General features: G+C 42.6%; 1 protein-coding gene across 1 annotated transcript; it reads left to right on the top strand.

The window, feature by feature from the left end:
- Window positions 1-49469: 49469 nt before the first annotated feature.
- Window positions 49470-143638, top strand: LOC144770256 (guanylyl cyclase inhibitory protein-like). The gene is made up of 4 exons (XM_078654619.1): window positions 49470-49597; window positions 105524-105673; window positions 112259-112364; window positions 142912-143638. Exons 1-4 carry the CDS (start codon window positions 49493-49495, stop codon window positions 143091-143093), a joined length of 543 nt encoding a protein of 180 aa, XP_078510745.1. The 5' UTR covers window positions 49470-49492; the 3' UTR covers window positions 143094-143638.
- Window positions 143639-144179: the final 541 nt, after the last annotated feature.

The raw sequence follows: 144179 nt of genomic DNA, 5'->3' as shown, positions 1-144179 counted from the left end.
CTCACTAGATCGGCACCCCCTAAAGGAGGTCGCCATAGTTTTGCCCCGGTCAGAGATGGCCAGAGGGTTCTGGCTCAAACGGGTTCACTAGGCAGGAATACCCACCGAGGGAACCCTTTCTCTACAATATATGTTAGACTTGGGCCTTAGGGCAGGTTCACCCCTAATCTTTTTGCCTTTATTTGTGACCCTGTGTAGTGATTTTTGGGTCTTGGCGCACTTTTTCCCTGTGTCCCAGAGTGAAAGTGCGTGCGTGTAGTATGGCTGGCCTGCTCTCCCATAGGAATGCATGGGGAATGTGTGTGCCCTGTTAGTTCCTGATGTGTGGGGAGTGCAGGCTCGAGTTTAGTATGTATGAACTCGTGAGAATGAATGCTGCGCAATGGTATGTGCGGCTTGTATGTGTCTAGAAGGGAAGTGCTACTTCTGGACATTGATGTATGTGTGCAGTGAGGATAGTGGAGCGTGATTGGCTGGAGCTGGCTGGCATGCCAGGCTCCAGGAAGTCTGGATGGGTCTGCCCGGTGGTGAGTGTGAGATCAGCATGAGTGATGTGTGGGAGGAGTAGATCTGTGTCCTGGATGGGCTGGGTTTTTCCCCACACAATGCTGGCTCCGCCCCCCTGTGGTTTGTCTAATGACCCAAGCCTCCCCAGTGAATGAAAGGGGTGGTTGGGCCATCAAGGGTACTCCCAAGCCAGCTGCAACTGGTTTCCCCCCACCCTGCACCTCCTAACAAAGGAATTCGCTGTATAAATATGGGGCTGTGTCCCCACAGAAATTGTTCTACTTTTGGATCCTTGCCAGAGGGGGCTGCTGCTGCTGCTGGGGCCAGGAGGACCGCCACTTGGATTGTCTCCCTGCCTGGAGACCCAGTGTGCTGGCGCTGGCCCTGCCTTGCCCCTCTGCCTGCCTCCAGACCTTTCTGGAGCTTTGCTGTGCCTGGGGGCACTCTTATTCTGATTTATAGCGCTAGGCGCGCTTTATTTTCCTTGTAGCGCTGGGCGCACTTCTCTTGGCGCTTGAGAGCGCTTTCCTTTGTCCCCGAGCGCTGGGGAGCGCTCGTTGTGCAGCCGGTGCCCACCCGGCATCTGCCCGTTCTGTTTTGCCGTTTTGCGGCATAGCGAGTGCCTACCTCGCTTTATATTTATTTAAGGCCGGTGCCTACCCGGCATTGCCCCGTTGTGTTTTATTATTTAAGAGCGGCTGCCCACGCCGCATTGTCCCGTGTTCACCGCCGCAGCCCGGGAGCCCTGAAATCCGTTGCCGGGCCGCTGCCAGTTGCGACCCGGAAGTCCCGCCTCCTGACCCCCAGGGCCGCGCTGCCATTGGCGGCCCCGGCGGAAGTCAGGCGGAGGGAAAGGAGACGAGGCCAGGCGGGAGACCGAGGACGTCTGCTCCCGTGTCTGCGAGGCTCCCGAGTGAGGTGAGGAGCCCCGCGCTGCTCCAGCAGCAAGACACCCGGTGAGTGCCTGAAAGGAGGGAGAGGGGCCGCGGGACACATTGCCGGTGTCCGCCCCTCCCCCATAGCGCGACCTAGCGCTTGTGACTGTTTGGAGCCCCGAGGCTCCTGGGGGCATTTCTGATTCCTGAGTCCCCCGTGGGGGACTCCAACGATCCGGGGCACATTTGTTCTTGAGCCCTAGAGGCTCCGCCCGCATTGGTTCCCGAGAGCCCCGAGTGGCTCAGGGCACTTTCTGTTCTTCGAGCCCAGCGAGGCTCCCGGCCACATTGTCTTTGAGCCCACGAGGCTCTCGCCCCTATTTAGTTAGAGCCCACAGGAGGCTCTGGGGGCATTTCATTGGTTTAGAGCGCAGGAGCTCTACATTGCCTACTTTGTTTTGCGAGCTCAGAGAAGCTCGAGGGGGCAGTTGATTTATTTAGAGCCAGAAAGGCTCACAGCGCCCACAGTTGTTCTAGAGCCCCAGAGAGGCTCTTGGGTGCCATTCATTGTTCTTGAGCCCACCTGGCTCCAACGTTGCCTACTCGCTATTCACAACTGTCCAGCACTTAGTGGACAGTTGCTACGTTTAGGCTTTTGTGTTCTGTGCTGCCTGCGCAGACCTCCCTGACACTGAGACTCAGGGCATTCCGCCCCTTTCGAGGCCAGTTGGCCTGAGGGACATTTTGAGTGTTGTGCTACATGCACCCTGCGCATTGTGATTTCTTTGCTATATGATTCTTGCGCAAAAGTTCTAACCTGCACCTCTGAATGCGTTTTAATGTTACATGTGCAATTCTTGTTTATTATTACCTTGGCTAAAAGTGACCTGCTTAGGTAATTCTTTATGTGTTTATCCCCTTTGCTAAAAGTGACCTGCTTAGAGGATTGTTGGTGTCATTACCTTTGCTAAAAGTGACCTGCTTAGGTAATGCCTTGTTCTTTTATTTCCCTTTGCTAAAAGTGACCTGCTTAGAGGAATGTTGATGTTTAATTGCCTTTGCTAAATGTTACTTGCCTAGGTGATTATTTTAGGTTTCCTTCCCCCTGCGTGATTTCCCTACAGAGACTAGGGTGGCGTAGGAGGTGATAGGTTTTCCTTCCATAGGTTTCCTAGCTCCCTGCGTGATTTCCCTACAGAGACTAGGGTGGCGTAGTAGGTGATAGGTTTTCCTTCCATAGGTCCTAGCTCCCTGCGTGATTTCCCTACAGAGACTAGGGTGGCGTAGGAGGTATTTTCTCTTTACCAGTAGTTACTGGTTGTATGCTACATTTACTATTTCTGTGTTACAGTCATTGTATGTTGATGTGCTAAAGTGTTATACCTACAAGTATTATTTCTAACAAGTGCATACCCCTGACAGTGGTCCAGGTGGCCCTGTCCTGTACATAATCCCTTGTAAATCTTGCCCGTGCCTGTTGGCACATTGTAAAGTGTGTGTGTTATCTAATGTGTTTTTATTATTATAATACAAAGGCTATTTTTGATATAACCTTGTGTGGAGTTTCCTTTGTGGTGGGCCTTTGGTTGTTGTCGCTGGGGTGCGCGCGCAAATGCTTTACACATCGCCTCTGAGATTAGCCTTGCTGCTCGCGCCACGTTACCTAGAGGGTGAGCGGGGGTTATCTTGGTGTGTGACTCCCTGGCCCTGACCTTAGAAATGATGATCCCTGACTGACCTCGACGCGAGTCTTGGCCGGCCAGGGTCCCGTTTCTAACATTGGTGGCTAGCGGTGCGGATTGGACTTGCGTTTGCGTTGTACCACAGTGGCGACAGGCCACACTTCAAAACTCTGCAATTTTAGATAACCACATTTTTGGGATTATTGTTTTTTAGGGAAGTTCAGTTTTGCTTCTCCTGAAAGGTGTCATTTGTATTTTGTCCAGTACCTTGTTCCCCGCCCTGCTCCCAGAGTTTGGTACCTGTGTCGCTAGTGGTCAGGTTGAGATAATCAGGGGTGGTAGAAACTGCCTTACCGGTCCGAGGGGAGGGTGTGTGTGAATGAGTGGTGTGTTACGCTGGACAGTGGAGTGCAAGTTCTGAGATAGGAATCTTGCTGAATTGTGTAATTGTGTACTCCTGTGTAGCTCAGACCCCCAGGTTCCCTGTGTGATCTCATCTCTAGAACGTCTGCCAAAATGGAGCCTGTTTTTGATCTCAGTGATCTAGTTTGGTACAGTATGCAGGAGTTGGAAAGGTTCTGTAGAGAGAGAGACATAGGGGTGGATGAGTCAGATACTGAGAACCAACTTAGGAACCACCTGGTCCAATGGTATAAGGATCAAAGGGATCTTGAGCGCAGCGAGGAAAGGGCCCAGGCCACATGCCATGAGGGTGGTGAGTCTGTGGAGAGCCTTCCCTGAGACTCCTGGTCCACCTAAGGTTGTAGACCCTAGGCTGGAGAACCAGTGGAAGTCTAGCCCTGTCTTGCGGACAGGAAGAGTGGAGCATGGCTATTATGTGCCAGGGGTTACTACCCCCCACTTTGTGAGTAGGCAGGATCCAGTGGTACCTGAACGGCCTAGGGCCTGGTCCTGGCCGAGGGCAGCTGGAGAGTGCCAGTGGGGTACCCCAGTTAGTCCCTACAGTAGTTTTAGAAGGAACCCTAGGGGTTCACCGTGGCGTAAAACAGGAGGGTGTCCCTGCAGTTGTGGGCCCGCGTCCTTGTTTTATCGCCCCAAGCAGGGAAGCCCATCACGGTGGTGATCGGTCTGCCCTGCGTTTTGGCTGGAAGGGGGTCGTGTTAGACTTGGGCCTTAGGGCAGGTTCACCCCTAATCTTTTTGCCTTTATTTGTGACCCTGTGTAGTGATTTTTGGGTCTTGGCGCACTTTTTCCCTGTGTCCCAGAGTGAAAGTGCGTGCGTGTAGTATGGCTGGCCTGCTCTCCCATAGGAATGCATGGGGAATGTGTGTGCCCTGTTAGTTCCTGATGTGTGGGGAGTGCAGGCTCGAGTTTAGTATGTATGAACTCGTGAGAATGAATGCTGCGCAATGGTATGTGCGGCTTGTATGTGTCTAGAAGGGAAGTGCTACTTCTGGACATTGATGTATGTGTGCAGTGAGGATAGTGGAGCGTGATTGGCTGGAGCTGGCTGGCATGCCAGGCTCCAGGAAGTCTGGATGGGTCTGCCCGGTGGTGAGTGTGAGATCAGCATGAGTGATGTGTGGGAGGAGTAGATCTGTGTCCTGGATGGGCTGGGTTTTTCCCCACACAATGCTGGCTCCGCCCCCCTGTGGTTTGTCTAATGACCCAAGCCTCCCCAGTGAATGAAAGGGGTGGTTGGGCCATCAAGGGTACTCCCAAGCCAGCTGCAACTGGTTTCCCCCCACCCTGCACCTCCTAACAAAGGAATTCGCTGTATAAATATGGGGCTGTGTCCCCACAGAAATTGTTCTACTTTTGGATCCTTGCCAGAGGGGGCTGCTGCTGCTGCTGGGGCCAGGAGGACCGCCACTTGGATTGTCTCCCTGCCTGGAGACCCAGTGTGCTGGCGCTGGCCCTGCCTTGCCCCTCTGCCTGCCTCCAGACCTTTCTGGAGCTTTGCTGTGCCTGGGGGCACTCTTATTCTGATTTATAGCGCTAGGCGCGCTTTATTTTCCTTGTAGCGCTGGGCGCACTTCTCTTGGCGCTTGAGAGCGCTTTCCTTTGTCCCCGAGCGCTGGGGAGCGCTCGTTGTGCAGCCGGTGCCCACCCGGCATCTGCCCGTTCTGTTTTGCCGTTTTGCGGCATAGCGAGTGCCTACCTCGCTTTATATTTATTTAAGGCCGGTGCCTACCCGGCATTGCCCCGTTGTGTTTTATTATTTAAGAGCGGCTGCCCACGCCGCATTGTCCCGTGTTCACCGCCGCAGCCCGGGAGCCCTGAAATCCGTTGCCGGGCCGCTGCCAGTTGCGACCCGGAAGTCCCGCCTCCTGACCCCCAGGGCCGCGCTGCCATTGGCGGCCCCGGCGGAAGTCAGGCGGAGGGAAAGGAGACGAGGCCAGGCGGGAGACCGAGGACGTCTGCTCCCGTGTCTGCGAGGCTCCCGAGTGAGGTGAGGAGCCCCGCGCTGCTCCAGCAGCAAGACACCCGGTGAGTGCCTGAAAGGAGGGAGAGGGGCCGCGGGACACATTGCCGGTGTCCGCCCCTCCCCCATAGCGCGACCTAGCGCTTGTGACTGTTTGGAGCCCCGAGGCTCCTGGGGGCATTTCTGATTCCTGAGTCCCCCGTGGGGGACTCCAACGATCCGGGGCACATTTGTTCTTGAGCCCTAGAGGCTCCGCCCGCATTGGTTCCCGAGAGCCCCGAGTGGCTCAGGGCACTTTCTGTTCTTCGAGCCCAGCGAGGCTCCCGGCCACATTGTCTTTGAGCCCACGAGGCTCTCGCCCCTATTTAGTTAGAGCCCACAGGAGGCTCTGGGGGCATTTCATTGGTTTAGAGCGCAGGAGCTCTACATTGCCTACTTTGTTTTGCGAGCTCAGAGAAGCTCGAGGGGGCAGTTGATTTATTTAGAGCCAGAAAGGCTCACAGCGCCCACAGTTGTTCTAGAGCCCCAGAGAGGCTCTTGGGTGCCATTCATTGTTCTTGAGCCCACCTGGCTCCAACGTTGCCTACTCGCTATTCACAACTGTCCAGCACTTAGTGGACAGTTGCTACGTTTAGGCTTTTGTGTTCTGTGCTGCCTGCGCAGACCTCCCTGACACTGAGACTCAGGGCATTCCGCCCCTTTCGAGGCCAGTTGGCCTGAGGGACATTTTGAGTGTTGTGCTACATGCACCCTGCGCATTGTGATTTCTTTGCTATATGATTCTTGCGCAAAAGTTCTAACCTGCACCTCTGAATGCGTTTTAATGTTACATGTGCAATTCTTGTTTATTATTACCTTGGCTAAAAGTGACCTGCTTAGGTAATTCTTTATGTGTTTATCCCCTTTGCTAAAAGTGACCTGCTTAGAGGATTGTTGGTGTCATTACCTTTGCTAAAAGTGACCTGCTTAGGTAATGCCTTGTTCTTTTATTTCCCTTTGCTAAAAGTGACCTGCTTAGAGGAATGTTGATGTTTAATTGCCTTTGCTAAATGTTACTTGCCTAGGTGATTATTTTAGGTTTCCTTCCCCCTGCGTGATTTCCCTACAGAGACTAGGGTGGCGTAGGAGGTGATAGGTTTTCCTTCCATAGGTTTCCTAGCTCCCTGCGTGATTTCCCTACAGAGACTAGGGTGGCGTAGTAGGTGATAGGTTTTCCTTCCATAGGTCCTAGCTCCCTGCGTGATTTCCCTACAGAGACTAGGGTGGCGTAGGAGGTATTTTCTCTTTACCAGTAGTTACTGGTTGTATGCTACATTTACTATTTCTGTGTTACAGTCATTGTATGTTGATGTGCTAAAGTGTTATACCTACAAGTATTATTTCTAACAAGTGCATACCCCTGACAGTGGTCCAGGTGGCCCTGTCCTGTACATAATCCCTTGTAAATCTTGCCCGTGCCTGTTGGCACATTGTAAAGTGTGTGTGTTATCTAATGTGTTTTTATTATTATAATACAAAGGCTATTTTTGATATAACCTTGTGTGGAGTTTCCTTTGTGGTGGGCCTTTGGTTGTTGTCGCTGGGGTGCGCGCGCAAACGCTTTACACATCGCCTCTGAGATTAGCCTTGCTGCTCGCGCCACGTTACCTAGAGGGTGAGCGGGGGTTATCTTGGTGTGTGACTCCCTGGCCCTGACCTTAGAAATGATGATCCCTGACTGACCTCGACGCGAGTCTTGGCCGGCCAGGGTCCCGTTTCTAACAATATACATGACCAAAGTTCCAAAACTTACGAGTACTCATAGCTTTGAAAGCCGGGAATCCCTTCATAACAAGGTGATTCATTGGATAAGATATGTAAGGGGCTATAGGTCGGTAATACGAGAGGATGCGGCGAAAGTAAGGATGCTTACACTGGGCTGCTCGCAGACTGACTGTATTGAGATACAGGTATTTAATGCTGAAATTGCTGAGAACCTGGTGGAACTTGAATTCCGTATTTCCCCCCCTGAGCACTCTGCAATACAGATTCGCAGTTCCCCATTATGGTCATCTGATAGGAAAGGAAGAGAGTCTGTAGACAGTACAGTCGATTGACTGGACGAAGGTCTGTCACCAGATCTTTGCACTGAAGTAGAAGGGGGTAAAACGACGAAGAGGCCTCCTGTCTTAGCAGCAGGGGGATAGGGAGAGGGGAGGGGGAGTCTAAATGCTGATTCTAATAGATGTGAAAATGATAGAGGTGCTTGGTCTGCGGGAAGTAGTTCAGGGGTAATCCGCTTCCTCTCGTGGAATATAGCAGGACTGTTGCTTCCAGAGTGGAATGATTTTATCGACAGCCAAGATATCTGTTTGTTTCAGGAGACATGGAGTATGGTCCCCCTCTATAAACCTGGGTTTGCTACTTATTTTATTCCAGCTACAAGCTCAGGGAAAGGCCGTCCATCAGGGGGTCTCCATATTTGGTTAAACATCTCTTTAAATTGGTCAACAACCATGCACACAACCCCCTCAAACGATATCCTACACCTGACGGTGAAAGGCCCTACAAATGGTGTCAACATAGAGATATTTAATGTATATGCTAGAGGGTCCCCCGGGCCCAATCATCTGCAACCATAGCAGCATTAGAGATTGAGCTGTCCGGCATTCCTCCCAATTCTGCCACCATTGTGGCCGTGGATTTTAATTGTACCTATGAACCCCTGTATGGGGAGGATTTATTGGGCACTGGGGAACAGGACATCAAATTAGCAATTACTCCCCTTAGTTTAGCCCCAATTAAAAAGTGGTCACAAAGGGCCATACAATGAATGCCCTAACATTGGAGTATAATTTAACCCCTTCAGTGCTGCGCGAATTTCGCTGCAGTGCTGAAGGGTTTAAAAGCGTATTGGCTCATGACGGAAATGTTCCGTCATCAGCACCGGAGCACCAACGCTGATGACGGAACCGTTCCGTCATGAGCATGGAAGGGGTTAAGAGCTGTAAATGGCAGGACATGCTCCGATCCGAGCGGAGCTAATACATATAATAGGCCCAGTTGCCCGTCACGGATCGACTACATCCTGCTAGATACACGGATCTGGGGTGATTTATTGGATATGGAAGTTAAACCGACCCAGGATAGTGACCATAATCCCCTATGCATGCAACTGAGTAATAACTGGGCTGTTACTAGGTCCCTCAACGTAGCAACAATGTCAACAAAAGAAGTAGTGCCCTCCAATTGCAACCGCCGCCTTAAATGGCACAAGGTTTTACATGAGGAGGATAAATTGTGTAATATAAGAGAGCTCATAGAGCAGAAGTCTATAGAGCTTGAACTGCTCAGTGATACCGTTGAGGGAGTACAGAACTCTCCCCTTCCTAATTTCTATCAAGAAACAATAGAAAAGCTGGGAACATTCTTTACCATCATGGAGCCTAGTATCCAGAAAAAAATCCCCAGACCATCTAATTTGTGGTACTCAACTGCATGTAGTGAAAAGAGATGCACCCTATCCGTGGCCTTACAAAGCAATAATCTCTCCTTAGTCAGAACAGCTAGGAAAGGGTACGCCAGGGCCATTGAGCAAGCCAAGCGATCTTGGGAAGAAGCTCATTGGCAGGAACTTAAATCTGCCTCCCAACTGAAAGACGCCACTGTGTTTTGGGGACTAATTGACCAAGGTAGTCGGAAGGGAGCTGACCCGATACCTAACCATATCACTGTACAGCAATGGCATGCACATTTTCTTGGCCTGTATTGACGCTGGTAGTACTCCATCTTTTCATAGTGAGAAGCTCGAATTGCCTTTGGAGGGTCCCACATTAAACAAGTCGTTCGATGGTTTTAGACCATCTGAACTTTTCACGATCAATGAGGTCTGATTTACTTGATTAACCTCTGATTTCCTATGTCTAAGTACCATGCACAAGGAATTTTACATGGACAACAGAATAAGACTTTCTCTTTGTAAATGAATTTTAACAAAACACAAAAATAGTAAAATTGTAAATAAAAAAAACTTATATGGGAATTAAAACAATTAATGTGTTCTGCAAATATCATGGTTATTAGATGAAGACAGATAGAATGAACATGGAGCTATGTCTTCCATATCCATGATTCGCTGTTCCTTTAAAACTTGCTTGGGCCACATGCCAGTGTAACTTTGAGAAAGGCTGGGATCAGCCGATTCGAATCAGAACGGACACGCTGCAATAAAGCATTGAAAATCATTACCTTGTCTGGAGTGCCCACTTCTCATTTGCCAGGGATTTTCAGAAGATATATATATATTTTTATATATATATATATATATATATATATATATATATATATATATATATACAGCAAAGGTGGTCCAAACTGCAGTGCGCTCTTGTTGCTGGTGCGACATGCAGGGGTAAAGACCACACACCCCTTAAAGATTAATCACCAATGGAGTAAAAATGTTGCACTCCCAGGAGTTCAGTAAATGCATTTCTTTATTCAAGACACCAAATTCATTTAAGCTTAGTAGCAGATCCGCAAAGTGTGTGAGTTGGTACCCAACTCCGGTGCAGTCACAGGACTCGAAGTCAGCAGCAGTGACCGCGTCGGTCAGACCAGTTCGATTCGGTGTAGCGAGGCGTTGCACGTCGCGGTGTCTACCAGTCACGGTGCAGGTTACGGCTTAGTGACGGCATCAGGACGGAGTCGGTGAGGGTAGATCTTGCGTTGTTCAAGGCGGACGTTGCTTGATGCGGTGCCTACAGGACATCGGGCCGGTCGTGAGAGTCGGTGACTGCTCCCTGCCTCTGTAGCCACTTGTTTCCAGCAGCAATTCACAAAGGCTGGTGAAGTCCACTGGTCCTGGGACTTCAGTCAGGGGCAAGCTCTCTTCCAAGTTCTTGGAGATCTTTTGCACAAGTTGAAAGAAAAGTCCACAAAGTTCTTTCTCCTCTCTTTGGCAGTCAGGAAACCACTGCAGGCCAATCCCCCAAGCAGCACTTCAGCTTGGGAATAGTCTCTCCTCAGTTTCTTCAGGTTCCTTCTCCTCAGCAGAGGTTTCATCTTGTAAGTCCAGAAGTGATATAACTTCATGGGATCAGGGTCCCAATACATATGCCCCCAAATCCTTTGTTCTCTGAGGGGAGAAGGGCCAGTGCCCAGTCCAAATCAGTTCTGAAGCACTATGTTTATCAGACTTCTCCTTTCCTTTCACAGTGCAGGGCAGGAACATCAGACGCCCCACAGGGGGTGGAGCCAGCATTATGGAAGGCAAGTACAGCCCTGGAGCACTTTGATGACAGTCTTCCTTCTCTTCTTTCAGTGTCCAGGGCAGAGACATCAGACGTGCCACAGGGGGTGGAGCCAGTACTGTGGGGGGCGGGCACAATCTTATTCAGGTCCCAGGTACAACTCCTCCCTCCCATCTAGATGCAGATCTCTCGATTCACCACTGGGCTGACTCGTTCTGTCCCCTGGAATCCCCCAGTCCTGTCACTCAAACTCCAGACAAAGGAATACACAACTTCGCAGAAGCAGGCTTGAAAGGTTGGGAAAGCAAATACCTACTTTCTAAAAGTGGTATTTGCAAACACAGAATATTAAAATAAACTTCACTAAAAGATGTATTTTACTATTCTGAGTCCAGGCATACTAAACTCGAATTTCTACCATGTTCTCTGGGTCTGTTAGGATTATAAACATGTAATAATCTAACAGCCCATTCTGGCCTATCGAGAACAGGTAGCCTCGCAATAGTGAACACAGAAATGGCTGTAATTCACTATCAGGGCTTGTCCTACCTTATACTTACAATGCACCCTGCCCTTGGGCCTACCATATGGGTGTCTGATATGAAGACAAGGGAAGGTTCAGGGCCTGGCAAGTGGATGCACTTGCCCAGTCAGCATGACAGTACCAGACTGCACGCAGGCTCTGCAATGGCAGACCTTAGACACATTTAACCAGGCCGCTTCTGTGGGTGGCACAACCAGTGCTGCAAGCCCACCAGCAGTATTTGGATTTACACGCCCTGGGCACTCTCAGTGCACTGTACTAGGGTCTGACAAGTAAACGAAATAGTCAATCATGGAATCATCAATTAATACATCAATTTACAATAGGGAGAGCATATGCACTTTAGCACAGATCAGCAGAGGTAAAGTGCACAGAGTCATAAAATAGCCAACAACAGGTCAGAAGAAATATAGGAGGAAGGCAAACAGTTCAGGGATGACCCTGCAAAAAGGGCCAAGTCCAACAATGTGTGTATAGATCTAGGAATCACTGAGTGGGTTTTTAGAAACTTGTATTGGTGTGTCAATGGATTCAAATATGGTACTCTGTATTTTACAGTGAGTGATGAAAAGTTATACTAGTGTATGATGAGGTGTATCTGATTGTCACGTGGATGATGTCATCAGTGATGTCATTTGAGATGTCATCAGTGATCTCACTGATCATGTCATTAATGATGTAATATGTGACATCATCAGCAGTGTATTGCGGGCGAGCGAGATATAGTGAGTACAACTAACTATATCGGAGGAATTTCAATGGTTATGTATGAGTGAAATGTCCAGCTAACTATAACACCCCTAAAACCTATGGTTTTTTCAGTGAATTTCTAAGGTTTTTTAAATGCTAATTCCTAACTATATCAGGCCTGAAACCAATGGTTTTTTCAGTGAATTTCAAAGGTTTTTTAAATGCTAATTCCTAACTATATCAGGCCTGAAACCTATGTTTTTTTCAGTGAATTTCGAAGGTTTTGTGAATGACAATTTTTAAATGTATTAATTGTTATATTTATTTTTTTATACTAATTTACTACATTTTTTAAATTATTTATTTTTAGATATTTTATTTTTTAAATTACATTATAATTACATTATACATTACATTACAAAATATACTTTATCAGAATGAATTACTTTAGTTTAAATACTTTACAAATAGGCAATAGACTTTTAAGTGCAGTAGTTACAGTTGTTCCAATGGGCAACACAATTTCAAACACAATGCAACATTGAGCTCAATGTGAATTTGTAATTAAATGCAATGTTATTTTATGGATTACTTTTCTAACCACAGGACTGGATCCTAGATTCAGTCCTTGGACATCTCCTGTAAACGATTAAGTAAAAGCGTTTTAGTTACAGTAGTGATTTTTAAGGAATATTATTGTATTTTAAAAGTTGACACTCAGAAATGTTTTCACATAGAATTCCAATGTTATCCTAAGGCAGGAAATTCCTTTAGCAGGTAAGTAGTGCCATCGTCAATTTTTCTTACTCAGTGGTAGATCCTGGATCAAGCACTGGTGCATCTCCTGTAAACAGTTGAAAGAATGCATTTAAGTCATACAGGCAATTGTTTAAGAATAATTTTAGTTTGTGAAAATAGTCAAAGAAACTTTTCTGTTGAAAACCAGACAATGGATTCCTATGGCAGGAAATACAAGTTACTGGTAAGTATGGTTAGAATTACTTTTCAGGGTCAGTGCTGGGCTAAAAGATGCAGCACTGGGTTCTCTCCTGATAACAGGTGAGTAAATCAAAATTCGTAGTTCTGCTGATTTTATAGGAATATTTTAAAGTTCCAAAACTCCACACTTAGAAGAATTTCCAAGTGAAACCAGTCAATGTTACCCTATGGAAGGAAATTCACTTAGCAAGTAAGTAGTGTTATCATTACCTTTTCTTACTCAGTGGTGGATCCTGGATCCAGCACTGCTGCATCTCCTGTAAACAGTTGAAAGAATGCGTTTAAGTCATTCAGGCAATTTTTAAACAATATTTTCAGTGTTTTTAAAATAGACACGTAGAAACTTTCTGGTGAAAACCAGACAATGGATTCCTCTGGAAGGAAATACAAGTTACTGGTAAGTATGGTTGGAATTACTTTTCAGGGTCAGTGCTGGGCTAAAAGATGCAGCACTGGGTTCTCTACTGGAGGTACCTGGTGGGCTAGTTGGCCCCTAGGGGACCTCTGGATTGAAGAGGAATTAATTCTCTAACTTAAAAGGTGCCACAGGGCGTGTTGGCACACATATCACTTCAGGCCCTGCCCCCTAATTTCACCACTGTGCAAATGCACCCCGTGGCATGTTTTAAGTTACGGGAAAATGTCCTGAGGGCCCCTGGCGGCCAACGAGCCCACCAGGTACCTCGAGTATGCGCCAGGGAGTTGCGTGGCAGAGAGGTGTTCAGAGGCCACGCCCCTTTTGATAACACTCTGAAACGCAGCTCCGTGGCGCTTAGTAGAGGTACCTGGTGGGCTAGTTGGCCCCCATGGGACCTCTGGATTGAAGAGGAATTAATTCCCCAACTTAAAACGCGCCACAGGGTGTGTTTGCACACATATCACCTCAGGCCCTGCTCCCTACCTTCACCACTGTGAAATCGCGCCCCATGGCACGTTTTAAGTTGGGGAATTAAGTGGAAGTGAAAGTGGGTATGGGCACATGTGTTTGACACCTTTTTATTACCAGGGTCACATATCCAGTGACGTCTGTGGTGGATGCGTGTGGAGTCAGTGTAAACCAGCCCTCGGGGAATAGTTGCTGCTGTCATCTACTACAACAGTAATCATTGGATCACACACAGACATTCAATAATAAAAGGATCAATAGTTTGTACTGCAGTAAGGTAGGGACAGTAGATGTGAAGTAATACAGAAAAAATATTCTATCGTAAGAAACACAACCTATGGTATACTGAGACACAATTAATAGATCTGAAATAATACACAAAAAGATTGTATCATAAAGGCTCCATCAGGTCTAGTGCACTTAGATAGCCACATCAAAATCATTCAGCATGTCAACAATCAGCGATGATGTGTGCTGTAGACGGGCAAGCCCTACTAGGAGGAATATCTGTTACCATCAACAGAACATCATCTGCAATAGCAACTCAATCTAAATTGTCAACACTGCTGTCTACAGTGTAGGCCAGAGAGAGCGGTCAACAAGCGCCCACAGCTACGTAAGGTAGCATTCAGCTACACAGTTTGTCATATGCGAAGCAACAAAAAGTGTGTCTGGAGCCTCTAATAATACGTATGCATGGTGTAGACAGAGCGCACTGGAGCAATGTATTTTCCTACAGAACTGCGTCATCTACAAGACCAACATGATCTGAATTGTGAACACTGCTATCTGCAGTATTAATTGTAGACAGTACTCACGCAGACATTCATGAATACTTTCTCTCACTTCCTCTTCACAAAAGACAACAACATAAATTGCAGAAAATCTGCAATAAATAAAACAAAACAATTGAAATACTATTTCTGCTGTCTACAGTGTAGACTGTCCAGTGTTCCTTTGCACTTGCAAATTAAAATTGATCATTGTAGTAAACCTATAAGTCATTTCAAAAAATTTCTTCAAGCAGTATAAGTATACTAAAAACATAATATGTATATTCCAATGGACGTTGTGGGAAACATCCTTTACAACGCAACTTTTACCACGCAGTGCCTTTACGACGCAACTATTACAACGCATGTCATTAGAACGCATTGTGCTGGGGGGGCGCTCTAGGATAGGGAATGGATTTAATTTACTATCCAACACCTTCCCTACTATCCACGGGGACTGGAGTTGGAATAGTAAATTAAACTATTCACTATCCAGCACCCCTTAACGCTATGCGTTGTAACAGCATGCGTTGTAAAAACTGCGATGTAAAGGCATGCGTGGTAAAAGCATGCGCTGTAATGTCATACATCCGGACGTTGTAGTTACTTGACTACTGGATTCTATAATTAAACAATCAGCACTCTATCTGAATTGTGAACATTGTAGCCCGGACTCACTATTCATCAACACCTGACAGCCAGGTACCATTCATTTCGAAAACATGGACTTGGTTGAAGCAGATCAGAGGGGGTACACAGAAATAATAACAAGCTTCAACTTCTCACATTCTCAATAATACACTCAAGACCCTGTTTCACTGTTCAGACCTGCTGTACCACGGTGTTCTCCACCGACTGGTGTCAACCAAGCACAATAATCATGTGCAACAGTTAGCTACGGAAGCATCGAGTCTGATGCATCTCAATGGAGGGAGTTCTATGAAAACAAAGCAACTAGTAAAATCAAACATCTTCCATTGTGGAATCAAGACACCGTTCCACTGTTGGGACCTACAGTTGCTTGCACCTGGTCGGAGTGAGTACCTTCATCTCCACTCTCAAATCCAGTTCTAACATCATCCATTGTGGGATCAAGACACAGTTCCACTGTTGGTACCTAGAGTTTGATAAACCTCATCAGAGGGGGTACACAGAAATCATCACAAACTTTAACTTCTGACATCCTCAATCATAGAATCAAGACCCTGTTTCACTGTTCGGACCTGCTATACCACGGTCTATTCCAGGGACAGCAGTCAAGCAAGCCCAATAATCATGTGCAGCAGTTAACTACAGAAGTACAAAGTGTGATGCACCTCAACAGAGACAGTTATGTGAAAACCCAGCAAAAGGATATTTCGGACATCGTCCATTCTAGGATCAAGACACCGTTCCACTGTTGGGACCTAGAGTTGGTTGCACCTGGTCAAACAGAGTACATTCATCTCCACTCTGAGATGCAGTTCTAACATCCTCCATTGTGGGATCAAAACACCGTTCCACTATTGGAACCTACAGTTTGTTGCGCCTGATCAGAAGGGGTACACAAAAATCACACTTTAACTTCTGAAATCCTTAATCACAGAATCAAGACCCTGTTTCACTGTTCGGACCTGCTGTACTGCAGAGTATTCCACTGACTGGTATCAACCAAGCACAATAATCATGTGCAACAGTTAACTAAGCAAACACAGTGTCTGATGCACCTCAATGGAGGAAATTCTATGAAAACCAAGCAACAAGTAATATTGGACATCTTCCATTCGGGAAACAACCTTTACAACGCAACTTTTACAATGCACTACCATTACAACGAAACTTTTACAACGCAAAAACTTTTACAACGCATACCATTACAACGCATGTTTTTACAACGCAAGTACCTTTACAACGCATACCATTACAACGTAAGTATTGGTAAGTATATAATTATATTTAAAATTATATATGTTTGGGGTTTTTTAAGGGGTATTTTTAGGGTTTAGGGTCAGTTTTTAGTTTTTGGGTAAAGGGGTATTTTTAGGGTACAGGGTCAGTTTTAAGTTTTTGGGTAAAGGGGTATTTTTAGGGTTCAGGGTCAGTTTTCAGTTTTTGGGTAAAGGGGTATTTTTAGGGTTCAGGGTCAGTTTTCAGTTTTTGGGTAAAGGGGTATTTTTAGGGTTCAGGGTCAGTTTTCAGTTTTTGGGTAAAGGGGTATTTTTAGGGTTCAGGGTCAGTTTTCAGTTTTTGGGTAAAGGGGTATTTTCAGGGTTCAGGGTCAGTTTTCAGTTTTTGGGGTACAGGGGTATTTTTAGGGTTCAGGGTCAGTTTTGGGTTTTTGGGGTACAGGGGTATTTTTAGGGTTCAGGGACAGTTTTGGGTTTTTGGGGTACAGGGGTATTTTTAGGGTTCAGGGTCATTTTGGTGTTTTTTGGGTACAGGGTAAAAAAAATTTTATTAATTTAATTAAATTAAATTAAATTACATTAATTTCAATTAATTTAAAACAAAAAAATAATATATACTTACCAATACTTACGTTGTAATGGTATGCGTTGTAAAGGTACTTGCGTTGTAAAAGCATGCGTTGTAATGGTATGCGTTGTAAAAGTTTTTGCGTTGTAAAAAATTCGTTGTAATGGCATGCGTTGTAGAAATATGCGTTGTAACGTCATACATCCTTCCATTCTAGGATCAAGACACCGTTCCACTATTAGGACCTAAAGCTGGTTGCTCCTGGTCGAAGGTGGTACACAGAAATAAGCATAGGCTTTAACTTCTGACATCCTCAATCATAGAATCTCGGACCTGCTGTACCGCGGTTTACTCCAGCGACTACAGTCAACCAAGCCCAATAATCCTGTACAACAGTTACCTACATAAGCACACACTCTGATGCACCTCAACAGAGTGAGTTCTTTGAAAAACAAGCTGCAAGTTATATCGGGCATCGTCCATTGTGGGATCAAGACAGCTTTCACTATTGGATCCTACAATCGGTTGCACCCGGTCAAAGGGAGTACCTTCATCTCCACTCTAAGATTCAGTTCTAACATCGTCCATTGTGGGATCAAGACGCCATTCCACTGTTGGGACCTAGAGTTGATTGCACCTGGTCAGAGGGGGTACACAGAAATTATCACAGACTTTAACTTCTGACATCCTCAATCATAGAATCAAGAACCCGATTCACTCTTCGGACCTGCTGTACCGCATTGCATTTTCAACTTCATGCATAGCAATGGCTGCTTCATTTGCCAGTATTGCTCGTCCAAGAAGATCGTGACTACATGGACCACTAGTTTCACTATCTTGAGAACTTACATTACTAATTTCAGCTGTAATAGTCTTTTCCTCTTCAAATTCATCATTCAACATTTTTAAATATATAGCAAAAATTGTACATGCAATGCTACTTTTACATATATTACAAGAATCTTCGTAATAGTCAAAGTCTCCAAATAATTCACTTTCAATACACCATGGCTTAAACAGTTGCAGAAGTGCTAAATAATAAAATTCTCTCTTATCTAAACTTTCACAACTAACTTTCTTGTGGTTTATGAGATTATACTAGGCATGTTTTACTAAACAAGCATGACATCCAACTACTGCATATTTTCCTTCTTTTACATTCTCTTTAACATTTCTTTTCAAGCTGTAATGCTGAGGTACTTCATACAGACATAGCTGTTGACTCCTTTTCGGTTAGTACGTGTCCAACATATTGCCTGTACTGTCTGCTTCATTTTCTGCTAATTCTTCAATTCCATCAAATGATTTCAAGACTCCATTTCGTTTGCAGGCAGGACCTAAACTTACCCAAATGATTCCTCGAGACTTTGAATTTAAACTTGAAGAGCACAATCAGTCTGAACGTTCATACAATCCAACTTTTCGGTGGGAAAGCATTTTCAAAGTAAAGCTGTACAATTCTTTACTAAGGCTTTTCTCTTGTGTTATTTCATCCCACAGTTCTTTCACCTCTATTTTTTCTGATTTAGTTATGTACAATGTAACATAACATGCAACAGCAATTGAGTTATCTGCAACATACTGAATGTCCTTGTTCGCATTCCACATTTTTAAAATGACTGGATTGTAATCATTGATATACTTTGATACTTCTCTTCTTTTTAACTTGTAATTATTCTTTTGAGATTTCCGAGTTATTGTGTGCCTTACAGAAGAAAAAAAAAAATTTGCTCTTCCTTTACAAATGACTGGACAGGAGAATCCAAACCGACATCTGGTGTAAAATTTTCCTTTAAACTTGTATTTTCTTCAGCAATACTTTCAACAATTGTGACTTTGGAAACATAAAACTTGCTATCTCAAGCTTCTATCTCCTTCTTCTCTTCATATCTCACATGTCACACACTATTCAATGAAAGACAATACTGTTTCATCAGAATCATTTCCAAATTTAGGTTCATCCTTGATCCATAGTCGCATATGTATATGAGGTGCACCTCTTGCTTGATACTCCTTTCTCCAAAAGAAATCGGTAACCTCTCCAAGAGGTGTATTCTTTTTATTGCAGATAAAATACATTATAGGTTGAAACCTATCATTACAATATCTGCACACATTTACAGGATCCAATGAACACAGTTCACCACGAGTCTTTATTTCAACATTTTTAGGTTTTGCCTGCAAGTGCACACGTAGTGCGCATGCGCTAAAAAACCTTTTGAGTTGTATGTGGGATCGATGACCCGCCTCTGTCTCTCATTGGCTAGCTCCATAAATGGAGGCTAGCCATTGGGAGACACAGGCTGTCAATCACACTTTCTCGGGGAAAACGCGATTCGGGGGCGTTTCTCGGGCTTTTTTTAAGTCCCGCCCATTTGTCCCGGGCCGCGCTGTGATTGGCTGCAGGCTCGGGACCTGACTTGTTATTGTTGCCAGCGCTCTTCCTAACCCCTCGGGTCCCCGAACGCCCACCCCGTCCCGCGGCCTAGCGGATTTGTAACTCCGCTCGGCAGCAGTAGTTCTGTGGTGTTTTTTTTCGCTCGCTCGCTCTCTCTCTCCTGCTGCCGCCTTGGGCCCTGCGGACGCAGGGAGAGGGAGGGAGGCAGCCAGGGAGAGTTGGGAAGCACGGGGGGGAGGAGGAGAGGGGGAGTGGTGACTCGACTGTCCATGAAAGGGAAGCCAGATTGAGCGAGCCGAGAGCGTGACGTTATCGCCTGTGAGAAGGGGTGCCCGGGACTCCATTAACGCCAGCCGAAGGAAAGAGTCACCTTTGAGGGGTGTGCGAGCCGGGCCGGGAGGCTTCCTGTGTGGAACGTTGAGGCAGTTGGTCCCTCTCTCCCCCCCTTGACGGACGGTTCCATATTGGGGTTCGCTTGTCGCTAACGGACTCGCCCCGCTGAAGGTGAGTCCAAGGCTGGGGCCGGCGTCAGAGGCCGGGCGCCCCTTGGGGTCCGCTCAGGCTTGGGGGGTTCCAGCTGCCAGTCCCGAGAGTGCGCTGTTGCTACAGCTGGGAAGTTTTCCTTTAATTCCAGGTCCCGTTTTTTCTCTGAGTAAAACCTGTCGGGCGGCTTTGTTTGGCACGGGAACAGGTGAACAACGGTTTTTATTTTGCGAAAGTGAAGGCTGCCGCTAAAGGGCGGTTTCTCCTCACGGCACCCTGCCAGTCAGCTTCGGGTGTCCTTAGTGGCAGGACGCGAGGAGCGGTGCTGTCAGGACACGTGTCCTAGAGCTGCATTTTATTTGGGCAAAAAGTTGCTCTTTTAGTATAGTAAATATTTGCACACAAGCCCATGATTATTTGGCCACCCTTCCTCACCCACTTTGGTTAGTTTAAAGATTATATTTGCGCAGAATGCTATTTGCACAACTTCTTTTGTCATTTAAAAGGACATTCAATACAGCTTAACAGAATTCCTAGCAAGTTTAACAATCTGTCCCAAATCCTGTTTGCATTTCAGTGATTATGACATCAGCTAGCACAGGGACACGCCCCTTACATAAATTAAGCCCACGCTACCCTGCTTCCAGCCTGCACTGCATTAATGCCATTTGCTCCATTGCAATCGGCTGATTTTGCTGAGCGCTGCATGTTGCGTCTGTTTGGGCCAGCCGCATCTACGTGCTTCGCATAACGGAACAGGCATCGATTACATCTGAACGTGCTGGGCTCTAGGCTCGGGAGTTGTAAATACTGTGTTTGAGGGGGCCTCTGTGTGTGCCTGTACAGTCCTGGAGCGGAGCATGCGCTGCAGCTAATGCCATTTCCTCTGCCCCACTGACCGGAAGGAATCATGGCCCTGGACGGCATAAGGATGCCAGATGGCTGCTATGCGGATGGGACGTGGGAGTTAAATGTCCTGGTGACAGATCTCAATCGGGATGTCACCCTCAGGGTCACGGGGGAGGTGCACATCGGAGGAGTGATGCTGAAGCTGGTGGAAAAACTTGGTAAGTTTCATTTGGTTAGGGCGTGGTCCTTGCCTAGTCTCTTAATGTTGTTTTCGTTTTTATTAAAAGCCTTCTGTGCAACGAGTTTGAGTTAAAGCCCCTTTCAGCGCACATGTGACCTGTGTTAACCTATTTATTAGCCTATCTTTATGGCATTGTGCCGTCGTATGTGTGAACATTTTCTCCATGCAGTAAATGGCGCGAAATATACCTTTTTAATGTCCCAAGTTTTGAATCGTGTTGCGTTATGACTTTTTTTTCCCTCGGCATACCTACAGTAAAAGATCATTCCCCCCCCCTTGAAATATTTAATCCGTTTTCGTTTGAGAAGTCATTTGTCTTTTAAGATGCATTTACCTTACATCTCACCATAGTTGTAATGATTTTTGATTGAAAAATGTTGAGTGTGTGTAATGCCCCATGGTACATATCCCAGAAGTAGAATTATGATGACTTTTTAGGGCTGGCGAGTGAACATCTAAGGTTGTTGGCAAACTATAGCCTGGTAATGTTGTGTGACAAGTAAAATGTGACTGTCCTACTCAAACCTTGCAGCATGCTGTCCTTGAACTGTACATTTATGTCTGAGAAACTACTTTCATGAATAAAAAACACTCTTGTATGGTCGTTAAGAGCCAAACAATAGTGGCAAAAAGGGTGGAAACGCGGGTTACACAGCTTTATCTCTGAAGCTGATTAGAAGAAGTTAGTTGACAGTGCAGCAGGGCTGACAATGTGCTTTAAATCGCTACAGATATTGTTTTTCAATGTTATTTCCAAATTTTAGTTTGCGATTGTGTAAATGTAGGAGTCTTGTTTGTGAAAACTGATAATTTTCTAAGCTGATAACTGATAATTTTCTAAGCTGTTTTGTGCTTATTCTTGGTTGCGGATAAAAGGAGAAGAATGGGTTGGACCTTACAGCTGCTAACAATGATTGAGAGCATTTACGTTTCGAATCTCAATAAAATCGTCTAATACAATTTCAGGAGATAGCAGTTCCCAGAATACAAAGTACTAAAAACAGTGTTGCAGTCTTGGTGAAATACAACTTTGTTAGTTGGTAGGTTAGTGGATTATCTTGACAAATACACTCCCAGTTTAGTTTGCGAAGGCTTCTCAGAGAAATCTAGATCAGTTTGCTGAAATCTAGTTTAGGCATTTTAAGAAAAAAACAGAAAAGCTAGAAGTGTGAAAGAGAAAAATATATATGCAATGGGATCATTTAAGAATTTAACATAAACAAGCATTTACAATGAACGGTTTCGCCTTTGGAAAAGTTTGAGCTATTGGCATTGTAAATGACAAAATTTGTATTTATGTGTTGGTTTTGAAAACAGATAAATAAATGGCATTGTCATTTACATTGCCAATAGCTCTAACTTTTCCAAAGGCGAAACCGTTGCATTGTAAATGCTTGTTTATATTGGAATTCACTTCTCTTAGAAAGTCAAGCAAATCTTCCCATGCATACTCTGCACAGCTAAGTGTGACAAACCATGTTCTTGTACCTACGTTCTGTAACATACACTTGAGTTCTTCATGACGACAATACCAATACTTATTTGTTCCACGTTGACATGGCATTAAATTGATTAAGTGTCCTTCTAAATTTTCATCTTTCTTGAACTTTTTCCACAAATTCTTTTGCAGAAAGAACTTATTGATGAACTTTAGTTTTAAGTATGTGATTCACTGCATACAACAGAGAAGACAGATCACTTTCAAACAAAAGGTGAAATATGTATAAAAGGCACTGTCGAAATCTAGGATCTTCAGAATATAATCTGAAATTTCAAGTGATCAAATTGAAAAAATGAACAAGTCAAGGACTGAAGATATTTATGAACATTACACAATATATCCTTTACATTCAAAAGAAGTAATAGGAAGCAGCATTGAGTTATTTGAAATAAAAAATGCACAGGGAACTCCAATGAGTGTATGGGAGAAAACCTTGGAAGGTCATTATTTTCCACAGCTGTTTCCTACAGGAGAAGGTGAGCAGTATAATGATCCACTTGTACCGATTGCAGCTTCAGAATATCGGTCAACAAGATTCATCTTCTAAATGTATTACCTGTTCACCCACATTTACAGTTTTGTAATAAATACTGTACTCTAAAAGATATAAGGTAGTCTATTCAACTTTATTAACACCCACAAATTCTTGCCATATTTTCTAACTTTTTGATACTACACCATTTCCTAGAATGACTACTGCCTACTTTTCCTCTTTCACTCCAGCAATAGTTTCAATATTTTTCTTAAACTGCAAAGTACACCACTCTTCCTTCAATCCTCTTTGCAAGTCTGTTGGTGGCAGTTTACCTGTTTTAGGCTCCATCTGAAGTATAGTTTGAAAAGAATGAACACATTGAATTAGAACAGACTCATACGTATTCAATTCTGTCAGTTCTTCTGGAATAGCTACTAATTCTAAGTTAATATGTACTGCTCTAAAAGGCATTTTGTTCTCTTCTAATTTGTTGTAACAATATTTACATATACGTTGATCACTACCTAACTCAAATTCACCTTCCATCAACAAGTAAATTGTAAATTATACCCATTTACCATTTTTTTCCTTTTCACTTTCAAATACAAACCAACATTCATACTTTCACTTTTATAATCAGTACGTCAACAACAAACACAAACATAGTTTCGTATTTCAGACCACACTACATTAAACTTTCCAATTGCTTCTTCAAACTGATCAGTGCTAATCACTTTCCCATCTCCTCCAACATCTGTAATTGTCAAACTTTCACTTTCTATGAACTGATCCTCTGAACCAAAATATCGCATTTCAATATCATCACACTTTTTTTTTAACAAATAATAAAGAAACATATAAAAGACTTGTACTCAGTTCACTTAAAAATAATGCAGGACTTTTTACATAGTACACTTTCCTCACAAACTTCCGCATTTCTGAATAACATACTGCTAACATCCTCAACTGATGAAAAACACTTTTACAAACTTTTCTTCAAAGACAAGCCAGAGAATGCCCATACATCTCAGTATAATTTCTTACATGACATGGATCTAGTCCTTGTAACAACTTAACGTTCTATTTAATTCTTTCTCTTCAAAATCACAATGAATAACTTCTGTTTTAAATTGAAAGCACTATCCACTATACTTTCAATACACTGTTTCTCTTTCAATTCAAAAACTTTCGTTTTATATTTGAAGCATTCTTTCATTGAATTTTGAATCACTCTAGATCCAAAATGTCTCTGACAATTTTCATGAAACTGCTTTTGTCTCCGAGATACTATTTCTTTATCATCTTTCCTTTTCCTGGTATTTGAAATTGAACTCTCCTTCACCTTACTTGAAAAATTCTTATCTTTTCCCTTGTGTGATCCTTTTTTCATCTTGTACTTATTGTAGAACAAAGTGTTTCTGCACTACTCCTATTTTTTTCTAAGTCAAACTTTTGCCTTTTGCAGGAAATATATATTTTTCTTCTCTTTTCTTCTTTTGTTTACATCTTCTTGGCATTTCCAAATTTTAATCCAAACGAAATAATTTTCTGGAAAAAAAAATAGATGCAATTATTTTTCACATACATTTACAAAACCTCTACTAATGACTTCCACACCCAGTGCTGCAACTTGATTGGACACGGCAGAGCAGCACTAAGATGACAAGTATTGGCATAGAACAAACAGCAAGTATTTATTGAATTATTTACAAACACCTTTACAATTTATATGTAAGTACACTACCTCGTACTTTTCAACTCTAAGCCCTCACCCCACCACCCCACACCAATCTCTCTGCAACCCACCGCAGACAACTTTATAGATAGTATTTTAAAATGTTTTAATCTATGTACTTAAGATGATATTATCAATCAAATAGCACACACAAAAATTACCATTATTAGCCTACAATTTTATCTACAACCTTCCAAACATTACACTGCCCCCCCACCTTTAAGTGAGGGGGGTGTCTGTGTGGGTGTGAGCACCAGCACTTTATTTTAGGTGGCCTCAAAACAGGTCTTTATGTGGGTCTACTTTCAGGCCTTGCAAGCCTCATCCGTTTTTTTTATTGCACTGCAGTGAGACTGAGAGCATGCACATTACTCACCACTTAAAAGTGCAGACATCATGTCAGGTGACTCGCATTGTAGGAGAAGGGAAACTCTTTAAAAAGACACATTTTCTCTCAGAATTTCCTTTCTCTTTTTGCAACACAGGAGCAACATCATCGTGGGGTAATTAGCAAACAGACCACCAGGCGCGCATCGCCCATTGCCCCGGACTCTCTCAAACAGCTTCCCGAGCGCACACACACAGCCGCACCCGAGTACTTCACAGGTCTTCAAAAGATCATTTTTTGGTAAAGAAGACTCTGTTCTTTTTTACCCCTTTTTACAGCCCCTACGTCCCCACTTTGCCTAATGCTGAAAGAATTAGGCTCCCCTGAAATTTCGCTCTGGTTGAGCCTCTGGAAACTACCACAAGCAGGCAACTCCAGCACGAACCTGCTCTGACCTTACACATTCTCTTGTTTTATTGCTACGAAAACACACGCTTTGCCTGCCTCACTTAGGGGCCCATTAGAAAGGTGGGCATATCGCTCCAGCCAGGCCGGCGGTAGCCACTGCTGGCCTGGTGGGGGCGATCCACCCGCCATCCAGGCCGGAATGACCCCCCAGCCATATTAGTATGGCTGGGGGGTCCGCGGCGGATGGAAAGACCGTCCGCCGCTTTTCCGCTCGGTCGCCTTGCGACCGGGGCAGAAAAGGGTTCATATGGTGGCGGTGTCCATCAGACACCGCCAGCCATATTACAATGGGCTTTAACAGATGCCTATCCGTGGCAGCATTGCCGCCGCGGAAAGGCACGCGGAGTCTGCTTTGGGGGCCCGTGCGGGCCCCCATGGCGTCCGGGGGGTTTGAGGGGTACACATGGGGGTACCTGTGGTACCCCCCAGAATTTCCATGCACAGCATGGCAGGCACCGCGCGATGTCTGCCATGCTGTGCATGGAAGAGCACAGCATGCATTCCTGCCATTGTGGTGGGCAGTGCTGAGTGCACCGCCCGCTACAATGGTAGGAATGCTGGATGCGCCCGCCACTGTGGCGGGCGCATCATAATGCTGGCCACGGGACCCCCGCCCTTATGGCTGGCGGTCCCTTTCACCAGTAGGATGATGGGCGGACAAAGTCCACCCGTCATTCTAATGGGCCCCTTAGTTCTCACACCCCCTCTTTAATATGAACATAAAAGCTTTCCAATTACTTTTATATTCCTATACTGTGCTTCACATGGAAATATAGAAATCAAGGTTCTCACCACCCCAAATTATCTCTCTGGTATACTTTCTCAAATGTAACAAGTACAGGTATTCAGTATCTGTCAGTCACAGCCACTTTTAAACAGTGTACCAATATACAACTCGACAAAACGTTACGTTTCTAAATTAACATCTTACACTTAAAAGCTCCTTTACATTTCTTTTGCTATATATACCTTTCTTTAAAACACCACAAGAGAAGGATGGTGAAGTATGCTCCACAAAGAGCAACTCAAAGCATTCTTATTCTTTATAAATTATCTGCCTGTCAATGCTGTTCGCAAGCCTTTTCGACCCCTTAAAAGGCTGGATGGATGAGTATAATACGTCGTATTTAGGATCGGGCGGACATTCTTATTTTCGTGCAGAAAATAAGAATGTATAGTTGAATAAAAGGCGAGTGGATGCATGGCCAGATGCATCAATGCATTGATACATAGATGGATGTATCAATGTATGAATGGAAGTATAAATGAATACTGGGACCAGTACTTACGATAGACGGGTGGACTGATAGATGCTTAGGATTGGTTATGGGTCAGATGTATCTATGGATCGATAGGCATATGGCTGCATGAATGACACAGTGCTTACAATAGGCAAATGGGCTCATAGATGCTTAAGAAAAGTGCAGGGACAGATGTATATATGTATATAAGTAGGAATGTATGCATCAATGCAAAGATGGTTGGATGGCGCAGTGCTTAGGATAGATGGATGCTGGACTTTAATTGGGCCGGGTCTGAGGAGCGGCACTTATTTTCAGGGCGCCTCCAAACGGGTCTCTATCAGGCTCTATTTTCGGCTCTCGCAAACAGAGTCAATTTTATTTTCAGCCCTCGCAAACATAGTCAATATTTTTTTGTTTTTTATTGCACTGCATTGAGAGCATGCACATCGATGTACGCATGCTTATTTTGCTCACTACTGAGAACTGGAGACAACACGCTAGGTTACCCACATTGTAGAAGGAAGGGAAATACTTTAAAGAATGTTTTTTCCGAACGTAGGATAATTGGAGAGGATTTTCTAAAGAACACAATGATTCTTATCTTTATTTAGACCACGGCCCAACTTGCATAGTCCACACCCCTTTAAGAGCTTTGCCCATCCCTTTAAGAGCACCCCTATTTTTTTTCTCCCACTTACAACCCTAACTACACCATAGTAACAAAGAAACAGTGTAAGCTTCCATTGAAACCTTGAGCGCTTTACAAATGATTGATTGATTGAAATCTACAATGGCAGCAAGTTTCATAATTTCCCATCAACGCTATCAGCCTTCTACCACAGTACAAGAGTATATATCAGCACAAAAATTTCAGAAATATTGTGTTATTTGTGTACCTGTCTGCTGGAACACTCATCACCAAAAGGTATTAAGACATGGGAATGTGCCAGAAAAACAAATACCATACCATAAAGTGATTCATAAATGGGCAGACTGCCACTGCACCACCCTCTTCCTTATCGTTCCTTAACTTTACAAAATAAAGAAAGAGCCACACCAAACCTAGTAGACACACTATAGCAATATAGGAACTTAATTTCAACAACTGTCTCCTGGAATGCTCATAAGCAAAGCGTATTAAAATATGCACATTTGCGGTTAAAACATATACCATGCCATAGGGCATTTTATAAGTGCTCCCAGTGGTACTACATCACCTTTATTAGCTTGACATCTGCATGTTACTATATTCTGTGTTTTAATCAGAAACATACCCACCTCCCCCACACCTACCCCCGCCCTTCCTTAACCGTGCAAAATCAAACAGAAACCCCCACCATTCCTAGTAGCGCCACTATACCCATACACAGGCTTAATTTTAACAGGTGTGTGCGGGAACACTTATCAACAAAAATATTCAAACATGCAAATTCGCGGGAAAAACATAAACAATCCCATAGCACGGTTAATAACTGGGCCCAGTGAAACTGATTACATTTATTAATTACACATGCGCGCCTTACAAATGTCCATCTTATAATCAGCAACATACGCACATCCCCCACCCCCACCCATACCCATGCTTAACCTTACGAAATCAAAGAACGAGCCCCTGCACTTCTGTTACCGCCACTATAGCCATACATAGACTTAATGTCAACAGGTGTCTGCCGGAACGCTCATCAGCAAAAGCTATTAAAACTTACAATTTTGTAACTCAAACATACACCATACCATAAGACGGTATATAAATAGTCACAGTACTACTACACCACCTCAACACCCGTCCTTGCTTAACTTTATGCAATAAAAGAAAGAGCCCCATCAAACGTAGAAACGTCACTACATCCATACAGAGGCTTAATTTCAACAGATGTCTCCGGAAAAGCTCATCAGAAAAACTTATTAAAACATGCAAATTTGCGGGTAAAACATATACCATGTCATAGGGCACTTTATAAGTGCTCCCAGTGGTACTGCAACACCTTTAGTAGCTCCGCATCTCCATGTTACCATATTCTGATTTTCAAACAGCAACATAGCTACCTCCCCACACCCACCCTCGCCCTTGGTTAACAGTACGAAATTAAACAGAATCCCCCACCATTACTAGTAGTGTCATTATACCCATACACAGGCTTAATTTTAACAGGTGTCTGCCCGAACACTTATCAGCAAAAACTATTCAAACATGCAAATTGGCAGGCAAAACATAAACCATCCCATAGCACGGTTTATAAATGGGCCCAGTCGAACAACACCACCTTTACTAGCTAGACATCTGTATGTTACGAAAGTCGTTTAACACTCTGTAGAGTGTATAGCAGGGCATGGGGAGAGTAAACAAAGTTCTAATTCCCAAACTTTTGATATACCATCCCTTGATCACTGGCAGGTATTCACTTGTGCAAGGACTCAGCAGCACGTTTTGCAGAGACACCATTTTATTGGATAAACAAGCTCCGCCCCCATAGGCATCACATGGTTTGCACCAAGGCTTTATGATCCAGGTAGTCCATCTGTATCCTGCCAAGCTTGTGGTCCCAATCTAAACTCAGGTGGGTATGCTACAAAGTCCTTAGAAATTCGAGGCACAGTGAAGAGGGGTCGAAATGAAGATGAGCAGGCAGGCAGTAGTATATTTGATTGAAGATCTTTATTGTATCTACATTACAAGAGACCTCATCCTTCAGTGAACAGAATAAACTGACATCCAGTTCAAGGGCAAACATTCTACTCTAACTACATTCTATACAAGAACAATCTAGGAGTGTATGAGCCATGGAACATAGAGGAAAGAGTAAGCATAAGAATTAATAGGAACACTACACATAGTCAATCTAAAATAGATGTAAGCAGCACCCAGGACCGTTGTGGTACATCCAATATGTACCTGAGGCTCAGGTCCCCTTCATTCCATCGCAAGCTCGCGTTTGCGGGACTCGTAGTTCCGCCTCTTCTGGCGGCAGAACGGTTCTGTGTCTACACAACGGGTACATTTTGCAGTCGCTTTTTGTGGAGATCTCTAAATAGGGCATGCAAAATCGGAGGCCACTTCATGCCTGTGAACTGTACTGTGAAATATTTACACCAGATTTTGTGTACGGGTTTAAATGGACCCATACATTTTCTGAAGTTGTGATCGGGAGCATAAATAAAAATGCATCAACCAACTAGGTTTTTTAAAGATTTTAAACAAATTTAAGAAGAAACAAACAGCGTTTGTCCATGGGATGCCCTGCATCAGTTTGGAAGTCTTGAGTGCCTTGTGTCTCATGCTTCAGAGTATGTAAGTGCACATCAGGGAGGCCCAACTGTGGGCATAAGATCTGTAAGGGAGCATGCTATCTGTACGGAAGACAAACCCGGATGAAAGAATGCTTAAAGTAAATGGCACGAGGCCAGTGCTTGCTGAAGTACTGCAGCACCTTCAGAATGAGAGCTGCATGAAAGCAGTGGAAGCCTCAGACACATACTAAGCACATACTTAGCACTTCTAGAAGGCATCACTAAGTGCTTTGTTTGTATATAATAGTAAAAACTGCTGATAAAGGGGGTAACATTGTTGTTTGGCCCAAATCAGACTATTCTACAGAGGCACAAAGACAGCTTCAAGACCCTGCTTGCTATATTAAAGCAACCAATAAAGAGTATTTAAAGTCAACGGAAAGTTTGCATAAGTTGCTTTCAAAATACCGCAGAGAAGGTCTTATTTCATCGGATGAGTACGAATTCATGTATAATGAACACCCTGTCTTGCCAGTCCTCTACCTTATCCCGAAAGTTCATAAAGGGATATCACCGGTTCCCGGCAGACCCATTATCTCTGCCATTAATAGCTGTGGAGAAAATGTGGGTCAATATATTGATTTCTTCTTACAAAATTGGGTTAACAACCTTCCCAGCTTTGTTCAAGACACTAGTGACTTTCTAGCTAAAATAGAGGACTTAGAATGGCAGGAAGATATGTTGTTAATCACTCTTGATGTTGAACAATTGTACACGAGCATCGCTCATCCCTGTGGTCTTAATGCAGTCTCCCATTTTCTTGGTCAACGACCTGCAGAATTTTATGAACACAACAAGGTGATTTTGGGCTTGATTGAATGGTGTTTGGGCAACAATTATTTTTCTTTTGGCAAGGAGATTTGGAGACAACTGAGAGGTGTGGCTATGGGGGCCTGCTTCTCCCCCAGCTATGCGTGTTTACACGTTGGCTGGTGGGAGGAGCGGGTCCTCCGAGTCACACATCAAGCATGGGTAAGTGAGAAAATTGTAAAATACCTTCGTTACATTGACGACATCTTTATTGTTTGGCAGGGTGATGAAAATGAAGCATGTACATTCATTAATGAGATCAATCATAACCACCTTAATTTTAAATTCACTTCTAACATAAGTGCCAAACAAGCAGAATTTTTAGATGTTAAAATTTATGTAGATGGTAACAAGCGAATACAAACTACCCTGCATAGAAAAGCCACAGCGGGCAATACCACGCTCCATGCCTCTAGTCTTCATCCCAGACACACCATCCATAACATACCCTATGGAGAAATCCTAAGGTTAAAAAGAATCTGTAGTTCCACTGAGGATTTTGATAAATGTGTCATTGATTTAAAACACCGAATGAAAGCTCGGGGATACTCGGAACGTCTGTTTAATCAAGCGTTAACTAAAGCACAAAATCGTTCCAGAGCCAGCTTATTCACAGACATTAAAAATAAGAATGATACGGTCCCTGATGATACCATCTTAAGCAGTGCAGACTGTCCCAGGTTCATAACAGACTATAGCAGTCAAGAAAACAAAATTAGACAAATAATCAACCGGAATTGGTCCACTGTCCTCACAGATACTGTTCTGGGATGCTTGTTGCCAAATAAACCATTGGTTACTTTTAGGCGAGCGTAGAGTATGGGTGCAGTTTGGGACCGAGGCAGTCCAGAACTACAACAAAAACCTAATTGGCTGTTCCCAGCAGGGTTCCGTAAATGTACCACTTGCAGAGCTTGCAAGTTTGGAATAAACAAAACCCATTACAGAACCCCATTTTCCTCCTCTGAAATCCCAATTCAGGGCAGCCATACCTGCAAGACAGATTATGCGGTATATGTCCTGACGTGCACTTGTGGCCTTAATTATATAGGCAGCACAAAACAGCAAGTGCACGTCAGGATTCTCCAGCATATTCGTGCCATCCTACATTGTGATCAGGCGTATCCAGTGGCTCGCCACTTTGAGAGCATACATAGTAAAGACTTTAATTGTCTCTCATATTATGTGGTGGCTTCTGTCCCTAAACCCAGAAGAGGAGGTAACCGTGAGCGCAAACTAAGGCGATTGGAATCAAGTTTGATTCTGGAGTACGACAGCAAGTGGCCTAATGGGCTAAATAATACTGAGGATTTGCGCCACTTTCTTTAATGTTTCGACTCTATTAACATGCCCAATAGTTTGAGATAGGTTACCTAGTTTCTCACTTGCTCCCTAGATATATCAGGTTCCCTGTGATCTAGGGAGATGGCCAATGTTTCAATATTAGCTCCATATAGTGTTGCGTTTCTGTATAATGTTCCGTCCCCTCATGTACATAGAAATTTATAAATTTTTACATGTAACATTTTTTAGTCTAGATGTGTGATGTTTTAGCATTTTTTACACATGTGGTGTTTTTATCATATATGAATTTATATTTTATATATATGATTAAATATTCAAACCAGTATTAAATGTTTTTAATGTATGCTTTTATGTAACATATGCAAGGTTAATATTGTCCTTCTATGTCGCAAAAAACATATATGCATTATATACACAGGTTACTATTATCAGGCACCCCTAGTACTGTTTTTTCCTTCCCACTTGATTTGCATTTTGCACATAATATATTCACTCCACAAATGTCAGACTATGATTCAACGATCATTGTACATTGCACTTTAAATTTTACCCGTTTCTCCCCAATTTGGTACAGGTCGCTAGTTTAGACTTTGCATACCGTTTCTTAAATAAAAGGGATTTATCCCGGAATAAGTTTAGAAACGAAATGAAATAGATGGTAGTTAATTAATTATATATAATTTTGTTTACCGTCTTGGTTAATTATTTTTCTATTCTAAAGTAACTTATTAGTATGTGCATATGTCTTCATAAATATTATAGAGTATTTTCTCTATTTCTATGACCATGTGACCAGTTTTGAAAATTGGCAGGGAGGCGGGCTTCACTGCATTATAAAACCAAATGAAAATTGTTGGTTCATTGCATGTGATCAAGGGCTCGTGGAGCCCGAAACGCGTCTTGCCCGTTTGCCTCCAACCTTTCCTACAATTAAAAACCTGTGATTTGTAAGCTGTGGTCCGTCTCCTGCTTGCTTCGCCGGTCCTGGGTTGTGCTGGGATTTGGAAGTGGCGTTTCTTTGGAGTCTGCGCATATATATATATATATATATATATATATATATATATATATATATATATATATATATATATATATATAGATAGATAGATAGATAGATAGATAGATAGATAGATAGATAGATAGATAGATCTTCCACCCTGAAATCAACTATTCTGAAAAAACAATGAGGTTCTATAATTAATCTCTAATGAGAATTTATTTATTTTATAGACATGTGAAAATTTCTTTCTATATAGGTTGTTTACCTAGTTGTTCTTTTGCCTTTTAGATCTCTGCTGTGCTCTGAGCACACAGAGATTGTTGAACACATTTTAAGGCATTGGCAAAGGCTTTGGGTCATGAGGACCAAATTCCATGATGGATTTGAATGTGGCCAGAACACTCGCTCATTTAGACAAGCATTTGTTCCATCACTTTGTTGTTTGCTACCGTGGTCTGAGCCTAGGCCTCAGTGATATGCGCTAAATTAAATTGTTACTTTCTACCTTTCAGTGCATCTATATTTGCAAATAGATTGAGCTGATAATGTGTTAGGAAATTATTTTGACACAGAGTCGTCTATATAGTAATAATCTGTCTTACACACTCATTTTTGTAGTAGTACTTACGTGGGTATTGTTCTGGGCCAAGCCAGTCATAAACTATGGGTAGGATAGGAAACTATGTTGTGAGAGCTCTTGGGCCAGCTGTACGAAATGTTTTTGAGGAAACATCGGGCCATTTGCGACAGTGAAAGCTTTTTTCTGTGTCTACACAACGGGTACATTTTGCAGTCGCTTTTTGTGGAGATCTCTAAATAGGGCATGCAAAATCGGAGGCCACTTCATGCCTGTGAACTGTACTGTGAAATATTCACACCAGATTTTGTGGACGGGTTTAAATGGACCCATACATTTTCTGAAGTTGTGATCGGGAGCATAAATGAAAATGCATCAACCAACTAGGTTTTTTAAAGATTTAGAACAAATTTAAGAAGAAACAAACAGCGTTTGTCCATGGGATGCCCTGCATCAGTTTGGAAGTCTTGAGTGCCTTGTGTCTCATGCTTCAGAGTATGTAAGTGCACATCAGGGAGGCCCAACTGTGGGCATAAGATCTGTAAGGGTGCATGCTATCTGTACGGAAGACAAACCCGGATGAAAGAATGCTTAAAGTAAATGGCACGAGGCCAGTGCTTGCTGAAGTACTGCAGCACCTTCAGAATGAGAGCTGCAAGAAAGAAGTGGAAGCCTCAGACACATACTAAGCACATACTTAGCACTTCTAGAAGGCATCACTAAGTGCTTTGTTTGTGAAAGAACAAGCAAGGCTCAGCCAATTATGGCGGCCATTGAAGAAACATGGCTGATAACAAGCATCTGCAATCAAGGTCCAAAAACTAAACAAACAATTATAATCAGCAGATCCAGGACTGTTACATTTAAAGGACGATTAGCACTTGAGGACACATAAAGTATGCACTCAAGTCTTTAAGTGGAGGATTACCAAACTATTTTGGTTATGGCAATTATATAAGGTTTAAATATTTATCTACAGCTTAACGTAGTTTAGTGGTCTGACACCTGCGGTATGGATGAGCTGGTGATTAAAGGGAACCTCCACAGTGTAATAACCTTTTTCCTGTTGTTCGGCTCTTAATCTGCTGAGGGGATAATGGCTTGATTGCTGCTGCTCGCAGACGCTGTGGCCAATGCAATATTTATCAACTGGTGTTCCAATGGGGGCGTGAGCGAGCTGCTGAAGATGAGGATGTGATTCTCAGCACTCTTCTGTCTTTGCACTGAATTCTTTCCTTTGTGCCATCTGTGAGGAGTCATTCGGTGCTGCTTGTTTCTTCTTGTTTAAGCACTCCGCAAGAGTGTGTGTTTCTCATCTGTCGCCCTTGTGTTCTTCTCTCTCCTCTCTGTTCCTCTCCCCGTCCCATCTGCTCTCTGTGTGCATGTTCCAGCCCCCACCTATCCCTCTGTTTTCTGCATGTCTACCACAGCCCCCTATCCAATACTCCGTTGTCGGTGTTCTTGCCCTAGAGTCTCCTCGCCACCCTCAGTTGTATCTGTATTGCCCCAGACCCTCTCGATTGCCCTCTGGGTAGTCCGTCCAGGTGGGGTTTTGGGTTAGTCTGCCTGCTTTCGCCAGCCCCTCCCACTCAAGCTCAGTTGCCTGTCCCCTTCCAATCCTCTGTTGCATGTCTGCTGACCCCCATTAACCCCTGGTCACCTTCTGTAATGCTTCATAAAGCTTTTTTTTTAAATTAATTTTAGCCATGCTGCACAGCAGCTTTTCTGTTGTACAGTCTGGCTTCAGAGCATTGCTGAATCTACTAGTTCTCATAAGCAAGACCTATTGGCAAAAGCGAGGTGCTTATTGTAAGCGCACTGTTACCCCAAGTGAACCCAGTTCTTATGTATTTCTGTCACCTGCTATTAAAGAGACCATTGGGGGAGTGTTTGTCCAGATTAGGATGAATGCTGAGTCACTCCTGGCCTCTAAGCGGCAGCATGTTTATGATCGCTGGAGATGCATTGAGAAGAAACTGTGTGATCTAGATGCAAGACTGACCCTAGACACTGCAAATTTTGGTGCCCCGATAGCTGGAATTGTCTCTTCAAAACCTGTGCTAGAGGTTTGTCCACCAGAGGGAGGTTGGGGCGATTAGACTCTGGTTCAACTGAAGAACTACGTGGAACTGGTCTAGCGATCTCTCATGTTTGGCAGGCCCTTGAGGTGTCTGCCCCACATCCTAGGGCCCGAGGACTATGGATAATTCCCAAACACCCCCCAGGATGAAGGGTTTGGACCCAGTTCCTATCTCTAGATGTTACCTCCCGCCTGCATCTTGTCCATTTGTTATTGTTTTAGCTAATGTGACAATCCTACGTCCGGAGGCTAGCAAGTCTACTAAGGATCTAATTCACAAGTCTATACATTAAATCCATGGGAACTGGCGGCAGCATTGCAACGTTTTCAATGCAGTTCTTAAGGCAAGGAGGGTGTGATGGGTGGGAAACATACATAAGGAACTTGCAGGTTACTGTGTCATTGTAGCCTTCAGAAATCTGAGTATTTCTATAGAGAAGTTGCTAGACACCCCCACATTTGGGAAAGTCCTCATAGCCTCACACCAACTCAGCCGTCCCCCGAAAACATTCCTGTCCAGAACTGCTTTGCGCCCCTGGCAGATATGGCTGATAATGATTGACACAGCACTTCCAGGTGTGTGAGCGGTGCCCAGGCCTGGAAGCCAGTTGTAGAGCAGGCCATTTGGGCTGTGATATGAGCCCAGTAATGGACACAGCCAGTGGAACCTGCCCCACATTGGCTAGTTCCAAAGTTACTAGCCCAAATACAGGGGTTTAAATTCAACAGACACAGTCGAAGGCATGGAAGAGGTTAAAATACTCCTTTGGAATATTGTTGGTATTGTCAGCAAAACGGGCTGTGAGAATTGGGTCACCTTTATATTTAATTAAGATATTATTTTCTTCCAAGAGACCTGGGCTACTGATGATTTTAGCCTGGAGGATTATGTTTCCTATTCTGTCCCAGCGATTCCATCTCCTTTTGGGAGGGCAACGGTGGGGTTAACGGCACTGTTTAGAGTAAACTTAACGTGTAAAATGAGCCTGGTTTGCACGGATAGCACTTTAATCGAAGCCTTTTTATCCACTTAGCCCAATGGTCTGACCATTGTTTTTTTTAAGAAGATTGTTTTTACCAACTATTATAATATGAACGCCGAATCTGATTTTAGTGTCAATAATAAATTGCTCTGTGATTGTAGGCATTGACAACAAATTCTCGTCCTTGCACAACAGATATCAGTTCATCTTGGGTGGTGATTTTAATAAAAAGATAGGGGATTAACCAGGAGAATAATGTTATTTGTTTGACACCATCAGTTTAGGGTTAACAGATCTGGGTAAGGACAAGAAGGCCCAAGCACTCATCCACATTTATTAATCTATTTGACCTTATTAATGCCTCTGAACTCCTAGATCCCCTCTACCCCTCAAAAGCAACCTTTACTAGGGGAGAGTATGGCTCAGTCATCAACTATATTTTTGCATCCAAAGATTTAATGGACTGGGCTTTAAGGGGAGGGATTACAGAAAGTATATACAGTGACCATAACCCTTTGAGTGTTAGTTTATGTACTCGCAAGGGGGGGTAGTGGTGCGAAGGGTGTGACATTGATCTCCTTAGTTATTAAGATGCAAGCTCTCCGTTTGACATGGAGACATGTTGAACTAAAGGCTCTTGTCTAAATTGTGCAACAACCATCTTAATACTGTTATTAATCATCTCACCACTTTAGATGACAACCTGCCTTTGGCAAATCAATTTGCCCTGCCGGGGCAGATAGTAAGCAATTCACTCATGAAGCCAATTAGACCCTAGAAGCATGCGACCATATGGCTTGATGAATCTTGCTGTAAGGCCTCGGTAAATTTACAAAAACAAAAGGCCCTGAGGGAGAAGCCCATTGATAAATGCAAAGTCCAACAGCTTAGAGCAGTGTAAGTGACGGACTAGCGATATAAAAAGAAGGTCCCATTGTTATTGTGTGCTGATGACTCTGTATTAATCTCCAGAACTTTTAATGGCCTCAGGATGCTGTTCCAAGAGTTTGTTACCTGCATGGGGACACTTGGCCTTGCCACCAATCTGACTAAGACATACACCTTGGCCGCCCGGACTCAGGCATCACAAGGTGAACAATATATATCTGAAAGGCCATCCTGTGGTTTTCACGCTGGATGTTTTATATCTGGGTGTTGTTTTTAAAACCAGGGGGAATTGGAGACCCTGTACCATCAAGGCGTGCCATAGATGTGTGAGTGCCGCTGGGTATATTTATAATGTAGCCACCCATATTGGAAGAAAACCGGTAGCCCCTTTGCTGGAGGTATACAGGAGTAAATGCCTTCATATTCTTAACACTGAAATGGACATTTCGGGATACTCGAATATTGAGCCCATCCAGGGTGAACACAATAGGGTCTTTAGACGGCTCCTGGGAGTTCCACCTGCCTGTGCAAGCTCCATTGTCCATCAAGACCTTCAGACTGAGGACATGGATGTGATTATTATTTCGGGCCCTCTTGCCATGTAGTGTGCAGTCTGGACAAGCCTGCATGCCTCATTTAATAGGGAAATTATCTTATACTTCCTTGAGTGCAATTGCGGAGTGAAAATCCTTTGGTTAAAATGGTCTGAATTAGCGACCGACCCCACGTAGGCTGGGCCTTTTTCTATTCCTGCCTCCATGACCAAAACAGATATGGCCTGGGTAAAGAAACCCTTAAAGGCATTCAGGCATTACCAAAGGGAGGAAACTGAATTACTATTAAAATGTACTGTCAGGGAGTATGTGAAAATCCAAACCACACTAACCTTAAAGCCATACCCTGAGTGGGTGGACAATACCTGTGACAGATTGCTCGTAACAAGATTTAGGCTGGGTTTTGTGAGATGACATCTCAGCTTCCCCTTTGGCCGATTCAACTCATCTAAAGGTTTAACATGCCCATGCAATGAATCCACTCCCCAGAGCATGTTTAATTTTATTTTCCTCTGTCAGTATTATACTGCCTTTACTAAAAGGTTTTTCATGCCAGTCTTAAGGGAGAATGGAATTTGAAGATGTGGTGCTGCACTCGTCATCTTGCAACTGCTAATTTTTCCCTCTTTGTGTGTAAATATGTGTTCTATTTTAAAATGTGCTGTTACCAAAACGAAAACTGCTTTTTTAGCTGTGTTTTAATATAATTGCTTTTGATGATGTATTTAGTATATTGGAATTGTTTTAAAGGTGTGACTGTCTCAATGAAATCTCATGTTATCCCAGAACTTTAGTCTGCTGGATGTATGAGTTTTTTTTACCAATTACTTTCTTAAACTACCCATGCACTGTCACTTTTTTGCAGCATCCAATATTCGTGCTTTAGAGATGTACTTGTTTAATTTAATTTAACTGAAGATTATTTTTCTTTTTTTGAAGTATTTGTGATGTCATTTTATGGTTGCCTATGTAACCGGAATATTATTTTTTAATTGAATCGTATTTAAAAAGTAAAATAACTTGACCTATATCATTTAAAGTTAAAGTGAGGGACCATATATATTTAGGTGACATACCGCAGGTCTGACCCAAAGATGTCTATCCCTTTGATGTATCAAAAATATCATTCAGTTTTATGGGTTTTGTATGATTTGTATACCTTTGTTCTCTGTTGAGGGCAGCTGAGGGCCAACGGTATTTTATTTTTAACTGTAGACATCAAAAACATTCATTTAGATTCTTTAACAAATAATTTTGGGGAAATTCGTCATTTTCAGTTCAGCAGAATCATTTTAAAGTATAGGACATCTACTTAAAACTAGTACTTGAACATTTAACAAATGCTAGATCCAATGGCATCTTTTTCACATTTTGTACATTTTTGAACAGCTTCATTATTGAGCATTATAAATTGTCATGTAAATAGAGTTTAACTGTTTTATAACGAATTGCCTCCCAATTGTTTTTATTTGTTCATTATGATCCTGTCTTTAGATGTTTGAGGTCTTGATTAAAGCTTCAGCTGTCTGTTGTTGAAAACCGGTTGTGAACAATGCAATATATAGAGTGGGCTTTGGGTTAGCACCTTTCACATGAATGGATGGCTTTCTTATCTCTCTCAGCTCCTTGCTCTTGATCGGAGGGCTCTCTTGACAATAGATGCGTTTGTTCCACCCCTGAAGCATTTATGCCTTATTTTCCCTTTGGCTGAATGAGTTGTATCCTTCCACTACCAACAGGTAATATTTTTCTATTTTTGTTTTAACCCTTTATGGGAGCACATGCCTTTGCTCATTCTCTCTCCTTCTCCTACTTTCCGTTAGCTAAAGACTCCCCACCCTACTTGTCCATTGGTCACTCAACTCTCACATTCCCGCCTCATTGTTTCGGGTTTATTATTATTTTTATAATTGTTTTACTAGAGCCCATCATCTGTACATTGCTACCAGGCTACTCAATTCCGTCAATTGCTTTCCCACCTCTCCCCACCCCAGCTTTATATATATAGTTTAAATATTATTATTTTTGTAGAGGCTAAACAGCTACACAGTGCTGTTGAGGCACTCACTTCTTTTAGCTTGGATGGCATCCCATGCAAGCTTTTTTTTTAATTTACTGTTCCGAAACTTCCATCAACCATCTTGGAATTGTGAATTAAATTGCCAGTGGTGCATCTGTGCGCATTCATGGGCAGCCATCCCTGAAATCTTTTTTTTTCTTTATCATAGAAACCATTCCAAGATGGACACCTGTGAAATTATATGATAGGATCGGTATTTTTAAAGTCCAGATGTACGCCCATTAGTCTGTTGGCGCCAACAGAAAGGCAGAGTGCATGAGTAGTGAAATGGAAGGGTCAGTTGAAAAACAGAATGGCTTTGAGCAAATTGCTTATTAGATGGTGAAATAAAGGAAAGAAAGACTTCCCACCAAAAGAAGTTTTCTTGACATGTGGAACTGGTAGCCGGAGTGAAGAGGATGAACAAAGAGACCACAAGGGCATACATTTTGGATTTAAAAAAATCAGGGAAGGAGCCATAAAGCCATTTGTGGGCAAGACATAAGGTTTTGAGTTTCATCTTTTGTGAATGGGTAGCCAGTGAAGTTGAACAAAACTGGGAGGGCAGAGAAGAAGCAAGGAGTCAAAATTATACGTCTGTCTGCCCTATTTTAGGATTCACTATGAAACAACTGTCTCAGCTGTATCTTTCCAAGAGTGTTAATGAGGTTTGTAATCAGGTTGCATGTTTTGACATAATTACCAACTAATGCATGTAAGCTTAAAATGGAACACTCGCAGAGGCAAGTTATAGAAAGTAAGCATTAGGAAGAGCCACTGCTTTGGACAAATCTGCCATAAAAAGTGAAAATTCTAGGTGAGACCAAATACACCCCTGTTTCAAACCATTCGCAGTTGGTATCTCATGGGAAAGACAGCCAGCGCATGATTCACAAAGATGAACTTGCATGTTTGTGTAAGTTTATACTTTTTTAGAATTGACTAAACTGCATTTTAACAGTAAGTTTATGAGTGGAGAGACTCCGCACATAAAAAGATAGGACAGGATATACTTATTGGGACTGACTAGGGACTGACTCAATTGACTATAAAATAACAGGTTTCAAACGCTTGCTCTCATGCCAGCCAAAGGTGCATTGCTCTGCACTGAAAAGCTGATAGGGCCCCATTTATCATGCAATGGAAGAGTGATGTGGCTAGATTGCGAGGAGTGAGCAGATGGGTCTGAAACTAGCAGGCAGCAGGGGGTGCAGATATTACCCGATTGCGGCGATGTGGGTGAGCTCCTGGAAACATTTGAACAACCTGACCTGAGTGAAGGACCTGACACAACCCCTGAATTTTCGATCTGATCGTGTTGGTAGGTGACATGTTTGGCTTTGATGAATTGTTACAAAGCAAATTATGACCTGTTGCAACTGTCAATCCTGTGCTGTGCTGCAAAATGCCATGCTTACAATATTTTAGCCAGTGGGATATTTAATGAGACAATTGCTATTCTGTAATAGGCATCACACTCACAGATGTAAGGCTATGTTTTGTTTATAAAGGCATATATTAATAAAAGCAATAAACTGAACATAAAAAGATGGAACTGGACTATCTTTTTATGATCGAATTTGTACCCGTGTCCCAAACCCCTTACTGTGGTGTCTTCACACTGGTAGGCATACTATTAAAATGCATTTTTGTGAATTCTGGAAATGTATAAACTTACACAAAAGTGTGCGTTTTCCTTTGTGAGTCAGGCCCTTAGGGTTTGTAAATTTTATCTGCATCCATGTGTGGGAGTCCTGTTTATTAGGTGCAATAAAACAGGGTTTAACCCCAAGTTAAATAATTTCTTAGAGCCTATTCTACTTTCTACTCTGTCATAGCTAATGAATAATAGATCTAGCAAGCATATAGGTTGTTGGTGGGATTTGTTCTTGCTTTACAGATGAATAGGGTAAGAATAAGACTTTTACTTTCCATGGATCAATTTCTACAACAGCAAGTTTGAATAAACTGAAGTATTTGCTTCTTGGTTATCCAGCCCCCTAGCTTTAGTAGTAACAAGCAGTGTATGATGTTGGTAGTTACCAGGGTCTGTTTAAAACCCTCTTTTCTTAATGAGATATAAAATAGAACCCTTCAACAACGGGGGGGATCGCTACCACTGTTGGAATATTTGAATACTGTACACTAGAGGCTGAGCACATTACATCATTTGTCATTTAGAAAGCACCGATAGGTATCAACATTGAGCCCAGAGCTCTTGATGATGGAGATACGTGAATCATTGGTGCCTGAATCAATTTAATTTCCCTTTGTTCCTTGATTATTTCCCTTAAGAAATTTGGATTGATAGTAGTACAGTTAGTATTAATAGCTGAGTATGAAGTAAGACTATATGATCTTCATACCAATTGTAAAAATAGGTAATCAGGTGAATGATTCATATCACCCATTACTTCTTTAACCATCCACCAATAGAAACTGGAGTTTGGAACTAAATATATTCAAAGGGAGCTGCTTGGTTATATTCCCTAACCTCTAGGTGCAATTACTGCATTTATAATGGATTGTCTATAGCTGTTTTTTAATTTATTTTACATGTTCATGTGTCTCTAGGGCATCTCTCATATCTTCTTGTTTCTTTCATGTGATCTTTAGGTAGCTAGTTGATATGGCGATATTCAAAATGTTCTTTGCTTCCAGCAATATAATTGATATATGATCACAAATGTTAGACATCATTTTAAAGCCACAAAATCATGCCTTTGTGCCATAAATCTGTCAATATATTTCCAGTAGTTTTGTATGTGTCACTCAAAAAGATGACCTGTTGTTTTTTGTGGGTGCTAATATTTTTTAAACCAATTTGAAGGTTAATATGTTGTGGTTACTTTCCTATCTAATGTTGACCTTACATTTGGTTGAAAGAAGGTATATTGGCCTCTATACAAAGATATATACTAGATTTGAAGAATTTTATTTTTCAGTACAGTTAAATCTAATTGAGACATACTATTTCAAGCAAAATAGTCAGACATAAACAATTCAATTGCTATTGTTTTTTCAGTCTTAATTGTTTGCTTGTTTTTTACATCAAACGACTAACCATAGGAGCTAGGCCAAGAAAGGAATAGTGCACTTTGTATCTGTAACAACTCGTAGGAAATCTGGTGCAGACACCTACGGGAACAGCTACTAACAGATCCAACAACTTGCACAGCCAACTGATACTATATGGTAAATACATATCATAGAACAATGAGTGCACACAGATAGATGCGGGCCGCTGCAACGAGGGGGAATCGTTATTTCTAGAGCCTAGGTGGTTCCAACACTGGCCTAATCATTTTAAAAGCAGCAGTGCGCTCCACAGTGCTTGGGGGCAAGTTCTCCTTCTTCTTTATTGGTGCATAGTTATTTCAGGAGCCAGTGCGCTCCCTGGGCACATGTTTATTTTCAGAGCCAGAGGGCTCCAACATTGGGCACATTTGTTTGAAGGGCCATTGAGAGCCCAAGCCCCATTTGAACATTTCCAGCTGCAAAGCAAGTAGTGGGCAGCTGCACCGTTAAGGTCGTTCTTGACTTAGGGGACATGTCTGAGTCAGGAGTGAGATGCACTCCTTTGCCCCTGACACTCACAGCTGCGCAGCACTTAGTGCCAGCTGCAACGTTTATGTCTGCGCAGAGTGCGCACCCTGGACTTTCGCTGCATTGGCACGCCCTGACTTTGGGACATAGGGCATCTGAGCCCCTGTTTGAGATGGCCAGTTGGCCAGGGGGACTGCTAGAATTGTAAGGCGTCAGGCCCTAATATGATGTGGTGCTAGGAAATGTATTGTGTGTAGTATGTTTTATGCACCCTGTTGATACCTCTAAATGTGGTCTTTTATGATTATGAGGTTGTTTTGCATATCATGGTTTATGCTAGTGAGATTATGTCCCTCTGTGTGATTTATGCCCCTAATATGAGTTGCGCTTAGGAGGCTAGGGTCTATTTTGTTTAGAATTGTGAGAGGATTGCATTATGTGTTTATGCTGGTGAGGTTGGCGCAGAATGTAATTTGCGCCTGATGTGATACTGTGCACAATGTAGTTTATGTTACAGGCAGATGCTAAGTACAGTGAATACCAGTGTCTACTGGTTGTACGTTTATGATCTGTTTTACTTTTACCAAGTTCGCTTTGTGATGGTTCTGACAGGGGTCCATGTGGCCCTGTCATGTGTATATAATCCCTTGTGAAAATGGCCCGTGCCAGTATGCACAGTGTATAGTACGTGATTATATTTCTAATGTGTTTATCACAATATAAAGGCTATTTTTTATATAACCTTGTGTGGAGTTTCTTTTGTGGTGTGCCTGGGATGTTGTTGCTGTGTGCGTGTGCAAATGCTTTACACATGGCCACCGGGATAAGCCTGACTGCACGTGCCAAGCTACCAAGGGGGTGAGCATGGGTTATCTTTGGCGTGTACCTCTCTTGCCCTGACTAGAGTGGTGGTTTCTTCCTGGCTTTTGTGCAAGCCTTAGCCAACCAGAAATCCCATTTCTAACACTTACTTAATTCATTCATGGTTGTGTACTGTCTGGTTTTTAGTCACATCTCCCACTTGTTAAATATATCATGCTCTCTCAGTTTCTCTCTTTGTATGGGCCATCCCTGTATATAAAATTGTCACATGCTAGAATCGGGTGGGTACTTTTTTTTTTTACATGGTACTACTTTGGAAAAATATAATAACTTCAAGATAGAGTATTGATTTTCACAGTCAGTTAATAATTTATACTCTATTCAATATTTAAATTGTTATAGTATGTCTATTTGATGAGCAAAGGAAGTACATCTAGCCCTCTTCATTTCCATACTCATATGGGTTATTACATGTATGTAAATTTGCTATATGCAGGAATCAGGTAGGTATACTTTTCTGCATGCCGCTACCCTTGTAGCACAAAACAACATACTTTCAGTCAGATTTACAACAAAGTAACGCAGTGCGGTGCAGCAAGTAATTTTGCTGCGCCGTGCTACGTTAGTTTGGAACTCAACATGCACAAGGGAAACTCTACTCACAGTGAAAACTGTTGATGTTTAACTGCCGGCCCGGTCGTAGGAGAGCCCCGCCATTCATACATGGACCAGGCTGGAGCTACCTTGCAGCCAGCTTTTGGACAGGAGGTCGTGTTTTCAAGGGTCATAATGTGCAACTTGCTTTGAAAGGACGATTTACAAACACCCACTGTGGTTTTCATTGTTTATTTTATTTATTGGCAGAACGCAAAACGGCTCACTGGAGTTTAATTTAAGGCACTACATGGACCATCGGGCTCCGCACGAGCCAACGCCCACTGGGGCAGGTGATCATTGAGATAAGTAGTGCCTTTAATGCAGCGTATGCTAATGATGCCTCTGAGGAAACGCTTGTAGGCTGTTCATTCTTTTGTAAACTGCCCTTCAACATGCTGCAGCCTTTGGAAATAAACACGATTTGAACCTACCTGAGTGTGGCTTTCCTGAATTGGCAAACTTTGGATTTTGATACATACATATATATATATATATATAGATACATATATATATATATATATATAGATATATATATATATCAACGCTCCAGTTGCCTGTTCCCGCACTTGAGCAGCACACAAGACACAAACTGAAGAGGGCAAGCCTTTAATCAGGGGTACAAGCAGGCTCCTGTTGGTAGTTCTAATCAGACAAATGTCCCAAGGCATTATGGAATTTGAAGTCCCGGTAATTAAAACCACAGATGGTACATTCATTTCTGTCCATTTCAAGCCCTCAAATGGGCCACCACCAACAGCGTCCACTTTCAATCCCCAGTTTGCACTCCACAAGGCGGCTCAACCAATGCGTTACCGCGTGGCCCCCTAGTCTTGGCGGGGTAGTGCAAGCTCGACGGCTGGGCTGCCGTCTAATATAAACGATACAGTTGCCTGTTCCCACACTTGAGCAGCACACAAGACATAAACTGAAGGTGGCAAGCCTTTAATCAGGGGTACAAGCAGGCTCCTGTTGGTAGTTCTAATCAGACAGCTATAAACGGGAATCGCCTGACGCGTTTCGAGAGTCTATCTCTCTTCCTCAGTGGCAGTCGCATTAGTGGATGCACGCCCCGGTCTCCATCTTTCATAGCCAAATCACACCCCCAAATGGGCTGGTCAAATGTCCCAAGGCCTTATGGAATTTGAAGGCCCGGTAAATAAAACCACAGATGGTGCATTAATTTCTGTCCATTTCAAGCCCTCAAATGGGCCACCACCAACAGCGTCCGCTTTCAATCCCCATAGAGATATAGATATATATGATTACTGAATCTAATATGGTGATTGATTTGTGATGGATGTATGACGTTACCACGCATACTTTTAGCACGCATACCTTTACAACGCAATTTTTACAACGCAGGATCCATTACAACGAAGTACCATTACAACACATTTTTTTACAACGCAAATACCTTTACAATGCATACCATTACAACGTAAGTATAGGTAAGTATATAATATTTTTAAAAATGTAAGTTATTAAATTTAATATAATTTAATTTTATTTATTTTAATTTAATTTAATTATTTTTAAAACCCGAACCTAGCCCTGAACCCTAAAAATACCCCTTTACCCAAAAACCCAAACCTAGCCCTGAACCCTAAAAATACCCCTTTACCCAAAAACCCAAACCTAGCCCTGAACCCTAAAAATACCCCTTTACCCAAAAACCCATACCTAGCCCTGAACCCTAAAAATACCCCTTTACTCAAAAACCCAAACCTGGCCCTGAACCCTAAAAATACCCCTTTACCCAAAAACCCATACCTAGCCCTGAACCCTAAAAATACCCCTTTACCCAAAAACCCAAACCTAGCCCTGAACCCTAAAAATACCCCTTTACCCAAAAACCCAATCCTATAACATTTTTACTATAATGATATACTTACCTATACTTATGTTGTAATGGTATGCGTTGTAAAGGTATTTGCGTTGTAAAAAAATGCGTTGTAATGGTACGTCGTTGTAATGGATCCTGCGTTGTAAAAGTTGCATTGTAAAAGTAGTCCATTGTAAAAGTTGCGTTGTAATGGTTACATACCATTTGTGATAGTTGGATATTAATTTGTTCTATATGTTTAACAATTCTAGTCAGATTGATTAATGTTCTTGATTTAACAGGACTGGGGCACTGAGAGCAATTATGCACTTACATTCTTGCTTTGATAGCTACATTTATCTTTTCTGTCTACCTGTAATTAACTATTATATCCTTACAAATATAATACCATTTTGATACAATTTCTCTTCTCTTAATTTTGACCTAGGATTTTAGATATGAGCTTTACATTTAGTAGAATATCACAATTAATTATAATATCATCACCTAAGAGTTTAGTGATTTGTACTAATTATGTTCCCGCTTAGGTACAATCTTCTACACATTCATTGAGTTAAATCTTCAACTTTATGACGAGACTCAGTGTAGTATTTCCGTATATGCCAATTACCAGTTTTCTGATAAGGGATATCTGGTACAAAATGCATTGGCTGCCGGAATATTTTCTATGGCTGGAATAATGAATAAAGAATGAATAAAGGATTGGAATTACATAATTAGTGTGATTAATTAAAACTGACCCATTTCATATGCAAATTATATGTTATATATGTCTGAGTTCAATTTGCTGTTCTACCTTTTGACTTAATTACAACTTGTTCTAGAATACTCTATAACATGTTTGCTGAATTTTTTGTCATAAAAAAGTTCCAGTTGAAGTCGCCACATTTTATTGTTTATTTAGTATCTGTATCCCTGTGACTAGGATGATTCCAAAATATATAGATACTCCTAAACCTGATGGCAGAAAATATACATTCATACCAAGCATTTGCAAAAACCGTAGAGCTTCTGTTTGCATCTAATATAGCTTTTAGGTCGGAGTTTACCAGATTAGTTATTGAACATTGATCTTCAAACAAATGGAGGCTAACATAGTTAAGTCTCTCTTGGCAGACCCTTATTTCCTTTAAATGCCAAAATATCAATAAAAGATCCAATTATTTAAGGTTATTTGGGTTGTTATCCAGGTTTCTTGTAAACCACTAAATCAAAAGTATTGACGAATGATATTAAGCCTTGTCTCTCCAGTAACAGTTGTCTGTTTGAACGAGTTATGTTCCTGAATATAATGTCAATCGATTCACAATAGGAGTCGTTGACATCCTCATCAAAGACAACTGAGTTGTTACGAGCAGAGGGACAAATACCAGTTGGGGCTTGTATCATTCAGCCGGGAAACAACCATTACAACGTAATCATTTACAATGCACTACCTTTACAATGCAGTCATTACAACGTAACATCCTTTACAACGCATGCCATTACAACCCAGCCATTACAACGCATTATACAGTAAGTAATGGGAAATAGTAATTTTTACCCCTACACTATCCAACACATACCCTACTGTTGCACTCACTGGAGTGGGAATAGTAATTTTTACCCCTACACTATCCAACACTTTCCCTACTGTTGCACTCACTGGAGTGGGAATAGTAATTTTTACACCTACACTATCCAACACTTCCCCTACTGTTGCACTCACTGGAGTGGCAATAGTAATTTTTGGCCCTACACCATCCAATACTTACAGTATTGTTGCCCTAAACGTATTATGTGTTGTAATGGTATGTGTTGTAATGGAATGCATTGTAAGTGTAGTTTCTAAAAATGTGTTGTGATGGTATGCGTTGTAAAATCATGCTTCGTAATGGATGTTGCGATGTATAAAATGCGTTGTAAAGGCATGCATTGTAAAAGTTTGCTTTGTAACATGTCCTACTCCACCCAGCCCCCCTCCATGCCAGTGAAGTTGCTTCTATCCTCCATCGAGGAGCTCATTTTGTGAAGACATAGAATGCCTAAAAAACTGGTCTTCCTCTGTGAAAAAGCAAACCCATACAGCTTCCAGGGTTTGGCACTTAAGTTAGGCGGGAACTGTTTCTGATCAATCTAGGCATGGATGAAAACATGTAGCCCAAGATAATTTTTGCAGGTGAGCAGTGCTTTGAACATATAACATTTCGAATGCAACTTTGACTAGAAATGCTTTTGATATCTTAAAAAAATCCAAAGTATTTGCAACCATTGCTCTACAATCAGCCACATTAATAGAAAAGTACCTCGTTGTGCTTGGTTTCCAGAAAGTTTGTGCAGGAATGCCCCAGCGGAATGATAACTTTACATGAATTTCGGAAACAGTTTTCTGACTGCACAGTGGGCAACGAGTCTTCAGAGTATGCTGAGCAGATATTCCGCGCACTGGACAACAATGGGGTAAGGAATTCACTGATTTCTTTACTGAGGAACACACTTGCAGTTAGATTAATGCTTGATCCATGTAAGATGACATGTGTACCAAATTAACCATGTACTAATACCAAAGATGTCAGGTGTGAGAGTCGCCTACATTTTAAAATGTGGTTGTTACAGTGGGTAAGTATCACATTACTAACTGACAAGGTGAGACATCGAATATATAATCACTGTTATGTGCACCTTTCAGGTCAATTGTCTCCTAATTGAGAAATCACAATATGCCACCTTGTGTTGCAAAACATGGGTGTGACACGAGGTTTGATTTAAAATTAGTATATCAGTAAAATATGTGAAGGATGGTGCCTCTCTTTTAAAGCGTTAGTTACCACCACAAATGAATGTCATGCAGCATTTGATATTGAGGATCACCAGCAAATAATCAAAGCATTACTCCAAGAATCAGGCACTGTTCAAGACTGCCACCCTGACCTATCTTGCATCCCAAGTGCTTAATATGTAAAAATAAGTGCCAAGGCCCTCGTCAGGAGGCCACTGCAGCATTCACTACATTTTGCCCCTGTCAGCACTACCACTGGCATACCTATACAATTACTGACCATGCATGATACTCCTATAAGTGTGAAAATTTAGACTATTCCTTGCCCCCAAAGCTGTAAGAATTCCTTGAGCAGTCAGTATTAGTCATTTTACTGTACATTCAACTAATAAACAACTGTTGATATGCTCATCTCTTAATTCGACAGACAGCACCACCGTATGGCATACTGTCATTGGTATCTGTGTTGACAATTAAGTGCCGGTGCCCAGCACCGGAAACCACTTGCTCAAATTAAGCACTGTAAGCCTCCCAAAAGGAAAAATTCTATTGATGGAATTTTATTCTCAAAGCAAGCTGCAAAACCTTGGAACTCCTTGCCAGCCAGCAGAATAAATGTACAGGATGGATCATCCAAAAATCCTGAAAAAAGTAAAACCTGGTTATTTTTCTCAGAGCTTTGAGGGGAGGGATGACTTTCTCACCCCTGAACAACTCATCTCCTCTCCAATTCAATTCTTCCCTAACATGCCAGAAACCCAACAAATGTTCCGAAAGGGATTTGTACTCCAGGCAACCCTTTAAAATTAACTTTTTAAGACATTGTGCTTCAGTGCCCTCCTCTTTGGCTAACCTCCACTCCTCCTTCTGAATGACACTTTTTACAGACTCAATTGACTTCACACAAATCTTCGTAATCCTGGATACTTACTTTGCTATCCTGTTATGCTGCTATGAGTCTATTGTTTACATTTTGAGTTATGTTATAATCTATGAATTTTAAACTGCATTTTGTGAAGCTCCGGTGTTACTCTTAACACTAACTATGTAAAGCTGCTATGTGTTAATTGTTTACATTAAGAGAACCGATGCAATATACGACGTATATTGGAAACTAGTAATCATATGTCCTTTTAACATGGATGCCTATATTTATATACATTTTAACTGTCATGTGTTATAAATTGTGCTTTTATGGTTGTATGTTCCAACCGAATAAAGCTGTTTTGAATTGAATTGAATTGCATTATAAAATAAGAATTTAAACACAATACTATAAATAACTGTTGGCCAGAGAGCACGAATAGAGACTTGAGAGAAAGACTGGATTACTGAAAACTACTAAACCCATATTGTTTAGTGAACACCAGTTAGTGTTTGTTTTAAATAAAGTGCCAAAACGTGTACATCCCTAGTTAATCCACTAGAAAGCCCAATAAACTCATGAATGAATAATTTTCTGACAATGGTATCTATTTACATAAACAACTTGGCAACATCTTTGATCATGTTGTTTGGCACCTATATTGAGGACACCAATGACTGTCTTAGACAGTTACAACATTTAAGGCACCCTATGGGAGGGATTATTTTATGTTCATTGGGTTCCAAATCACTATAGACTGCAACTCTCCGAAATGAAAGACTTTAGATTGCTGAGTAATTACTAATACATTAGGAAATTACGAAGGCAAACATTACTTTTCAAATACAACTACTGCATATAATATTGTATTATATTTTTCTGCAAATCTCATGACAATTTTAAAAACAGATATCAGCAAATGCTATGAGTTCCAATGCGGCTCCTTTTTATGCAAACATATTCAAATACAATTTTGAGTCAAACTATAGCATTGGTAATGAAAGATAGAATGGCAAAATAGTGAACTGGAAAAGAAACATACAGGATGTGATCAGGATATGGAAGGGCAGGAAGGAAAAGTTATGGGAATTTCATCAACGGTTAAAAAACTTTAGCAACAGAATACAATTTAGCATGGGAACTGAGATGTTTTTCCTGGACATATATAGAAGTTCTGAATCAATAAATTACACATTTACTTAAAGCCAACTCATAGAAATGTATATTTACGTTTTAAAACAATTTGATGATAAAATATTCCAATAGCCAAATGCCTTTAAACAAAAGGATAAGCTCACAATAAAATAATAATAATAATAATAATAATAGAAATTTTGTATTGAGAAGACAGACTGGTGAATCACACAATGAGAGAATATTAACCAAATATCCTCAGCATTGTACAGTCTCAAGGGCCAGATGTATGACCCATCAATTTGCGAGTCGCAAATTACGACTCGCAATTTGCGTCTCGCAAAGTGGGATGCACAACAGTGTCTGAGACACTGTTTGCGATTACCAATGGGGTCGCAAACTGCATGCCTCATGCATATTATTAAGGCTGTAGCAATTTGAGACCCCCTTAGGAATGGCAGGCACTCCCAGGGATGGTGGCCTGCTGGGGTCAGCAGACCACCATGTCTGGTAGTGCTTTTAAATAAAGAAGTTTTTTTTTTCAATGCAGCCCTTTTTCCTTAAAGGAAATAGTATGCATCTAACAAATAAAAATGAAAAATTTCTGTTTCATTTTTAAAGGGCAGCCTGTGGTCCCTGGGACCGCTGTCTGCCCTTAAAAATATTTTTAGAGCCACTCACAAAGGGGAATGAGTCCTCGGGGGACCCCTTCCTGTTTGCGAGTGGTTTACCATCCTTCTGTGAAAGGTGGCAAATTGCGACTGTATTGCGGTCGCAAAACAGTCATACATAGCTTCAGAAGTCGCTATTAGGAAGGGATGACCTTGGAACGCCCCTTCCTAATAGCGAGTCGCTAATCCTATTTTGCTAGTCACAGATTGATTTGCGACTTGCAAAATAGGATTAGTACATGGGCCGCATGTTTTTTGTGGTCACAAACGGGTCTAAAACATATTTGCGCTACCAAAAATTGTTAGTACATCTGGCCCCAAACAAATAATAATTAGACATTGAGCATTAATATAGCTGGTTGACTCATTTAGGACTTCCTAAAAAAACTAAAACATTATTTGATCATACAACAGCAGTACTTTTGAAATAAAATGTATAACAATTTACACAACAGACTCCAGCCAAGTCTAACAATTGGCCAGAACCATTTTCAAATTAGATGCAGTGCAATCTCAACAGGAGAACAAGTAAATCATCTGCCTACTACCAGAGCTACTAACATCAAAAGATACAATTCTTACAACAACACAAACATAACCTATAGAGTTACTCTCCATGCTAACTAAGTGGTCGATTAGGATGGAGGACGGACTTGCGTCCATCCACCACCCCCGAGGTGGAGGGACCGACGGCAGGGGCAGCGGTGGTCCCTCTGTAGCAATTAGGATGTGACCGCCACGAATCAGGCACTGTTCAAGACTGCCACCCTGACCTATCTTGCATCCCCAGTGCCTAATATGTAAAAAATAAGTGCCAAGGCCCTCGTCAGGAGGCCACTGTAGCATTCACTACATTTTGCCCCTGTCAGCACTACCACTGGCATACCTACACAATTACTGACCATGCATGATACTCCTATAAGTGTGAAAATTCAGACTATTCCTTACCCCCAAAGCTGTAAAAATTCCTTGAGCAGTCAGTATTAGTCATTTTACTGTACATTCAACTAATAAACAACTGTTGATATGCTCATCTCTTAATTCGACAGACAGCACCACCGTATGGCATACTGTCATTGGTATCTGTGTTGACAATTAAGTGCCGGTGCCCAGCACCGGAAACCACTTGCTCAAATTAAGCACTGTAAGCCTCCCGAAAGGAAAAATTCTATTGATGGAATTTTATTCTCAAAGCAAGCTGCAAAACCTTGGAACTCCTTGCCAGCCAGCAGAATAAATATACAGGATGGATCATCCAAAAATCCTGAAAAAAGTAAAACCTGGTTATTTTTCTCAGAGCTTTGAGGGGAGGGATTACTTTCTCACCCCTGAACAACTCATCTCCTCTCCAATTCAATTCTTCCCTAACATGCCAGAAACCCAACAAATGTTCCGAAAGGGATTTGTACTCCAGGCAACCCTTTAAAATTAACTTTTTAAGACATTGTGCTTCAGTGCCCTCCTCTTTGGCTAACCTCCACTCCTCCTTCTGAATGACACTTTTGACAGACTCAATTGAATTCACACAAATCTTCGTAATACTGGATACTTACTTTGCTATCCTGTTATGCTGCTATGAGTCTATTGTTTACATTTTGAGTTATGTTATAATCTATGAATTTTAAACTGCATTTTGTGAAGCTCTGGTGTTACTCTTAACACTAACTATGTAAAGCTGCTATGTGTTAATTGTTTACATTAAGAGAACCGATGCAATATACGACGTATATTGGAAACTAGTAATCATATGTCCTTTTAACATGGATGCCTATATTTATATACATTTTAACTGTCATGTGTTATAAATTGTGCTTTTATGGTTGTATGTTCCAACCGAATAAAGCTGTTTTGAATTGAATTGAATTGCATTATAAAATAAGAATTTAAACACAATACTATAAATAACTGTTGGCCAGAGAGCACGAATAGAGACTTGAGAGAAAGACTGGATTACTGAAAACTACTAAACCCATATTGTTTAGTAAACACCAGTTAGTGTTTGTTTTAAATAAAGTGCCAAAACGTGTACATCCCTAGTTAATCCACTAGAAAGCCCAATAAACTCATGAATGAATAAGTTTCTGACAATGCTATCTATTTACATAAACAACTTGGCAACATCTTTGATCATGTTGTTTGGCACCTATATTGAGGACACCAATGACTGTCTTAGACAGTTACAACATTTAAGGCACCCTATGGGAGGGATTATTTTATGTTCATTGGGTTCCAAATCACTATAGACTGCAACTCTCCGAAATGAAAGACTTTAGATTGCTGAGTAATTACTAATACATTAGGAAATTACGAAGGCAAACATTACTTTTCAAATACAACTACTGCATATAATATTGTATTATATTTTTCTGTAAATCTCATGACAATTTTAAAAACAGATATCCGCAAATGCTATGAGTTCCAATGCGGCTCCTTTTTATGCAAACATATTCAAATACAATTTTGAGTCAAACTATAGCATTGGTAATGAAAGATAGAATGGCAAAATAGTGAACTGGAAAAGAAACATACAGGATGTGATCAGGATATGGAAGGGCAGGAAGGAAAAGTTATGGGAATTTCATCAACGGTTAAAAAACTTTAGCAACATAATACAATTTAGCATGGGAACTGAGATGTTTTTCCTGGACATATACAGAAGTTCTGAATCAATAAATTACACATTTACTTAAAGCCAACTCATAGAAATGTATATTTACGTTTTAAAACAATTTGATGATAAAATATTCCAATAGCCAAATGCCTTTAAACAAAAGGATAAGCTCACAATAAAATAATAATAATAATAATAGAAATTTTGTATTGAGAAGACAGACTGGTGAATCACACAATGAGAGAATATTAACCAAATATCCTCAGCATTGTACAGTCTCAAGGGCCAGATGTATGACCCATCAATTTGCGAGTCGCAAATTACGACTCGCAATTTGCGACTCGCAAAGTGGGATGCCCAACAGTGTCTGAGACACTGTTTGCGATTACCAATGGGGTCGCAAACTGCATGCCTCATGCATATTAATAAGGTTGTAGCACCCCCTTAGGAATGGCAGGCACTCCCAGGGATGGTGGCCTGCTGGGGTCAACAGACCACCATGTCTGGTAGTGCTTTTAAATAAAGAAGTTTTTTTTTTCAATGCAGCCCTTTTTCCTTAAAGGAAAATAGTATGCATCTAACAAATAAAAATGAAACATTTCTGTTTCATTTTTAAAGGGCAGCCTGTGGTCCCTGGGACTGCTGTCTGCCCTTAAAAATATTTTTAGAGCCACTCACAAAGGGGAATGAGTCCTCGGGGGACCCCTTCCTGTTTGCGAGTGGTTTACCATCCTTCTGTGAAAGGTGGCAAATTGCGACTGTGTTGCCGTCGCAAAACAGTCATGCATAGCTTCAGAAGTCGCTATTAGGAAGGGATGACCTTGGAACGCCCCTTCCTAATAGCGAGTCGCTAATCCTATTTTGCTAGTCACAGATTGATTTGCGACTTGCAAAATAGGATTAGTACATGGGCCACATGTTTTTTGTGGTCACAAACGGGTCTAAAACCCATTTGCGCCTGCAAAAATTGTTAGTACATCTGGCCCCAAACAAATAATAATTAGACATTGAGCATTAATATAGCTGGTTGACTCATTTAGGACTTCCTAAAAAAACTAAAACATTATTTGAGCATACAACAGCAGTACTTTTGAAATAAAATGTATAACAATTTACACAACAGACTCCAGCCAAGTCTAACAATTGGCCAGAACCATTTTCAAATTAGATGCTGTGCAATCTCAACAGGAGAAAAAGTAAATCATCTGCCTACTACCAGAGCTACTAACATCAAAAGATACAATTCTTACAACAACACAAACATAACCTATAGAGTTACTCTCCATGCTAACTAAGTGGTCGATTAGGATGGCGGACGGACTTGCGTCCATCCGCCACCCCCGAGGTGGAGGGACCGAGCGCAGGGGCAGCGGCGGTCCCTCTGTAGCAATTAGGATGTGACCGCCACCCTGGCGGTCACATCCCGTATATTTTACATTGCGGCGGGTGCTGCTTTGAGCAATGTAAAATATGCATGTTTAACTGTGGCATGCACAAATTGTCAGGCACCGCGTGGTGCCTGCCACCTTGTGCATGCCAAAGCGGGGGGTTACCATAGGTACCCCCCATGTGCACTCCCCAACCCCCAACACCCTGGGGGCTCGCAACGGGCCCCCAAACACAAAAGACCATATGGTTTTCCACGGCGGAAAAGCCGCCGTGGAAAAGCATGTTTCCGCCTGCATCATAATATGGCCGGCAGTGTCTTGTGTGGGTACACACACCGCGGATCAGCGGCAGACGGACTTGCCGTCTGCCGCTGATCCCACCGCCATCCTAATGTGGCTGGTGGTGTGTTCGCAGTCCAAGGCGGTGAATCCCCATCCTCCAGGCTGGCAGTGGCTTCCGCCGACCCGGAGGATGCGGATTCACCGCCATCCTAATGGGCCCCTATATTATGGCAAAACCTCAAGGAACCCCAGGATCTAATAGAATAAGTATAAGTCAAAAATGCAGAAAAAATGCTCAAAATCTTCTTTAGTAGGCCTTTCAATGAAATGAAATATACCCTGGCACAGATGTGACTACAAGAAGTTGCAATTAACAAGAGCACAACCCAAATGTTCATGTGAACATGGTGTATAACTTGGGAAAAGTGTTCACATGGAACTCATTTTCTAAACAATAAATATGATTATATAGGAAATCCTGGATAGACTTAATCTTATAACAAAACAATAATGTTTCCAGCAGAAAATAAATTCTGTTATTGTTTAATTCAAAAGAAGAAACCAGACAGTATTTAGCCAAATCAAAGTGTAATATTTCATGAATAACAGATACTGAGTCACACAATAAATTATCAAGTGAATGGTGAGGAGATATTACGTAAGGACCCCAAGTGGACCCCAAGTGCTAAGAACCATAAACCATCAAAGAAGAAAAAGTACGATGTGAATAAACATACATGGTATATTGGTTATTACATTTAAAGAAAGCCAAAATGCATTATGTATATTTCTAACACAATGGGTAAAATCCAGTGTTAATTCACACAAGAGTAAGATCTGTCTTTATTAGTGTCAACGGTGTTTCGACCCATTATCAGGTATAAGGGTCTCATCAGGACAGAGAGGAACCTGGGGAGTGCTGGTTTGATTGGGTGGTTTAGGGCTTCCAATTAGTCCACTAGACAGCCAATGCTAACATTTGGCGGGGGCATGGATATCAACGTGCTGTGCTGGAGCACATTGATGTAGGGTAATTGGAGGCTACAATGTGTGGACTCCCAATGATGGAATATTTGCAGGAATCAGTTGTCAGCCTGACGTGCTGATCCAGAGTAATATTTACTGCTGGGGTGGACCTGCGATCAAGGTATGCTCGCCTGGGAGAGCATGTATTTTGGCATTCAGATTGCTGGACACTGAAATGCAGAGAAGATTTAAGGCACTAAGCCCAAAACAAGCCAGGTGTTTTTCTTCGAAAGAGGAAATGTATGTTTTCCCTCCGTCCATTCATAGCTCCCAGATGTTCCATATCTTGTCGTACACCTTCAAGCACTTCTAGCCAACAGAACAGTGCATTCTTAGATGGGTTGCCAAAAGACCGGACTGTCTGATATTATTACATCAGTAGACCTCGGGCTGCTAGAATATTAGTCAGAAATTGATTCTCTCTCGGCTGGAGGAGGCTGTGTCATTAAGGAAATATTTTTACTCTTCTTTCACTGCAAACAACAACATGTACTCTGGTATGATTGACAGACACATTTCTATTGAGCAAATGGGCCCCCTACTTCGAAGAATGCTTAAAACAGATACAAAGCACTACAGCTAAATCACTTTATATAAAGTTCCGGCTGGGGACTTCACCGGTTCTGGGTCAAGAGAATAACCTGTGTCCACCTTGTATGCAATACGAGGAGACTGAGGGACACACTTTATTTTTTTGTAAATCCTATGCCAGGATGAGGTCAAAGTAGATATAACCAATAAGCCAGTTATTTGGAATGCAGCAGTATCAGATGGCTCTGAAAGTATGGTATAGCCTGAGGTGGCGAGGCAAGGTGTTTGAGGTTTTGGCAGCGAGGTAGGAGAAGGATCTTCCTCTGGTCCTGGTCTTGCAGATCCGAGGGATGGTGGCAAGAGCCAGTTCAGCAGAGCAGAGGGGTCTTTTGGGTACATGGAATGAAAGGTGGTGGTTCAGTTATGCTGGTCCAGTGCCATGGAGGGCTTTGTAAGTGTGTGTGAGGAGCTTGAACTGGACTCTTTTCTTGACTGGCAGCCAGTAGAGTTTCCACAGATGTTTGAAGATGTGGCTGCGCAGGGGATGTTGAGGACCCATCTGTCTACGGAATTCTGAACGTTCTGTAGGTTGCTGAGGGATTTCTGGGTGACGCCTGTGTAGAGTGCATTGCCTTAGTCGAGTCTGCTGATGATGAGTGCATAGATGACCATCTTTCTGGTCTCTGTGGGGATCCATCTGAAGGTCTTTCAAAGCAGACAAAGAGTGTGGAAGCATGATGAGGACACAGCAGTGATCTTGTGGTTCATCATGAGCGAAGAGTCCAGTATGATGCTGAGGTTTTGTGCATGGGTGTGGGAGGGTCCTAACATGGCAGGCCACCAGGAGCCTTCCCAAGTGGAGGTGTTGGGCCCCAGGACTTTGGTCTTGTCCGAGTTAAGCTTGAGGCAGCTGCCTCTCATCCAGGTAGCAACTGCCTATATCCTGTTGTGAGAATTGTTTCTGGATATTGTGGGCTCGTTAGTGAGGGAGAGGATCAGCTGGGTGTCATCAGCGTAAGAGATTATGTTGAGTTCTTATTTGCTGACTATGACTGTGAGCAGGGCCATGTAGATGTTGAAGATGGTGGGGCTCAGGGAGGAACCCTGGGTAACTATACAGCCGATATATGTGGGTTCTCAGAGGTACGGTGGTAGTTTGACTCAATGTGTTCTACCATGAGGAAGGAATGGATCCAGTCCAGTGCTTTGTTGCGGATGCCAGCTTTGTGGAGTCTGGTGCTTAGGGTGCGGTGGGAGATGGTGTCAAAGTCGGCTGAGAGGTCCAGGACGATGAAGGCTGCTGTTTTTCCCTGTCGAGGAGGGAGCAGATGTCATCAGTAGCAACGAGGAGGGCGGTCTTAGCATGTTTCTAGCCATCGGGGAAGGCGGCAGTCTCATTTGAGCAGTTGATGGTGCGGCGTAATTTGAGGGCGATGGTGGTGCAGACTCCTGTAGTTGTATTTGCAGTTTCAAAATGTCTGTATTCAGCTTGGTGTTTAAAGAACAAGATAATGAAATGTGGTTGAGGAATTATATGAGGGTTGTATAACTCAACATCTCACTATATAGATGCAAAAAAGGCGTATTTTACTCAACGTATTCATGAGAACAGCAACTCAGCAAAAGAACTGTTCAGAATAGTGAAGGAGCTTAGCAAACCATCCAGCACCTCACAAACCCTCACCCCCTCAACCGAGGCTTGTGAGCGCATCAGCACTTTCTTTTCCGACAAAATTAATAGAATATACTCCACCTTCACTCCCCTAAATACCCCTAGCAAGCCGGACAACCCTGGCGAGCACATAATGACATCAGAGAGACGCAACGACCAATTAGACTTAGGCAATACACCTCGTCTAACTAGTTTTCAACTACTCTCTGAGGAGGAGGTATTAGCGCTACTGAGCACAGTCAAATCCGGATCCCCGTCGGACCCCTGCCCCCACTTCGTGTTTTCCAGAATCGCACCCACGCTCTGCCCGCTTGTCACCCAACTCTTCCACAAGTCACTAACCACCGCTACCTTCCCTGAGGCCTGGAAACACACCTCCGTGACCCCCCTCTTGAAGAAAGCAGGATCCGACATTTCTAATCCAGAGAACTACAGACCTATCTCCCAGCTTCCCTATCTCTCCAAAGCCTTGGAGAAGTCGGTCAATATACAACTGACCCGGTATCTGGAAGATAACTCTCTCCTGGATCCATCTCAAACCGGCTTCAGAGCTAACAATAGCACCGAGGCAACGTTGCTGGCAGTGTCGGACAGTATCAGATGCTCCACTGATCAAGGGGGATCGGTGGCACTGATACTGCTTGACCTGTCAGCGGCGTTTGATACGGTTTGCCACGACTGCCTGCTAAACACACTCCTGAGTAAAGGAGTGCAATCAACAGCACTGAACTGGATTCGATCCTTCCTGAGCAATCGTACCCAGGCAGTGCATATGGGTCAGTTTCACTCAAAACCCAACACCATCGGCTGTGGGGTCCCCCAGGGGGCCTCTTTGAGCCCCACTCTCAATGTCTATATTTCATCACTGGCCGACATTGGAAGGAAGTGGGGCATTGGCATATGCTCTTATGCTGATGATACACAGCTGATGGTGGCAATGGATGAAGGGCCTGAGACAACAAAGAAAAAGCTTCACGACTGTCTCTCCGAGATGGCCCAATGGATGCACAACCACTGCCTAAAATTAAACGCCGGCAAATCAGAGATTCTCTTGTTCGGGGGAGCCAAACTCATATGGGACGCCACATGGTGGCCACCACACTAGGACTGGCCCCCACTCCAAAACAACACGCGAGAAACTTGGGGATCATCATGGACGACGCCCTGTCCATGAAGCACCACGTCCGATCACTCTGGGGCAAGGGTTTTGCCATACTCAAACTTCTCTCAAAGATAGTCCCCTGGATACCCCTGGATTGCAGACGCTCAGTCACCCAAGCCCTACTGGTTAGCCGCCTGGACTATGGCAACGCATTATTCGAAGGGATGAACGAACAACTCTTCTCCCGCCTTCAGGTCTTGCAAAACCAGGCGGCCAAACTGGTCTGTAATAAAGGCAAGCGAGACCCGGCATCGGAATGCCTAAAGAAACTTCATTGGCTACCGATGCGCCAGAGAGCTGCCTTTAAACTACTAAGTCACACGCACAGAGCTCTTCACAAAACTGGCCCCACAATTCTCCAAGGGAGGATCGACTTCTACGTTCCCAACAGGAATCTACGATCAAGTCAATCAGCTCTGGCCAAACCTAAGCGTATTTACAAAGTCAGAACAGGTGGCCGCGCCTTTTCCTACCTGGCAGCCAGAAGATGGAATGACCTACCTTCCGACCTTAGACACACCACAAACTATGTTCAGTTTCGACAAAAACTGAAAACCCACCTTTTCCCTAAAACATAACCCTTCCCTAAAACATAACCCCCCAGCAATGCCTCAGTAGTCTCTCTTGGTTCATAGCGCCGTGATATCCCTTGGGATGAGTGTCGCGCTTTATAAATACCGAAAATAAATAAAAATAAATATAAAATGGTGAACACCCTACATATCGAATCCAAAATATAGACTGCCCAGAATATCGAATTAAAAATATAGAGTCCAGAATATCGAATTACCAAAATATAGTTGGATAGAATATCGAAATTGAGGTAAGAAATATTGATTTCCATAATATCGAATTTACAATATTGTTTTCCATAATACCTAAACATTTTTTACTGTCATGTATGCTAGTATATGTGTTAAAAATATATATTATTTTTGTAATGTATGTTTAACTTTTTTTAAAGTAATGAATGTTATGTTTTTTCATTTTTGCGTAATTTAATTCCGTAGCGGGTTGCGGGTTCATAGGAGAATAGGGTGGGAAGTAATTTAATTATAGTGAATTAAATATTCGTTTATACGAATCATTAATTATTTTGAATTAAATTTTGCGTTTTAGTTCTGTAGTGGGTTGTGGGTTTATAGGGGAATAGGGTGGGAAGTAATTTAATTGTAATTAGGTAAATATGTATTTTTATTTATATGTATTGATAATTAATTCATTGTTAATTAATTAATATTTGGTAATTAATTTTTATTCATTGGTAATTATGTTTTAATAATTGTTTAATTGAGAACTATGAATTTGTTTTAATTTATTATTTGGAGTGGGTTTTGGGTTATAGGGGAATAGGGTGGGAAGTAATGTAATTGTTTTTCAATAATTATTTAAATTATGTTTGTGTATTGATGAATAATATATTGTTAATTGATTATTAATTGGTAATTTTTGTATTACTTATTACATTTTAGATATTGAAAATTAATTGGTTGTTAATTAATTATAAATAGGTAATTAATTTGTAATAAATACCATTTATTGGTATTTATAATTAATTAATTAATTAATTAATACATATTTTGTAATTGGTAATTAATTTTAATTAATTTTAAAGTGGTATTGGAAATTAATGTATTCTTATTTAAATATTAAATCATTACTTTCCCTACTGTTGCACTCTCTGGAGTGGGATTAGTAATTGTTGCCCCTACGCTATCCAACGCTTTCCCTGCTGTTGCACTGACTGAAGTGGGAAAAGTAATTTTTACCCCTACGCTATCCAATGCTTTCCCTACTGTTGCACTCTCTGCAGTGGGAATAGTCATTTTTACCCTCCCGCTATCCAACGCTTTCCCTACTGTTGCACTATCTGGGGTGGGAATAGTCATTTTTACCCTCCGGCTATCCAACGCTTTCCCTACTGTTGCACTCTCTGGAGTGGGAATAGTAATTTTTACCCACCCGATATCCAACAAATTCTCTAATTTTGTACTTGTTCAGGTGTAAATACAAATTGTATTGCCTTTGCTATGTAATGTTTTTAATTTTGTTATATTTAATGTAGTGTAAATTAATAATTAACATAATAAATATTACTTTAATTAATTTAATTCTTATATATTATGTATTTGTATATTTACATATGTTTATTTATATATATGTAAATATATTTTTAATAATGTTCTAAATATTTTATAGTTAAGATTAATAAATATGTTATAATATTATTAAGTAACTATAAAATAAGAAATAAAGACATCATTACACATGATAGTGCCTTTTGCAGCTAGGCGGTTGTGTGTTGGTGCCTATACTTGAGTTGTGCTTGTCTGCAAAGTGTGCCCCTGTGTACATGGGTGCCTGTGTAAAGACCGATATTTTGACAATGGTATCTAAAGACAAATATCATCCTTCTCCTACTTCAGAGAGTTTGTCTTATACACATCAATCTCACTACACCATTCCTATCATCTGATGCGTCCTTCTCCATTGAGGCACATCAAATATTTCCTGTTGCTGCACAGGATGCTGTACGACTGTCTGTCAGCTGGCATGGATTCCTATATGTTTGTTGGTCTGTGCGCATGAGCACCTATATTTCTGTTTCTGTGTTTATCGATACTTGGCTAGCATTTTCTCCCAATACTGTTACATGAACACTAAACTAATACATCTGTAGAACTTTATCCAGGTTTCCAATGAAATTATTGACTCAGATTTTCCACTGATGCACATTTCTGTGTAGTCACACAGTCGCTCAAAGGCACTCTGCAGTGACCAGACACAATGACACATTGAACGTGAACTCAAAATTACCTTTTCAAAGCAAACGTATCAACACATCCTAGAGGATTGTATAATTTGCTTTGCCAGTGTGGAATATCGCTATGGTAAAATGAAGTCGGATGCTAAAATGTCAGGCAAACAAAGGCTGTTCTCTGCAGGCGTGTTACTTGCCTTTCCTAAAATGCCAGCTTACATCAGATTGGACTGTCCTTTTGGTTAATGTCACAGTGCTATTTAAGTCAATTAGGCAGGTCAGCTGTGATGAGGGGGATTTTAGTTTACTTAACGGCTTACAATAAAAAAAAAGTGAGTCCTAGTCAATTTAACATGAAAAGCTAGAAGTATTGCTAGACGTCACCTATGCTATTTGACAAGATATGTCCATAGAACGTGGATTGTCTATATAATGTCATCTTTCCTAATTAGATGAAATGCAGTTTTGAGATACCCAAGGTGCCACCACTAAACGTTTCAGGTAATGGCGCCTCATCAGTGTGTCCTCGGAACATGTGGTGCAAGAATATATGCCAAAGTTCCAGATTCATCACAAATGATGAAATCTTAAATAGGTGGCAACCACAAAGGTATATGAAAATGTGTTAAGTTGTTTAAATGTATACTCCTTTAATAAAATGCAAAGTCATGATTTCTATTTTCCCGCATAAATTCACCTCTCAAAGTGAGGGTGCTGCACTTCAGACAGGTGCCTGCATGGACTGGCTGAGCCCTTCTGTAGCTGCAAAACTGACCTCCCCAGGGATAATAATTATAGTTCCATCATTCAGTGGCAGCTCCTCACTTCTTTGCCGCCCTGGAATAAAGGAATCATAAAATGATAATAACTCGTTATTATCATTTTACGTTTCCCTGCTGCATCAGCTTTATGGGCGGGCCCCTCTCGGGCTGGCCAAACAGTCATACGCACTCTGCATGTTTTCCATGCAGGCTGCATTACAGCCTGCATAGAGAACAAGCCCAGGCCCCCAGTTCAGGTCTGAGCAGCGAACCACGATGCTCAGACCAATCACACTGATGCATTGCAGCGCTGTGATTGGCTTTGGGGAGCTGGGTGCTTCCTGCTTCCCTGTTCTGCTGGAGAGACGACGGAGGGATGGCAGAGAGACATGACAATCAGGTATGTTTTTATCTTATTTTTAACCCTTTCACTCATGCCGCTGAACCGTGCTGGCTTCCACTGCTATCATTTCTCCCCCAGTATGGGGATATTGCATCCACAGGGCTTAGTTCAGAGCCAGTTTGCTTGGACTTTTGTTGTCCACTACATGCCCACGGCTCAACATATGGGTTGGCAGCAGTATCTCTTCAACCCCCTCATTGTTTCGTGGGTCAAAAATGGTTGCCATAAAGGAACATGAAGGTTGCATCGCCCAGCTGGACTGAATGTGACATGGACTACTATAACATGAATTAGATTTGCTTTAGTGTTTCTGCATGACTCTTCAGGTTGGACATTCCCCAGCGGAAGTATGTATGTATGCATGTATGTGATATATGTGTAGCACAAACCTAGCTAAAAAGCAGCTCTGTGTTGTGGCTCTAATTGGCATACATTCTTTTTTAAGAATTTTCAGTACATTTCATGATGCTGCCATGTATTACAAACAATGAAAACATGTTCATCAGAATAAAACACATTAATGAGGGCACCTAAAAACTTACAATAAAAAAGACATAAAATTCTCCCTAAATTAATAACAAATCCTCACATATGAACTAAGGGCCTGATTATGAGTTTGGCAGACAGGGTTACTTGTCACAAATGTGACGAATATCACATCCGCTGTATTAGAAGTTACATTATTTTTTCTCTCCACGTGCTCCATTAGATATGTTGCTCTCCTGACACTTTGCATGTCCCACAAGATGGGTTGTTGCACTTGTTTTTTTTTAAAAATGTATCTGTGTTTGTTAAGGTCCTTTAAGGTGTTGTATTCATGCCTCTTCCTCCTTTTTGACATGCGCTCCTTTGTACAGCGCTCTGATACCCGTACAGGTCATGTTCACACTTTATAAAACCTTTCAAATAAATAAATTGGATATCATGGATATAATAGAACTGTAATTTAGCAGATGGGATATCCTTCACATTTGTAACCCTGTCCGCCAAATTCATAATCAGGCCCTAAATTGTAAAATCCATGTGTGATTGTGTAACCCAGTCTTTTAATCTAATCCATAAAATATCTATAAATGTCACCGATCTTCCAATACCATTTTACCAGGAGGCATCAGAGGCACACGTTTCTTTGGTTCTTTGATCGCTCAAATACAGTATTTACAAGAAAATGGCTGCCGTAGACTAATATGTTCAAATATGATCCCTGGGCAGAGTCACAATAGAGGTGGGATTGATTTTGTTTTTCTTAGGTAGAGCCTACAACATCTTGATATATGTATAATATTCTTCTGTCTATTTCACTATATTTTTAGCTGAGATTATGAACTAAATTGTGGATTTATGGTCTTATACAAATACAAACTGTGCTTGTGGCAGAGTAGGGGTCTGTGATAAGAGTTTCTTTTTTGCTGTTGAGAATTTTATGTTTGAGATTTTTAATGGCGTTTTTGGACAGGTTAGGGTGGTAGTCTTAAAGCACAGAACGTTTGAAAGTCACTTTAATGGAAGCATAAGAATTCTTAGAGGTTCCTTCTTCATTTTTTGCAGTTGTTCTATAATAGTTTTTACACCCTACGGACACTGTTGAGAGGAGCTAGCAGGACCGGTTATTTTGGTCCATAGCCTATTCTGCAGGGGTCCTCTTGAGACGATAATAATATTTTATAATAATGATTCTATCATCTTTTTCATATTTAAGAGAGCCAGGTCTAATCTTAGTTGGCTGACCATATTTGCCCAAGGTAAGCCAAATATCAATGTCAGACATTGTCCAATAGATTCTCCAGGGCGTCACACATTCCCTATTCAAATGTGAGCTCCTTGTGTGATAGAGAGGGTAGGGTGCTCGCTCCATCTTTTGAACCCTGTTATTGTCTCGTGCATAAAAATGGCTGCCAGAAATAAACTATGTTACCACTCACACGAAAGTATGTAATAAATCAATGGTACTGAGTGATTACTAGTGGCAGAATATATGACAATGGCTGGATGAGATTGTAAAGACATAAAAAACAGTGAGGGTGCGGGGTGAATAAGTGAGTATCCCCATGTTTAGATGAATGAATATGTAAATAGTACTGTAAAATAATAGTTGGATTTGTAAAAATGGAGTGAGGATGGGAACTAATGAGAGTGAAGATCGATGGGTTTATGAACGATATTGTGAGGAAACGTGAGTATGACTACAATGAATGAATGGCATTTTTGAGGATGGCCAGATAACTGGTGATTAAATGAGAGTGTGAGGATGATAGGTGGCTATAGAGAGAAAGATATTCGGATCGATAAAATTGTAAGATGGACAACAGACTAGGTGAATAAATGAAAATGTGAGGATTGAAAGATGTGTGAATTGATATGCGAGAATGGAAATGTATTAATCTTAAAATTCGAGCATACAGATAGATGAGTGAAGGAGTGAATATGAGCGAGGGGTGGATGAATGAGTGGTGAAGTTAGATGAGTGGATGAATGAATGTGAATGTTGCGAGGATATTTACTGTAATTGTGTCTTTATCTACTCAAAAACAGACCTGCGAGAATTACCGAATGAAAGTGTGAAAGCGGATGGATGAATGAAAGGATAGTTGAGATTAAGGAAGGAAGAGTGAATGAGATTCTGTAGATAAATGGATGGGTTAGTAAATTCACAGGAGTATAAAGCTGAATCAGTTATGTGTAACACATGAATACATAAGTTTAAGTTTAAAATATTTATTGAGCGCAACATACACCTGGGCGGTTTCTTGGCGCTAAAGTAGAAGGCGACTGACTGAGCGAGGACAGCAACTAAAAACAGCAACTGAGGAATAGGCAATTTGCTAAAGAAGAGCCTGAGGAAATAAAAAGGTCTTCAAAGCTTTGCGGAAGACGGAATAGTCAGTGAGGGACCTAAGATCAAAAGGGAGAGAGTTCCAGAACATGGGGGCAAGAAAGGAGAATTTTGAGCCCCCATGTCTTTTCTTCCGATACCGGGGCACAGTCAAAAGGAGTTGTGCTGAAGAGCGGAGGTCTCTGCCAGGGACATAAGCCTTGATGGCTGAAGATATAAATGAGGGGGCCAGGCCAGACCTGGCCTGGAATACCATACAGCCTAATTTAAACAGGGCGCGTTCCCGCACCGGGAGCCAGTGAAGGGTTTTCAGTAGGGGGGAGGCGTGGTGGAATTTAGGCAGACCAAAGGCAAGACGGGCAGCCTGGTTTTGCACTAATTGCAATTTACGGAGGCTGTACTGAGGGATACCATTGTACAGAATGTTCCCGTAGTCCAGGCGGGTCAGGACCAGTGCGGACATAATTAGCTTGAGTGCAGGGAAAGAAAAGAAACGGGAAATAGAACGGATAGTGCGGAGAGTAAGAAAGCAAGAAGAAACCACAGAACCAATCTGGGAGTGCATAGTAAGTTGATTGTTTAACTTAATACCAAGAGTCTTAACAGAGGAAACAGGAGTAGGAGGAGAACCAAAAGAGGGGGGCCAAAAGAGAGAATTCCAGGGACTGGAGCAACCACCCGTCACCACAAGTTCCGTTTTATCGGGATTGAGTTTCAGGTGGTTGAAGTTCATCCAGTCCCTGATGAAAGATAGAGTAGATTGGAAATTGGAGATGGAGTCAGGAGAGGAAGAAAGATTGAAAATGAGCTGGAGGTCATCGGCATAGTTATATACCGAGACCTCCAGTTGCTGTAGGGCAAAGATGAGCGGAGCGATATACAGATTAAAGAGTAAAGGAGAGAGAGAAGAGCCCTGGGGAACACCGCACTGGACCTGGCAGGGGGTAGCTGAAAACTCCCCAAGATGGACCGACTGGGTCCGGTCCTTCAAAAAGGACGAAAGCCAGATAAGGGCTGATCCTCCTATGCCCGCCGCCTTGACACGGGAAAGCAAGATGGAATGGTCCACCGTGTCAAAAGCGGCGGACAAGTCCAGGAGGACCAGCGCCTGAGGTCTACCGGAGTCCAAGCCCTCTCTGAGGGTGTCTGATACTGACACCACCACTGACTCTGTCGAATGCCTTGGGCGAAATCCCGCCTGACATGGGGCCAACCTCCCATTCTCCTCGGCAAAGGAGCTGAGTGCAGATGTAACATGCCGCTCCAGCACCTTCGCCAGAAAAGGGAGAAGGGAGATGGGGCGATAATTAGCCATCACAGAGGGGTCGGCTCCCGGCTTCTGCAGAATAGGGACGATGGAAGCGGCTTTTAACGATGGAGTCACAACCCCTCGGGCCAATGAATCGTTAAGGAAGTCCAGCGGGGGCAACGAGCAAACCGTATAAATCTGCCGTAAGATGTGAGCTGGGCATATGTCAGATGGAGAACCGGACTTAATTTTGGGGAGGAGAGACACAAAAAGTTCTTCAGAAAGGGGAGGAAAGGAATAAAAAAAAGCTGGAACTGGGTGAGGGAGAGAGTCAGCAAAAGAAGGGGAGGGGGGGGAATGTTAGATTTAATTGTCCTGATTTTATCGACAAAATAAAAATTCAGTGAATCACAAAGTTTCTGGGAGGGAGGGGGCTTGAGTGTGGTCCGGTCAGAGAACGCCAACTCATGGGTGATGGCAAAGATCTCCTTTGGCTGATTCTCGGCAGCTAAGATTTTCGCCGAGAAATATGCTTTCTTGGCCTCAGTAATTTTTTGCTTATAGGTCCCCAGGAGGAGGACGTAGCGGGTCCTGGTATTCGGGGAGTAGTCCAGTCTCCACTTGCGTTCAGCTCTTCGAACCATAAGCTTCAATTCCTTCAGCTCGGTGTTGAACCACCGATTGGCGTCTTTAGGGCGCCTAATCGAGGTACGCCGGAGAGGAGCTAGACGATCGCTTCCTTCCGTAAGCCATGAATCAATGGCTTTCGCTTGGGCTGCGGAATCAAGTCCCGATAGAGGGGGAAGGGAGGCCCGGAGTGCAATCGAGAGATCAGACAAGTTGACCTTGCCCCAGTTGCGAGCCCATGAGTTCTTGATATGAACGGGGGTCTTGGCCAATGAAAGACTGAGGGAAAACGAAATTATAAAGTGATCGGACCAAGTGCAAGGGACAACAGCCAGCGTGGAAAGGGTACAATTAAGGGACCAGACCTGGTCAAGGATGTGCCCGTGAATATGGGAAGGGGTGTGAACAGAAGAAATAAAATTAAGAGAAAGAAGGGTTTCTGAGAATTCCTTAGATGACAGACACTCCTTAGGGTCCGAAGGCCAATAATTAAAGTCCCCGAGGACCAAAGCCGAGGCATAGTTGACAGCCAGGGTGCCAAGTAGGTCTTGAAAGGCCGGGAGAAAGGAGGGGGTAGGTTGAGGAGGGCGATAAACGAGTGCTATGGCTAAATGGGGGGAAAGGGAGGAAGAGCGGACCACCAAATAGTCGATTCCGCCCAGGGGGGGAGAAGGGAGGACTTGAAACTGGAGCTCAGAGCGGGCAATAAGAGCAACGCCTCCACCCGCTTTCCCGCCAGGGCGATCTGAGCGGATGGCATAATAAGTCGAGGGGAGGGTAGCCAGGAGGGAAGGGAGGGAGGCTTCAGTGAACCATGTTTCTGTCAGCAATAAAAGATCGGGTTTGTCAGTATCTAAAAGAGTGAAAAGTTCATGGTGATGTTTAACAGCCGATCTGGTGTTAAGTAAAATGATAGATAGAGGGGAAGAATTTAAATCACAGCTGGTAAGTGAAGCAGGGGGGGGCGGTGACACGTGAAGGAGAGGGCAACCAGATGGGCAGGCCTGACAGGTGGAGTAGCAGCCCAGCAGTGCGATCCGATGGATGGAACGAGGATCGAGGGGCCAATGGCCCTGCAGTTGGATCAAAGCCGCGGAAGAGTATTGGATGCGAGAGCCAGGGGTCAGGGCCCCAAGCCCCGGTCTGCCGTGGACGGGCGCAGACGGGCTTAACTCTGGCGCAACTCCGGCGCGCCTACATCGCGCCCGCTGCGCTCGTCCGCTGCGCTGACGCATGAGGAACGTCTAAATAGGCAGTGACGCGGTGGGGGAGGAGTCGGGAAGGCGGGGTGGGGTCAAGTTAAAAACAAAATGCCGTTCGCCGCTCTTAATCAGCGGGACAGTGAAGGAGTTGCCAGGTAAGCTGCTAGCAGTCAGCAGAGTAAAGTTAAAATAGCCAAATTATAATTCCTGCGCTCAGCGCGAAGCCCTCCGCCCTCTGCCACAGGGCTTGGACAACGCGCGAGGTGAGGAGGCAGAGCCTAAATAGGCAGTGACGCGGTGGGGGAGGAGTCGGGAAGGCGGGGTGGGGTCAAGTTAAAAACAAAATGCCGTTCGCCGCTCTTAATCAGCGGGACGGTGAAGGAGTTGCCAGGTAAGCTGCTAGCAGTCAGCAGAGTAAAGTTAAAATAGCCAAATTATAATTCCTGCGCTCAGCGCGAAGCCCTCCGCCCTCTGCCAGAGGGCTTGGACAACGCGCGAGGTGAGGAGGCAGAGCCTAAATAGGCAGTGACGCGGTGGGGGAGGAGTCGGGAAGGCGGGGTGGGGTCAAGTTAAAAACAAAATGCCGTTCGCCGCTCTTAATCAGCGGGACGGTGAAGGAGTTGCCAGGTAAGCTGCTAGCAGTCAGCAGAGTAAAGTTAAAATAGCCAAATTATAATTCCTGCGCTCAGCGCGAAGCCCTCCGCCCTCTGCCACAGGGCTTGGACAACGCGCGAGGTGAGGAGGCAGAGCCTAAATAGGCAGTGACGCGGTGGGGGAGGAGTCGGGAAGGCGGGGTGGGGTCAAGTTAAAAACAAAATGCCGTTCGCCGCTCTTAATCAGCGGGACGGTGAAGGAGTTGCCAGGTAAGCTGCTAGCAGTCAGCAGAGTAAAGTTAAAATAGCCAAATTATAATTCCTGCGCTCAGCGCGAAGCCCTCCGCCCTCTGCCACAGGGCTTGGACAACGCGCGAGGTGAGGAGGCAGAGCCTAAATAGGCAGTGACGCGGTGGGGGAGGAGTCGGGAAGGCGGGGTGGGGTCAAGTTAAAAACAAAATGCCGTTCGCCGCTCTTAATCAGCGGGACGGTGAAGGAGTTGCCAGGTAAGCTGCTAGCAGTCAGCAGAGTAAAGTTAAAATAGCCAAATTATAATTCCTGCGCTCAGCGCGAAGCCCTCCGCCCTCTGCCACAGGGCTTGGACATGAAGGAAATGAAGGTAATGAGTGAGGATTGGTGGAAGAAGGCTGAGTCTCAAAATAACGTTGCGAATGTTGATGGCAGATGAATGAATTGGTGAGGAGAAATGGATGGAAGTGAAAGCATTTGGGCATTCAATGATGGAAGAATTAATGCATGTGTGAAAATGTAAGAATGAATGAGAATATGTAGGTCATCAGATGGCGGGATGCACACATGGGAATATGAAGTTAAACGAATGAGTGATTAGTATGCTTACAGATTGCTAAATGAGAGTATGAAATAGATGAGTATATGAATAAGAGTGTAAAAAGATTGATGAATATTTGAGGATTAAAATCAATGAATGGTTGAATGAATGCAAATTTGACATGATAGTAAAGATGGAGCAAGGGTGGATGGAGTGTTGAGATGTATTTATTGATGAATGTGGCTAAAGATGGATGAAGGAATGAGTGTGAAGATGGATGGATGCAAGATCACCCAGTCAGTCAGTCAATCAAATAACTTTATTCGGTTCAATTGGACTATCAAAGTTTGACATACATACATAAAATTATTAAATTTTCATAAGAAAACTATACAATGATTAGACTTAAAAGACAAAAATGTAAACTGAAAATGTATACATTTTAAAACAATATGTACTTTGCCTAGCTTAATGAACATGGCCACCTCCAAACCACAAGGCCCCCGGCTCAGACTCTAAGTTGCTGAGTTTTAAATGCATCCTATAATTTTCCAACACATCAATACAAAATGAGTAGAATATATAAAATCACTTAAAAACTCTATCTCCTTCTTACAATTCATAACATTTCCTAATTTAAAAAGCAATTCTAATGCAGTTAAGCACAGCAGTACAGATAGCAGCAGTAGATAACGAGCGTAGGTAATTAAATCCCTCATGAGAGGAACAGGGGCACATTTCTCTCAGAATAGCTTTAATAAAACGTGCACTTGGGTCTTTTTAGAGTGTGCAAATCAGCATACGGTGCAAGGTGCTTTGATGGGCTAAATTGTTGCAGGGGCAGGCAGTCAGTTTCTCACACCAGCTTGCCTGTTTAGGAAAAAGCCACAAGAAAGTGCAACGTGCAAAGACGAAATCTAGTCATAAGGAAACACAGTTGTACATTATTGGTAAAAGACAAATAAAATAGCTGTTGGTTTGGAAGCCAATCTGAATGGCATTGCATTCCGTGATGCCGTCTGGACGTACTCAATTCAGCATGGTAGGCAGCTTTCATAATCAGTTTCGAGTTAGAATGAATGCTAGCAGTATTATCATAATATTGCCCCAAACCAATCTTATTAAAATGATCTTTAACAAAACGGAGCCAGCGGATAGCCAGGGCATTATCAAGGTTCATACAATCCCCAATAATCTCCCTTGAGAATATTAGGTCCTCTGACATCCAAATTCTTGCGCAGAGGAACAGTGGGGCGATATTCATTCTATCTTCTACAAAATCCAACCCTACCTCAGAATGGCTAAAGTGTGTAGGGGCACTAATAGGAATCATCAGCAGTCTCTTTAAAAATATATTTTCTAAAATTTGTAACTGGGGGCTTTTGTGGTATCCTAACACTCCTGCCCCGTAGGTAGCTACTGACAGGCATTTTCATTTGGATAGGGTTATCATTTCCGCTACCGGCTTGTGCCCCAGCCTACAAGCGATCACCTAGTCAGTTAAGCATTTGTTTTAGAGTGCTGCAAGCACCTGATAGACTGCCTATTTAATTTGTGCAGCATTGTGATGACATGGTTTATTGTCTTCAAGTCTTGTTGAAGATATGCCTCAGCATGTAGTATGTTCTGGAGTGGTGTCAGAGTAGTGTCATGTAGGACTTTATCTCCATCCAGTGTTTGACTTGGATGGATTAATGCATGAGGGTGAGGATCAATGAACGAGAGGGTGAGGATGCAGAGAAGGGAAAATAAATCAATGAAACATGGCAAAAAGGCATCACTTTCCACTTCCCTTACCTAGATAAGAATCCAAATGTATCACTCCATTGATGCTTTGTCTTACTAACCAAGACACCACGTAGCATCACTGAAAGCCTCCTGTTACCAACATTAAAAGATGCATATGAGAGCGTGCAGTGAAGCATTATAAATGCTGGATGTAAGGAAATCCCCCTTTTTGCATGGTCACCCTCATGTTTTTGGACTGATGCTGCTGGTCTTTCAACTCTGAAGGTGCACAGAGGCCTGCTAAACAGACCTCATTGTCATTGCTCTGACCCTCAGGTATCTGTCAGATTCGTACACCCACCACTGGCATAAGTTAACTTAGTTATAAGTGCCTGTTATATGGTATCAGTGGTGGTACCCAGGGCCTGTAAGATAAAGTCTCTCTTGTGGACCGCAGCACTTAATTGTCCCAGCACGAGTGTGACAAATCAAAGTGTGAGTCCCGGTCGTCATTACAGAGTTTAAACTGTTAACTTGGCTTTACCATTTAGAGTAATGCCAAAGCCCAAACCTTCTTTTTTAATATTTTTAAGTCACTCCTAAGGCAAACCTACAGATCCCCAAAGGCCGGGTTCATTAAATTGGACAAGTAGTTCTTAACCTTATATACCTTAGCAATACAAATCACACATTGTTGATTTTACTGTTGAGAGTCTAGTAGCCCCATTGGTTAGGTGAGTATAGAGTTACACTCTGACAACTTCTGAATGGGACTACTTAATATGATACTTCAATGTTTCAAAAAAATCGTTGTGTTAAACCTGACTTGATGGACAGGTGAAATTTGATGTAACTTTTGTACAGGTGACAACTTTAGTAAGTAGCCACTTTGTTGCCCAAAGTTTGCCTGTAGCCGCTTGGAGTTGCTGGCCATGAGACAGCATTCTGCCTTCCTGGTGGGAGGTGTGAACTACTCTCATAAAGGAACACAAAGGGCCTGCTGTTGAAAGAGGTGTGACCTGTCCGTGGCAGGAAGGCCCAACAAGGTGCAAGCCCAAATAGGGAGCTTTATAGGGGAAGTAGCCTTTGAAGGGCAAATGATGGACACACACGAGAGGGGCTGCTCTTTTGCACTTGCAGACAGATTATCATCGAGAGCAGGTAGGGGGAAACAGTTGTCAAACCATTTTTTTTATCTGCGTGTAGCACCCAGGTACCCACACCTCTGGTGTGGGCTAAGGAGCTCCACACTCCAAGTGTAGAATTCAGCCAGTTTGGGAGTGTGCAGGATGGTACATTCTGGGCTAGTTAGATGCCATACTTCACAGGACGTCATCACTATGCAGGAGGGTACCTGGCAGCAAATTGGCCAGTAGCACCTCAAACTGGGCATAAAAATGGCACCCAGACCTCAAATCATGTCTGTACTGAAGAGTGACCTGAAAAAGGGCTGCCATGCTGTTCCCTGGACTCAGCAAAGAGAGGATGCATCAAGACTGGACTGCATCTTCTGCTCCTTCGGCTAGCAAAGAGAGGCCTGTGGCTGTGGTGCCCTGCTTGAGGAAGAGTCATGCCGAGCCTCAGCTATAACGAGTGACTCTAAGTGTCAGTTCGCTGATTTCCTGTTACAGCTTCAGGGCCACAAAAGCTGAAGAAGCATGTTTGGCAAGTTGGTAGCCAAGTATGCCTGACCACTACTATATGGGAAGCTGCCCCTCAGAACTTGCACCCATGTCTGCTGGACCCTGGAGTGCAGTTTGGGTGCCCAAGGTAGAAGTTATCACCGGTTAGCGGGAACTCCTTGTCTTGCTGTGACCGGGGGCCAGTAAACTATAGGCAACTATTTCTTGGCTGGACTTTATCTGGACTTCGAGGGAGATCGACCCTTGTGGCCAAAGTTGCCCCACATCGTTTGTGGAATGAGGAGTAGCTACAGGAAGGTCCCTATCTCCAGATCATCATCCTTGGTTTCCTTTATCCCTTGCACCAGGGCCACTACATTAAAGTCTATGGAAGTTCACCCATAGGGCCTGCAACGGGACTGGGGACTGCTTTGACTTTGAGATACCTGTTTATCTAGGCTTCTTTGGCCCCTTTGACTAGCTCCCTGCCAGATTTGGTCACTCAAAGTGGGCTTTGTAGTAGTTTACAAATATAGATATGATTTCCAAAGTTTGACCACAACCAATACATGATTTGCTGTGTTGAAATAAAAAACAGTGATTGACTGTTCCCTGAAAAATTCATATCTCGAGAACCCTCAGGAAGATTTTGTCCTTGAAGTGTCTAGTTGAAGACAGAAATACAACCTATTTTCATAAATTGGTGTTGTTTTTTTTTGTGTCTGGCCTCAAGACCTGGCTCTTTGACTGATCCGAAGCTGCCAGACCCTCTCCCCTAAACCCCCCCCCCCCCCCCAGCGCCTTGAGACCCTCAAGGGCGATTAGCGCGCGTTATAAACCCCTGATTGATTGGTTGATTTCTTATTTGACTGTTTTGGTTCACCTAAATGTTTGACACTTGTTCCTTTCATAAAGCCCATCTGCTCAGAGACACAGTTACCCTGGGTTAAGCTATGGTTTTTCATACGGATCTGACAGGACCAGTACAGGTAGTGAGTTTTTTACACAATGACGTATGACAACTACATCATATCATAAACCACTTTCATTACAGTGGAGTTAGCCATTCTAGTAAGAGGGTAATTGTCGCAACCTTGCTGTATAATTAGAGGATATAAAGACCACAAGAGTACATATGAGAAGCAAACAATGATTGAAGAAAATATAAGTATATAAGTATAAATAAGCAATCCAAGTAGAAAACATTTTGAAATTTGTACATATGGGCAAATACGTAATATTAAAGAGAGGTACTGAAAAATGATGATGACAATTTAATATATGCACAATAAAAACATGATGACAAGAGGTTAAGTGAAAAGTGTTGTGTTTCTTTTACGCACATGGCTTGCACAGGTAGTTAAAAACTCAAGTAAGACATGCATAAAAAAAGCTCATGACCAAACACAACTTGAAACTGGCCCGAGTTAAGGTCACAGTTCATGAGGTCAAAGTCAGTGGTATTTCAACCCAATATAACTACATTGTTGTCATCAGGACTAAGAAACAAGGCCCAATAGAGAGCCTAGGGTCAGGCCAGTGGGCCACAGCTCAGCTACTGAGCCAACCTGGAGGTGCTAGACGGATCTACTGCATAAGTTCAGGGTTTCGGAGATACTGTGACCATGGAACATAGCTGGATGCATCCCACTAGAAAAAAGGATGTAGTAATAGACTCTTCCTGGGTGTAGAAGTTGTATGCACTAGAGGGAGGAAGTTCACATAGTGGTGATTTGAAAACTGGAGGGTGTCATCTTGGGAGACTGGCTAAGAAAGAAGCTGTGCAAGATTGAGTGGAGTTAATCCCAAGAGCATCATTTCTAGCTCAGTGTAGAGCTGCAGACCACAGGCCCAAGTGACTAGGCAGGCCTCACAAAAACAATCTCAAACACCCATTAGAATCCAAAACTCTCTACCTTACTTTTAACCATTACTAAACTCATCAGCACATCCCTTGCTCATCTATGTGGGTAATGGGCCAATCTGTATCGAAATAAAACATAACTCTGTAGGTATGTGAATTAATAAAAAACAAAAACTGAGAAAACACATTGGAGGAAATGAAATCTTGGAAAACCAATTTTGAGGTAAAACAATTTGAAGGAAATACAAATAAATAAAACAAATAAAGGAAACATTCTAAATGAAAGATCATTTAAAGTATATATCCAAAATCACACCTTTGATTGAAGATGAGGGGTAGTGAGAGTTTTTTGGGGTTCAGGGATGGGTAATGTTTAGGAGCGATGAGGGGTTTTCAGGTTGCAAGGATGGGTGGAGTTTAGGTATTGTGAACGTTTTTAGGGTTTATGGAAGGGTGGCATGTAAGGGTGTTGAGGATTTTTAGGTTTTAAAGCTCTGTGGACTTTAGGGCGGATGAATATTTTTAATGGCCAGTGATGGATAGAGTTTTGGTGTGATGATGGACTTTAAGTGTTCAGGAATGGGCGAGGTTTAGGGTAGTGTGGAGGTTTAGCAGTTCAGGACTAGGTGGAATTTATAAGTAGAAATGTTTTTAGGGTTCAGAGATTGGGGGAGTTTAGTGGTAGTGAAGGGTTTATGGGGTCATGAATGGGGTTTTAGGGGTGAGTGGTGTTAGGGGTGGTGCAGGGTTTTAAGGGATCAGGGATGGGTGGGATTTAGGCATAGAAAGGGGCTTCTAGAGTCCAGGAATGGTAAAGTTTAAGGGTAACGTAAGGGTTTTGGGTTAAGAGATTTGTAGAGTTTAGGAGTAGAAAAGGTTTTAAGCATGCATGGATGAGTGAAGTTTAGGAGTCAGAAATGAGTGGAGTTAAGTGTGAGGAGCGGTTTTTAGGGTTCAGGGATGAGTGGAGTTTAGGGTTAGAAAGGCTTTTAGGATTCAAGGAATCAGTGGAGTTTAGGGGTCAGAGATGCGCAGGAGCCATTTTTAGGTTACAGAGATGGATGGTATTTTGGGGTGGTGACGATTCAGCGATTTAAAAGCATCCAAAGTAATTGACAATGTAAACAATATAAATCCAAAATAGTATCCCCTCACATAAAGGATTGAATTAGATATCTTGACAAAAATGCTTCTGAAAGTAAGGCCTGCAGCCATTTCATTTGCAACTGAAAAATAATAAGTATGCAGGAACCAATTTAAAAAAAGGTATTCTATAAATTGTAAATGCTATTCATCCTGAAACTTTCCATCAAACCGTTTAGATAAGATAGTTTCTCAGTAATGGTATTCCATTAAACCATTTTTCTCTGAAATCACATACAACACCTGTGGCAAGCTGCTTGAAGCAAGTCCTTTGTTGGATGCTCCTTGAAGTCAGCCCCTTGTTGATTGCTACAAAACTGATTTGGTTAAAACCCTTGAAAAGTTGCCATCATCTTTTCAGACTAAGTTAACGTATCATTCTGCCATGCCACCTGGCCAGATTCAATGAGCTCACCGTCAATGCCAGCTTCTAAGGTACTCAGTTCTTATATCCAGTTGGATTAGAATCTCGCCTTCTTCCATCTATCCAACAAAGTCGCAAATAAAGTATTTCACCACCTGCAAGTATTACGAGGCATCCTCCCCTTGTACCTCTCCCCCAAAAATCCCTAGATCTATTCTTCTGTATAGAGCATAGCTGGTACCCGAATTGTGAATGCATATCAATAACAACCACAGAACTGCTCTCTAGTATCCTTTTCCCCAGATAATTGTACAGTGTTCTTCTTTGTTCTACATGCATTATGCTAGGTGTGACAGCAAAAATCTTCTCCTGCCATACTTATAATGAAAAACAAAAGTCGCTACTCTCAGCAAGATTACCTGCAACCTGGCTCCTCACTGTTCTGTCCCTCTACCTCTCAGTGAACACATTTACAAAGCACATAAGATTGGCAATCACATTGTCCAGTCATACATTACATTACCCAAGGCTTTTTTTTTTTTGCAAATTCTTTTTTTTTTTATTGCAAGAAAGATATTTCAGAAAATTTTTACATGACATAGCTTATAAAAACAAGAAAAAAGAAAAGTCAAATCGACTATCATCAAAGACAAAGGAGAAGTAAAATACATCCTCAAGAAACAAATATATTTTTTTAACAAAAGTCTCCGTAGTTTTAGCTTGGCCTCCTCAATCATAGTATGAAGAAAAGTTCGTAATTCAGCGCTCAGATAGAAAATTTTGCCAGATTTTTTCATTCTTTTTCAGTGCCTTAGGACCTCTAAGTTTGGCTAACGAGAATTCCATTACGTTTATTTCATTTAACAAAGTCCACCATTCAAATATATTTGGAGGTTCTTTTGAAATCTATGATCTAGCTATGACTAGCCTAGCGCAGGCAAATATTACGGTTATTAAATCTTTATATTTACAGTTAATATCCTGAATGTCAAGTAAAACCAAGTGTGCTGTAAGTAATGGGGTAGTGATTTGTTTGTTAATTAGAACCTCAGTTATCCCCTTCCAAAATAAGAGTAACCCCGGACAAGAGAAAAGCATGTGCTCTATGCCAGCAGCTTCCATATCGCATTTCGGGCATTTTGTTCTATCATTTGCTAAATTCCCCTGCGCCCAGCTAGATATTCTCTGCGGAGTATAATATAGCTGCATAATAGTTCTGTATAGCTGCAACCTCAAATTAGAAGAGTGAACTATCGAGTTAATGTGAGATAGTGAGGTTAAGATCTGTGTGGGGTTAATATTGATTCCCAGTCTATAGGACCATTTAGCCGCTATTTTGATGCTATCATCAATCTTGCCCCGAGTTAAATGTCCATAGCCCAATCTAATTATTGATTTTGTTTTATCAGAATATATGCATGCAAGAGTGTCCGATTGGGCCACTTCAGACATTTTCATCTTTCGGAGCAGGTAATCTCTTATTTGGATGTATTTGAAATACATATTGTCGCCTAGTTTGAATATGAGTTTTAGTGTGTCGAAGTCTAAAAAACCATTAGGGCCATACAGATCTCCCAAAATGTTAATGCCGTGTCTAGCCCAAAGATTTCCAACCCCATCTGAGAAAATATCCGGAAGGCCTGGATTACCCCATAGTCTAAGTTCTGCGTTAAAAAAGGAAGTATTATCTATGATCATGATTTGGTCCAAAAAATTTTTGATATGTCTGGCTGTCTTGAACTTTACTCGTTTGAAATAGTTGGGATCGTGTACACGAAATAAAAATTGGTTACAGTCAGATCCCAGCATGTACTGATGGAAAAATAGCGAGCTCTCATTTTTCATCAGGCTTCGAATACGACGAAAGAAAGTTGTGAGGAAGTATAGACTAATGTCGGGAAAAGCTAATCCCCCCTTTTCGATGGGTAGCTCCAGGAGTTTCAGAGCCCTACGCGCTTTTTTGTAGCCCATATGAAGCTACTGGAAGTACCTTCCAATTTAAAAAAATAAAAGTTTGCTAGGTTGTAGAGGTATGGCCCTAAGTAGATACAATATTTTAGGCAGAATTTTCATTTTTACAAGGTTGATACGCCCCACTAAACTAAGTGGGATCTTGTGCCATTTTTTCAGAGTTTGAGAAATGTCTTTATGTAAAGAATCGTAATTCATTGTTATTATCTTATCGATATTGGCTGCTAGCTTAATTCCTAAGTATGTCGCACTTTGACAAGTGCCATGGATCGACACCGCTGGTTTGTAGTTAGCAATCACCTGTGTCTTGCTTACGTTTAATTTATATCCTGAGACATTGCCAAATTGTGCAGCTTCATTTACTATTTCTGGAATGGCTGTAGTGTATATCGCGATGTCATCTGCGAAGGCAGTTATTTTTAAACTATCACCGCCATGATGGGTTGGAATAATATTGGCTTGTGCAGACAATGCATTCAAAAATGGCTCCAAAGAGAGAGCGAAAAGCAGGGGGGACAAAGGGCACCCTTGCCTTGTTCCCCTACCTATCCGAAAGTTCACTGATTCCCTTCCCCCATAGCTAATCCTCGCCTGCGGATTGTCGTATAGTGAACATACCCAATCGAGATATTGGCCCTGAATTCCCATCTTCTTTAACACCTCCCACAGATACTCCCACCCCACTCGGTCAAATGCCTTTTCTGCATCTCACATGACCATTCCGAGTGGGGTGAGAGTAACTGAGGCCACGTCAAAAGCAGTAATTGCGGTATTCACGTGGGCCGTAGTGTCTCTCCCCATTACGAACCCATGTTGCTGCAGATTGACCAAGTCCGGCATAATAGGAGCAAGGCGATTTGCCAGGATTTTAGAAAAGATTTTTACATCTGAGTTGAGCAGAGAAATCGGTCGGTAGGAGCCGCATTCCTCCAGAGGTTTATTTTTCTTAAGAAAGAAAACAATTTTCGCTATCTTCCAGGATGTTGGTGCTTTCCCAGAATTAGCTATAGAATTGATGACAGATTCTAAGAGAGGCAATAGTTCATGTGAGCAAATTTTATACAATTCTATGGGTAGGCTATCTTCTCCAGCAGCTTTCCCCAACAGTAGGGCTGAGATAGCCGTATTAATTTCAGTTAATGTAATTTTGAGCAAAGCTGTTGAAGGGCTTCTATATCAGTATCTCTTGGAGTAGGTAAGTGTATGTTGAGATATTGAAGTATTGCCGCATTAGTGGGAGCGTTGTCTGGGGTGTATAAGTTTCGATAGTAGCTGACAAACTGGTCCAAGATTTGATCTGGTTGGTCGTATTCACGTAGATCAGGGCCTTTGATTATTTTGATCCTAGTTCTCGGTTTATTGCCAGCTGCCTTGTAAGCCAGCACTTTGCCGATTCTGTCTCCACCTTTGTACTGAGACATTTTGTACTTATGAATTTTGGCGCTATATCTCTCTCTAAGAGTCTTTTTTATGGATGATTGTAATTTACACAGCTCTGTTCTTAGCTCATCGATGTTTTGTTTTGATTGTGTGGTAGCTTCAGCTAATTGCTGTTCTACTTGTAATATACTAGAGATAGTTAGCTTGGTGGCTCGACGATTCTCGGCATTTGACCTCAAGATATATTGTTGTACGAACCCCCTAATGCTACATTTACAAGAATCCCAAACCATGTTAATCTTAGCAGAATTAATTTTCTGCTCTATGAATTCTTTGATATGTTCTTTTAGTAGTGCAATAAAGTTAGAATCTATAAATAAATATCTTGGGAATGTAAAATGTCGTATTTCCCGCCTCTGATCCCAGATTTCAAATTCTAATAAAATCGGGTTGTGGTCAGATGTGATCCTCGGACATAGTTCCATATTACAGTTGCCTGCTATTTGATCATTTGCCCATACCATGTCTATTCTGGAACAGGATCGATGAGGTGCCGAATAATAAGTATGTCCCGCTATATTGGGGTATTTATAGCGCCAGACGTCCTTCAAATTCAGCAATCTGCCAAGTTCCAAAATTGAAGATCTAACCTTGCACATCCTATTTGGGGAGCCCTGACCCGTAGAGTCTATTTTGTAGTTTATGACGCAGTTAAAGTCGCCCATGACCAAGACATCCCCCTCCCATTCTAATAGCTCTATACTTAGCTGTTCGTATAGCTTGGGGTCGTCTATGTTAGGCCCATATACCAAACAGAAAACGAGTTTTTTACGTTCAAGTTGGACTTGAGCAATTGCCCACCTTCCCCGTGCGTCTGATGCAGTCTTAAGAATTTCGATCCCTACTCGTTTTTGTTTCAAAATTGCCACCCCCCCGAATTGAAGCTCCCAAAGTTGAGCATACCACCAAGTCAAGGCTAATCTATTTGGCCACTCTCCAGTTTATCAGAATTGGTCTCTGTGAATAGAAAATTAGCAGCCAATTCAGATATTTCGGTCCACCCACACCTTCCAGACAACATTCCCATATTCCTGTAAGAGAGACTGGCTGCCAGAGGGAGGTCAGTTTTCTCATTCACTGAATAAACCTCCCCATGTCACATATTCCCCACTTTGGGTGAGCAAAATAAGGGGTGACACTGCATTGTTAGCAGACAAGAAGATATTTTTGCCACTTCCGTTACATATTGCTCCCTTTGGTATATCTGCAAGATCACTTGCACCTATGAGTCTCCCTGCAAGGGACAACCAGATTAAATATATGTAAGAAATTGGAGCATTAAAAGTGCAGGTGGGAACACACTTCAAACAATATTTGCAATCCTTGTCAGGATGAACCACAAAAGTCACTAAATAAACCTGTGCTTAACCCTTTGGTAGCTTGGCACAAAAGCAGTCTAGCTTAACTAAGAGGCATAGCACAAAGCTTTCATACACCATGCAAACAGTAATTAAGTGAAAATACATTATCTTCCAAGCCTATTTAGAAACATAGTAAAATGTAATAAACAAAATTACACTAAAATGACAAAAATCCATTCAGTAAAACTGGAGTTATGAGTTTTAAAAGTTGTTGGTAAAAATAGTGCCAACTGCAGTTGTGCCCGACCAGGACAAAGTCATACGTTTACAATGACCGCAATGGGGCAAGGGCCAGATGCAGGACCAAGTTCATCCCTCTGATAGTTTTACCATCTGTCTTTGATATGAGTAGCCTCTGTGGGGCTCTGCGCAGCTCTGGATCCGGTGAGTCTTTCAGTCCTAAGATGAGCGGCTCCATGGGGCTTTGCATAGTTCAATGCCGGATCCGGTGAAGCCTTTGGTGAGGAGATGCATGATTCAGCTCTGTGAGACTGTGCATCACTCTGCATCTCACCGTGTTGGATCTGATGAGACTTCCAGTCAGGAGCTGCATAGCTCTGCTGGGCTTTGCATTGCTCAGCATCAGATCTGGTGAAGCCTTCAGTTAGGAACTTCATGGATCTGTGTTGCATCCAGTGAAACCTTCAGCTAGGCAGAGAGAAGTGCTCTCTCCCTCTACCCATGGGTCCAAGACATTAGGAACAGCAGTTGGTGGTCAGGACCTACTTCCACATAGGCGGGCAGAGGGGACCAGGTCAGGTCCAGTTGGGTCTGGTCAGCTGGGAAGCAGGAAACGCCTCTTGATCTTGTTGTATGACTGCAGTTCACACACTTCTGGTTTTATGGGCTCAAGGCAAGCAGGTCCTGTCTTCTTCAGGCTTGAGACAGCAGGGCAGTTCTTCTTCTGAGTCTTCAGAGGTCCAGGAGTGTTCTGATTTCAGTTTCTCAGTACCACTTCTATGCCCAATGCTAGCCTCTTGGTGGGGGGCACCCCTTTGTCTAATGATAAAAACCGGTTCTGGTCAGTTCTTCCCTTTGATCTGGGTTTGACTCTGGCCTGACTAGGGAAACAAAGGGCAGGGAGGCTCAAGTGTGATCACATCTGCCTGTCACAGGGTAGGCTTCTTCTTAAGTCAGTAAGGGCCAGTGCTTACGTTTGTGCTGATGCTTTCCGGTGCTTAGCCCCAGAACTTATTTTTCAGGGCCAGGTCTATTAAATGTTTCTTCCCCGAGCGGTGGGCCCAGTAATTGTTAAAAAATGAAAGTAAAAGAAGATCCTAATCACTAGAAAGCATGCTTTTCTTTTATTCAATGTATTTATATATCCTAAAGTTGGTTGAGGGAAAGTCTTCTACTCAACAATGGCGGTCCGTTTGCAACCAGTCAGTCAGCAATCTTTTAGTTATTACGGTTGTCCTTGATTGAGGGCTGGCCACTACAGCCCAGTGTTTCTTTTCGCTGGTTGGAGGTTGAATGCTGCTCTGTGTCACACTAGGCTCCAGGGAAGCCCCAGTCACTGGTGGCGAGAGCAGGAGGGGCCAGGCAGTAATGGGTGTATGCTTCCAGAGCCCCCAGCCATGTGGAACCCCTCATGCAGAAGCGTTTCACAGACTTGCTGCAGTTCCTCCTGGCTTTTCAGCCTCTGCAGGTCAGTAGCGCTCGCAGTTCACGGAAGACTCTTGACATCGGTTGGACCCTTGTGTAAGTAGTAAAATTTCACCCAGAAAACATTTCTGTAGAGATTATAAAATATGAACTTTCATGGTGGTTTTGCTTTTGCGCTGCACATGCCTTCTAATGGCGTAGTAGCTTTGAAAGTCCACAGTAATTGTGATGACGAATGGCCAGGACTCCTGTTGAAAAAAATCTCCACCGGGAAGATGAAACGCATTTTATGTTTTAATGGTAAGCTGCCGCTTTTGAAAACCTCTACCAATATTCATAACACCTTTTAAGTGCAAACAAAACAGTCCTCAGGTTTATGTACGGGCCGAAAATGGAAACTATACTCCAGAATCCCATAAATCGACGGTCAAAGGGTAGCAGCAGAATGGGGATTAACAGGTAGATTCATCAAGCATTTTTGCGAGCGCAAACGGTGCGAATCGCAAAAATCGGCCATTTGCCCCCGCAAAAATTGCATTTGGGATTCATCAATGGTTCATGCTCTCGCAATTTAGGAATTCGCAAATAGTTGCGAGTTCTCAAATTGCGATCTCATTTAAGGAATCGCAATTTGCGATTCCTTATATGCAATGCATGAACCATTTTTTAATTGAGAAATCGCTATTTTTGGCCGCTATTTACCGCGAAGTCTGACTTCGTGGTAAATAGCGAAAACTTAGAAAAATGCACTTTAGTGCATTTTTCTAAGTTGTATGTTACACACACACATGTCCTTTGGACATGTGTGTGCGCAACATCAGTCTACATTTACATTTCAGGAGTGCTACAGGGTGTCCTTTGGACACCCCTGGCACCCTTGAAATCGCATCCTTATTTGCGATTAGCAAATTGCTAATCGCAAATAAGGAATGACTCCCCATTCATTTAGGCCCATAGGAATGAATGGGGAGTCATTCCTTATTTGCGATTAGCAATTTGCTGATCGCAAATAAGGAAGCTGTAGGAATCTCAAATAAAATTACGATTTCTACATGAATCCCGTTTTGCAAGTCCTTAATAGCGATTCCTTAATAATCGCTATTAAAAAACGGGACAATGATGATCTGGGGGTTAGTCAAAAGGGTTGATGTGTTAACTTTATCTTTTTTTTATTTCTGTCCCAAATGAAGTAGAAACAAAGACCCATCCAAGTGTATTAATGAGTCTGTTTTGTCTTACTTAAGAGGTCACAAACAATCTGCATTTATTCATGTCTTACAATGTTAATGCACCTGCTGCAGCTGAATAGATCTTTGTGTACGTTCCTGGGCACAGCAAGTAAAATAAGGTAATGGGTGGTCAGTGCGTTTGCTGGTGACATCTGCATGCAGTCTTGTTACAGGATTGACTCATTGTGAAATGGAATACAACATAGTTCTGTTGGTGACTGTTTATGTTCCAGAGAATCTTGGCTGTTATTACCTTATGTCACAAGTTGTTATCCTTTTAACTTAATGATTCTTATAATTCTACGTGTGTATAAGGGGTTCCTTTGGGTAGTAATACCCACTTATTAGAAGTGCTATCTAAGTGGTGGTTAGTATAATTACTCAAATGAATACTTGTATTTAAAATTATTTCTGGACATACACACCTCCTGTGTACAGATCTCACAAAATCAATACCCTTCTGCCAAATAATAGTTTTGAAGTGCCAAACTGTGTATCTTTGCTTCCCAGATGGCATTGACACCAAGGTGTCAAGCACGTTGAGCCTCCAGCCAATATGAGACCTGAACAAAAGTAGTGCTGATGCCCCTTGAAGTGAGTCATACCTGTCCTGTTTGGTTCAGATGTCTGCCTGGTATGGAAACTAGTTGTGATTGCCAATGCTTGATGGGCGCCAAGTTACACTCTGTTTTATGGTTCGTTTTCTATTTCCCACACCCCACTATATTGTCTCTGCGTCGGAATAGATGTGGAATCTGAGTTATAACCAGGGATGCAGCTTCATCCCCTTGCACCTTTGTCCGGGTGTGGTGCAGCATTGGGGGACAAGTGCATGAGCAGCATTGTAACATACACTGTCTTTGCATTTTATCTACAATTAGAATTTGCTTGTGTGTACTGGAAGCACAGTGCTTGCTAGTGAGAAGGCAGGGGTACTAGGCAAGTGAGGGAGTCCTACGCTGTTCAGACGTGTATTTTTTAAATTTTTGTCTAGCACAGGCCACATGTGCACCTGCCATGTTTGTATATGTACTTGTTTGAAAACTTAGTTTCATGAATGTATGAATGTATGTATGTATTGTCTTGTGCTTTGAGGCGACTTTCAGTTAGCAGCAAGAAATTCAGACAACAAAATGCGAATTCTTACGTGATTCTGGCAACGTGCATTTGAATTCTAATACTTGAGCATGTCGTTTTGGGTGACCAAAAGCTGGGCATCCGACAGGGCCAGCTTTTAGTTGGTGAGCACCTAATGTTGGATTAAAAGAGCCTGTTGCAGAGTTCCTTGTGTGTTTCGGCAATATTCAGACAGCAATAAAATAACGCTGCACACTGGTGATTAAATGTTATGTTCCTGTTGGAGAAAGAGAGACTGGAATTATGTCTAGTAGTAGTTTTAAAAAAAAAATCTATTTTATTGTTTTTTTGTCAAAGCATCGGCATGCACTTCCGAATACATACATTCACATGTAACAAGTACACTATAAAACCATTCAAGCAGTTCCGCAGTAGATCTCACATTAGATTGGCTGACATTATTTACAACCGTGGACAGACCACCTGGCACAATGCCCCTATAGTTCCCCGAGTTCATCATCAAATCTGTCTTCCTCAATATCTGGTACTGGCTCACAGATGTCCCCTCGATATGCGTTCCATGCCGCCCATATCTTGGTCCATTTCTGGGGACATTTCCGGCTCATATAAACTGTTCTTTCCGTTGACATGATGAGGTCCATATCTTTACACCGGTGTGTTAGTGATGGTACATCCGCCGCCCCCCATTTTTGCGCGATGTTGCGTTTCGCTACCATGAGCCCCAATTTGACCCAAGTTTGCCCATGTCTCGTAAGGTCATTGGGCTCCCACACGTTCAGGAGGCACCTGCGCGGCTCTGGCGTTAGTGATACGTTCATTGCCTGTGATATCGTACGTAGTACCTTACGCAAATAGTCGGCTATCAAGGAGCAGTCCCACAGCGTATGGAAGAATGACCCCTCCTCCCCACATCCTCTAAGGCAATATGGATGTTGTGCTCTGCCCATTTTGAATAAAGTGCTTTTAGTATAATATGTGCGGTGGAGGATTTTCAGTTGCACAAGCCGGAACCTTGAGGGTATACCTATTTATTTGGGTGAAGCTGAGGCCTCCTGCCACTCTGTGTCATCCATGTCTCCCACCTCGGCCGCCCATTTCTCTTTCAATGTGCCCGTGGGGTCTGGTAGGTTATTGATTATTTTGCGATAGGTGAGGGATGTGGCGCGTTTTGACATGTGTTCTGTAAGTAAGCGATCTTCTAGTGGGGAAACCTCAGGGACCTGTGTGTCCAGTGGCAATATCGCCAGTAATGAGTGTCTTATTTGTGTATACCGGAAAGCCTCAGTGGGGGCCAGATCATACTGCTGCAGCAGTTGAGCAAACGATATTACAGTCCCTTTGTCCCATATGTCCCCCTCCGTGGAAATACCTATATCGTCCCACTGATCAAAACCCTTGCTTTTCCTCAAGTGCCCCAACCGCTTTGTGTCCCAGAGTGGGGTAAGTCGAGTGATCACACCCCTACATCCCAATCGCATCTGCGCTGCATGCCAGAGCATGACTGTATGCTTTGTTGGGCGCACCAATTTCGCGGTCTGCCCGCTATTGTACAGGACCGCAAGTATGTTTCCCACACCCAACTGTACCCTGTCTGCCCTGTATGCTGGGTCTGCCTGAGAGGCGTGCATCCATTGGTTAACAACCTTGAGATGTCCCGCCCAATAATACATGTGAACGTTAGGGAGTGCTATGCCTCTGTTGTACCATCCGCGGTGCAGTTTCGCTTGGGATATTCGGGCCGGCTTGCTGCCCCATAGCAATGTGGATACCTGTGCTGCTATCTGTTTAAAGTATTTTAGCGGTACGGAGAATGGGGTATTTTCCAGGGCATATAAAAACTGTGGCAAAGCCATCATCTTAAACAAGGCTGCTTTCCCCAGTAGCGTGAGGGGAAGCGATTCCCAATGTGTCACGTCCCTTTTCAAGTGCTCTAAATGAGGCACTAAGTTCTTGGAGAAGAAAGTCGCTGGATCCGCTGTGATGTGGATACCTAGGTATTTAAAGAAATCCTGCGCAATTACCAGTGGGTAAGCCTCGGGGAGTCGTGGTGGAGGACCCCTCAGTACATATAACACCGACTTGGTCCAATTGATTGTGTACCCTGATATCTTACCGTATTCATCACATATCTCAAGGAGCAACGGAATGGAGTTTTCAGAGTCTGTTAGATACACCAGAATGTCATCGGCGTAGAGGGAAATACGGTCTTACCACCACTCTGCCCACTGAATACCCCTTAGCAATGGGTGACCAATAATTCGCATCGCGAGGGGCTCTAATACTAATGCGAAAAGGAGTGGCGACAGGGGGCATCCCTGGAACATCCCTCTCACCAGAGGTATGGTATCTGATATATGGCCATTGGCAGTCACACACGCCAGTGGGCTGGTGTACAGGAGACGAACCCACGAACAAAACTTTGGGCCAAATCCCAGGTGAGAAAGGACTGCAAAAAGATAATTCCATTCCACCATGTCAAAGCCATCCTCGCATCTAGGGAGAGGACAACCGCTGGGTCAGATAGGGCCGACGCCTTTGCCAGTGCGCCATGAAGGCGTCTGAGGTTCAGAGCAGTGTTTCTGTGGGGCATGAAGCCGGATTGGTCTAGATGGATTAACTGTGGAAGGTGTGCCAACAGCCTGGTCGCCAGAGCCTTGGCAAGAATTTTTGCATTTAGCAGGGAGATAGGGCGATATGAGGTACATTCGGACGGAGGTTTACCGGGTTTCGGGATAGCCACTATTGTGGCCAATCTCTGGTCGGGTGGTAGCTCGCTTTATTAAATCTACACTCAATAATTGCATAACGTTGAGGGGTGACAGAGCTGTATTATTCTTGGCCTGTCTCATCAATGCGTAGCTGTGCTGTCCAAGACACACAATAGCGATTCTTTAATTGTGTTAAGTCTGTATCCCATCAAAAGATGTTTTGTGGCATCACTATAGGTTCTGTGCGACAAAAAGATAAACCCACTGACCTAGCCACATAAATACAGTTCTGCCATCCCTATGGCACACATTAACCCTCTGCGCTACAGTCAAAACTACCACTAGACGGGGGCGTGGCTAGTGGCCGTACATGATGGCTGCTGGCTGAAGGAGCTCCGGAGGTGAAGTAGCCTTCCCTAACAATCCAGACACTCATCCGTTATGTTAAAGTTCCACAGAGCCACACGCCGGGGCCGAGGACCAAGCGGCAGCCGCCGCTGTGACTTTGGTGACAATCCGATGCCGGATTCCGGTAATGCAGGTCGGCGGGCGATGAGGGCCTAATCCCCATGAGGACGCCGGGGACTACATTTTCAGCAGTGACCAGCGCCGATCGCGGTGGTGGCGGAGCGGCCCAGGCGACAGTGGGGGGAGCGGCTCACACCCACAGGAAAAAGATTACTGGCCATCCGGAACGGTGACAGTACCGACTCTAACTGGCGCATAGGCAGTGGCCTTGACTGCGGAGGAGGTGGCGGAGGAGTGAGGCCTAGTCCCCGAAGTGATGCCGGGGACTCGATTTCCGGAGGCCCCGACCCGAGGCGGGCCCGGAGGTGCTGTTGCTGCATTGGAGGTGGGTCACGCCTGACCAGACCACCCCACGCCCCGAGACTCGAGGGGGCCCGAAAACAACAGACTGAAGTGGAGGGCGGGAGGAACAGGTCCCAGGAGGCGGCCGTGCACCTGGCCCCCGTAGCTGAGACCCAGATAAGATGGTGGGGGTGCTGGACCGGTGATCAATTGTGATCAATTGGGCCAAGTCGGTGTTATATGTACTGAGTGGTCCTCCACCGCGACTCCCCGAGGCTTGCCCACTGATAATTGCGCAGGATTCCTTTAAATACCTAGGTATCCACGTCACAGCGGATCCAGCGACTTTATTATCCAAGAACTTAGTGCCTCCTGTAGAGCGCTTGAAAAGGGAAGTGACGCATTGGGAATCACTTCCCCTCACGCTACTGGGGAAAGCAGCCTTGTTTGAGATGATGGCTTTGCCACGGTTTTCATATGCCCTGGAAAATACCCCATTGTAAGACATGTAAAACTTGTTAAGTACCATGCACCCTACCTCTTGGGTATTTATGGCCTGCCATAGAGATGACTTATAGGTATTAAAAAGGAAGGGTTCGACCTGGCAAAAGATTTATTTTGTCAGGTTGATGTGGCATTTTAAACCTATAAAAACAATTTAAAAAAGGGGACAGCCAAACATGTGTACCACATACCTGTACCCATGGCAAATACAGCCAGTGTGGGCTGATACCCTGTAATGGTAAAGCGATGATAACTGTATGTAAAAAATGTAATAAAAATACTTTGAAATAAAAAAAAATAGCGTCCTCAGACATGTTTCTCAGTGCTACATTAGGAGGTAGCACAATGAGTTTGTCAGCCCACTAGTAGTATTCAATTTACAGGGCCTCGGTACATGTAGTACCATATTCTAGGGTCTTATGAGTAAACTAAATTCACCAATTAGGTGAATTGGACTGGAGAGCACAAGCACTTTAACACTGGGTAGCAAGGATTAAGTGCACAGAGTCCTAGTGCCAAAGCAAATAGCTTCAGCTACAGAAGGCCCAAATCTGTGGCGATCCTGCAGAAAGGGAAACATGACAACAATATTAGAAGAACCTTTTGCACACTCACAAACCTTGCCTGTCCCCTGGCACATTAAATCATAAATGAAAATACCATGAGCCAGAGAGAAGCTCATTTACCCGGGGCTCGCCACAATGTCAGTGACCTTCACTGTGTTTAAAGGACACCAGTGAACAGTTTGTACCTGTGCATTTTACCAAAGGAGCCCTGGAGACCATACATTGGTACTAAAATGTCATACTGTGCAAAAGCGGATATAACACACAGCTTGTCACTCAGTGCACGTTAGTAGGCTCTTACATACGTTTTTAATCACAGATTTGTTTGCCATGCAGCGTCCTGCACTGTGATGACGGAGAGTACATTACCAAGCTTGCCCTCCATGCCCTAAGGGTATTCAGTGTCGTTTTTCCTACAGTGGCCACACATTTGTATTATAAAATGGGTCGTAAGAGGCTCTTCTTTACCCCGTACATACTGCCATTAGAGAATTGTGCATAGAACCAATGAGCTGAATTTCTGCTTCCCATCAATCAGGTGGTTGATTTTACGTATGCTGTCTGATGGAGCAACTTTTGCAAACAGTTAAGGAAGGACTTAAGGACCACCCCCTCCCACTCCATGTAGTGACTGTGGTACATTCTGTGGGCCAAAATGAGGTTTCTTTTTCTTTTTTTAAATAAATATATATGCCGTACAAAGGATGAAAAATATGGATAATTCATTACGTCACCCCCCACCCCAAATCCCAGCAACAAATACAGTACATTTTACAAGCAGTGGGAATTCAAAAAGAAAACAATTTTACACTACATTTGTATTCTCCCGCATGAGTGTTTATCCATCTAAGCAATCATTAGCTTTTGATGAGATTAAAAAAAAAAATGGGGACAGTCAAAAACATAAGAAATACATTAGGCGAGCCCTAGGAATTCATTTGGCTAAGTCACCTTGTTATAGGCTCCCATATCTCTAAGACTTTTTTTTAGCCCGCATGCCTTTTTTGGCATAGATGGCGCTCTCCAGTGCACTAGTTGCTATCAGTCGAGTCACCCATTGTGAAAACATTGGGGGATTTGGATCTATCCAGTGGGAAGCTATACAGATCCTAAGAATGGTCATGGCTATAAATATTAAAGCTCCCCATTCCTTCTATTCAACGTTTCTTGTAAGCCCAACGTAATAGTTGTTGGAGTTAGTTGAATGTCCTGCAATAATACTCTGCCCAAGAACTGCTGTACTTTATCCACTAGAGGTTCTAACTTCAAGCAGGCGGCGAACATATGTACCGAGTCTGCACTGAACTCAGAACATCTATGACATAATGTTCCCCTACCAGTTCCCCATTTAGCAGTTCTGCTGGGACTTATATATAAGAAGAATCCTGTCTTACAGAATTGAGCCTGTAGTTTGTCTGACAACAGATTGCTCTGAGTAGAGCTCAGTGCGAGACAAAAGTTGTTACGGGGGACATTCAGTTTCTGCTGCCATTTTTCATCTACCTTTCCCAGGTCATAGGGCATTTGACTATTTAATATTGAGTAAATATTCCCAATCCATGGTGGAACTAAATTCTGCAATTTTTCAATGAGATGAACATTTGCAAAACCTGCCAACCCTCCTGACTTGCTGGTCATGAAGTCTTTTATAGCGTGGCATAAGAAAGTCTGATTATCATTCAGGTTGCAGTGAGTTCTAAGGTCATTAAAAGGCCGAACTCCTTCAGAAGTCACTAAGTCCCCCAACTTTAAAATACCTGTTTTATACCATTTTTGAAGATACGTCTCCCGAAGATGATTGGTAAGTTAATATTGTTATTAATAGGTGTATAGTAGTTTAGTCTGCCCAGTCCAAAGAGTCTACGTATTTCGGCAAAAGCCCTGTGTGTGTTCATCAGAGTCTTAAATCCGCTTGTCGTAGCCGAATTCTAGTTGCCTCCAAAGACAGCCTCCCCGAGTAGTGATATATAAGGAGATGGAAGTCCCGAGGGACTTATATCAGAAAGTTCATGCAATAATTCAATGCAATATTGTAATACTGTGGCCCAGTAGTACAATCTTAAGTTGGGGAGCGCCCATCCTCCTCTATCCCTAGGATGAGAGAGCAGTTTAAAGCCCTCCTCGGCTGAGAGTAATCCCAGATGAATTGAGGAAAAATTAGTTTGAACTTTTGGAGCATACTTTTGTTAAATGCTAAAGCAATTGCCCTAAAAAAATAAAGTAGTTTGGGAAAGAAATTCATCTTTAAAATATTACACCCCCCCAGACCCACAATGGTCAAATGCAGATTATTTATTCTATTAAGTGCTCTCTTGGTATCAACCGCTAGCGGAGTCAGATTTTCCTTTACTATTGAATCTATATTGGCAACGATATGGACCCCTAAATATTCAGCTTTATAGACTACTCTGCTATCTACCCAGTTTATTCCTTTATTTAAAATAATCTGTGTTTTTGTTTTATTGAGAGCATATCCAGACAACTTCCCAAACTCTTGAGCCTCTTGTTCCAAGGCCCTGATGGCCAATTCAGGTCCTGGGGTCATCACTGTTGGATCATCAGCTTAGGCCATGATGGTAGTATCCATACCAAACCTACTCACCGCCTGAATTTCTAGATTGGCTTCAATTTTTTTAATAAAGGCATCAATATATTTGGCGAAGAGCAGCGGGGAACAAGGCCACCCCTGTCTCGTCCCACTTGTGATCTCTATTTGCTCCGTCATTTTACCATTGATTGAGATTCTGGCTGTAGGATTTTGATATTGGGCTTGAAGAGCTTGAATAATCCCAGGTCCAAAACACATCCGCCTCATGATGCCCCATAAAAATTGCCAGGAGACCTTATCAAAAGCTTTTTCAGCATCAAGTAAGATTAATGAGATCGGGTCTTCAATCACCTTTGCGGCGTTAAATAGAGTGATAGTCAGACGGATGGGTTCTGTGGTGCCCTTTTTGGGGATGAACCCATGCTGCCATCTGGAAACAAGAGGCTCAATGCTGGTAGATAGTCCAGATGCGATAATATTTTGGAGTCCGTGTTTATAAGAGTTATTGGCCTATAAGAAGACATCTCTAGTTGTGACATATTTTTGGGGAAATATTACAACTTTTGCTGTAGACCAGGAGGGGGGTGGAGAAGCCCCATTAAAAATGGATATCACCATTTCCGTGAGAATATCTTTGATTTGGAGGAAAAACAAATTATAGAACTCAACAGGAATGCAGTCCATACTAGCGGCTTTGCAGTACGGCAGGCTTGCAAGTGATATCGAGATTTCTTCCCAAGTCAGGGATTTTCCAATTGGTCGTGACTCTCATACTGAGTTGGGACAGTGATATTGTCTTAAAATATTTGGAAATTTCTCTTTCTCTCAGCTCAGAGGGCCAAGTATTCTCCTCTGTGTAAAGATTTTTATAAAATTCCCGGAAAGCCCCCTGTATCTTATCTGGGCCATTGGTAATCTCTCCTGCAATAGTTTGAATTGAGGATATTACATTGGTGGTAGCCTGTTGTCTACTTCAGATGGTTAATTGATGACCAATAAGTTCGCTGCACTCATATATTTTCTCCCGGGCCGAGGCCCACTTTGCGGCCACTCTCTCCATGAATATAGTCCCAATCTCAGCTTTAGCAGCAGCTACCTCAATCTGTGCTGCTTCAATTTCTGTCCCTAGCTGGACTGCCTGTGTTAGTTTCTCTGTTGCTTTTTTCATTTTATCCTGCAGAACTGAAACCTGCATTTTCTCTTTTTTGTTTCTCCTGATGGAGAATTTCAGCGTCTCACCGCAAATTTCTGCCTTTAAGGTGTCCCCCACGACCATGTTTGGGGCTGACCCAATATTTATATTCAAAAACTCTTGAATCCAGCCCTGCATGTGTTCCCGATATCCATTGTCGTATAGGAGCGCCTTTTCAAAACTCCAATTCTAGCCTTCTCCTCTATATCCCAGCCCCGATATTTAAAATGGATGGATTATGATCTGACATAAATCGTGGTGCAATCCCGCACCAAAGAGGAAGAAACCATAAAGTAGTCAAGTCTTACCAGAGAGAGATGAGGAGCTGAAAACAAAGTAAATTCCTCTTGTTTGGGTTTTAATTCAGCCCATACATCATGTAAACCATGAGTATACATTACGTTTTGTATAGCCTGATATACCTTTGGCATTCCTGCCTATATAGTTCCACTGGTCACTCATTTTCCATATACTAGTCTAGTTGATGTTTAGATTGCCGGAGAGAATCATTGGAAGAGGCTAAATTGCTCCCATAAATGGAGCATATAGTGAAGACAATATTAGGGGGTAAAGAGCATCCTGTAATCACCCATCTCCCAAGGAAATCAGATTTTACTCTATTCATTTTTATGGGAAGTTTTTTCTGTGCCATAATCCCAACTCCTTTAACCCGTGCACCCTGAGAGGTTCCCCAGATGACTTTGTACCCCAGTGAATTCAGCAGGTATTTCTGTGCTCCTTCAATGTGCGTCTCCTGGAGACAAATGATGTTGGCCCCCAGTGAGCATAACCCCGGTGCTACTTTTTGCCTCTTTGTGGCATCATTTAGGCCGCAGATGTTTACAGATACAATTCTGAGATTATTCATTGTACTCATTTTATAATCTGGGTAGATGGACCTTGACTAAAAACTATTTGAAGTACTAAAATTATAACTTTAAAGACATTTAGAAAACCTCTAAATAGCCCAATATAGATTTCAGCAGCAGACCAAAACATAGAAAAGACCATACTTTTGCAAGCGCCAAAGAAGTGAATATTTCTTTTCCCCATTCACATTTTTTTAGTCTTAATTTCCCCCATTTTTCCCCCTTTTTTTCGTACTCTCTTTTTTGTTTGTTTTTTGGCTCCTCTCCCCTTTCCAGTCTCAATATTCTCCTTGCTCCCTGCTACCTTTGTGTCAACTGCACTAAGTCTCCCAAGCCCCATTCCAGATTGCACAGCACCTGTAGAGTAAAAAAACACAACATTTCCTCCCACTGCACTCCTTTTGTCCCCCCTTCCCTCTCTTGCCCCCACCCCATAAATAGAGCAATCAGGAAAGCCCTGAATGATGGTGAGCATGTGTAAATTCCAACCACCAGGCCACGCAGATCCTCACTGGCAGTCTGCATGTTTCTAAAGAGCTTGCCAGCCTGCGTACAATGTGCAGAATGCCTTACAACCAGGACCTTGTAACATAAACATGAGTTAATAAGTGAATGTGAAGAAAGAAGAAAAAGAGGTATAAGAAATATAAGAAAAAGAAAATAGAAATCCATGGAACTACAGCCACTACGCAGCTTAGCACATTGGCCTAGATAATAGACCCAGCTTAGTTCAGCCCTATTTTCCCAGTGATGTCCTTCAGATGTTCTCCAGCTTTAATTTCAGACAAGAAGATCCGAATTGATCCATTAAATATAACTTTCAGTGTAGCTGGTTCCTTAGGTACATTAGGGCACCTTACATTGAAAAGGTGATATCAACTGTCAGAGTCTCCACCTCCACTCCACGGTTGCGTGGCTAAAATCAGGCTTGGCAAAAAGCTTTACTCCATCAACTCCTTTCTGGGAATTCGGTCTAGCCCGATCATAAACCATCTGCCTAAAGAGAAAGTTCCCGAAGAAGACTAAAAAGAGCCTGGGTTTCTCGCTGCCCGAGGTACTACCATCTCTCCGCTGCTTTAGATTGAAGGGAAAGTGATGTGCCCTTTGAACCTCATGATCCCAGTTCCAGTTGGTCTGCTCAGGAAAAGCGTCTCGAAGAAGTCTGACAATGTACCATCTTGGGTCTTCTCCTTCCACTCCTTCGGGGATCCCCAGAAGGCGAAGATTGTTCCTTCATTGTCTATTTTCTTGTTCCTCCATTTTTGCCATTAAGTCTGTTGCATGGGAGGCACCTTGATCTTTTTTGGTGACAACTTCGGTCTCTAAATTCTCTGTACGTCCTTCAACCATTGTAACCCGGTCACCGGTATCTGTATAGATCTTGTTTAACTTCCTTATGCCCCCTGAAGCTTTATGGTGGCCCCATTAGCCATATGATTGTCAGATCGGACTTCCTCTTGAAATTGCTGTATTGTACTCAATATATAGGTTAAAGAGGGTTCTGCCAAATGTTCTGTTGTGATTTTGAGCCTATCCCTGCTGTGGGATTTTGGAGGCTTCTTCCCGGGGGGGGGGGGGGGGGAAGAGGTTAGAGAGCCTGAGTAGTCCCATTTGAGCCGAATTCACCTTTTACTACGTGATTTCTCCTTCTGCTGGATGGTTCCCGTGGTAACTGAAGGATCAGATTCATTGTCATTTGAGACACTACCTTCACTCCAACTGATTATTTCGTTCTCCGTACCGGATACAGAATAGAAATATTCACCAGTAAGGTCCGGAGTCTGAGGAGCCAGGGACCCAAGGTTATCTTCTAGGCATAGATTAGATTCCTCAACTCTGCCAGCCTGGGAATCTGGGCCTGTTTCTGTCATGACAGTAGCAGCCACCGAGGCGTAGGCAAGAGGTTCTGGGACCGGGGCTGGAGACATTGTAATTGCCAGCCTGAGATCGCCCAAAGTGTTACTTTTGCTCAGTGCAGTAGATGCAAAGTTGTCTATGCCATTATTATCTTTCATTTGCCTGCCCTGGTCCTTGGGCGGGTCCCTTAGTGACCCCCCCTGTCTGTGCCGCTGTGGAAGTATCCATCTGGGAAGCATCCACCTTCCCTGGGGCCCCTTTCACTTTGCTCAGCGTTGGGGGATTATCAGGATCAATTATTGGTAGCAAGGTGATTTTCGGCATTATTGAGGGTGCCTTAACTATGGGGAAATGTTTGCTGATGGAGGGCGTTAAACCTACTCCTCCCCCAGCACCCTTCCTCAATGCACCACCTCCCCCAGGCTTCCCCGTTGTCTTCCTTATGGCCCCAGGTTCCCTTTTACCTTTAGGGAGGGGATCCGTCTTTTCCACATCTCCTTGTGTCAGGGCCATTTTAGCTTTGAGGTTCTTCTGCCCGCGGGTAGACATGCTCCACTCGCACTGATGTCTTTGCTTTTGCTTCTGTGGCGCTAACCCTGCTGATTTTGCTAGTTCCGCTAGCTCCGCCTCAACCACGTCAACGAGAGCTGTACAGCCCCCGGGGCCGTCCGCCGCGATCGGCGCAATTTTGGTGAAGCGACAAATAAACCGTGACTCGTCTTTTGGACATCCTTCTGCGCGGCGCCCACTCTGAAACTCCGCGTACCTTGTTTTCGGACATCAAAGAGCCAGGTGAGTCAGCCGACTACCGATGTTTCCTGCATGCGGCATGGCGATTGGAGAGATAGGAACTCACACTAGCGCTATCTTGCTCCAAAATGAGGGTTTCTTATGAAAATGGATGCAGTTTGGTGGTCCAACCTCCTTGAAAGGACGTTCGGGTTCAATTAAAGTGTCATGAAGGACAGCATGAAACACTGGCTCATTGGCGTGTGAACCACGAAAGCCATGACATACGTACGCATCTATGCTACACACATGTATAGACGGTTCCATATTAAAATATCGATAGTAAAAATATCGATGAAAGAAATATTGGTGTAAAAATATCGAGAACAAAAATATCGACTTCCTATCAATAAACAGGTAAGTCCAATAATATCCACACAAAAATATCGATGTAAAAAATATAGAAGTAAAAAATATTGGCTGAAAAAAATACATAACTTAAATAAAATTAATTAAATAATATTAATATTATTAACAAAATAAATTACATTTAATATATATTTTAACTCATTATAACTAATAAACTTAATTTAATAAGTATAAACACAAAAAAAGTGTACAAATACATATATTTACTTAAATACAATTTATTAACTATTATCTTTATTTGATTTATAAACTTTTCAAATTATATAAAAATAAAATATACACATATAAATAATTTAAAATTAAATAAAATATTCTACATTTAATTAACACATTAAACTATTAAAAAAAAGAATAAAACATACATTTAATAACAAAATAAACACAATAGTCGTGAAATTGTTGGATAGCGAGGGGGTAAAAATTACTATTCCCACTCCAGTGAGTGCAACAGTAGGGAAAACGCTGGATAGCGGAGGGATATAAAGTACTATTCCAACTCCAGTGAGTGCAACAGTAGGGAAAGCTCTGGATAGCAGAGGGGTAAAAATTACTATTCCCACAACAGTGAGTGCAATAGTAGGGAAAGCGTTGGATGGCGGAGGGGTACAAATTACTATTCCCACTCCAGTGAGCGCAACAGTAGGGAAAGTGCTGGATCCCACGACAATAAAAAAGAAAAACATCAACATTTTTATTAAATTTAAGTTCCAATAATAACATCATTATTATACAAATTTAAATATATTATTATTAACAAAGATAAAAAAAGTCATTACACATTAATTAACACTATAATATCCACAACACACACCTAAAATTAATTACACAATTAACATTAATAATTACTAATTAATTAATGGAAATTATTTTTTAAATATTTAATACTGAATCAATAAAAAATTATTTACTTACCACTTTCACACCATTTACACATATAGACACCACAACACGCACCTAAAATTAACTACATAATTACAATTAATAATTTCTAATTAATTAATGGGAATTAATTTTAAAATATTTAATAATTAATCAATAAAAAAATTAATTACTTACCACCCTTCACATCATTGACACATATAAACACCACAACACACATCTAAAATTAATTAAACAATTAACATAATTAATTATTACTTGATTATTTGAAATTAATTAAGAACTAATTATTCTACTACTATTAATTAATCAATTAACACATTAACTATTCAATACATGTTATATAATTAAATTACTTCCCACCCTATTCCCCTATAAACCCACAACCCACTACGGAACTAAAAACGTAAAATAAAAAATAAAAAAAATTAACTACTATAAATTATTATTTAAATCTATATAATATATATTGGGTGAGGTTGAGGGGGAAAATCCCAATTTTTGGTGCTCGCACAGATCAAAACGGTTTACGACTTAGTGTTTCAACTTGACAATGGTAAATGGTGAAATAAACAAAAACTGTCCAAGCAGCTTGAGAAGGGGTTGCAAGAATGCTCATGGCTAAGAACTCATTGCCGTCATCTGAGAAGGAGAAGAGGTTGTTGAGCTCCAAAGGTGAAAGAATACCACCTGCGTGGCACACAGATTATCTCTAAGAGTACTTTCATGACATAGGGCATGATTACGAGGTTGGCAGTCTTGGAGCTGGCGGCCACACCAGCGCTCCGTTCCAAGACTCCTGAACCCGTAGGCTGGCTGCCCACCATATTCCGATTGGAATACAGGTCGGGCGGACCAGCTGCGGCAGTCCCACGGCAGTGCCTTTCAAAGGCTTGTATGTGATCCTTAGAAAGGCAGCACCGTGGGACCACCACAGCTCGTTCCATTATGGCTGTGGTTCCCAAACTGTGCGCCGTGGCGCCCCTGTGAGCCGTTATGAGTTGCCAGGGGCGCCGCACACGATGTGGGAACCACAGCTGTAGGGTGTGCCATTATTCGTGGGTAGGCAGTAAAATATTATGGGGTCGATTCCGATCCGGTAAAATGCGCTCCGAATCGTCGTACGGAGCGTTTTTTCCCCGTACGAATCGTACCCGTAAACGTCCCGTACGTACGACGAAGTACGATCCGTACCAGGAGCCGAACTCCGTACGAGTCGTACAGGACTCCGTACGACTCAAATCTCCGTAAGAGTCTCACTCGGAACCCCGCTGTACACGACATCACTACTGTTCGCGGCTGGTTTTTACGACCCAGCAAGTACGATTCGTGTCGGGTACGCACCGTACGACCCTTTTCCTACGGGAGCCGAAAACAGTCGTAAACGCAGAGTTCGCGCCGAAACAGGTACGGAACGCCCCCCCCGGGTACGGCACGTACCCCGCATGATCGCAGGGGTACGCGCCGTACCCCTGTGATCATGCGGGGTACGTGCCGTACACCCAGCGTACATGGGGTATGCACCGTACCCCATGTACGGTGGGTGTACGGCACGTACCCCATGTACGCCGGGTGTACGGCACGTACCCCGCATGATCACAGGGGTACGGCGCGTACCCCTGCGATCATGGGGGTACGCGCCGTACGGTGTGTAGGTGATCGTGCGCTTTTCCGTACGAATCGACGTGTACCGTACGAATCGCGACTGGGTCGGACGATCGGGATCGGAATCGTCCGGTCGTACGGCGTCCGTACGAGTCGTACGGAAACGGCTCCGGATACGAATCGTACGGACGGGGATTTTACCGGATCGGAATCGACCCCCATGTGTCTTTTAAGAGGTATTGCTGCCTGCCCTGTTCTGCTGTGCCTCGTGGGGCCCTCTTCACAAGTTACAAATAGATAAGACTACAGTGCTTGCTCATTAACTCTTTTATTTATTTCGAGAAGTCGAGTTTGAAAGGGACAAGTTATAAATGTGCAGTGGCCCCCACAGTCTCGTCGGGAAACAGGACAGCATCTGACTTCATGAACCTCTCCTCGCAGAACAAGATAAAGAATTCAAATATAGCTACAACTTGTAAATGTAAAATACAGCCCATGTATAATTAAAATTATATCCTGGCTGCTGTTCCCACACTTTGTGCGAACTTAAAGAAACACCGCGCCTGATTTTAAAAATCAGAAATTCCACTGGGCAAACTCGAGGCTGTGGAAATAGGCTGCATTGCAGCAAGAATTCATTTCCTGGCCCCATTCTGACCCTCCATATATTTCTCCATGTATAAAGCTTTTTCTGGAACTGGTACTGTCCCTATTTCTTACACTTCTGAGGGCTATACACATGCAGCAGGTGTCAGTTTTTAGGTCCAGTTTCAGGATATAATATTCTGAAATAACGTGGCAAACTCACTTCTTGGAAATACTTTTATAAAATATTTAACAGGTTCCAAAGATCAAAAAATAGATGAGAGGTTGAGCATGGCTGTGGCAAAGAACCGTGTTTACGTCTACGCGTCAAGCATTTCTAGTCTGTGTAAGGTAGCTCAGTGTAAGATAACTATAAAATATGCTTTGCTGCAGAGATCATTCTGCGAACTGCAGGTCGCAAGTTACAGTCCAGTGAACTAGGCATTTTCTAAAAAGGTGCGTACAGTCTGCAAGGCACGAGTTTTTAGCCAATCCTTCAATAAAGATAAGTTTGACAAATGGATTTATTAAGTGGCAAAACAAGTTTGTAACCCCTGAATACAATTTAAGGGACAGTGGTATCGCCCACCGTCTATTTCCTCAAAACGTTTCTGAATAAAAAAACAAAGAATCAATTCACAGCTGGCTCGAAAATAAAGAGACAATTTGCACCAAAAGCAATATTTCTCAGAGACATCTCTGAAGTATGTTTCCGGGGAAGAAGCACTGCTAGTGTCACATCAATTTCGACAGATGACAGACCGCGGGGTTGAAGCCGGAGTGGGCTGTTAGGTGTGTGGGCAGCAGACCTATATTCAAAGTCATTCATGTCCTGTGCCCCACACTGACCTGGGATGTAACTGGGTCTACCACCTCCACCTTGTGCAGCTGACTCTACCATATCCATACCAGCATGCTACAAAACTGCCTCTTGCCCGTCCATTCTTTGTGCCATGAGAATGGCTCTACCCCAGCCCCACTGAGCTGGCTGGATCTTACACAGACCTGTCTTCTGCCGTTTATCTCGTTCTACACCCAACCTTACTGTCGTGCCCTGCCTCAGCCCCTGTGACCTGGAGTGTGCCTTCTAGCTCTGCCAATGCTCACTGACCTGGCGCCACTGACAGTATATTATTTGCTGTTCACTAGCCCCCCCAGTCTGCAACCCAACTGACTGCGCCATCCCTACTGGCCTAACTTTACTAGGCGACTGACTCTGCCTGTGCACAGTGACATGGCATGTGACTGTCACTGCATCACTCGGCTGACTGGCAACCGGTAAGAAAATAGTGGGGAGCCACGGCCAACTGCCCATTTAGTCAAGGGAGCCGCAGGTCAAAATAGTTTGGGTACCACTGCATTATGGCATAGACTATGAAGACCATGCTGTCCTGGAATGGGGTTGCATACAGACAAGGGAGCACACCATGTGCCCCCTGCATGCATCCCCAGCCCGAGGCCTCAGGGGGCCCTTTAGGTCTGTCTTAGATTCTTCACCGCCACACTTCTCATGGCGGGTTCACCTCCATGAACACTATAGCAGTGAGGAACCTCGATATATGCTTAGCGGTGCTGCAGCGGCACTGTCAGCATATTGCAGGCCTTAGACCACTGAAAGGCTGCCAGGGATGGCCAGGGATGGCAGATCCCTGGCGGTAGCAGCAGTCTATGGCGGCCTGATGACCCAACTCGTAATTCAGAGGTCGGACTTCCGGTGCAGCCGCCCCACCAATGTGGGTTTGGCCGTCTATCGGGCCACCTAACTCGGAATCAGGCCCAAAGTGTTAACCGTGCGTTCTCAAATTTGCTGTATGGAAAGTATTTATTTCTTATATTTGCTACAGCTTGTGTTCTTATGTACTTTCATGACATAGTGTTAACCATGTGTTCTCATATTTGCTGAATGCAATGTATTTTTTTCTTTATTTGCTATAGCTTGTGTTCTCTTGTTTGATTATTTAAGTTTGCCTCTATTGTCCCTGTGACATATGTTTATCAAGATACTGTTTGAATTTCTTATAGAGGAGGTGCCACCTCAGACACAGTTGTCAAGGGTGGAGCTTGGGATGTGGGAGTAAGTGTCAGCTGCTGGCTGCTGCCTGTCCTGTCAAACGCATGTAACTTCTCAGCAAATAAATACTTTTCATTCCTCCACGATCCTGTTTACGAGGGCTTTTTATTTACTTGTAATATTGTTTGTAATTTAGAGCATGCCTTCCATTTCATTGTAGCACTGCTATTTGTGCATCTGTTTGAGTCTATATAAACGCCCACTCTCGCCTCCATAACTGTTCAACAAAATGTATTTTCCTATTTCAGTCTTGTGCTCTTTTCGTTTAGGACGGATTTGTGGATTTCCGGGAGTATGTTACTGCCATCAGCATGCTCGTGCAGGGCTCACCGGAAGACAAACTGCGGTGGTCTTTTAAGCTGTATGACAAGGACCGAGATGGTACAATCACAAGGTCAGAAATGCTGGAGATTATGCAGGTGTGTATCAGGCTTTAAAAATGCATATTTTGGAAACGGTTCATTGTATGACAGCATGCGTTAGGAAATAACAATGATTGGCCTTGGGCCTATACATAGGTTTACCTTTAATAATTATTGGAAAACTATCTGCATATTATTCTTCATTTGAAGTGATTGAGGAAATAAACCATTGATTCAAATATTTTATTGAATAGCGAATGGGATATCTTTCAAGCACGGTGACAATCTAAACCTGTCCACAATCAAATGTTAAAAAACTGCCTGAAATAGACTTTGAAACATTTTCTAAAGTCCCGTTTTTAAGCAGTGCTGAAGACAGAAACTTTAAAAGAAAACTCACAACAAATTAAGCTACACACTGACTTAGTAATAATTTGGAGCCTACCTGAAATCAACTGTTGTGGAAGAAAAATAACACCCCGAGTGGCCCGATGAAATAAATCTAATACGTGTTTAATGTGTAAAATTGCGAAAGCAGCAAAAATGTTCTAAGTGCAAATTCGCAAAACAACGGACTGGCACTTCACTTTTGGAACACACAACTCTAAATTTATCTCAATTTCACATTTCTTTTCTACAATTTCTATAATGCAGAAAATGGAGCACAGGAAATGCTATTCAAAGGGCGATGCTATTTAAAACTCCAGAGAGCAGCAAACAAGGAGGAACCCACGTCTTCTATAGGAAGAATGTGAGAAGACCTCGAAAACTTGAAACAGTAGGGTATGGTCAAAATCTCACTTCATATATGCAAAAGATATCAGACTACTCTGAATATAGTCCAGTAAACAAGTTTAGTTCAATAAATAACGATCCCAATGAGTTCAATGCAATTCTTGTTTATTGTATGTGACTTGAGGTCTTCAATTGCAAAGTGACATCAAGAGGCACAGCCAACACATGTTTCGTCACATAAGTGACTTCTTCAAGGCTGCAAGATTGTACAATATAACAAAAAAATAGTCAAAACCTTCTTATTCTTATATTGAAAATATATGTCAGTTAGCAGTAACCAGCATACTTAGTGAACGTGAAGATTTGAGCAAAGAATGAAAAAGTCCCAATTTCCTTATAGAATACCAGTAGGAATGACACCATTATATATGGTTGTGTTAAAAACGAAGAAGATAATAGAAACTGAAGAGAGAGGACATAATTCAAGTGCTCCTATGTGCTGCGAGACCAAAGAGGCAGAGCCTGTCTATGCCAGATCAAAACACAATATTGTATGCAGATATTGGTCTAAACTTGTTTAATGGACTATATTCAGAGTGCTGTGATATATATGTTATGAGTGGTGGCCTCTTGGATCCATTGCCCTTTTTGACACCATTGGTAGTAGGGTGTCTGGATATCAAAAAGCACAGTTTACTTGTAACTAATTTTAACATCCCACCGTAATTTATTAAACAGAATGAAGTCTTACCTTGTTGACATATACTACCACCTTGGAAATCTGACGTTCACTTAATCTTTAGTTCTTGCTTGTCTATGCCAGCCTCAAAACAAGGCTACACTTACTAGATCTATCAGGGTAAAAGTACAAAGTGCAACATCAGAATACAAGATGGCAGCAACATTAAAAGAAATGTTAATGTGCAATAATGCATAGGATTTCGAAATACTTTAAGCAAGTATAAAATGATTTCACACTGTTTATCAAAACTGTTTACCATGCCATTCCATTTCTGATCACATGCCAAACGAGATGTGACCACGTCTCCCAGTGAATGAATTAGACTGGCTTCCTGTACTCTTTGGTACCTACTACTAGTAACGTGTTACATCAAATGGAACATAACAAAGCCAGAAGTCGTATGAGCATAGTCATTTTAAGAATAATGTCAACAAAAGGGTAGGGCATCTCTGAGTCAGTTTTACAAATGTCTGTTTGCGGCACAATCTACCTTTATTTCTGCTCCTAATATAGCACCTCAATTTGAAGAACTTCAAGAAAGTGCTTACATAGTCCTCAAATTCCTCTGCATTAACAAAGCAAGATGTGGAAGATCTCTAAAGAACAAGGATCCGAGTGACTCCGAGCTCTTTAGCAATTGTTGGTATTGCGTTACAACAGAACCTGACCATGAGTTCAAACACATGCTACTGCATGTCCATATGTCTCTTAGATAATTACCAAATTATGGTGTTTGTTCTGAAGTGGCAACACACTAGAGGACAGCCAGGAGGAAATATGTTGCTCTATTCAGTCCCGGTCACCTTCTCCTTCCCTTTCCCTTTCCATCCTCAACTTCAAAGACACCTTTTCATGGCCTCCTTATGAGAATCTTTGTTTTAAAATGTTATGGGCTGTAAAGTTAATAATTCATTGAAATGTAATATTTGCTTTGATAAATTACATATTTTACATTTTGATACATTCAATGAATGTACTTATTTAACATACTGTCATTTTAAATTACCCTTACCTGAATCCTGAACAACCTTTACTGGCCCTTAACGCTACCATTCCCTGAGCCCTACAGACTTCTTGCTATCCTTCCTTGCTACCCCTTACAACTTATTACTGCTACCCATCCCTGAACCCTAAAAACTTCATACTACAACTTAATGCTACCCTTCCATGAAACCTAAATATCCCATACTATTCTCCATGCTACCCTGCCCTGAAACCTAAAATCTCATACTATCACTTAATGCTATCTTTTCCTGAACCCTAAAAACCTATTAATACCTCCTAATGCTATCCATCCCTAAACACAAAACAAATCTCCTACCACCCCTTATAGCTATCCTTTTGACCCTTAAAACTCCCATACTACCCATGAATCAACCCTTCCCTCAACTGGAAGATCTTTGTACCCCATCATACTAGCTATCCCTGAACCCTAAAAAAGAACTTGCTATCCATTATTGGTAACCTTCCCTGAACCCTGTAAACTCTAACTACCCCTTAATATCACCCATCCCTGAACGCTAAATATCCTTACTAATCCTTAATGTTTTCAATCCAGAACCCTAAAAACCACTTGTTACCAATTAACACTACTATTCCGTGAAACCTAAAAACATTAGTACCCCTTAACGTTACCCTTCAGCAAACCCAAAAACCCTTATTACCCCTAAACCCTAACAAACCCTTGCCACCATTTACAGCTTTCCATTCCTGAACCCACAAACCTCTTGCTACGTTATTTCCCTGAACTTTACAACCTTTACGCTTATTACTACCGATCACTGAACCCTAAAGAACCTTACTATCTCTTAAAGCTACCAATCCTTGAACTCAAAAACCTTACTATGCTTTAATTCTACCCTTCCCTGAAGCCTGAAATCCCTTTACTAACCCATAATGCTAGCCATTACTGAACCCTTAAAATCCCTTACTCCCCCTTAGTGCTACCCTTCCCTGAACCATAAAAACTCTTGCTTCGCCTGCCTGCACACTAAGTATCCCTTTCTGCTCCTTGACACTATCTTCCTTGAACCCTAAAAACTCCTTACAAGCACATAATGCTACTCTTGCCTGAACCCTAAAAAACTCTTGCTGCCCATTAACGCCATTAACGCCACCCTTCACTGGACCCTACAAGCTCCTTATTGCTACCCATTCCTTAAACAAAAAACCCTTAGTACCTCGTCACACAAGTGTCAGGACCCCACAAGTTTTACCTTCTGCTTGCGGAGTAATCTCGCAGGGAAGACGTGAACAACCTCCACCGTCTCCCACCTTTCCCTAGAAATGGAATATATAGTTACCAGGGTGAAGATGGAGGCCGGGGAAAGGAATCCTAGAGGTGTGGAGTGGTGTCCTTACTGAAGACCTGGTTGGCTACACCCACCGATGATGAGGGAACCCCTCTAGGAAACACCGTCTGTAGGGATAAACCATATGGGTAAGTACTTATCACCCCTGGGTCACACTCATACAGACTACACACAGTCAATAAATGCACTCCAAGGAACTGTATACTCACCTGGGGTGTGGTACAATGACAGGCAGGAATGAGAGGTTCTCACACACTACTATAGGAATGGAAATTAAACTATAAGCGCTCAGGCGCTAATATAACATGGTGAGTCAAGGGGCTATGCGTTCCTGCGTGTGCCGGTATAGGAAAGTAACAAAAGCATTCCTGCGCTAAACAACAAGGCAAATGTTGCGGCTACGTGCTCTTGCACGAGTCCCAACGTGAAAGCTGTCCAAGTGCTCCTGCGCTGGACAACAAGGCAATTGTTGTGGCTACGCGCTCCTGCACGGGTCCCCACGTGAAAGCTGTCCAAGCGCTCCTGCGCTGTACAACAAGGCAAGTGTTGTGGCTATGCGCTCCTGCGCCAGCCCCAATGTGAAAGCTTTCCAGGCGCTCCGGCGCTGAACACCAAGGCAAGTGTTGTGGCTACGCGTTCCTGCGCGAGCCCCAGCCGCAACATGAAAGCAGTTCAAGCGCTCCTGCGCCTGCCAATCGAAAAATATCTGGTCATGACGGCCTATTGACTGCTGTAGGAAAACGGGATCCCAACGAAGAGCAGCCACGGCAACTTCCAGAATCCGAAGCAATGTCGGGTTGAGCACCACGTGTCATTATGCAGTCCCACCTGGAAGTGCAATACCTTCTGTCTTTGAGGTCACTTCCGGTATAGGGGAACCAGTACCGCTAACCGGTCTACTCACTTCCTAGTTTGGTAGAATATCCTAAACGAAGCGTCCCATGGATGCGTACAGCCATACAGAAGGTCGGACCCCATCAGGTATGCTCATAGGACCGGAACCATGACAACAAGGCTTCCATGAACCATAAAACCATTACTACCCCATAGCAGTATCCATCTCAAAAGCCTAAAAACCTTTCCCTCCCTTTACCCTAACAATCACTTACTACCTCTTAATGCTATGTTCCCTGAATCCTAAAACTCCTTACAACCAATTACTGCTATGCTTCCCTGAGCCCTACAAACCCTTTACTACCACTATGAATTCCCCATTACTGAACCCTAAAAACTCTTGACTACCCCTGAACAAAACTCTTCCCTGACCCTAAAAACCCTTAGTACCACTTAACACTACCTGTCACTGAACCCTAAAAATCTCTTACTGCACCTTAACACTACTTATCCCTGAATCTTAAATGCCCCTTATTATCCGTTAACGCTTTCCTTCCCTGACTCCTACAAAGTCCTACTCCTGTTAAAAGCAATCCTTACATTAACCATAAAGACTCTTCTTTCCCATTAATGCTACTCATCCCTGAACCCTAAAAAACCTTTAGTATCCATTAATGCTACCCTGCCCTGACATATAAAATACCCTTACTACTGCTTAACGCTACAATCCCTGAAACCTAAAATACCTTTGCTACATCTTAAAGCTTCACTTCTCAACGCCCTAAAAAACGCTTGCCACAGTTTAGTTACACTTTCCTCTTTCCTAAGGACCGCTTACTGCCCCATACCGCTACCATTCCCTGAACCCCACAGACTCCTTTCTAACCTTTAATATTACCCTTTCCCTAAATCCTATAACCATTTACTTCCTAATAATGCTACCCCATTATGAACTCTAAAAATCCTTACAACTGCTTAACTCTGCCCTTCCCTGAACCATAAAAACTCCTCAATAGAGCTTAATGCTACCCTTCCATGAACCCTAGAAATCCCATACTATCTCTTGATTTGTGACCCTTCCCTAAACTCTAAAAATCCATTACTACCTCTTAACACTACCCATCTCTGAACTGTAATCTAATCCCTTACTACCCCTTACAGCTACCCTTACCTGAGTCCTGAAATTCACAATCTACTCCTTAACACTACCCATCGCTGAACCCTCATCAAATCCCTTACTACCCCTTACAGCTACCCTTCCCTGAACCCTGAAAATCCCATACTAACCACTAATGTTACCCTTTCCTAAACCAGAAGGCCACAGTACACACTACTATCCATCCCTGAATTCTAAAAAAAAAAAACTATCCATTACTAACCTTCTTTGAACCATACAAACCTTTTTCTACCCCTTAATGTTACCCATTCCTGAACGTTTTCTACCCCTTGATGCTGCCTTCCCTGAACCCAATCAGCTTCAAGGGAAGTGCTTCCATTAGCATGCAAAACAGATTATTCTACATATGGAAAATAAACTCAATTATGTTGTTTGTCACATTCAGTTATTTTTCTCCTATATGCATTCTACAGAAAAAGCTATATTTTTGCTACTTTTGCCAGCATTGGCAAAGCCAGTAGACAGGTCGTAATTAATGTGGTAAACAGCATTTGTGCATACAATGCATGCAAACCCCGTTTGTGAATGCCTGTGTTCTCATTTGTTGGTGCATTAAAGCCAGACCTGAGTGGAAATTCATATTCATAAATATCTTAATAAACATGTGTCTTCTAGAGAACCTTCTTCTTTTGGCAGTACTCCATCGCGTAATTACACTCAAAAATGTATTTTCTAGAAATTGATCCCTAGTAGCAAAAACAACATTTTAACCACCCCAATTTGCTCTGGCACTCCACTCATAATCCCTGGGTTAGGATCTATATTTTAGGTTGTCCTACACAGAACTTTGATAGTTGATTTTTGTCAAAAGGTTGATAAATAATACAATCCCTCTCTTACAGGCAGTCTATAAAATGAGCCTCGCAGCCTCTTTCACAAGGGTTAACCCACTAACAGCAGAAGAATGCACCAACAGGATATTTATCAGATTGGACAAAGACCGAGATGGTACGTATCAGATGCACATTGCTAGCATGTAAAGTGGTATGAAAGGTATCTTTAGGGCACCCCCTGTCAGAACACTTGAAACTTTTTCCTGGAAAAAAAGTAATTGCAGTTAAAACTGAAAGTTCCATACAGCAATTATAATAAGAAGGAGGCATTGATCTTAGGAAGCTTGCTTTGATGTTGTGCATCGTTTACATCTAAGGCAACACTTCAGGAGTCATTACATGGCAAGCAACATACCAGGAGTCATTACATAGCAGGTAAGTTTTGCATATTCACACTGGAAATCACTACTTTGCAAGTAAGTGCTTGAAGGACAAATACATATATATTCCACTTTTAAAACCTTTTCTTACTTTTCCTAAATATATATTTTCCTACTTTTCCTATACACAATTTTATATTATATTGCCACTGGGTAGTTATAGTTACGTCAGCGTTTCCTTTGGAAATGTGTTTTTTGAGTTGCTAATAACTTTGGTACCGTTTGACGAAGCTTCATAAAACATTACAGAAATGTGCTCTTTGCTGCCTAGTTTGTGCATGGAAAGTTTTGGGGTGATCCATCAAGTGGGGTCAGGGAAAAAAGAGGGCCCGAAAGGCAAAATCCCATTGCATTTTCCATAGACTTCTTTACAAAGCACTACTGTAAATACCCACTGAACAGAATTACACCAAATTTGGCAGGAAACTAGATCTTGGTCTGCAGATTGTGCTTTTGTGATCTGTTGCAAATTCATCAGGTAGTTTTTGAAAAATGAAGGTACAAAAATATTTGTATATATGGATAGTTGGGTCCGTGAGAGCCTTGGAAAGCTCTTGGGGGAGTGCCATTATAAAAATAGAGCTTTCTGGTTGGCCCAGGGAGATGTTTTCCTTTTTGGCCATCTTGCTGAATCCCTGCACCCGTTAGACCCCTTGGGGGACCTAGAGGGACCCACAAAAAAAGCAAATTCTACTGCAATCCCATGGGATTGCAGTAACACATATGAGGTACGTCCCAATGTTGTGCTTAGTGGGTGCCCCCGGTGGGCACCGGGGCACCCACTTATAAATAATGGAGGCCCTACTGGATATGGTCCCAGGGGCCACAATAACCTCTGGAGGGGGGCAGCACACCCCCTCCCCTTTCAATAAAAACAGAGTGCCCCGGGAAACTTGAGGCCTGAGTAGGCTCAGGGATGGGGGCTGTGTGGCCATTTTATTAAAATGTAGCCACAGGGGATGGGGTCCCTGGGGCCTAATAAGGCTTGGGGATAGGGGGTTGCATGACCCCCCTGCCCTTTCCTATTGGATTTGCCCCACGACAAATGAGATGTCATCAGTGATGTCATAAATGATATCATAGAACATGTCATCAGTGATGTAATATTAGAGGTCATAAGCAGTGCATGGCGAGGGTGCAAGATATAGTTAACTCTGCTAACTATAACTAATGAATTTCTGAGTTTAGTTAAAAACTTTAATATTGTCACTGATATATTCACCTACCTATAAAATCACTTTAACCTTTCTTTTTTCAGTGAATTCCTAATGGTTTTTTTTTAAACAAAACCAGATTTTTTTATCACACCTAGCTAAAACGTTACTTTAACCTTTGGCTTTTTTCCGTGAATATATCTATCAATTCACATTCTATACTCTATATAGAAGCTGCTCTCCACCTAAACTGGAGAACTACCCAGAGATATTTGATTATATATATTTTACCTACTGGTGATTGGCAGTAGGTAGCTGTAGGTGGTTATAGTTAGAACCTAGTTTCCATAGGATGAGTGTTTGTTTATTTGCCAATAACTTTGACGAATCCTATCAGAACATTTGAAACTAATAGGATGCTCACTTCAGCTGCTATCTTGAAAGTGTCGGTGCCGAGTGAAAAGGACGGTCAAAAAACAAATTTTCTCCCATGTTAATTCCCATAGGACCTTTAGACACAGCTATAGCCCAAACTTCTGAAAGGAATTACACCAAATTTGGCAGGTAGGTAGACATTGGTCCAGGGAAGTGCCTATTTGCTATTTAGAGTAAATCTATTAAGTAATTTTAGAAATATTAAGGAAATTCCAAATTTGTATATATAGGGACGCAGAGGAACTGTGACCCCGCCCAATCTCGTTCTGGGATCTGATTGGCTGCCAACACTTCAAATCAGGAAGTTTGGTTTTTTTTTAAGAAAGTGTACAGACAGTTTTTTTTTTTAAAACATAAATAAAGCACAATAGATATGCATGAACAGAATAGACCATACAGGGTATTAAAAGATGATCATAACCATATTTTGAGTAAATTCTGAAAAAAAGCAAAGAAAACGTTTTTTCAGAGATATAAAATATTCCTCTAATAATTTAGTATCACACTTGCTAATGTTCAAAGTAATTCCAGCACGTTTAAATCTAAGCATTGAACGGATCGAACGAGTTTTAGCAAGTGCACGTTCTTTCTCATAGATATCTTTTAAAAGAAAGAGCCAATCAAATAAAGAAGGAGAATTACGACTAGTTCACTGTCTCCCAATACATAAGCGGGCTGTAACTGATAGAATTGACATAAAACATCCCATATAAGGATCTTCACATTGCTTGACCCCCAGCATGGTCTCATTGACAGAAAAACTTAGATCAAGATTCAGGCATTGACCAATATATTGTGTAACTTTTACCCAACACTCTATCAGTTTAGGGCAGAGATAAAAAAGCATGTAGAATATCAACAGCTTTTTGATTACATTTAGGACAGCTTGTGCTATTCGTGCTTCCGGTACCATGGACTAATATCGGTTGATGCCACTTTACTATTTTATCTGGAGTATAGTAAAGCCTAAAGATTGTGCGAAACTGTTGAAGTTTTAAGTTAACTGAATGTACAGAATTATCTAACTTGTATAAAGCTAGCATGATTTCAAGTGGATCTACGTCCATATTTAAAGTTTGACTCCATTGTGCTGCTAAATCATTAAGATCAGCGAATCTAGCATCGCATGTGTGTTTACATAGTGCTAATTCTGGTTTTATGAGAGGAATTTAAGAAGCATGTAAGAGCTACATGAGAGTGTGGCAATTGCATTAATTTTCGTTTAAAAAAATAGTTTCTAAATTGTAAGTATTTAAAAAAGGACTGATGCGGGGGACCAAAAGTTTGTTGCAACAAAACATAAGTAGAAAAGACAGAATATTCATAAAGCTGTCCCAGTCTATCAATGCCATATCTAGCCCAGTTACACGCGACTGAGTCATGAAATATATTCGGAAAAGATGGATCATTCCATAATTTATAGTGTTCATGTCTAGTAAGATCCTTAAAAGCAAGTGAGAAAAAACCAAGAATGTCATGCCAAATACGAACAATGTACCTTATGGTCTTGAATCAGACTCTTTTGTAATAGTTGAGATCAGTAACCCTGTATAAAAACATGTTCTGATCTGCACCTCAAGCCAGAATAAGCTCAAAATATGGAGTTGAGTCAGTTAATAAACGTTGTATATGCCCTGTAAAGGCTGCCCAATAGTACGACTTAAAATTAAGAAGTTGCAAACCACCATATTTATAAGGAAACGTAAGAAGTTTTATCGATCGGCGAGCCTGTTCATATCCCCAAATACAACTGCTAATTGCACGATCTAATTTATGAAAGAAATAATTAGGGACCCGAATAGGGATAGCCTAAAATAAGTATAGAAATTTAGGCAGTATTATCATTTTGATTATATTAATTCGACCAATGATAGTGATTGGCAGCTTATTCCAGATCTTAAATTGTCTAACAACAGTCTGCAGCAATGTTTCATAATTAAGTTTCCAAATTTGATCTACATTTTTAGTAATTCTAACTCCTAGATATGTAGACAAATTACGTACCGATGATAGATAGTACAGGTTCCAAATTATGTATTCCTTTAGTTTTACTTATATTAAGTTTATAGCCCGAAAAAATCCCAAAAGTTGTAGCTTCGGCCTGAATAATACTGAGCGTCGTTTCGGGGTCTGATGTAAAAATCGCAATATCATCCGCGTATGCTACCGCCTTGAGTTAGTAATTATCATTGCTAAAAGGAATAATATCTCTATTTTGATTTAAGGTTTGAATGAAAGGCTCAATATAACGAGCAAAAAGCAATGGGGATAGTGGGCATCCCTGCCTTGTATCCTGCTGTATGAAGAATGTTTTAGAATACAAATTAGCATATACTAATTTTGCCTGCGGGTTAATATATAATCCCTTAATCCAGTTCATAAACAGGTCAGGTAAGCCATTCTTACGCAATATAAGCCACAACGCATCCAATACCACCCGGTCAAATGCTTTTTTGGCATCTAAAAGAATCATTTCCATATTGCTAGATGTTTTATTAGCAACATCAAAAGTGGTTATAGCTGTATTAACGTGAACAGTAGTGTCTCTGCCAGTGATAAATCCATGTTCATGTTCTGAAACTGGCCCCGGCATATGCGGTGTCAGGCGATTCGCCAGTACTTTCGCAAATATTTTAGCATCATTATTTATGTGAGATAATGGGTGGTATGACCCACATTCCTCAGAATTCTTCCCTTTCTTTAGAAAGAAGACAATATTAGTTGTATCCCATGATTTAGGAACCTGCGTGCATTCAGTTATCTGATGTATAACTACTTGGAAGCAATGGTAGAATTGGGGTCTTAAAGACCTTATAAAATTCTATAGGTAAAGCATCATTCCGAGCTGCCTTATTATTATTAAAATTATTATTATTATTAAAAATTATTTATAACGCGCACTATCACCATCGGTTTCTTGGCGCTCATTGACAGGTAGCGTGGACCAGAGACAGAGGATTAGTCATATGCGGCTTGGAAGAGCAGGGTTTTTAAAAGTCTGCGGAAACAGTCATACTTTGGGCAGAGACGGAGAGAAGGTGGAAGGGAGTTCCAAGTGGAGGGGGCCAGGACAGAGAAGCTCAGGCCACCGTGCTTTTTTCTTTTAAATCTGGGAACCTCAAGGAAGTTTAATGAGGCTGAGCGAAGAGCTCTAGTAGGGATATGACGGGACAAGGCCGAAGAAATGAAAGCGGGGGCTGCAGCCGAAAGGGCCTTAAAGGTAGTGCATGCCAGTTTAAAAGTGCAGCGTTTAGAAACAGGGAGCCAGTGTAGACTACGGAGGAGGGGAGTGACGTGCTGATGTTTGGGCTGGTGGAAAATCAGGCGGGCGGCCTGATTCTGCACCAGCTGCAGTCGTTGGAGGTGGCATGCCGGAATTCCTGCATATAGAATGTTCGCATAATCGAGCCTGGAGGTGATGAGCGCAATGACAACTTGGGTCAGGGCTTCTTTGCTAAGAAACCTGCTGATCTTACGGATCCGCCTGAGGTGGAAGAAGCAGGCAGAAGTGACCGTGTTGATATGCGGTCTCATTGATAGATCTTCAGAGATGATCACCCCCAGGCTTTTGACTGAGCTCACGGGGAAGGGTGCTGGCCCCAAAGATGTTGGCCAGAAAGTGGAATTCCAAGGGTGATTGGGGCCTCCTACCAAGACGAGCTCAGTTTTGGTAGGATTCAGCTTTAAGTGGCTGTGGTGCATCCACTCCGCAATGGTCAGCATGATGGACTGGAAATTGGTACGGGAGGAAGGGAGGGAGTCTATGGGAAAAATTAACTGAAGGTCGTCCGCGTAATTAAAGATTGTGACCGGGGAGTTGCGGAGGGAAGCTAAAAGTGGTTGGAGGTACAAATTAAAAAGAAGAGGAGATAGTGCTGAGCCCTTACCCGAAGGTAACTCTGATATAGCAGTCATAATTTCTTCCTCTGTTATATCAAGTTGACGACGGTCTTTAACCTCTAAATCAAGAACCTGAGGACTCAGTGGGTGCAAATATTCTTCAGCCACCCCTAACTCAAAGTAATGAGATACAGTATATAGCTCTGCATAGAACTGATAAAATTGTTCTAAGATCGAATTAGTCGAAGTATACCCCGACCATCTCTGTCCTTAATTAAGTCTATCTGGGTTTTAGCTTGCTTGTCTGCTACCTGATAAGCCAATAGCTGCCCTACCTGATCTCCATATTCATAAACCTATTTCTATTGTAGGCAGCTGCAGCCTTCTCTTTAAATTGACGAGTCGTGAGATTCCTTGTATTAATCAATGCAGAATATATAGCTTCTTTATTTAGTCCATTTGACATAATCTCTTGAGCATGGGATAGTTCTAATTTCATTAAAGTATTACAAAGCTCCTTCGCCTGTCTTTGCGTGATTTTATTCACATGATATATATATTGTTGCATGGACTCCCGTATGACAGCTTTCCTCATATCCCATAAAATGAAAGGCGAAGCAGTATCCATGTTATATTGAAAAAAGTCAGTAAGAACCCCCTGAGTATAAGATATAAACTCTTGATCAGACAGTAAATATTTGGGGAATGAGAAGGGGCAGTTGCTATTGACCTCGCCTAGAGACTGTATATGTACCAGTAGTGGATTATGGTCAGACGTTATTCGTGGGCAGACCTCTATATTGGACTTTTCTAAAAGATAGCTATTCACGAAGATTACATCAATTCTAGAATAGTGCTGATGTGGTCTAGAATAATACGTGAAGCCGGGAGTCATAGGATGTAATGCTCGCCACAGATCTGTCAGCCCGTGAAGCGGGGACAACTGAAGAATCGACTTTCGAACTCTGCTCATCCTTGGAAATGCAAATCGATTTGTTGAGTCAATAGAGTAATTTAAAGTACAGTTAAAGTACCACATGATTATAACCTCCCCTTGCCAGGCCAGAAGCTCCAACATTAATTTATCAAAAAGAGCAGGTTCGTCTCCTGATTTGGACCATATAATGCACACAGAACTAATTTCCTATTATGAATTTTAAGTTGCAGGATCACCCACCTGCCACCTGGGTCAGAGGCCGTTTTTAGTTTACAAACAAAATGTTTATCTTTAAGAATAGCTACACCTCTAATAGCTGCGTTTTGTGAGGTGCATTTTAATTCCTCTAAGCCAAGTTGTTTAAACAAACCCCTATCTTTGTACGCCAAGTGTGTCTCTACTAAGACGACTAGGTGTGGCGTATATGTCTTCAGTTCTTCTCTCACCAAGCGTTGTTTAGTAGGTGAGTTAAGCCCGCCCACATTCCAACGTATACATCTAATTGTTCCCATTGTGTTAGATTTTGACATTTCGGGCACCTATTATCTTTCTCCGCATGGGACTTTTTTAAGTAGCTTGATAAAAGAAATAGCAGATTATTGTTCTCCATGCAATTTCTGCAGATTGTATTTAAATTACATTCAAGTTTAGTCTGTACATCCCCTAGTTTACACCCCCAAAGTAGTTGTTTATCACCGCATTACAGCTTAGTCAACAACAATTCTCTCCACCCCATATCACCACGCCACCTCAAACCTTGACAGGTTACCCACCCTCCCAGCCTGTGTCCTAGAGAAGGAATCACCCCCAGTGTCTTGCTGTCGATAGATGACAGCATTGAGAAGCAGAGTTCTACTGGAGCTCCCAGCATCGGCTGTTAATATAGTACATAGACAATGTGAGAGAAAAAAGAAAAAAGAGTGACAACGGAAGATATCTAGAAGTAATAAAAACAAGCATTTACAATGCAATGGTCTCGCCTTTGCAAAAGTTAGAGCTATTGGCATTGTAAATTACATTTTTATTTATGTGTTGGTTTTGAAAACAGATAAATAAATGGCATTGTCATTTACAATGCCACTAGCTTAATTTCTCGCAAATGCGAGACCTATTGCATTTGCAATGCAATAGGTCACGTATTTACGCTAGTTTGAGCTATTAACATTGCAAATAACAATGCATTTTATTTATGTTTCAAAAACCAAAACATAAATAAAAGGTGGCACATAAATATATATAAATGCATAGGTATGTATATATATATATATATATATATATATATATATATATATATATATTCACTAAAAAAACATAGGTTTCAGGCCTTATATAGTTAGGAATTAGCATTTAAAAAACCTTTGAAATTCACTCAAAAACTATAAGTTTTAGGGGTGTTATAGTTAGCTGGACATTTCACTCATACAAAACCATTGAAATTCCTCCTATATAGTTAGTTGTACTAACTATATTTCGCGCACCCGCAATCCACTGCTGATGATGTCCATCATTCATGACATGGTCAGTGACATCACTGATGACATCTCAAATGACACCACTGATGACATCACTGATGACATCATCCATTGAATGTGGCTTGCTTCTTTATTTAAATATGCATTAGATATATAGCAATTTGCATTGAGGAATGAGTGGATATATAAAAATAAATATTTGGATGGAGGATTTAGTAGCAGTGTAATTGACTGTTTACTTTAACAATGTATAGTTTCTCACTAAATATAGTGGATAGTGACTAAACTGTGTGAATAGCTGTATCACGTTGTCAGTTGTTGTGTAAACTGGTTCTCCAGTTGCTTACTAGCTATGTGAAAGTGTATTTTAGGTATTAATTAGTTAACTGAGTATTTTTATGGGAGAGTGAATGTGTGTGTGGTTCGGTGGGGGGGGTGTGACTGCCCAAAGATGTGTGAATAGTTGATTCAGTAGATATATGAAGTTAAAACTACATATTCTAACATTTGGCAGTGTATATGACAGTATAAGTATACATAAGACTCAATGATGGTGTGAGTGACTGTATACTTGTAATAATGATTTTATAATACACTAAGTATGACTTACTATGAAGTGGTGTTTGTATAAGTGTTTAGCTAAGTAAGTATGTAAGTATGATCCATTGTTTGCATAAGTGAGTAGGATAACTTCATATGTGAATAGGTTGTGTGCTGGTGTGTAATGTCGATATAGGTGTATAAGTATTTTTGATAGTGTTCTATTGTTCATTGACAGCATGTATGAGTGAATCTACAGGTAAGTGATTAGATGTGTGTATACATCTAGGAATCACTGAGTGGGTTTTTAGATACTTGTATTGCTGTGTCAATGGATTCAAATATATTACTCTGTATTTTATAAAGAGTGATGAAAGTTTTTACTAGAGAAGGAAAAGTTGTATATGATTTTCACGTGGATGATGTCATCAGTGATGTCATCAGTGATGTCATTTGAGATGTCATCAGTGATGTCACTGACCATGTCATGAATGATGTAATATGTGACATCATCAGCAGTGGATTGCGGGTGCGCGAAATATAGTTAGTACAACTAACTATATAGGAGCAATTTCAATGGTTTTGTATGAGTGAAATGTCCAGCTAACTATAACACCCCTAAAACTTATAGTTTTTTGAGTGAATTTCAAAGGTTTTTTAAATGCTAATTCCTAACTATATAAGGCCTGAAACCTATGTTTTTTTCAGTGAATTTGCAAGGTTTTTTAAATGCTAATTCTATTAGCGGATAATGTTTAAATATTTTAATATCCTAGTGGGACCACCTGAGCAGCCCTAGGGGGTCAGGGTATTTCTACCCTGCCCCCTTTTTGTGTTCTACACGTTTGTTTTTCTGCTTTTTTGTGCCTCAGTCTACCGAGCACAAGATGGATGCCAACACTTCCTGGTTAAAAGTGTTGACAACCAATGAGCATGCAGCTTTCTCGGGAAGGCATGCTGATTGGCTGCCACTGTCTGTCAACACTAGCATAAGATGGATGCCAACACTTCCTGGTTAGAAGTGTTGACAGCCAATCAGCATGCAGCTCGTGCACGGAGAGGTACGCGCAGGTATGCGTACGTACGCGTACGGTACGCGTACGGTACGCGTACGGGTAAGCGTACGGGTAAGCGCTCGGAGCGCGCCTATAGATATATATATTTTTTTTAAGTTAATTTTCGTAAAAACCACTTGAGCAATTTTCAACAAATATACAAAAGGCACTTCTGCGTACCAGACTACAATTTTGCAAAGTTTGGTGAAATTCCGTTCAGCGGTTCGGGCTGTAGCCTTGTCAATTCGTCATATGGAAATTAACATGTGGAAAACACGTTTTGGGACACCCCTTTTTTCTCGGCCCCCACTTTACGAATCCCCCCAAAACTTCCAGGGAAGGAGCGGAGCTGGCCTTAATTGTGGAAAATTACATGCAAATTCCTCCACCGGCGCCAAAGTTATTCCCAATAGAATGTTGCGGATTTCCTATGGTAGCTAGGTCCTAACTATATATACCTACTGGCTATTGCCAGTAGGTAATATATATATGTGTGCATATGTGTGTGCGTAGAGGTAGTGAGAAGTAGAGAGGTAGAGTAGTAGTAGAAAGGTAGAGAGGAAGAGAATAGAGAGTGAGTAGTAGAGAGTGAAGAGTAGAGAGTAGAGAGTGAGGAGTAGAGAGTGAGTAGTAGAGAGTAGAGAGTGAGTAGTAGAGAGTGAGTAGTAGAGTGAGTAGTAGAGTAGTACAAAGTGAGTAGAGAGTAGTAGAGATTGAGTAGTAGAGAGTGAGTAGTAGATAGTAGAGAGTGGATAGTAGAGAGTAGTAGAGATTGAGTAGAGCATAGCTGAAAGTAGTGGAGTGAGTAGAGAGTAGTAGAGTAGTAGAGAGCAGTAGAGAGTGAGTAGTAAAGTCAATTAGAGTAGTAGAGAGGGAGCAGAGAGTGAGTAGATAGTATTAGAGAGTAGTAGAGACTGAGTAGTAGAGTAGTAGAGGGTGAGTAGTAGAGTGAGTAGTAGAGAGTAGTAGAGAGTGAGTAGTAGAGAGTGAGAAGTAGAGAGTAGAGTGAGTTGTAGAGAGTAGTAGAGACTGAGTTGTAGAGAGTAGTAGAGTGAGTAGTAGAGAGTGAATAGTGGAGAGTGAGTAATAGAGAGTGAATAGTAGAGAGTGAGTTGTAGAGAGTGAGTAGTAGAGAGTGAGTAGTAGAGAGTAGAGTGAGTATTAGAGAGTGAGCTGTAGAGAGTAGTAGAGAGTGAGTAGTAGAGAGTAGTAGAGTGAGTAGTAGAGAGTGAATAGTAGATAGTAGAGAGTGAGTAGTAGAGAGTGAGTGGTAGAAAGTAATAGAGTGAGTAGTATAGAGTAGAGAGTGAGTAGTAGAGAGTGAATAGTAGAGAGTAGTAGAGAGTGAGTAGTAGAGAGTAGTAGAGTGAGTAGTAGAGAGTAGTAGAGTGAGTAGTATAGAGTAGAGAGTGAGTAGTAGAGTGAGTAGTAGAGTTGTAGAGAGTGAGTAGTGGAGAGTAGAGTGAGTAGTAGAGAGTGAGTAGTAGAGAGTAGTAGAGTGAGTAGTAGAGTAGTAGAGTGAGTAGTAGAGAGTAGTAGAGAGTGAGTAGTATAGAATAGAGAGTGAGTAGTACAGAGTGAATAGTAGAGAGTGAGTAGTAGAGATTAGTAAAGAGTGTGTAGTAGAGAGTAGAGAATGAGTAGTAGAGTAGTAGAGAGTGAGTAGAGTAGTAGAGTGAGTAGTAGAGTGAGAAGTAGAGAGTAGTAGGGTGAGAAGTAGAGTAGTAGAGAGTGAGTAGTAGTGTAGTAGAGTTAGTAGAGTGTGAGAAGTAGAGAGTAGTAGAGAGTGAGTAGTAGAGAGTAGTAGAGTGCAGTAGAGCGTGAGTAGTAGAGAGTGAATAGTAGAGAGTGAGTAGTAGAGTGAGTAGTAGAGAGTAGTAGAGAGAGAGAAGTAGAGTGTAGAGAGTAGTAGAGAGTGAGTAGTTGAGAGTAGTAAAGAATGTGTAGTAGAGAGTAGAGTGAGTTGTAGAGTAGTAGAGAGTGAGTAGAGTAGTAGAGTGAGTAGTAGAGAGTAGTAGAGTGAGAAGTAGAGAGTAGTAGGGTGAGAAGTAGAGAGTAGTAGAGTGAGTAGTAGAAAGTGAGCACTAGAGAGTGAGTAGTAGTGCAGTAGAGTTAGTAGAGAATGAGTAGTAGAGAATGAGTAGTAGAGAGTGAGTAGTAGAGATTGAGTAGAAGTAGGAAGTGAGTAGTCGAGAGTGAGTAGTAGTAGGGAGTGAGTAGTAGTAGAGTGAGTAGTAGTAGAGAGTGAGTGGAGTAATAGAGTGAGTAGTAGAGAGTGAGTAGTAGGGAGTAGAGTAGTAGTGAGTAGTTGAGAGTGAGTAGTTGAGAGTGAGTAGTAGAGAGTGAGTAGTAGAGTGTAGTAGAGAGTAGAGTAGTGGAGAGTAGTAGAGTGTAGTAAAGAGTAAAGTAGTAGAGTGAGTAGTAGAGAGTGAGTAGTAAAGAGTAGTAGAGAGTGTGTAGTAGAGAGTAGAGAGTGAGTAGTAGAGTAGTAGAGAGTGAGTAGAGTAGTAGAGTGAGTAGTAGAGAGTAGTAGGGTGAGAAGTAGCGAGTAGTAGAGTGAGAAGTAGAGAGTGATAGAGTGAGTAGTAGAGAGTGAGTAGTAGAGAGTTGAGTAGTAGAGTAGTAGAGAGTGATTAGTAGAGTGTAGTAGAGAGTAGAGTATTGGAGAGTAGTAGAGTGTAGTAAAGAGTAGAGTAGTAGAGAGGAGAGTAGTAGAGAGTAGTAGAGTGAGTAGTAGAGAGTAGTAGAGAATAGTAGAGAGTAGTAGAGAGTGAGAAGTAGAGAGTAGTAGAGAGTGAGTAGTAGAGTGTAGTCGAGAGTGAGTAGTAGAGTGAGTAGTAGAGAGTAGTAGAGAGAGGGTAGTAGAGAGTAGAGAGTAGTAGAGCATGAGTAGTAGAGAGTGAGTAGTAGAGAGTAGTAGAGAGTGTGTAGTAGAGTAGAGAGTGAGTAGTAGAGTAGTAGAGAGTGAGTAGAGTAGTAGAGTGAGTAGTAGAGAGTAGTAGAGAGAGAGTAGTAGAGTGTAGAGAGTAGTAGAGAGTGAGTAGTAGAGAGTAGAGTGAGTTGTAGAGTAGTAGAGAGTGAGTAGAGTAGTAGAGTGAGTAGTAGAGAGTAGTAGAGTGAGAAGTAGAGAGTAGTAGGGTGAGAAGTAGAGAGTAGTAGAGTGAGTAGTAGAAAGTGAGCACTAGAGAGTGAGTAGTAGTGCAGTAGAGTTAGTAGAGAATGAGTAGTAGAGAATGAGTAGTAGAGAGTGAGTAGTAGAGAGTGAGTAGTAGAGTGTAGAGTAGTGGAGAGTAGTAGAGTGTAGTAAAGAGTAAAGTAGTAGAGAGTAGAGTAGTAGAGAGTAGTAGAGTGAGTAGTAGAGAGTGAGTAGTAAAGAGTAGTAGAGAGTGTGTAGTAGAGAGTAGAGAGTGAGTAGTAGAGTAGTAGAGAGTGAGGTGAGTAGTAGAGAGTAGTAGGGTGAGAAGTAGAGAGTAGTAGAGTGAGAAGTAGAGAGTGGTAGAGTGAGTAGTAGAGAGTGAGTAGTAGAGAGTGAGTAGTAGAGTAGTAGAGAGTGATTCGTAGAGTGTAGTAGAGAGTAGAGTATTGGAGAGTAGTAGAATGTAGTAAAGAGTGGAGTATTAGAGAGTAGAGTAGTAGAGAGTAGTAGAGTGAGTAGTAGAGAGTAGTAGAGAATAGTAGAGAGTAGTAGAGAGTGAGAAGTAGAGAGTAGTAGAGAGTGAGTAGTAGAGAGTAGTAGAGTGTAGTCGAGAGTGAGTAGTAGAGTGAGTAGTAGAGAGTAGTAGAGAGAGGGTAGTAGAGAGTAGAGAGTAGTAGAGCGTGAGTAGTAGAGAGTGAGTAGTAGAGAGTAGTAGAGAGTGTGTAGTAGAGAGTAGAGAGTGAGTAGTAGAGTAGTAGAGAGTGAGTAGAGTAGTAGAGTGAGTAGTAGAGAGTAGTAGAGAGAGAGTAGTAGAGTGTAGAGAGTAGTAGAGAGTGAGTAGTAGAGAGTGAGTAGTAGAGAGTAGTAAAGAGTGTGTAGTAGAGAGTAGAGTGAGTTGTAGAGTAGTAGAAAGTGAGTAGAGTAGTAGAGTGAGTAGTAGAGAGTAGTAGAGTGAGAAGTAGAGAGTAGTAGGGTGAGAAGTAGTGAGTAGTAGAAAGTGAGCACCAGAGAGTGAGTAGTAGTGCAGTAGAGTTAGTAGAGAATGAGTAGTAGAGAATGAGTAGTAGAGAGTGAGTAGTAGAGATTGGGTAGAAGTAGGAAGTGAGTAGTCGAGAGTGAGTAGTAGTAGGGAGTGACTAGTAGTAAAGTGAGTAGTAGTAGAGAGTGAGTAGAGTAATAGAGTGAGTAGTAGAGAGTGAGTAGTAGGGAGTAGAGTAGTAGTGAGTAGTTGAGAGTGAGTAGTTGAGAGTGAGTAGTAGAGAGTGAGTAGTAGAGTGTAGTAGAGAGTAGAGTAGTGGAGAGTAGTAGAGTGTAGTAAAGAGTAAAGTAGTAGAGAGTAGAGTAGTAGAGAGTAGTAGAGTGAGTAGTAGAGAGTGAGTAGTAAAGAGTAGTAGAGACTGTGTAGTAGAGAGTAGAGAGTGAGTAGTAGAGTAGTAGAAAGTGAGTAGAGTAGTAGAGTGAGTAGTAGAGAGTAGTAGGGTGAGAAGTAGAGAGTAGTACAGTGAGAAGTAGAGAGTGGTAGAGTGAGTAGTAGAGAGTGAGTAGTAGAGAGTGAGTAGTAGAGTGGTAGAGAGTGATTAGTAGAGTGTAGTAGAGAGTAGAGTAGTAGAGAGTAGAGTAGTAGAGAGTAGTAGAGTGAGTAGTAGAGAGTAGTAGAGAATAGTAGAGAGTAGTAGAGAGTGAGAAGTAGAGAGTAGTAGAGAGTGAGTAGTAGAGAGTAGTAGAGTGTAGTCAAGAGTGAGTAGTAGAGTGAGTAGTAGAGAGTAGTAGAGAGAGGGTAGTAGAGAGTAGAGAGTAGTAGAGCGTGAGTAGTAGAGTGAGTAGTAGAGAGTAGTAGAGAGTGTGTAGTAGAGAGAAGAGAGTGAGTAGTAGAGTAGTAGAGAGTGAGTAGAGTAGTAGAGTGAGTAGTAGAGAGTAGTAGAGTGAGAAGTAGAGAGTGAGTAGAAGAGAGTGAGTAGTAGTGTAGTTGAGTTAGTAGCGAGTGAGTAGTAGAGAGTGAATTGAGAGTGAGTAGTAGAGAGTGAGTAGTAGTAGAGAGTGAGTAGTAGTAGAGAGTGAGTAGAATAGTAGAGTGAGTAGTAGAGAGTGAGTAGTAGAGCGTAGAGCAGTAGTGAGTTGTAGAGAGTGAGTAGTAGAGAGTGAGTAGTAGAGTAGTAGAGTAGTAGAGAGTGAGTAGTAGAGTGTAGTAAAGAGTAGGGTAGTAGAGAGTAGTGGAGTGTAGTAGAGAGTAGAGTAGAATAGTAGAGAGTAGTAGAGAGTAGAGTAGTAGAGAGTAGAGTAGTAGAGAGTGAGTAGTAGAGAGTAGAGTAGTAGAGTGAGTAGTAGAGAGTAGTAGTGAGTAGTAGAGAGTGAGTAGTAGTGATTAGAGAGTGGATAGACAGATGAGTGAAAGCGTGAATGGATGGATGAATGTGATCAGACTGCTACATGTATGTGACTGCTCACTCCATGAAACTACAACTGTTATCAGGAAAGAGGCCCATTTGCATGTTCCAAAGTGCCCGGTGGTGCTCTGTGTTTCCAAACACAGAATGTCCCTCTGCCCGGGTGTCTCGCATGTCTGCGCCTCTCGGAGGCCTCATTCCGTTGTGAAGAGTTGACAGTCCTTTGCCAGGCCCTGCAGACAGACATACAGCCCCCCTTCCCCCCCCCCCCCGAGGCTACGGCTACCTGGAGAGACAGAGACACTTCCCGATAAAAGGGCCTGCTGGGAGCGGGCGGGATCTGAGGCTGGTGCATTCTATCGTATGGCATTGACCCCTGAAAGGAAGTCTTTTTGTGAATATTTGGGGCCATGGAAGTCTTAAGGGAAACGGGAGGCCCCCTTGGCGTTTCTATAACAACCCTCAGCATTACTGAAAGTCCAGTGTCTCTCAAGATCATGTGTATACAATGGAGCGTGGGTCCTTGCTGCGCGTGCATTCAGCCGAGTCGCCTCTAGGCGCTATAAACAACAGTGGAGATGGGGTAGATTTGGTGCCAGATTGAGGGGCAGATTTATGAGGCTCTTGCGCCTCCTTGCGCCGCAATTGCGTCACGTAATGTGACGCAACGGCGGCGCAAACAATGCGCCCTATTTACAACGTGACGCATCTAGGAGATGCGTCACGTTGGAAACCCCTGCGCCATAAGGAGGCGTTCCTGCGCAGGGGGGGGCGTTCCTGTGCAGGAACGCCTCCTAAAAGTGGCTGAGTGAAATCTATGAGATTTCACTCAGTCACTTTCTACGTCAATTCCCTACGCCTGCTTGAAGCAGGCATAAGGGTGACGCACCATACATTGAACAGGTGGCCCCTGTGCATTGCAGGAGTCATGTCGCACTTGCGACATGACTCCTGCAATGCGCCGCCCGTGCGCCGAGAGATGCGTCACGCATCTTCACTGCCTTGCACCATGGTGCGCCGCATCATAAATGCGGCGCACCATGGGTGGCGGAGCAGTGGCGCACTGTGGCGCATGTTAACTGGTGCATCCCTAGGGATGCGCCAGTTAACATAAATCTGCCCCTAAGAGCCCAGCCCCAGGGCCCTCTGGCGCAGCGCCCCTGCCCCCCACACATGCATTGTGCTGTGGAGTTTTCTATGCATTATTCTGCCCCATATAACCACTCCCGCAGCAGAGAGAAGCTGTGCAAGGAAAGGCCCAGTGGAAGGTTTCAAGCTTCTTTGACAGTAATGAACAAATGTTGCTGTTATTGAGCTCAGTGCGACTGGTGAATGCTGTTTAATGGCTGCTGCGGGGTGTTTTAAGTTTCTATTAAGTTAAATGTTTGCCTCATGATGTAAGCTGAGATATGCACAATACTAAATATTTCCCTCAATGACCTACACACTTTAAACTACTGACTTAGTTCATATACATTTCATCAGATTTATAGACATAAAGGAAGCAATAGTGACCAATCAACTCTTCTCATTATATTTTAATATTTCATATTCTTTTTTCTTTCATTTCTTTTTTTTTATTTGTTTATTGAGTTTTCTCAAACTTGACATTCCACATATCATCTCATTATAAGCCGTTCGTTTTCATTTACACAGGAATGAAAATAGTTCCGCAACTAACAACAAATAACATATACCAGTCTTAGTAGCTTGGCGTATATTCGAGGTACATGCTTCACGTAAAAGGCTATGCAGGTACAATATACATATTGATGCAACATGGGTACTAACAGGGTGTCATGCTCAATTCCCAGTACATGTTTGGGGCAACATATCAGTCTCAACTAGTAGTACAGTAGATAAAATCCAGCCCACCTCTCCCACTGCCGGGGGCACCGCTCACCTTATACAAGCATGTAAGAGACGTCCGTGTGTGATTCGCCCCATACACCACCCCCTGAACATGATGTAGTAACATTTCTATTGTCTGCTGTGTCTGTGTCAATTTGGGGGGAGCTCGCCCTTGCACGTGATCATTGTAAGAATGGCTCCCAGATGTTTTTGGGCCTGGAGGACATAGGCATCAGCTCCCAGCAAATGCCCAGTTGGGTCTGTCCGCATGTAACATCAATTCGGGGATATCGGGATGCACACCTTTTTAATCCTTTTCCACAATTTGTATCCATCATTTAGTAAGAATGCGTGCAGCCTGACATCGAGCCTTGCCCTGTGGCCCTCAAATTTAGACAATAGGGTAGGATGAGGCGACCTCTCGCCCCAACTCAGATGCACAGCAAATAGAAGCCTTCGTGGCTGTTCAATAGTTAATCCATCATATGATACTCTGTAACCTTTTCTGCCACTATTGTATTCTGTATTTTAACTTTTTGTTCTTTCCAGTTTATTCAGTACTCCACACGCGGGATAGGTTGCCAATTTTCCAAGCTTCTCATGCGTAAACTGTGCCCATCGGGCCTCTCGCTTAAACACGACAGATGCAAAGGTTCGTTCCACGCAGTGTTTATTTTAAAACCCAACGCATTTCGGGGCTGAAAGCCCCTTCGTCAGGGGACACTGCTACAGAAGATAAAACTTCATATTCCTCCCATTTCAGTTGGGTCTGTCCGTATGTAACATCAGCCAGCCATTCTTTGAACTTAGGTACCCTCCTCCTACCCCAACGGAGCGCAATTTGCCTTCTAGCATATAATAACAGGAGAGCATGTAACTTACGTTTCTGGGGTACAGTGGCTCGCACCAGGCCGAGAAGACCCAGCAATGAGGAGGGAGTGTCAGTTCTCTCTACTATCTGGTTAACAGCGTCAAATATATCCTGCCAATACTCGGTCAACTTCGGGCATCCCCAAGCCATGTGCAAGAACGATGCAGGTTCAAACCCGCATCTCCAGCACCTCTCATCCTCCCTCAGGCGCATTCTATGTAGACTGACAGGGGTTCTGTAGAACCGGTGAAGAAACTTAAAATGGATAAGGCGGAGTTTGTAATTTGGGGAGAGTTCCAACATTTGCCTACAGCAAAAGTCCCATTGTTCTTCCGACATAGAGGGGTCTAACTCCACATTTCACAACTGCAATGATTTAGGCTCCAAAATTGGTGCTTGATTTTGCATAGTGTTATAAATGCGAGTTATTAATTTACGTGGGGAAGATTTTGTTAAAATATTATCTAGAGCCTGTAGCGTCGGGGGGGCTTCCGAAAACCCCTCCCAGAGTGCGCGTCATGCTGCTTTCAGCTTGTGGTAAGCAAATTTTTCTGTAAATGGCACTTCCTGGTCATCATCTCCCATGGGTGGGGGCCTAAAGGTACCCTCTGGGTATAGGTCAGCAAAGGTTATTAACTGTGTACCCCCAATCTCCATCACACCCCTACAGTCTTCCAGACACGGCAAAAGCGGGTTGTTCCTCAGAGCCTCAGAGGTACAGATGGCGCATAGAGTAATGGCAGGTGAGCCCGCTTTTGAAGCTCCCGCCATGCCCATCTCAATGTCTCTGCAGTATCGATATCCATCCTCGGGCGAGGGGATTTTTTATAGATCGCCACCTTCAATGGGACTGGGGCTACCGTGTCAATCTCGACTGCCACATGTGGTTGGTATGGCGTCTGGTAAATCAAAAAATGCAGAAACTGTGCCTGTGCGCACAGCGCATAAAGCTGCATATCTGGTGCTCCCAGGCCTCCCTGTCTCAGCGGCAATGTCAATAGAGCCCAGGACACTCTGGCCTGGCCGCCTGCCCACACCAAGGAGAGTAACTGGGATTGGAGGCACTTGAAAAAGTGTCTTGTGAGGGAGATTGGCACATTTGTGAATAAATATAAAACATTCGGGAGTATGACCGTTTTGGTCAATGCCACCTTCCCTGCAACAGATAAGGGCAACCTAGACCAGAACGCCACCTTATTTTCCAACCATACTACTGCTCGTCCAAAATTCAAGCTCCAAATATCCTGCAAGTTACGACTGAGCCAGATTCCCAAATATTTGACTTCCTCTGCTTCCCATCTCAGTGGGTACTCCAACAGCACCTCTGGAGTACCATCAGTCAGTGGAAAAATAACAGATTTTGCCCAATATATAGATACGCCAGGTAAACCGCAAAATTTAATGAACTCTCTGAGCACTGGGTCTAGATTTACTGTGGGATTCAGGATAAATAAGATCACGTCATCGGCATAGAGAGATATTAAGAGGCTCCTGGAACTAAAACCTATCCCCCTAGCAGTGTGGTGTTGACGTATCCTGGCTGCAAGGGGTTCCATGGCAATGGCAAATAAGAGGGGCGACAGTGTACAGCCCTGTCTAGTGCCTCGAGTTACCTCAAATTTCTCAGACACAAGGCCATTCACGCGCACACAAGCTTGTGGCTTGGTATACAGCAACTGTATGCGAGTTATGAACAGGGGGCTGAAGCCCATGCGCGTCAATATTCTGAAAAGGTAGGGCCATTCGAGTGAATCAAACGCTTTTGTCGCGTCCAGAAATATGTCAGCCGCTTGAACACTAGGGTGTAGGTAGTGTAATACCGAGAACAACGTTCGGAGGTTGTGTGACGTTGAGCGTCCTGGTATGAACCCTGATTGATCCGGGAGAGCCACCATCGGGAGGAGTGGTTGGAGACGGTTTGCCAGCAACTTTGCGTAAATCTTCACATCGACATTTATTAAGGATAACGGGCGGTATGAGTCTAATTCCAACTCCTCTTTATCCGGCTTTAGTAATGTCATGATCAGCGCCTCTCGCATTGAGGCCGGAAGGATTCCTGCCTCCAATGCCTCCGTATAGACCGCAAGTAGTCTCGGGGCCAACTCCTCCCCATATGCTTTATAAAATGCTGTGGTTAGGCCATCCGGCCCTGGGGCCTTGTTCAGTGGCAAACTTTTTATCACTTGTTTGATGTCTTCAACAGTTACGGGTAGGTCCATGTACCGCCTGTGTGCGACGTTGAACCAGACCAGAGCTACAGAATCTAGGAAGTCCTGCAGGCCCTCGGGGTGCGTGGACTGCGTGGCCGTGTAGAGGGAAGCATAAAAGGCAGCAAATTCACTCAGAACCTCCTTTTGTCCCGTAATAATGTCCCCCGTAGGATTTTTAATGGCATGAACAAAGGAAGTGGATTTAGATTTATGAATCATACCCGCTAGCGTGCGGCTTGGTCTATCACCCTCCCCATATCTCCTGGCCTCAGCATATTTACCTAGTAATTTAAGCTCTCTCTGCGCCTCCTCTGCAAAGTCTAGAAGCTTCCTTTTGAGGTCCGTCGTTATTTCCGGACTGGGATCAGAGCAGAATCTCTGGTCAAGGTCCTTGATCTGCCCCTCAACTGTTGCCAAAGTATGGCGTATGGACCTTAGTACTCCTGCCTGCCTAGCTATACATTTCCCCGTATGACCACCTTAAAAGCGTCCCACAAGGTCGCTTCAGTGGAAACACAGCCAGAGTTCAAATCAAAAAAGTCAATAATATCATTTCTGATCTCTTCTTTGAAGGCATCATCAAGCAGGGCATGAGGGGCAACCGCCAACTAAAAGCACTCTGCGGCGAGTCTGGAAGAGACAATATAAGCAAGCAGGGGGGGTGATCAGAAATCGACCTAGCAAGATGAGACACATCGAGTGCCCATGAGGCTATATTAGACGTCACCAGCCAGAAATCTAACCTCGACCAGACTGCATGCTGACTGGAGATATACGTCCCCTCCCATAATTCAGGGTTTCTAACTCTCCAGACGTCAACTAGGTTTCCCTCTGACATGAGGTCTCGAAGTGCCGAGCTAGACTGTGGGTGTAAAGATCGTGATTCGCCTTGCCTATCCATCGTATCATTGAGCACTGCATTAAAATCTCTCCCCCATATTATCGTCTGACAATTTGTAGAACCTATCCGTGACCAAACCTCCCGGAAGAAGTCAGGGGAGTCCACATTGGGCCCATAGACAGCAACTAGAACCACGGGTATGCCCCCCAATCGGCCATGAAGTACAATGCAGCGCCCCTCTGGATCAGTGTATGTCTTGTATTCCTTCCAGTCCAACCCCCCACGAATAAGTATCGCTATACCATGTGCGTAGTTAGAGTAAACTGCAGAGTGCACTTCCGCCCATCTGTTGTGTCGCAATTTCGGTGATGCCTGCGTGTGTAGGTGCGTTTCCTGTAGAAAGCAGATGTCTATATTATGTCTCCCTAAATAGGCATGGACCAGTCGTGCTTTCCTACCGTCGTTGAGTCCCCTGACATTCCAAGTAAGGATATTAAACGTAATCATGCGTGTACCCATAGCAACTTTATATCTAGTGTGTGATCACCCAGCATCTCATCATTTGGAGCCTTCCAGCATGTTCCAGTGGTTTGCATAAATCGTGTTGACTGGTATGAAACGATCAAACAAAACTCCCCCTCCCAACCCCCACCCACTCCAACCCCCCAATCAGATTGTGTCAGACCCTACCCATAGCCACTGTGAAAGTGGATGAAACAAAACATAGGGAAACTTCCCGTGGGAGCATGGTGCCGCCGGCATACACCCCCGTGAAGACGGGGTGGCTGGGGTAATGCGAACGCATCTGTGTTGGTACATCCCTAATTTCAAAAATATGTGACTAACATCAGTACGCAGAATGAGGGGGAGCCTCCCCCCCTCCCCCGCTGGTGAAGAAAAACCCACATCAGGCAGCTATTAGTGTCCCAGAGTCTAGCAAAATACAAGTATCAAAGTAGAAATTTAAGAAAAAGCATACACATCGCATCTTAAGGTTTAGGCTCTTGAGTAGGTAGAACAGACAAAGCATATCAGTCATTATCACTCAGACGGCCTGACCCTCGGGCCCTCTCAATTCCAGCCGCCTTTGATTTGGGCCCACATACATGCTTGGCAAATTTAAGAGCGGATTTAGCATCTGAGAATGGGAGACTTTGAGCTTCGCTGGGTATAAGAGGGAGTATGGAATGCCAGCTTGCATTAAAAGGCGCTTGGCTGGAAGAAACTCCCTCCATGCAGCCTGCATTGCAGGGGTGAAGTCAGGGTAAAAAGAGATAGTATTTCCTTTATGGGTAATCTTCCCTTTCTCTCGTGCCAGACGTAGTATGAGGTCTCTAACCTGGTAGTTTAATAACTTGGCCAGAATGGGCCTCGGTGTCCCGCCTATAGGCGGCTTCGGGCCCAAAGCTCTGTGCGCCTGCTCCACCACAAAGACCTGAGAGAGGTGAGGATCAAATAGTTCATGCAGAAGGTCCATAAAGTACACCTTCATTTTAGATATGGCTGTCGTTTCTGAAATGCCCGTGATTCTGAGGTTATTCCTTCTCAACCTCGCTTCTAGTTCATCATTCTTTGCCTGTATGACAGTTAACAGCTTGTCCATGTGTAAGAATTGCTCTTTGGTTTCGGATTGGAACTCAATGAATTCAGTGTGTCTGTTCTCTAAACAGTCCAACCTCGTTTCGTGGGTAGCCACCTGTTCTTTAACAGAGTCTAATTGTGAGGTCAAGTTATGTTATGTTATGTTATGGGTTTTTATATAGCGCATGACTCACCCGGGGGCATCTCAGCGCTTTACCAATGGGAATCCAGAGACGGGGAAACAGAAAAGCTATATTATGAAGAAGCAGGCTTAGAACAAGAATGTTTTTAATTGTTTCCTGAAAGACATATAGGTGCTGGAGTTTCGCAGTGCTAGTGGTAGCGAATTCCAGTATTTGGGGGCTATATACGTGAAAGCTCTGCCACCTGAACGGGTTAACCAAATACGAGGGATCTTCAAGAGAGCTAGAGCATTAGATCTTAAATTGCATTCATGTGATTGTTTGGAAAGTTTATTTTGGAGGTAGGAAGGTCCCTCCCCCTTAAGAGCTTTAAAGGAGAGACAGCATATTTTGAACAAATATCTTTTTTGCACCGGGAGCCAGTGCAGTTGTCTAAGCAAGGGAAGGGATGGGGTTCCAGGAAGACAATTTAGAACCATTCTGGCGGCGGTGTTCTGTATTACCTGCAATTTTGCCAGAGTGGTAGCGCCTACTTCGGCCAACAGGGCGTTTCCGGAATCTAACCTGCTCACTACCATTGCCTGTACTACAGTTCTACGGTGTTCCAATGGTAGATAGGGCATGATTCTACATAGTAGACGCAGGCAATAGTAACATGATCCTGCAATATTTTTTACATTGTCTTTCAATGCCAATGTTCCAAACGATTAAAGGGAGCTTTGGTTTTAAAGTAACAAAAAGTAAATGTTAATGTTCTCTTATCCAAAAAATAAGACTATGTTGTAAATAAATCACGGAGATAAAGCAAAAGACATCCTCAAACACAGCAGTATATTTTCCAAAGGCAGGGAAATCGGAAACACCCGATGAAATTCCAATGTCGGAGTTTTTCACTCAGGCTGCATACGTGGGGTCGCAATCTAAATAAATTGTGTTAAAAAAACAAATAAAGGAGAGCAACTTCAAATAATTACAATAAATACAATAAAGCCTAAATATATTCACGAACAGCCTGAAGTAATGCTCCCCTGTGCAATAACACCCAAACATATTATATGATATGACCACTATGGTGGCTGCAGGCTCCAACATCCATATCCGGACAGGGCAGGCTGTGCCGCGGTGATGTAGTTTCTTCTGCGGAGAAGAGGGTGACATGCGTGGTTCTGCCCGTGAGTTGTTACTACACCTCGGCCACAGTCTACGCCCAGGTCAGTGCCAGACACAAAGGTGGGGAGGGCAGCCGATCCGGGCTGACTCACCGGCGGGCTAAATTTACACTATGTATTTGTGTATTAGGAAAGAAAACTGTTTATATAATTGAATTGATTTGTCAAATAAGATGGCATCGTTATTAGAAGCACCGCCAGTGCGGGAGGAACATTCTATTTACAATTTATCGGTTCTACGGCAGGTGTACTATTGGCAATGAAACGTCACAATTAAACATACAATTTCCATAGTGAACAACAACTCCCCTATAGCTCCCAAGAGGTGAGGACCAATCAAACCCGAACATTTATCGATAAGGAGGCTTAACTCTTCTTCCCAGGCATCGCACAAAGTAAGGTCACAGCTGATTGAGCATCAGGAGATATCTTGTAACGGATGGTAGACTGTGGTGGAGCCCTCTCAAGCACATGTGCAGGAAACTCATCAACTCGAACTACCCTAACTAGATCACATTTTACTATACGTGAGAATCATTAACAAGGGTCAAATGTAACATGAAAATCACTCTTCAAATAGAAGTGTATAATGTGCATTAGTGAATATGCTCTGCAAAACGAAAAATAGTGAGAGATAGCAGTGGCTTCCTCCCCTTTCTGCCACTACCTTCCATATTGATAACGTGTTGGTTCTTTGAGTAACTTTTTCCATATAATGCTTTGGTCGCGAGAGTACCATATAATGTGGCATGAGAATAAACATTGCGCAAAAATATGGATTACAACATACTAAATTAGAAGAGCACTAGTAAGTAATTAAGAATAACGTTAACATTGATGCGGCTATTATTGAGACGGAAAAAAGGAGAAAACAACAACTCTGTGGGTGGAGTGGCAGGGTTATGAGGAGGATATTAATATGATCTTCACGCTAGAGGGGAGATTGCTGTTTCTCGTGCGTGTCCGTCGCCTAGATCTCGTTTTTTCGTTTTCAGAGCGGAAGGGAGGTTAGGCCAGGCGAGGGGAGTTAATTCTAAGTGGCAGCGGCACTCGGAAGTGAGTCGGCTGCACGCAGCACTGGAGGAAACCCGTGGCAGAAGAAGCTGGCGCAGGAGCCACAACGAGAGAGCAACAGCAGCCCAGCGCTTCTCTTGGAGCAAAGAATGGTGCTCACACTGACCATCAACCTACAGCAGCCGCCCCTGGGTAAGAACCAGCCGGGGGCAGGGTAAGGCAGCAGGGAGGCTTCTGCACCCCGCGTGCAGACTTGAGCTGGCATTGCATCATGCAGCAGCTGAGAGCACGCTATCACTGTCTGCTGCTCGCACGCAGCCTGATGGACACCGGGCAGGTCCAGGGCATTGCTGGCCAGCCTATGTGATGGTCTCGCTCCTACTCCATATAGGATGTAACGTCAAGCACGTTTGTGGTCATCTTTCTTTACACGCCGCCACGTGCAAACATGCATACCTAGGGCTTCCAGTGGGTTCAAAACAAGCGCTCGGAACAAGCGCTTCACTTCCTGCTGGCATAAAAGGTTCCTTATCTTCTGGCCACCGTTTAGGAGGCCAGCCAATGGAGAAGAGGGACAGGGCTTAACCCTTGCTAGTGAAGTACACTCAAAAACATAAAATCTCGCAAGCTCGACTGCGCATGTGCGCAATACGCCACGCGAGACCTAAAAAAGAGAGGAGAAAAAAAAAAGGAAACATGTATGTAAGAGAGAGAACGGTAATCCCCGAATATGCATAATAGTTTAAAGCAGGTTACGTCACATATCCAATATCTATTGAATACATTGAATATTTTGAGTCAGTTTCTTATTTAAGAATGTTATTGTAACGTGGTAAGAGCCATCTTTCCCTCCTGGTCAGTAAGATAGATCTGTGCCTGGCCATCTTTGATAACTTTCAACCGAGCCAATGCTCCTAGTGCTTTCCAAGGGTCAATAAGTTGCTTCATCCTCCACCTTTTGTCCATTGTAATTTTTCATAAATCTGCATAAATCTGACCGTGTAACAATGGAAAAAGAGTCCACTAAGAATGGTGTATTAGGCCGGTCCTTAATAGCAATGGCTTGGCGGAGTAAAAAGTTACCAACATATATGTGTATTGGTCACAGTCAGCGTGAGCCTGTCTGATCTGATTGATTAAGGAAAGCTGGTAGCCTATGGGCTCTTTGTATTTGAGAGTCCCAATCCCAGTCAGCTAAATCAGGAAAGGCTTTCTGGAATGTTTGTATGATAAATGACCGTGGATCAGAGCCCTCTGTTCCTTCTGGAATCCCAAATATTCATAAATTATTCCATTGTTAACGATTTTCTAAATCTTCGATTTTGCCTTGTAAAATGTTAAGTTGTGTATCATGTTCTTGAAGCAGCTTGGTGAAGTATGTTACTGCGCCTTCGTTGTCAGAAAGTCGTTGTTGTTAGGTTGACTTTATTAGTTACTGCTGACAATGAATGTTGTATAGTAGCATTGTCCACTCCAAGTTTGCGTGTAGTATGCCTGAGCCTCAGATCTTTGATCTGACAGAGCCTGCATGATTGAAGCTAAAGAGGGCTCTGATGAAACCATTGATGTTGATGGAGCACAAGGTGAGTCAGTAGGCACTATGACAGAGGCTTCAGCCATTCCAAAGTTCTCAGTTGTGTTTGTTTGTTTAGGCAAGCAATCTATTATAGAAGAGTTTACAGAATAAAGGGGGAGATGAGTTGACTACTAGTATTAGTCAAAGTTTGAGCTAGACCAGATAGCTTCGAGACAATCGCTCTGACATCTCTGTTTGATGAAACCTATTTTCGCAAGGGGCAGTCTTGTGAACTTAAAATGTACCTTTGCTTTTATTAGCAATTGTGCTTTTACCTTGTTGTGGTAGAATAAGGGTTTTTTCAGTAGATACACCAGACTTGTGGCCAGACTTTGCAATTTTTGCCAGCTTAGTATTGCCTCCCCCCCCCCTTAATAGACTGAGGGTGTACATTGAGAGACTCTGATAGGCGGTCAGTCGAATCAGAAGAGTCAGGTGAATCATCTATGTTTGCAGGTGATAAAGAAAAGATCGAAGTCTCTGCTGATAGTTCCATAGCAGTCTGTGAAGTATCTACTGAGTTCAATGATACAGCCCTGTTTACCGTAATTAATGCAAAAGTGTCCGGGTTCCCTGAAATCGAAGCAACAGATACTAAACTGTCTCTATGTCTGTCTAGCTCCCTACTATTCACCCTCCCACAAGAAAGCGATTCAGTCAGAACAGCAGCTTCATTGGAGGCAATTGTGGCATGTTCTTTGTCAGCTTGTAGATCAGAGGTTACTCCCAAGTCACCTAAGCCTCCAAAATCATCACCACCATCAGGAAGTTTTGGCAACCATCTTGGGACTTAAGTCCCAGAAAGAATGTAAAAGAAAAAAAAAAGGGAGCATGGTAACAATACCCTGACCCCCACAGGGGTAAAAAAGCATTTTTTAAAATATGTTCCCTTTACAAAAATATTAAAAAACAGACCACAGACTCCAGCGCTTTGTTAATTATTGACCCCTGGGTGGGCCAGGTCCAAAGGGCGTTTTTTTAATAAGGGAACAGGGTCCATATCCCCGCTGCCCCAGGGACCACCACCTCCCTGGGGATGATTTATTTATGAATAGGGGGGCCTCTCAGACCCTCCCAGACTGCCACCTCCCGGGGCTTTATTGTTAAACAATGCTAGGCCGCCACCTCCCGGGGCTCCAACTTGAATGAAACAGGGGAAGGGCAGATATGCCCCGGGGACCACCACCTCCCCAGGGCTTTATTTTAAAACAATGCAGGTGCGGGCAGACCCCCCTGCAGCCCCAGGGGCTGCCACCTCCCCGGGGCTTTAACTTTAATGAATTGGGGGCCGCGCAGAGCCCCCAGCCCCAGAGACTGCCACCTCCCAGGTCAAAATCTAAGAAAAGGAGGGGGCCATGCAGGGGTGAGCACGCCAGTAAACTCCGCTCTGCCGGCAGTTGGCAGAGTTTTTGCCAAACTCTGCGTTCCAAGTAAAGTGTGAAGTTGCAAAACTCTACAAACTCTTCCGGCAGAGTGCAGTTTACTGGGATGCTCAACCCTAGACTTCATCTCTCAAGAGTAGTGTGCTAGGAGGCATATTTGCAGAGTGGTTGAGACTCACACCCCACTCCAGACCTATTTAGACACTTATATACCCACTCACAGCACCACTCAGTTATTAATACAGCCACTGAGACACTCATGCACTCACACACTCAGTGTCAAAGGTTAGTGGTTACAGTTACAAAATAAAAATTTTAAAAAATCTTACAAATTCACTTAAATCAATGGTTACAGGGACGTTATACTTAGGAAATACAATTTTAAAAAATTGTACAAATTCACAGAAAAAAACAAAGGTTACAAGGATGCTATAGTTAGGAAACAGAATTAAAAAAACCCTTAGAAAATCACTGAAAAAACCAAAGGTTACAGGACGTTACAGTTAAGCTCGGATTTCTCTCATGCAAAACCAGTGAAAATCAGGAGTTATAGTTGCCTGAGCTGACTATAACTTGTGCCCGCGCAATGCACTGCTTATGACATCATATATTACATCACTCATGACATGGTCAGTGGCATCACTAAGGTTTTTTTTCTATTTCCCAACTATAACGGCCCTGTAACCTTAGTTTTTCCCAGTATATATATATATATATATATATATATATATATATATATATATATATATATATATATATTATATATATATATATACATAAATGTATATTTACCCAAGATGCCGTGATTCAAGGACGCCACTCCGCAAGTAGGTACGTTTTCACAACTTTATTTGAGGAAAGCTGGAAAATTAACTTATTGGCAAAATAAACTATGTTGCAAAAATGTACAGACTCCAATCGCGGGGAAGATTTGACCACAACTACCAGCATGCTTCACTGGAGATTGCATGCATTTAGGGTAAAAATAGATGTGAAACAATTCCCTTGACCCAGATTTGTTCAAACACAATAGTCAACAAATACATTAAAATATTGAATCTTGTATTTAATGTGTGATCATTACATTTTATTAAAAAATCATTTTTGTTCTCATTCCATTATATAAACAAGGCTAAAATCACATTAAATTATACACTTATAACACAATAAAAATCAAATCTTCCTTCCTAAAAAAAACTAGTAGTGCATCACATTTTTTTTTATATTAAGACAGTTTCCAATTATGACCAGCATAAAAAAGACAAACAAATGTATGACGCAATATGAATGGCATTCAAATGAGCAGTACCTGATGGGCAGTTCTCCACAGGAGTAGCCAATTTACATTGCATACAGGTGCCTGTAGATATTCCACGCATTAGTATGTGTTGTGTTTGCTATTCCTTATTATTCCACTCACTGGAATCTGAAGGAAAAATTGCGAGTCAGTAGTTGGGGGCATATCATCGGCCAGTAAATTCATGAGTCTTTACAGGATGGAGATCTCATAGGTTGGAAGGATCTATTGGATGTGCCTGCAGGTCCTTTAGTGTGATATTTTATTGAATATATAGAGTCTGGTTCTAATTCAAGCACAGTTGAAAACGTTGTTGCTAGTTAATCACTATCCAGCAGCCCAAATTCAGGTAGCTCACCAATGTGTGGTATAAAGTTGTGGTGAACACATCTTCTTAAATACTCGTAGTGCGTCAGTGTATGATGAGAGGTTAGCGGTTAGCGGTTTCTCTGAATTCCGTGGGCCATGATATAATAGAAATAGCTAATTTTTATTTTAGGGTGCCGCATGTTATGAGCATATCACGTGTTGTATTTAGTGAGTATTTCAGGCGGGGTTGTATCAGATTTCATGTTCCAGTATCCGATGAGCATTTCTAGGCAGAAGACCTCTTTAAAATTTTACCACTCAATATTTAACGGCTAGTTCAAGTTTTGGGAACCCAAAACACAGTTGACGTTTCATGGTTAGAATCAGATGGGATTTCATGACACAAAATCTTATAGGTTTTTCACAGCACATTACCTACTTTATTAATTAATCTGCAACCAATCCCACCCAGGCCTGTGTACCACAGTATTTCCAAAACCTCAGAAGAGAAGAGAGGTAAGGTAAAAGTCTCCAGATAGTGGCATTATTTTTGGGAGCGAGAATTTGTGGCACAAGTAACATCGCTTTTGGGGCGCAGGAAAGAGTCGAAGCAAGAAATGGATAACAGCTGAAAAGAATGTGGCGTTGTTGATTCTTCCAGGTCACCATGTCACTCATTTCTTCTCTTGAAAAGTGGCTTTGTGAGGATCACCTACTGTTCATTTTGAGTAGGTGCTGCTAAATTCATTAACGAGGTTCTTTGAAGGCCCCTGTCAGCTTCTGTGACAGTTCTAACGCTTGACCTCCTTGACTACTGCCACCTCTCAAGTCAACTGTGTCACATGTCCACCACAATGCAGTCCATTCAGCACTAGAATATGAGCACTTGGATTTTTTTTCCAAAGGCTTTTAAGTTTTCTTGTGAATTTCCTAGTGAAAGCCTTTCAAAACAATGATGAACAGAAAGCAGATGGAGTGGTCAAATCACAACCATGTGCAACCCCAACCTTTTACCACATTTGACTGCCCCTGAGCAGTGTAAAATACACATTCTATGCCTTAACCCTTCATTCATTTCGTTTCAGCTCTGATCACCGTCCAGGAGTTTATTGAAGGGTCCATGGATGACGACTGGGTCCGTGAAATGCTGGAGTGTGACCCAAATACCATCGAACTCAAAAGAACTGAAAACTTTGTCAAGCTACAGAAGAGCAGTTCACGCAGGACCCTGGGAACAATGCCATCACAGAGCAACTTCAAAACGTAATGATAAACCCACAAGTGCAGCTCACTAATGTACTGATGGGCTGGTCCACCGATTGATACAGCGATTGACTAATTTATGGACTAATGGACCCTCTCACTGACTGTCCGACTGATGCACTGGTTGAATGACTAACTAATCACCTGAATGACTAAATTTTCAACCAACTCACCTATTGACAGAGTGAATAAATAATGAATAAATGAGCGAATGCTTGAATAATTCTTATCCAACACATCTGAAATCAAAGCACTGTTCCTTTGAATTATGTGTTCTTATGAAAAGCAATTTAGCGCTTCAGAAAGGGAAAATGAATGAATTAAACATTTTATTCGATTAATGTCTCTTTAGAATGTAAGTCTGAGATGTTATTTGACACTAGTCCTGTATATTTAGCACAATGTTTTTCTTTATATGTTTTGCTGCATAATATGTCTGAACATAACTGTTTAAATGCTCATAAAGAGTAAAATATTGAAATAACGCAGGGGCATATTACCAAGCAATAGCGATAATTATCGCTATTGCTTGGTTAGAGACAAAAATGTACCGCTGAGCTGCGGCGATTTTTATCGCAGATAAACCTTGGTATTACCAAGGTTTATCGCAAATGCGATAAAAAACGGCCGCAATGCATGAATATCGCTGAAAAGTCAGCGATATTCATGCATTACCGAGCTAATGCTCTTAGCCATGTTATCCACCTCCCATTGGATAACATGGCTAAGAACTGCTCAGGGCAGGTGTTAGCTTTTGGAGATATTCGCGCTTAGCGCGAATATCTCCAAAAGTTGGTAATAGGAGATAGCGATGTTAGCGACTGTTTCCAGTCGCTAACATCTTGGCACGCCCACTTTGCATATCATTAGTGATAAATATCACTGACATGCAAAGTGGGGCCCAAGATGGTCACTATCTCCTACTAGCTGTCGCTAACTGGTGTTAGCAACAGCTAGGTAATAGGGAGATAATTTTATCTCCGCTTTCTTGGCTTTTAAAGCCAAAAAAGCGGAGATAAACCCCCTTGATAATATGCCCCGCAGTTCAAAATCCTGTGATGAGAGAAGAGAAAACAAGGGAGGTCCCCTT

Source organism: Lissotriton helveticus, chromosome 1_1 (assembly GCF_964261635.1).
Source record: "Lissotriton helveticus chromosome 1_1, aLisHel1.1, whole genome shotgun sequence".
Classification (NCBI taxonomy): domain Eukaryota; kingdom Metazoa; phylum Chordata; class Amphibia; order Caudata; family Salamandridae; genus Lissotriton; species Lissotriton helveticus.
Note: the sequence above shows the minus strand (reverse complement) of the source record. Positions and strands in the feature narration are given on the sequence as shown.

What these genes read in the sequence shown, in the direction of transcription:
- LOC144770256 (XM_078654619.1), top strand. Translation starts at nt 49,493, where the DNA reads ATGATAACTTTACATGAATTTCGGAAACAGTTTTCTGACTGCACAGTG. An exon ending in AAATGCTGGAGATTATGCAG is followed by an intron (nt 105,674 to 112,258) that starts GTGTGTATCAGG and finishes CCTCTCTTACAG; the next exon opens with GCAGTCTATAAAATGAGCCT. An exon ending in ATTGGACAAAGACCGAGATG is followed by an intron (nt 112,365 to 142,911) that starts GTACGTATCAGA and finishes ATTTCGTTTCAG; the next exon opens with CTCTGATCACCGTCCAGGAG.